Below are 144,179 nucleotides of genomic sequence, written 5' to 3' on the forward strand. Positions count from 1 at the left end.
TATTTAAAAGTATTCGAACGAGCTTTGCATATTTGACGTGCTAAAGACGTCCGATAGAGATCCCTTAATAAAAGTGCTCGATAAAATTCATCATGTCTTAATTATATATCAGGATCCGTCAGATTTTTAAGATAATGGACATTTCGTATAAACATACGGATAATATCTTGTATTAAATTAGTTCACAGTGGCTGAGTGTACGATGGTTGTGCCGCGTGGGGTAGCCACGTGGTCCGAAGCTCCTTGCCACGGTTCGCTTGGCTCCCTCCGTCGGAGGTTCGAATCCTCCCTCGGGCATGGGTGTGTAGGTTAGTTTAAGTTAGATTAAGTAGTGTGTAAGCTTAGAGACTGACGACATCAGCAGTTCGGTCCCATAAGACCTTACCAAAACTTTCCAAATTTACGATGCCTCGAGATGTCATCTTGAAATCCTGTTTAAAACAACTGAAGCATAATCTGCAGAAATTATGACGTCGGAATCCACCTCTTTACAAAATATGACTCCAACAATTCATCCTAGAGACTAAGTTGTTGTCACAAAAGATGAAAAGACACGAAATAATGTTAAGACTATTTTTTTCTTATAATATTACTTATTGGCTTCTGTAAATGTTTTCTAAATGACCTACTGTTCACTTTTCGACGTAACTTTGAAATAAAACCTGCTAAAGAGTTACAGCTAAATACGAAAATGACGTCATTTTTAAAAAGTTAAAATTATTTGAACAGTAGGGAAACTGTGATTATACCCTCACAGGATATCGTCATCTTGAGTGACTGTGCATTGCGCTCTCTTTAGATAAAGTTGAGAGACAATTCTTTGTTTTTGCAACAACAAAAACACCTACTTACTGTATGTTTCACTTATTTTATCACTCACACAGCGTAACTGATGAATGAAGCTATAATTTCCTAACATTCTTATAAATGAGCATTTCAGTATTCTGAAGATATGAATCAGTTGCAGTGTGCTTCCGCAAGGGTGCCGCAGGAGATCGGTACGACCCTGATGACTCGTGTAGTTACAGCAGCTCGCAACGTTGGTGTCGTCACAGATGACTCGGCATTACTCAGCCACCTGCTTCGCTTCTTTTCGCAGAGTCACGTTACACAAGAGTAACGGCGCAGGTGTCTCAGTCTTATTACGCCGAATCCAAAAACGGGGAGAACAGTAATTCCGTGCTCAGTCTCTCCGTTAGACAGTCAAGAATGCAGTAGCCTCGAAGACCAGTCCACGTTGAACAAGAGGCTAGCATGTAATAGTATAAGATTTTATTAGTGGAAAATCGTAGCTCGCAAAAGCCTTTCGAAATTTACACTACTGGTCATTAAAATTCCTACACTAAGAAGAAATGCAGATGATAAACGGGTATTCATTGGAAAAAATATTATACTAGAACTGACATGTGATTACATTTTCACACAATTTGGGTGCATAGATCCTGAGAAATCAGTACCCAGAACAACCACCTCCCGCCGTAATAACGGCCTTGATACGCCTGGGCATTGAGTCAAACAGAGCTTGGATGACGTGTACAGGTACAGCTGCCCATGCAGCTTCAACACGATACCACAGTTCATCAAGAGTAGTGACTGGCGCATTGTGACGAGCCACTTGCTCTGCCACCATTGACCAGACGATTTCTGTTGTTGAGAGATCTGGAGAATGTGCTGGCCAGGGCAGCAGTCGAACATTTTCTGTATACAGAAAGGCCAGTACAGGACCTGCAACATGCGGTCGTGCATTATCCTGCTGAAATGTGGGTTTCGCAGGGATCGAATGAAGGGTAGAGCGACGGGTCGTAACACATCTGAAATGTAACGTCCACTGTTCAAAGTGCCGTCAATGCGGAAAATAGGTGACCGAGACGTGTAACCAATGGCACCCCATACCATCACCCCGGGTGATACGCCAGTATGGCGATGACGAAGACACGCTTTCAATGTGCGTTCACCGCGATGTCTCCAAACACGGATGCGACCATCATGATGCTGTAAACAGAACCTGGATTCATCCGAAAAAATTACGTTATGCAATTCGTGCACCAGGTTCGTCGTTCAGTACACCATCGCAGGCACTCCTGTCTGTGATGCAGCGTCAAGGTCTCCGAGATGATAGTACATGCTGCTGCAAACGTTGTCGAACTGTTCGTGCAGATGGTTGTTGTCTTGCAAATGTCCCCAACTGTTAACTCAGGGTTATAGACGTGGCTGCACGATCCGTTGCATCCATGCGGATAAGATGCCTGTCATCTCAACTGCTAGTGATCCAGCATGACGCCCTGTATTACCCTCCTGAACCCACCGATTCCATATTCTGCTAACAGTAATTGGATCTCGAACAACGTTAGCAGTAATGTCGCGATACGATAAACCGCAATCGCGATAGGCTACAATCCGACCTTTATCAAAGTCGGAAACATGATGGTACTCATTTCTCCTCCTTACACGAGGTATCACAACAACGTTCCACCAGGCAACGCTGGTCAACTTCTGTTTGTGTATGAGAAACGGGCAGGAAACTTTCCTCATGTCAGCACGTTGTAGGTGTCGCCACCGGCGCCAACCTTTTGTGAATGCTCTGAAAAGCTAATCACTTGCATATCACAGCATCTTTTTCCTGTCGGTTATATTTCACGCCTGTAGCACGTCATCTTCGTGGTGTAGCAATTTTAATGGCCAGTAGTGTAGTTAATATGAACATAGTGGCCATTCTAAAAGTACGTCCCAAGTCCTGTATTCCAAAAAAGGATCTACTATGCTTCTTCCGATATTGATTAAATTTTTTAATAGAAGTTATCAATGGTCTTAAAGTGGTACTTGTGACAAAATATTTACTTTGGTGCAGTCATTGGTAAAGACTTAAATATCTGAATTATGAATACAGAAGCAGCAACCTGGGAACAAACGCATTAGCTCACGCATTTTGTTCAAATCATGGGGTACGTCTGGTGAAATAAAAATCTAACATATGCATTAGCTTCTTCCACTCACTACTGGTAAATCTGTGTGGTATCGACCCGTTCAGACCATAATACAGTGCTCCAGAATTTGGTTTTTGCACCCGATTTCTTTGCAGCTATACAAAGTCCCATGGGGTTGTTACACTGACACTGCAGTACGTTAGCGCTCTCATACGATTTGTCATTGAAAATATTCTTGTGTTTTAAAGGAATAGGTGCGTTCAATGAACGCAAATGATAAATATGTTCTGAGTACGCTCTTAGCTATCATCTAGAGTAGTGTGTGTTACTCTGAAGCTTATACTTTCAATAGTGTTGAGCAAGAACTGAAGGAGATTACTAACAATCTGCCTGTCTTAAAGATCATGTGGTACCCAATTACTTTGGTAAAGTGCCTCTGTTCTCTGCAGAAGTACCCTAGTCCAGTTTAATTGTGATTGTACCTCAAATGAGTTGCAATCAGGGTTTTCCTTTTGTGTGATCTTCCTACTCTTACCTGCTATAGCAATTCTGATTCAAGTCTAAAATCGTTCCAGATGAAAGGAGGAATCACGCACGTCACATTCTCCATCCCCATGGCATTGTTATTAATTAGAATTTATTATTATTATTAATTAGAATTTATTATTGTAATTAGTATTTCTACTGGTGTTCACTGTATCCAGTTATTGTAATGCTAAGTGATATTATCTTGTCATAATGTAAGAGTGGTGTTATAGAATAAGGAATGAACAAACTGTAAAGTAACCAAGACGTAGGTACGACAACATCGATTACCAAACCACGATCTCCTGCGAGCTATAACCCTTCCAGACTAATTTAAAAAAATGTTAGTTAATACTCTCATAATTTACTGCATGCTGACCATTTTATCACGAACCATTTCACACCATTCCCTCTAGCAGCAGATTTCAATCTTCAGAATACGTATTCGGTCACAGAACAAGTGCTTGATCCGCAGTGTATCGTTATTTAAACTGATAGCCAGAACGTTACGACCAACTACCTTATAGTACTATGTCCACTTTTGCCACAGATAACAGCGGCGACGCGTCGTGGCATGGAAGCAATGAGGCCTTGGTAGGTCGTTAGAGGAGTTGGCACCACATGTACGCACGCAAGTCACCTAATTCCTGTAAATTCCGGGGAGAGAGGTGATGAGCTCTGCAACAACGTTCAATCACATCTCAGGTGTGTTCTACTGGTTTCAGATCTGACGAGTTGGAGGACCAGCACATCAACTGAAACTCGCTACTCTGTTCCTCGAACCACTACATCACACTTCTGGCCTTGTGACATGGCCCATTATCCCGCTGAAAAATGCTACTGCCATCGGGAAATAAGATCGTCATGAAGGGATGCACTTCGTCTGCAACCAGTCTACGATACACATTGGTCGTCATGGTACATTGCACGAGCTCAACTGGACCCATGGATGCCCACTTGAATGTTCCCCAGAGCCTAATGGAGATGGTGCCACCTTGTCACCTTCCCGCAGTACTGGTGTCAAGGAGCTGTTCTCCTGGAGGACGACTGATACACACCCTCTCATCGGTATGATGAAGAAGGTATTGAGACCCATCAGATCATGCAACGCTCTGGCACTGCGTCAACGTCCAGCGCCGATGGCCACTTGCCAACTTCCGTTGTATTTGCCGATATCGTGGTATTAACATTGGCACATGCATGGAATCTCGGCTGCGGAGGTCCTTCGTTAGGAGTATTCGGTGCGCTGTGTTCAGACATACATATAGTCTGTCCAGCATTAAAGTCCGATGTTAGTGCCGCTTCAGTTCGCTTCCTATCCTGTGTTACCAGTCTGCCCAGCCTACGACGTCCGACATCTGTAATGATGGGTGGCAGCCCAACACCGCGACGTCTGGACGTGACTTCACGTTGGTTTCGCAATGTGTTGCAGACACTTACCACAGCTCTCCTCGAATATCCGACAAGTCGTGCAGTTTCCATAATGCTGATGCTAGGTCAATGGGCCACCATAATTTGCCTTCGGAAATTTTTTTTGATATTTGTGGTAAGTTCCTATGGGACCAAACTGTTGAGGTCGGCGGTCCCTAGGCTTACACACTACGTAATCTAACATAAACTAACTTACGCTAAGAACAATACACACACCCATACCCGAGGGACTCGAGTCTCCGACGGTTGTAGCTGCGCGAACCGTAGCAAGGCGCCTGAGACCGTACGGCTGCCCCGCGTGCCAATGTGCCTTCGGTCAGACCCAAATATATCAGGCGGCTTCCCTATTCTGCACATGGATAGAACACTCACTGATATTACATACATCCTGCGTATGTCTGACTAGCAGTCATTCCTCACCAGCTGACGCTGCTGTAGCCTAGACGGGTTTACATCGATAGTACGTCTCTGGTCATAGTGCTCTGGCAGTTCAGTGTTGTTCTATGAAAAGTCTTATTTATTGTTACATCTCAGTTTCACATTTTTAATTAGATTAAATGTTTCGATCACTCAGGATCACCTTCAGATCTAAGTAGTTGCGTCAGCATCCCGTATTGTCTACTCAGAACAACGTATCAGAGTACTGCAAAATGATGAACTGAGAAGGAATAATAAATGAGGATTATCCTAAATATAAACGCAGTTGTTCGTTTCTCACAAGAAGAATCTGTCGCCTATAGTTATTTATTTCCAAAGAAAGGCTCCTCCCGTACTTATGTCGCAGCAGTTGTGTGACTTCCGTGATTAGCTTTCAGAGCACGGTGAAACTTTCTGGTGCAAAATGATTATTCTCTTAATACAATGAAAGAGAATGAAACGTGAGAGCATGTTAAGTGATGATGAAATTTGGAAGGTCACTAGAATGTCGTAGTGGTCCTTAGTAACGAGTGTAGCAAAGAATTATAGGTTACTTACCTGACAAATTTATGAATCCCACATAAGATGGTTAAGTTTTCTTGTTACATCTAGGGCTTCCCAGATTTTAAGTGAAACTTCTCAATCTAGTGGCTGCCCAGAAACTACCCGTTTCTGAAAGGACTAATCTTCTTTGCATAAATGCAACTTCCTTCCAGTGGACCCAATACAAGGTTAACATGTACTGTGGACCTATCTAGAGGCTGAAGCCTTCAGTCTGATGCCAGGCAGTTGCTTGCGAAAGGTAATGGTTTGGTTCCGTGTTGGCATCTCGCAAAATATTGTAATCTTTCACGAAAAATCTGTGCAAGAGACTGTACATTAAGTTAGTATACAGAAGAGTAAATATGATTTCAGGATCTACGGTTCATTACATAAAGTGAAGGAACTGTGAAGAAAGTAGTGTACCGCCACTTTATGAGTGTGTCTTTCCTTAACTGTGGACAACTGTGATTTCAGTCAAGTAAATATTTAATCCCTGATGATAGCATAGGGCCACTAAGAACTATCTTGAGTAGCAGTTACCGGACAGTGGGTTGATTTCAGCAGTTCACTGCGTTTCTGTGTAAGATCCCAGTACTTTTTCCTAATTTAAAATGATTTCAAACGCAATAGATGATTACTGTTTAAACTCTTATGGAAGTCAAGGTTATTACAGATGGATCGCTAGCTCAGATGGGCGAGAATGAGTAAAGAACCGCATGGAGGTTTTATTGAAGGAACGCTCCAGTATTTCGATGAAAAGATTTAGTGATGCTGTGGAAAATTCTGGAAGATTGGACGGGGATTTGGACCTGAATCCCCCCATACACGAATCCAGTATGTTACATACTTCGCCAGCCCCTGTAATGTGGAATGGGCCACTAGATGTCACGAGAGGTGGACCTGACAGTATAGGAAGTATTGTGTTGTCAGTAGCGAAGCAGAAACAACAGATTGGGCCGTTAGGAGAGTTCTGTAGCTTCCAGAGTGGACTAGTCATTAGATGCCACCTAAGTAACAAGTACATCAGGGAAGAAGCAGAGACACGAAAGAACAACTATAGCCAAACTAAGACCAGGCGGAATTCAAGTACTTAAGGACAGGGAACAGCGAGCATTGCCGAGAATGGTTGTGAAAATATCGCTTGAAGTGGGGATATAATGGTTGAGCAGCTCCTCATGAGCCATACATTACTGTAGTCAGTACTAAGCGGCTCTTTACGTCATGTAAAAATCGGTGTCACTGAACGGTGGAGAACTGGAAACGAGTGATATAGAGTCATGAATCACAGTACATACTGTGTAATTCCGATGGGAGGGTTGGGGCTTCCAAATACCTGGAGAACTTTGTCTGCCATTACGTGTAGTGCCAACAATAAAGTATAGAGGAGGTCGCAAAGGCGAAGGACGCACACCATTTTAATATTCACTAATAGGCGCTCGGATGATTTTGATAAGACAGTCTAACTGAATCAGCCATATATAAGTAGACTTGCAGATTACAATATAAATCGAACTACGGTGTAACTTGGCACCATTCACAAACACGAGATGAAGGTGTTGGAGGCAAAACAAAGCTTACGGGCAATAGGTGATTAACTTACGAACCCACTGGTCAGTAATCTAATATATTAAGGTCTGATATTCTGGAACATGCAGTCATCCAGAACCTGTCAAACGCAAAAATAACCTTTGGCATCAATTGAATAAGCTCGTCTGAAAGACTTAATAGAATACCCTCATTAAGAGCCTACCCTATTAACTTTTAGTGCCGGTATGAAATATTTTTCCCCATCCAGATAATCAGTCTACCGAGCACAAATAACTCAATCGGTCAAATCATTTGTCTAGTTCATACACTAATGGTCTGTGATAATTGAGCATCCCTAACGTTATATTCCGTCACCCCACCCCCAATGTACCATGGACCGTGCTGTTGGTGTGAAGGTTTGCGTGTCTCAGCTATAAAGATAGTCGTACCGTAGGATAACGCGGGAGGGGGGGAGGGGTATCTGTTGAGAGGCCATACAAAAGTGTGCTTCCTAAAGAGGGGGAGCAGACTCTTCAGCAATTGCTAGGGCAATAATCTAGACGACTGACTGAACTGGCTTTATATCACCAACTAAAACAGCACTGCTGTGCTGTACTGCGAACGGCTGAAAGTCGTAATTTTTCACGAGGGCATGCAGCTTTCCTGTATGGTAAAATGATGATGGCGTCTTGTTGGGTAAACTATTCAGGAGGACATCTTTAACAGGAGAAACAAAATTGGCGTTCTACGGATAGGAGCGTGGACTGCCAGATCCCTTAATCGGGCAGGTAGGTTAGAAAATTTAAAAAGGCGAATGGATAGGATGAAGTTACATATAGTGGGAATGGCAGGAGGAACTAGATTTCTGGTCAGGTGAGTACAGGATTACAAATACAAAATCAATTAGGAGTGATGCAGGAGTATGTTTAATAATGAGCAAATTAGCCAGGATAGATACGAAGCCTACGCATACCACAGTAGTACAAGTTTATATGCCATCTAGCTCCGCAGACGATGAAGAGAGTGAAGAAATGTATGATGAGATAAAAGATATTATCCAAATAGTTAATGCCGCCTGGTAGAATTTTGCACAGAACATAACTTAATCATCGATAACACTTAGTTTATGAATCATGAAAGAAGGTTGTATACGTGGAAGATACCTGGAGACTCCGGAAGGTTTCAGACTGATTGGATACTGTAGGTTAAAACTGAAGAAACTGAAAAAGGTAGGAATTTAAGGGCATGGAACCTGGATAAACTGAAAGAACTAGAGGTTGAAGAGCATTAGGGAACGTATAACAAAAACAGGGAAAAGAAATACAGTAGAAGTAGAATGGGTAGCTTTGAGAGATGAAGTAGTGAAAGCAGCAAAGAATCAAATGGGTAAACAGACGAGGGTTAGTAGAAATCCTTGGGGAACACAAAAAATACTAGACGGCCAATGTATGGATGTACAAGCATATATCGCTATGGGTAAGATAGACGGCGAATACAGAAAAATTAAAGAAATCTTTGGAGAAAACAGATTCACCTGTATGTATATCAAGAGGTAAGATAGTAGACTAGTCCCAAGCAAAGAAGGGAAAGCCGAGAGGTGGAAGGAGTATATAGAGGGTCTATACAAGGGCGATGTACTTGAGGGCAATATTATGGAAACGTAAGAGGACATAGATGAAGATGAGATGGCAAATATGACTCTGCGTGAAGAATTTGACAGAGCACAGAAAGACCTAAGTAGCAACAAGGCCCCGACAGTAAATCAAATTTCGTTAGAACTACTGATAGCATCGGGAGAGTCAGCAATGACCAAACTCTTCCATGTGGTGGGCAAGATGTATGAGACAGGCGAAATACCCAAGACTTCAAGAATAATATAGTATTTCCAATTTGTAAGACAGGTATGAAAATTACAGACCTATCATTTTAATAAGTCATGGTTGCAAAATATTAATTACGAATTCTTCACAGACGAATGGATAAACTGGTAGAAGACGACCTCGGGGACGATAAGTTTGGATACAGTAGAAATTTAGGAACACAATGAACAAGCAGTAAAGGAAACCAAAGAAAAATTTGGAGTAGGAGAAGAACTACAGATATTGAGGTTTGCGATGACACTGTAATCCTGTCGGAGATAGCAAAGGACGTGGAAGAACAGTTGAACGAAATGGACAGTGTCTTGAAAGGTGGATATAAGATGAACATCAATAAAAGCAAATCGAGGATAATGGAATGTCATCGAGTTAACTCGGGTGATTCTGAGGGAATTAGATTAGGATGGTGGTGGTTAGTGTTTAACGTCCCGTCGACAACTAGGTCATTAGAGACGGAGCGCAAGCTCGGGTTAGGGAAGGATTGGGAAGGAAATCGGCCGTGCCCTTTCAAAGGAACCATCCCGGCATTTGCCTGAAACGATTTAGGGAAATCACGGAAAACCTAAATCAGGATGGCCGGAGACGGGATTGAACCGTCGTCCTCCCAAATGCGAGTCCAGTGTACTAACCACTGCGCCACCTCGCTCGGTAATTAGATTAGGAAATGAGACGCTTAAAATAGTAAAGGAGTTTTGCTATTTGGGGAGGAAATTAACTGATGATGGTCCAAGTAGAGAGGATATAAAATGTAGACTGGCAATGGCAAGGAAAGTGTTTCTGAAGAAGAGAAATTTGTTGATATCTAGTATTGATTTAAGACTCAGGAAGTCGTTTCTGAAATTATTTGTATGGAGTGTAGCCATTTATGGAAGAGAAACATGGATGATAAATAGTTTGAAAAGGAAGAGAATAGAAGCTTTCGAAATGATGTGCTACAGAAGAATGCTGAAGATTAGATGGGTAGATCACATAACTAATGAGGAGGTATTCAATAGAATTGGGGAGAAGAGGAGTTTGTGGCACAGCTTGACTAAAAGAAGGGATCGATTGGTAGGACATGTTCTGAGGCATCAAGGGATCACCAATTTAGTATTGGAGGGCAAAGTTGGAGGTAAAAATCGTAAAGGGAGACCAAGAGGTGAATACACTAAGCAGATTCAGAAGGATGCAGGCTGCAGTAAGTACTGGGAGATTTGGCTCTGGGCACTACGCGACTTAACTTCTGAGGTCATCAGTCGCCTAGAACTTAGAACTAATTAAACCTAACTAACCTAAAGACATCACAAACATCCATGCCCGAGGCAGGATTCGAACTTGCGTCCGTAGCGGTCACTCGGCTCCAGACGGCAGCGCCTAGAACTGCACGGACACTCCGTCGGCGTACTGGGAGATGAAGCAGCTTTCTCAGAATAGAGTAGCATGGAGAGCTGCATCAAACCAGTCTCAGGACTGAAGATCACAACAACAACAACAATGAAGGGTACTCACGGTTTTCAATTTAATCGATTTTTTTGTTTTAAGAACCATGACTATGAATGGAAGATTGGGAAACTATAATAGAGTTGTGAGAAATGGAAATTACTGAATGTATTGTGGAAAATGGTTTCATGGTGAAGATATGGGGGTACATTATTATTTTATACAGCAGGGATATCACCAAGATTGCCAGTGAGGCTTTCTATTCTGGAACTGAATGATTTTCCGTTGGAATAATTTGATTAAGGTACCGGAAGGGTAATCTTCTTCCTTCCGGCAAAGTTTCAGGAAACAAGGAAAGAACTGCTAAGGTTAAGCAAGATACAAAGACGGGGAACAAAAGGACAAAGTCTGAGAGTTTAGTTGAGCAAGCACGCACGCACGCACACACACACACACACACAAACACAAACACACACACACACACACAATACATGTTTCAGCAGCTGCCAGAATTAAGTGTAGAGGTGCCTCAGGTAGAAGCAATTGCAGGATATACGCAGTGATTGTGAAGCCTAAGAGTGTGGGAAATGGTACAAGAAAATACTGATGCTATGTAATAGCCGTTGCTTAGGCATAGACCTTCAGCTACTGTACAGGAAATGCTGGGGTTAGATTACAATTTCACTTTAATTTCAAAACCTAGTACATGGCTGAATCAAGCGACTGAGGACTTAGGGCCTTTGTGTAGGCTGAGGTATAAATTATGGGATGGGCAGGAGACCGTTTCGATAGGGACTGGGCGTGTGATATAGGTGGTGACATGAACGAGATAGCTTACCTGACTTGTGACAGCAGGGTGCACGTTGTTGAATTGTTTCGGCGCCATGATCTGCCAAATCTTAATAGTGTTGTAAATTGTATTAACGAAGAGACGAGGATTGCGCTAATGACGGTTGACTTTAGGCATCTTGAACTGCTACGAGCTGCAACTAACGACAGGTGGGGCTTCACAAGGCAAGGCATACACGTAAACAGGACTGCGAAATAGAGGCTGGTTGAGCTAATTAGTGAATGCATAGCGGATGGGTCTCAGGCCACACATGTGTTGTCATTAGTAGGAGGACTGGATATTTCTATATTTCTTACAATAACCCCAGACAAAAGTTAACCCTTCTTAAAATATGTCCTCATTAGGGTAGACTCTTCTCCCGTCAGCTCAAAACGCATAGGATCCGCGTAAGCAAGAAGCAATCTTGTTGGGCACCAGAATCAGTAAGGAGGCACTAGGGCAAGTAGTACTAGAATTCATACAGATCTAACAATCTTTCATCAGAACATTCAGTTAGGAAAATATAAAATACAGAAATTTGAAGTTGAATGCGAAGACAATGGAACGTTGTCGAATTAGATCTGGCGATGCTGAGGGAGTTACATTAGGAAATGAGACAATTAAAAGTAGTAGATGAGTTATGCTATTTGGGCAGCAAAATAACTAAGGATGGTCGAAGTACGGCGGATATAAAACGTAGACTGGCTATGGCAAGGAAGGATGTAGGTTGCAGTAGTTACTCAGAGATGAAGAGGCCTGCACAGGATAGAGTAGCATGGAGAGTTGCATCGGACCAGTTTTTCGGCCATCCGGTGTGGCAGAGCGGTTCTAGGCGCTTCAGTCTGGAACCGCGCGACCCCTACGGTCGCAGGTTCGAATCCTGCCTCAGGCATGGATGTGTGTGATGTCCTTAGGTTAGTTAGGTTTAAGTAGTTCTTAGTTCTAGGGGCCTGATAACCTTATATGTTAAGTCCCATAGCGCTCAGAGACATTTTGAACCAGTTTTTTGGACTGAAGACCACAACGGCAACAATTATATTGCTGTCAATAAATGATAATGTTGCGTCTAGCTATTATTATTCTAAAATTAGAATCCTGTGGGTAGGATTTTAACTTGATCAGTAAATATACTACTAATTTATGTACTATATGCAGTTTAGTATCGAACAGGAAATTAACAGAACAGGAAAGGAATAGTGTTTCTTTTGTTGAACTCTTAAAACTGCGAGATACAGCTACAATATCACCCATTATGCTGCTGTATCTGTAACGTCAGAGAAATGTGTTCTCTTGAAATTGTTCTTCAACTTCAGTGACGAGCACAATTAAATAACATAACATTAAGATTAAAGTTTAACGCCCCGTCGATGGCGAGATCGTTAGAGACAGAGTACATGTCCGGACTAAGGAACTATAAGAAAGGAAATCAGCTGTATCCTTTGCAAAGGAACCGTCCCGGAGTTTACCATGAGCGATTGAGGGATGTCATGAAAAACCTAAATTTGATTACTCTTACGGGGATTCAAATAGCCGTCCTTTCCGAATCCTTTTGCCACGACGCACCTCCCTGAGTTGTGGGTACGATGACAACACCGGTTACTATTTGCATTACCAGTAACATCATTTCACGAACAGTGACAGTAAATGGATGCAATGAGGAACAGTCCTGTCCAAGAACATTTGTAAACTTCTATTAACGCAACTTGAAATCTACTTTTTAGCTAGAAGAAAGTTTGCAGGATATTGAAACTGACTGCCGTGACATTCTGCCCGTAAGTGTATCAACCAGTGATTGAAATTATGTTGAGTGTTCAACTTGAATAACGTATGAAATAAATTTCATCGTTGTGAGACCATTTCTTAAGCAGTTCAGTCAATTAGTGACAATCTGGCTATAAGTGGTACCAGTAAGTTACGTAACATCATTCTCCATATCACGAAGTTACGAAGTTTGCCACACAGTGATTCTTTTGTGGTAAAAAGCCCTCAATTTACGTTTCTCAAATATATTGTTTTAAAGCTGACCGTTAAATGCAACAGTACCCCGCACCTTACAAATATGATCCGTGCTCTTTGAAGGAATAGTGGTGTCAGAACGTTTGTAAACATGCACCTCTGTGGTTTATGATACACGGTGTGAGTCCGAACTCGTCCGACAAAATGGTGAATGCCGTTGACGGATGTTTCCTGACCATTTTGCTACAAAGACCTCATTATGTCCAGTGTCTCGTTACAGAGTAATAACATAAACATGATTTAATCGGTGTATGACACCGATTACCTGTGTGCCTATGGAAATACCTTCATAACAATGAAGGCACACCTCGTGCGGGCCGCGTGGGATTAGCCGAGCGGTCTTAGGCGCTGCAATCGTGGACTGTGCGGTTGGTCCCGGTGGAGGTTCGAGTCCTCCCTCAGGCATGGGTGTGCGTGTTTGTCCTTGGGATAATTTAGGTTAAGTAGTGTGTAAGCTTAGGGACTGATGACCTCAGCAGTTAAGTCCCATAAGATTTCACACACCTCGTGCGGCCATTTTCTATAATTCCAACACGAATGGATATGGTATCTAGTGTCTAAGTACAGATGCTAAAGGCTGCGATTTGGTGCTGTCGCTGAGGAAACGGCTCAGCACAGCGTCTTTCCTTCTCTCAGCCACTGCATTCAGTGAACTGATAGACGTGAGGCATGTTGGCCAACTTCTCATCATAAACCAATTCATCTGCTGTGTACAGCAGACTAACGCTGCCGAAGGAACAAACGTGAGGCAGAGCCGCGAAGTACGGACGGCACACGTAAGGGCAAAGTGTAAATTGAGTATTATTGTCGTTAACAGAAAACATCGTGAGTGAATGGGATACTTGTGTTTCCAGTCGAGAGACACAGAGCTTATCGTCGATATTTGCACAGTTGTGCCGATATTTTGAGAGTAGTACGGATAGGAAGATACATGGAATAACTAAAACGAAAATCCATTAATCTATAACGAGCCATTCGAAATTACGGGTTTCTAATACCAAAAAAAAAGATAAAACATCCACAGATAGCCTCAGAAACTTTGTCAATGGAGTTTAGGTTTTGTAACAGTTCCTCAAGTCTTCCTACCAACCACAGCTAACGGATAAAACCAGAACTTCTTTTTTTTTTTTGTAACTATTAGAAGATGCATTTCTTCGAACGAACATTTCAGTTCTTCGACGCATTGCTTAACAGTGATTTAACAGCATTTCTCATTACCCAAAGGTTAGAAATTCCTTTAATGTCGATTCGGGGCACCCATAAATTACGCACCACGGGTACTGTTTCAAAATTGTTGTCGCTTTACTTATTCCTGAAGTACTATATGACTTCAGAGAAAACTCTGCCCTTTAGATATTGTTTTACATTTTCTCCGAGAATAGTCTGTCACTTTATGCCCAAAATGACAACTGTTCGTTCAGTTATATCAGTGAAGCAATAGACAAATCTCTACAATATGAGATAAACTAGAAATAAAGGAGAGAACTGTGGCAAAAATTGCTTATATGTATACAGAGTGAGGTAGCTAAGACAGTCTACCCCACAATATCCACAGTGAATAAATGTATAAAGCTGAGGTTTTCGCCAAGCTATAGCGGACAATACTGTACCATTCGCAAGTAATTTTTATCGTTCGTAGTCCAAGAATTACGACATCGACATTTTTTTTCTAATGAAATTATGTACTTTTTTTCTGCAGTATTTCTTCTAAGAGAACGTTAACAGCATAACATGTATGGGACTTCATCAATTACTATCGAGGTAAAAGCGTCGCGACGGTCGCAGGTTCGAATCCTGCCTCGGGCATGGATGTGCGTGATATCCTTAGGTTAGTTAGGTTTAAGTAGTTCTAAGGTCTAGGAGACTGATGACCACAGATGTTAAGTCCCATAGTGCTCAGAGCCATTTGAGCCAAAAGCGTCTCGAACCGCTGTCCCACCGTCAGCACAAGAGGATCCAAAACGCCTACCCTTTTATGCAAAAGGAAAGCAGACACGTAACTCAGGTAAGGTTCGTGTGTTTATTATCGTTTCAGTGGAGACAAAAGAGCTTAACATGTTCGCCCTGAGCACTGCTATGCGCCATAAAGTAATTTTGAAGAAATGATACTGCCCGTTGAATTTCATATGGTCTGTGTCATAAGGCATTACATGCCTTCGAGAGTCATCAGTGTTTCCTAATAGACCTGTTGTTTTAATTTGCACCTCATATAAAAGTGTACAGTATACACGTTTGATGAATGCACAAATCATTTTGCGTTTCGTGAACGATCGTTCCAATGCTCCCCTAATGTTCTTTTACGAGCGTCTGTCATTACATGTGCAGAATGAGAGGAACATCATTTATGTTGGTACCGCACTGGTTGCCTTATGCGTAGTGGGATGTCTTCCAATAATTGTGGCGGCAGCGTATCTTAGGAACTCGAGATACTTAAGTGTGTTTAGATTTCCATCAACAAAACAGGGATCAATGATGCAGGTCTTGAAAAGCACACACCACACCATGATAGACCAACTGTTTTTAACCGCTTCTTTAAGCCAGCGAGCATTTTTAAATGTTGAGAAGTGCATAATGCGAAGGTTGACCTTCCCATGGTTTGTAAACGATGATTCTTCTTTAAACCAAATTTTACATAGGTAAGCCGTAACACCTTATACTTTTCGTACATAACATTCGGAAAATTGTAACCAATTTTGGACGTGCCATGCCATGAAGCTGTAGATGCACAAAAATGTGAGGAGGACTAAATGCGATGGAATGTAGTGTTCACAGAACACTAGTTTGGTTGATCCTTCCTGTGCTTTTTTTTTAAATGTTTGCAAAGACTGGTCGCGTGTGCTTCACACTATCTGGATACTGTTCAGCATACAACTGCATCGCTGCTCTAATAGTTTGACGACATTCACCATAAAAGATATTCACTTTTTTGACTGTCGTATACATTGTGCCTGTCTCAATAGTTTTACGAGCAAGTTATCAGACTGCTAAAAAGGTAAAACACAGACTGATGGGCTTCAAGTACACAGGTAAATAAGAGAACCATAACTGAGTTACATGTTTGCTTAGAGTTGGTATAACAGGGCAGACGATTGTGGAATCTCTTCTCCTGAAGACGGTAAGAAGTGTGCGGCGCTGTTACCTTGATACTATTAGATGAAGCTCCATACATACTATGTTACTGAAGTTCTCTTAGAAGCTTCTTTCAAATGCCACAGGAAAACGCATATAGTTCCACTAGAAAAAAAAAAAACATAAAAACGTTAGTGTCGTAATTCGTGACTATAAACGATAAAAATTACTTGTGGACGATAATAAATTTGAAATATTGTCCGCTAAAAGTCGGCGAAAATCGGGCCTCTATATACAGGGTGTTTCAAAAATGACCGGTATATTTGAAACGGCAATAAAAACTAAACGAGCAGCGATAGAAATACACCGTTTGTTGCGATATGCTTGGGACAACAGTACATTTTCAGGCGGACAAACTTTCGAAATTACAGTACTTACAATTTTCAACAACAGATGGCGCTGCAAGTGACGTGAAAGATATAGAAGACAACGCAGTCTGTGGGTGCGCCATTCTGTACGTCGTCTTTCTGCTGTAAGCGTGTGCTGTTCACAAAGTGCAAGTGTGCTGTGGACAACATGGTTTATTCCTTAGAACAGAGGATTTTTCTGGTGTTGGAATTCCACCGCCTAGAACACAGTGTTGTTGCAACAAGACGAAGTTTTCAACGGAGGTTTAGTGTAACCAAAGGACCGAAAAGCGATACAATACAGGATCTGTTTGAAAAATTTCAACGGACTGGGAACGTGACGGATGAACGTGCTGGAAAGGTAGGGCGACCGCGTACGGCAACCACAGAGGGCAACGCGCAGCTAGTGCAGCAGGTGATCCAACAGCGGCCTCGGGTTTCCGTTCGCCGTGTTGCAGCTGCGGTCCAAATGACGCCAACGTCCACGTATCGTCTCATGCACCAGAGTTTACACCTCTATCCATACAAAATTCAAACGCGGCAACCCCTCAGCGCCGCTACCATTGCTGCACGAGAGACATTCGCTAACGATATAGTGCACAGGATTGATGACGGCGATATGCATGTGGGCAGCATTTGGTTTACTGACGAAGCTTATTTTTACCTGGACGGCTTCGACAATAAACAGAAATGGCGCATATGGGGAACCGAAAAGCCCCATGTTGCAGTCCCATCGTCCCTGCATCCTCAAAAAGTACTGGTCTGGGCCGCCATTTCTTCCAAAGGAATCATTGGCCCATTTTTCAGATCCGAAACGATTACTGCATCACGCTATCTGGACATTCTTCGTGAATTTGTGGCGGTACAAACTGCCTTAGACGACACTGCGAACACCTCGTGGTTTATGCAAGATGGTGCCCGGCCACATCGCACGGCCGACGTCTTTAATTTCCTGAATGAATATTTCGATGATCGTGTGATTGCTTTGGGCTATCCGAAACATATAGGAGGCGGCGTGGATTGGCCTTCCTATTCGCCAGACACGAACCCCTGTGACTTCTTTCTGTGGGGACACTTGAAAGACCAGGTGTACCGGCACAATCCAGAAACAATTTAATAGCTGAATCAGTACATCTCATCTGCATGTGAATCCATTCCGCCAGACACGTTTCGGGTAATTTCATTCAGAGACTACGCCATATTATTGCTACGCATGGTGGATATGTGGAAAATATCGTACTATAGAGTTTCCCAGACCGCAGCGCCATCTGATGTTGAGAATTGTAGCTACTGTAATTTCGAAAGTTTGTCTGCCTGAAAATGTACTGTTGTCTCAAGCATATTGCAACAAACGGTGTATTTCTATCGCTGCTCGTTTAGATTGTATTGCCGTTTCAAATATACCGGTCATTTTTGAAACACCCTGTATTTATTCATTCTGTAGATATTTGGGGTGCCCTGCCTTAGATGCGTCACCCTCCATACATGTGAATTACACAGATGTGGTACACATAATGTTGGTTATTGAAAGCTAATATTATCCATGACAAATAAAGTTGATGGTATCTTTCTTGGCAAAAACACTTGGAACTGTAGTTCAGCAATACATGTTTATTGAGGAAATTCCTAACATTCTGTTAAATATTAAAAGATGTTCCTGATAAATATTTTTTTTAAGTAAAGTTATTTCCTGCAGAGCTTTTTATAGTGCTGTTGCACGTAGTCAGCCCACCGCCTCCGGTAACAAACGGTACCCAATGATGACGATGCCATGCCATGAGGCCTTGGAAACATCTGACTCGAGCCTACATGCAGGACTGAATGAAGCAGTCACTTTAAAAGTGGATTAATCGAGTCTAATCATGAGGTTTAGGTGAACAGAAAGGGCTGTACCACAATCGCAACAAGGAGAAGAGGGCCAATTCGTCTCCAAATCTGACATATTTTCTGATTTCCAGATTTACTATGTAACATAAAACAGATACTCCGAACTGACATTGAGAGTACAGAATATTCACGACAAAGAAAAAGTATTTAATATCAGGCTCACACTTTATCGAGAGACAGATAGAATAAAAGTTACAAAATTGCGATCAATGAGGCCCTTGAGATTGCTGTATACAGATGCGAGCTGAGTTGTTGACTCTTCACTCACAGCTCCAGGCTATGTTGGCTTCCGTCACACAGCTTGAAGCTGCTGCCAAGGGGTATCACTGTGGGGGGGGGGGGGGGGGGTCAGAGGCGGTTATGCGAGAGACGTCGTGCGCCTCCCACGTGTTCCCCGATCGGTCCACTGCTGAGGCCGCCCCGAGTACTGCCTGCACTGAGATTGATCCCTCACCTGTGCTCGAGTGGAAGATCATCCCTAAATCTGGCAAGCACTGAAAAACTTTACGAGGGGCCAATCGTAGGGCCTGCCCGGTTCGTTTGACGAACAGGTTTCGGGCGTTATCTGTGGCTGACGAAGGCTCTGATCCGAATGCAGTCGTCCACAATGCTCCAGAGGAAGCTTCTCGGCCCCCAAGGTCTGGGAATTCACAGAGGGTGGGTTTGCTGGTAGTTGGGAGCTCCAACATTACCTGCGTAATGGGGCCCCTTGGGAACGTGGCTGCCAAGGAGGGGAAGGAAGCCAGTGTGCATAACGGGGGGGGGGGGGGGGGGAGGTCATTCCGGATGTGGAAAGGGTGCTTCCGGATGCTATGAATAATACAGGGTGTAGCCAGCCAACTGCGCGTGGTGGCCATGTGGGTACCAATGACGTATGTCGCTTTGTATTGGAGGAGATTCTCTCTGGTTTTGGGCGGTTATTGGAAATTTTGAAGACCGACCGTTTTTCTTGCGAGACTAAGATGGAACTCACCATCTGCAGCAATCATCGACTGTGGTCCTATTGTGCAGAGCCGAGTGGAGGCTCTGAATCAGAATCTCAGGCGATTCTGTGACGGTGTAGACTGCAGATTCCTTGACTTGTGCCATCGGATGGTGGATTACCGGGTTCCGCTTAATAGGTCAGGAGTTCACTACACAGGAAGCGGCTACACGGGTAGCGGGAGCTGTGTGGAAGGGACTGGGTTGATTTTTAGGTTAGAATGTCTCAGGAAACCACATAAAAGGCTACCGTCTAAAACTGGGCAGGTTAAACACAGTAAGGTAGTTGTAGAAACGAACGGTATTGTAGTTGTAAATTGTCGTAGCTCTGTTGGGAAAGAACCAGACCTTCAAGCCCTAATAGAATGCACTGAACCTCAAACAGTTATAGGTACGGTAAGCTGGCTAAAGCATGAAGTAATTTCAGCTGAATTTTTTTCAGACGACCTAACAGTGTTCTGAAAGGATAGATTAAATACAGTTGGTGGTGGAGTACTTATTGCCGTTAGAAGTAGTTTGCCCTGTGTCGAAATTGAAGTAGATAGTTCCTGCAATATAGTAGGGGTAGAGGTTATACTTGACAATCGGATTAAACAATTAACTGGATCGTTTTACCGACTACCCGACTCAAAAGATATAGTTGTTGAACAGTTCAAAGAAAACTTGAGTCTCATTTCGAATAGATACCCCAGTATTACAGTTGTAGTCGGTGGTTACTTCAATCTACCCTCTATAAGCTGGAAAAATTATACGTTTAAAGCCGGCGGCAGGCATAAAACGTCATCCGAAATTGTACTTAATGCTTTCTCAGAAAATTATTTTGATCAATTAGTTCATGAGCCCACTTTAAGCGTAAATGGTTGCGAAAGCCACAAATAATCCTGGACAAATAATGAGTATCATGACGAATACAGGGATTATCGACCACAAGGCAGTTGCTGCTAGGCTGAATACCGTAACACCTTCAACTATCAAAAAGAAACGCAAAATACGTCTTTCCAAAAAAGCTTATTAAAATGTTCTTAACGTATTTTTAAGAGACAGTCACCACTCCTTCCCATCTGATCACGTAAGCGTAGAAAAGATGTGGAATGATGTAAAACAGATAGTATCCCCCATGCTAGACAAAACGGGTCGGATCGCTGTTACAGAAGCAACGAAAAAAGCATGCCAAATATTAAAAAAATGCAAAATCACCAGGATTGGCAAAGTTTTGCAGAAGTTCGAAATATAGCGCGCACATCAATGAGAGATCATTTTCATAATTTCCACAATGAAACTCTGTCTCGGAATCTGGCAGAAAACCCAAAGAGATTGTGGTCATACATAAAGCACACTAATGGCAAGACACAATCAATACCTTCAATGCGCGATAACAACGGTGAAGTCACTGAGAGAGTGCCATTAAAGTAGCGTTATTAAACACTGTTTTCCGAAACACCTTCACCAAAGAAGGCGAAGTAAATATTCATGAATTCCAATTAAGAACAACTGCCAAGATGAGGAACATAGAAGTAGATATCGTTGGTGTGGCAAAGCAACTTAAATCACTTAATAAAGGCAAGGCCTCTGGTCCAGATTGTATACCAGTCAAGTTACTTTCAGAGTATGCTGATGCAACAATTAATGAAATTCTCGCAACAGGAAGACTGCCAAATCTTTTTAAGAAAACTAAAATAATTGCCATCCTGAAACCGTCAAAATCTGGAAACAATCCTGAAGACTATAGACCCATTGCACTTCTAAGTGTCTGCTATAAACTGCTGGAGAGAGTACTCTATAATAGAATTGCGCCAACTATCCTGAAACACATTCCTGTAGAACAGGCTGGCTTCAGACGAGACCGCAGTTGTAGCGAACAAGTGCTAGCGTTGGCAACATACATAGAGAAGGGCTTCGAAGACCTGAAGAAAACAATGGCCGTGTTTATTGACCTAACATCAGCATATGATACAGTGTGGCGGAAAGGCATGCTTCTTAAGTTCTTAAGAATAATTCCATGTAAAAGAATTGCACAACTACTCAATAACCTAAAAGGTCAAGTAAGCAAGGTATACAATTTAAATGACGGACTACCACAAGGATCAGTATTGGCCCCCCGTACTTTTCAATTTATATGTCGCTGACTTGCCAGAGACGAAAGCAAGAACATTTATCTATGCTGATGACATAGCCTTGCTCACGCAGGCTAATGCTTTTACAACTTCAGAAATGACTCTCACTCAGGATCTGCGAATTCTAGATGAATTTTTTAATGGATGGCGACTCAAAGTAAACAGAAACAAAACTGAATCCTCCACCTTGCATCTGAGTAATAAGCATGCTCGTTATAAACCGCAAATTTCCTTTGGAAATCAATTGCTGTTATATAACCCATTCCCAAAATATCTCGGAGTGACCTTGGAACATTCGCTAACATATAGAAAACACCTAACTGAAACAGCTTTAAAAATGAGAACCAGAAACAATATATTACACAAACTCTCCGGAACAAGCTGGGGAGCTAAGGCATCAGTACTCAAAACAACTGCACTCTCATTTGTATACTCTGTTGGGGAATATTGCAGCCCAGTATGGCTGAACAGCGCTCATACAGCCATGGTAGCCACGCAGCTGAATGTAGCCATGGGAAGCGTATCGGAGACAATAAAATCCACACCCCAGAATGGCTACCTGTTCTGTCCAATATTGCACCACCGAAGTTACGACGTCAAGCAGCGTTGAAAAGGGAATGGGAGAAATGCTCCAAGAATCCCGAGTTACCGCTACACCAGGACTGTGATGCCACTCAAAGGCAACGTCTTAAGTCCAGGAAATCCTCCTGGAGACTTGGAAAAAGGCTTACTTCTGAAGGATTCCAACCAGAAACAGCATGGCGGGAAGAATGGTTCGCATCCAATCCCGATTCTGCAGGTCTCATTGCTGATCCTACACGAGTCCCTCCTGGATTCCACTTACCTAGGAGGTCGTGGACCACACTAAATCGCATACGCACCAAGCACGGAAGATGCCAGGACTTGAAGCATAAGTGGGGAATCGCTGAAAGTGCCAAGTGTGACTGCGGACACCAACGACAAACAATACACCACATAGTCACAGAGTGTCCCCTAAGGAAATATGCTGGAACTCTGACCAGCATACATGAGATCTCTGAGGAAGCAATCTCCTGGCTGGATACTTTAGATATTAACTTATAGTTTTTATTACAACTTGAAGCTCTGTTTGTCAACATTACTGTTTATAAAAACCACATTTTCTCTTTTACATGTAACTCATCCTAGTGTTTTTATCCATATGTATATTATTGATTTATCGATCTAATCTAAGACTTTTATTACCATAAATGAATGTAATCTATTTTATTTGTAGTATATGCATATTGTGTTACCAGTAACATCATTGCTGTTCAATTCAAGTAATGTATCCTTGATGCCAAACGAAATAATAAAAAAAAGCTCCATATTTAGCAATTATACACAACCGCTAGCTCACAGAAAGTTCCGTACCTAAAGACTGGAAAATTCCCCAAGTTGCACCAATACCCAAGGAGGGAAATAGGAGTAATCCGATGAATTACAGGCCCATTTCACTAACGTCGATTTGCAGTTGGGTTTCGGAACATACACTGTGTTCGAACATTATGAATTACCTAGAAGAAAACGATTTATTCACACACAGCCAGCACTGATTCAGAAAACATCGTTTTTGTAAACCACAACTACCTCTTTATACTCGTGAAGTAATGAGTACTATCGTCAGGAGATGTCAGATCGATTCCATATTTTTAGATTTCCAGAAGGATTTCGACACTTATTGTCATTGGCGTCTTCTAACCAAACTGCGTGCCTATGGAATATCGCCTTAGTTGTGCTACTGGATTCGTGATTTCCTGTCAGAAAGGCCACAGTTCGTAGTAATAGACGGAAAGTCATCGAGTAAAACAGAAGTAATATCCATCGTACACCAAGAAAGTGTTATAGGCCCTCTATTGTTCCTGATATGTGTAAACGACGTAGGAGACAATCTGAGTAACCCTATTAGATGGTTTGCACATGATACTGTAATTTACCGTCTTCTGAAGTCATCAGATGACCAAAAGGAATTGCAAATTGATTTAGATGATATATATGTATGGTGCGAAAAGTGACAATTGACCCTGATTAAAGAAAAGTGTGAAGTTTTTCACATGAGTATTAAAAGAAATCCGCTAAATTTCGATTACACGATAATTCACGAAAATCTAAAGGCTGTAAATTCAACTAAATCCTTAGGGATTACATTTACACGTAACCTAAAATGGAACGATCACATAGATAATGTTGTGGGTAGAGCAAGCCAAAGACTGCAATTCATCAGCAGGACACTTAGAAGGTGCAACAGGTCTACTAAAGAGGCTGCTTACACAACCCTTGTCCGGTCTATTCTGGAGTATTGCTATGCGGTGTGGGATCTGTACCAGGTCGTGTGACGAGGGCATCCCGTCGGGTAGACCGTTCGCCTGGTGCAAGTCTTTCGATTTGACGCCACTTCGGCGACTTGCGCGTCGATGGGGATGAAATGATGATGATTAGGACAACACAACACCCAGTCCCTGAGTGGAGAAAACCTCAGACCCAGCCGGGAATCGAACCCCGGGCCCTTTGGATTGACATTCTGTCGCGCTGTCCACTCAGCTACCGGGGGCGGACTTGTACCAGGTAAGACTGGCGGATGACATCAAAAAAGTTCAAAGAAGGGCGGGTCGTTTTGCATTATAGCGAAATAGGTGAGATAATGGCACAGACATGATACGTGAATTGGAGTGGCAACCATTAAAACAAAGGCGTTTTTCGTTGCGACGGGATCTTCTCATGAAATTTCAATCACCAGTTTTCTCCTCCGATTGCGAAAACATTTTGTTGGTACCCTGGTACCCACCTACATAGGAGAAATGATCATTACGATAAAATAAGAGAAATCAGGACTCGCACAGAGGAATTTAAGTGCTCGTTTTTCCCGCGTGCCGTTAGAGAGTGGAACGGTAGAGAGACAGCTTGAAGGTGGTTCATTGAGCCCTCTGCAAAGCACTTTATAGTGAATTGCAGAGTAATCACGTAGGTATAGATGTTGATGTAGAGAGAAAGAGAAATGCTAGCAATGAGGATCAGCAGAGCATGATGGCGCGTTACCTACCCAGTGAGCCGTAGCATTTCGCAGTGTTCTGCTGACGGTGCTGTCATCCAGGAGGTCCTCTTGGAAGGAATCGGACGCTACTTGTTGCCTGCTCCAGAACACCAATAGAAGTGCGGGTGAATGATCCTGCTGAGCCCTAATTAAAAACACGGTTCACAGTAGACTGTACTGGTAGGAACCATTTTCTATAGCCACTAAACTGCAGTTCTTGTAAAAAGCTTTATGCCTTTCCAAAGACTTCTGAGGGAGCTCTCCAGGTCTCTTCGGTTGCCATTACATCCTAGAAATATATCCCTAACCTCCTGGCGTCGTTCTTCAAACTAAGTAGCGTCTTTATGGTCACCTGCGTCTTGGTAATCACCAGTAACTACAGTTTGAAATATGTTGCCTTAAAATCAAACCTGCCAAAAATTGCACGGAGGGAATAATTTCAATCTCCCTCTCGCCTTGGGGACACACAGAAAATAGGGAGTCTGGATTTTCTTTATATGAATTTATAGCTTAATTCGCTAATGAATGTAATTTCATAGTATATTAATGAAATCATAATCATAATCCGCGTTATTTGATCATTAAAGTGTGCAGCAACCTCTAATTACATTTCGTTTGTTGAACAGGATAGTGGTAGTGTAGTCATCTGCATGAAGAGCACTAAAATTCAACAATATTTGAGAGGTAGTAAATGAAAATATCCACCTGCACCCATTAAGGACGAAAAATGGCAAAAATACTTGAATGCAGAAAGATTAAGCTGCTGGTAATGGTAATATAAGGTTGTGACATCATATCATCGGTTACCAATAACCGACAGCAGAATGGCTTTCCATCCACCATCACCGGAGTAGTTACTGATCTCTGCTGCTTCCTATTGATAATCGGTTACTATACATTAGATATGACGAAACGTACTTATAAAATACCCTAAATAAAGTTATAACATTTAATCGGGAGGGATACCTGTTTTCCGTCTAGTAGCAAGCAGAAAAACTTGTCAACATTCAAGAGATGTGGGATCAAGAGATGCACATGTGTGCATCTGTTTAAGCCACAACACAAGAAAGAACGACTTTCCTACGATCGTAAATTGATTCATCGAACAGGAAAGAACTGGCAACACGTGCCGTGGTCAGTTCAGCCGTAGTAACAGCTTTTTCGAGCTGAAGGTCGGATGCGGGTATGGCGCAAACAACCTGGGCAAACCGGACGACTATGTAGCGCTATACAACTAACGGTACAAAGGCTGATGCATGCTTCGGCTTTCTGTAAGGTGGCACATGGTTAAGACAATGGATTCGCAATCGAGAAGGCAGCGATTGAAATCGCAGTTTGGCTATCTAGATTTAGATTTTTCCTTGATTGCCTGAGGCCGCAATGGTTTATTTAGAAAGAGCACGCTGTTATCGCTCCCCAGTCCGAGCCTGTATTCGGTCTCATCGTCGACGGGACGTTAAACCGCTACCTCCCTTTATCATTGACATTCAAAGTATAAACTAAGTACCATTCGTCAACGTGGATGGTCACACAGTCAGAACCAAACCGTCGTTGATTTAATCAACACATGTGGACATGATAAAGTAAAGATTGGGTATTGTGACAACCATATTTCTGCAAAACCAGATATAATTAGAAAGAAATGGAACAAGTACATTTCAGATATTTTGCGGATATTCTGTATCTTATAATGTGTGATATAACCAACATCACTGTGTAACTTAACGGTGGCAAGTCGGAAAAAATAAAGATGTGGGATTATTATTTTAGTGTTCCAATGATTTTGATGTTATTAGCTGTTACACTAAACTTCCATTTGATATTAGTAAAGAATTTTTTCTCTTTGTAAATTTATAACTATTTACAAAGAGAAGTTTATCCTGTAAAAAGAATAACACATCTGATCAGAAATTCTGCAGGCTCGTATTTACATTAGGCGACACTTCAGGACTTTATCAAACACCCTCCGAAAGTCGGGAAACAAGGTCTCAATCTTGACCCCGGCATCTGCGTCTCGTGGAAGAGCATAGCGAATTGTGTGTTTCTTGTCCATTGTTTACAGACTGCATGCTGATTCTTACTGAGGAGATTATGTGTCCAGTAAGGTCACGTCATTAAATGTATTCTACAGTTCGACAACGGGCTGACGTCATCGATATAGGTTTGCCTCGAATTATTTTGCTCAATATTATAAACATGCTTTTTAGCCACGATATTAATTTAACGTGCATCTTTCGAGTTGCGGGACAGTTCTCTGTCTTTGTTTCTCCTGACTATGGGGTTATTACGATTATTATTGATCTTGATTGTTAAATTCTGCATTATACTCTCGTTTAGTTACAATTATTGGGGTGTAATACTAATAATGAAAAATGTGTGTGAAATCTTGTGGGACTTTTACTGCTAAGGTCATCAGTCCCTACGCTTACACACTACTTAACGTAAACTATACTAAGGACAAACACACACACCCATGCCCGAGGGATGACTCGAACCTCCGCCGGGACCAGCAGTACAGTCCATGACTGCAGCGCCTCTGACAGCTCGGCTAATCCCGCGCGGCTACTAATAAATAGCAATTATTTTCTTCCATATCTTTTTACAGTTATTTCAACTTTCATTGCAGTCCTTATTTACGAGAGTTAAAGAACGCTTCAACAAATAATCTGAGAATTTAGTGCCCCGCAGAAGTACATTCCTTTAAAGATATGCCAGTACGTTTCGGGAATCATGACATAAAATTAAAAAAGGAGTGGATAAATTAAAATATAGCAAAACGATGTACATTATTTTAACTGCGGGATAGCGTTTAGCAATTAATGAACAATCAGGGATGCAATGTTGAAACGGGCACTCAAGTGTTGTATATAGGCGTATCAAAGATATACTTCCAATTGACCATATCTATTGAAAGATAAATGTCAAAATTTTGGACTTACTGGGACAGAGCTTTTTGCCCGCAACACTGCATTGGAAAACAGTATATAATGGTTCAAATGGCTCTGAGCACTATGGGACTTAACGGCTGTGGTCATCAGTACCCTAGAACTTAGAACTCCTTAAATCTAACTAACCTAAGGACATCACACACATCCATGCCCGAGGCAGGATTCGAACCTGCGACCGTAGCAGTCGCACGGTTCCGGACTGAGCGCCTAGAACAGCGAGACCACCGCGACCGGCACAGTATATAATGTAAACTCTTAATAAGCGCAGACTCATCCTGACGATGCGCTGAAGTGACGGGCTGAGAAGGATTCGAAACAGTTGCTTGTCACATGCCTTATTGGAGCAGACAGATACTTTGCCTGCGGAGATTTAACAGGACTCTTTTTTGGATGTGGGTAGCTCTCACTTCCATGTCGTTTCCTTTTATCATATGCTGCGTTCAGTAATGGCCGAACGAAATCGTCTTGTTCTCTAGAAAATTCTCTGAATATGACAATATTTCAGAGAACCAAAAAGTGTTTCGTCACCTTTCTCTGATAAATAATGAAAATCAGAACTAAAAACTTATAATTCTTTATGGTGAGCTGCCATTTTGCCTGAAAGACATTAGAGGGAAATATATATCTACATGTTAGGGTGGTCAATTAGACACACGTCATAGACCACTTTCCACGCAAAGTTGTCTCGTTTTTGTTGCGAGCAGTGGAAAATTTGACGGCTGTCTTCCAATTAAACTATAATTCTATTATTCTCCATCGCATTAGCCACAGCCTTACCAGCTTGCGGTATTTTCATATAACGAAGCATGTAATGCGACCGCCGGCCGTGGTAGCCGAGCGGTTCTAGGCGCTACAGTCTGCAAACGCGCAACCGCTACGGTCGCAGGTTCGAATCCTGCGTCGGGCATGGATGTGTGTGATGTCCTTATGGTAGTTAGGTTTAAGTAGTTCTAAGTTCTAAGGAACTGATGACCTCCCATAGTGCTCAGAGCTATCTGAACCATTTTTTGTAATGCGACCCAGTATGACGATGGCTTTTCTTTTCGATAAGGTTTATTTGCAGAAACGTTAAATAATATTCCAACAATGAAATGGTGTGGCAGATTCTGGCACAAAATCGGCCACTGACACTCAGTGTCATATTGGAGAAGTAGAGGTTTTAAGGTCTGTGATATTGGTAAGTGGAAAGATGTGTTCCCGATTAGCGTCATACGTTTCAAGAACGAAGGTAATTCAATTGTAAACTGCTGGGCGTTTTGTAGAAATCTGTAACGCTACAACGTTTTCCATTCGAAATATCTTCACATGTAATGAGACTTATTGCTACCAATTCAAAGTAGAATAAGGAGCAGACAGTGTTAATCACCTTTTGATTGAAGGAAGGAAGTTATCGACGATGACATTATTATGGCCGGAGCACACGACCTATGACTGGGGAAGGATGGAAATGAAAATATAACGCTCCCCTTTAAAAAAAGAGCTTTCCCAGCACTTCCCTTAAAAATTTACAGTAACCAAACAAACAGCTAATCTTGATGACCCGGTGGCGATTTGATCCGCCGTTCTCCATAACGCAAAACTAGTGCCTCAGCTTCTGGGCCACCTTGCTACATATGGACATCCAAAGTGACGTTGATAACTAGATCGATTTTCAAATAGCTCGCTGTCAATAGCTTAAAAACAGCTTAAGAAATGTTCCCGAAAGTGTCTTATGGGCCATGAGGAATTCTTTTTTATAACCTTCTACCTTTTTGCGATACTATGTCCGAAATCCTTATGCGCATAATGTGGATCGTGTGAGGTAAAATAATGGAAATGTCGTGTGGCTAGGGCCTCCCGTCGGGTAGACCGTTCGCCAAATTCTCAGCCCTCCATTCTGAATTAGATTTTATGTGTTTTACCCAAAGCACTCGATATACTCTATAGGAGTAATTTTTATTTCCTCCATAACTCTTTTCCGTCTAATCTAGTACACTACCAGTATTTTTTTGTCGACGCGACTCTAATCTTTCGTGCTTTCTTCAGGTAATAGTGCCGATACCTTCTGAGACGCTATAAGCACAACCAAATTTCATTTGATCTTTTCTCACTGTATAAACTTTTTTGACCTCTTTAGCCCGCGTCCCCCTTTCCCCCTTCTGGCATTAAACAAATCTTACACCACCTAATTTACAGAAAGAAGGTTATCAGCTTACGTATGGCACGAAATGTTGCATGTCGCGTAATGCGTAAGATGGTTGTACGGCAAAAAGCGATAAAATGGCGTCCGTGAGGTGGGGCGAGGCAAGCACGGGATGATGAAATGCCAAAGCAGCAAAGCAGCAGCGGTTGCGTGGCGTGAGTCAACGCGGGCCGCAGGCACGTACTCGCTTCCGCGACGCGACGCGACGCCGAACCTGACCTCGTTTTCTGGCAGCTTACACGTCCACGTCCGCGTCCACGCTGAGGTCGCTACAGGCTCAGGCGGAAGTGCCGGAGCCGCAGCTGGAGCTGGCCGTGACCTTTATTAAGGAGAGAGTCCCTTTCATTCGGGGTCATGTTAGTGGAGAACTCGGGAAATGTGGCTTTTGTGGGATTTTTGCAAATAAATACATGCATTCTTACTATCTCCGCTAATTAGAAACGGATTTTATCATTTTCGGACTTCATAATGTGACTAACCCATATTATTCACGGTATGGTATGTAAGAATTTAAGTTATGCGCTTTGAACATTCTGAGGTGGTATAAAACATATGAACACATCAAAAATATTTTGCATCACCCCAGTTCCCAGAACTCAGACGTTCACTGTGGCTATAGCATCACAGCCACAGTCCCTTTGACTGTTCAGAGATGTCACTAAACCTGCCCAATGATGTAAACAACCATGCATGTGCAGCGCCTATTGGACGGAGGGGGTCCAACAGCCGATCAGTTCCAGTCATTCCACCAGGGAGGAGGTACACGGCTCGTGTTGTCTGTAGTCCAATCATGTCTAGACGGTCAATACCACGGTTCGATCGCGCCCGCACTGTTGCTTTGTGCCAGGAAGAGCTCTAAACAAGGGAAGCGTCCAGGCGTCTCAGAGTCAAACTAAGCGATGTTGTTCGCACATGGAGGAGATTCAGAGAGACAGGAAATGTCGATAACATGCCTCGCTCAGGCCGCCCAAGGGCTACTACTGCAGTGGCTGACTGCTACCTACGAATTATGGCTCGGAGGAACCCAGACAGCAACGCCACCATGTTGAATAATGCTTTTCGTGTAGCCACAGGACGTCGTGTTACGACTCAAACAGTGCGCAATAGGCTGCAAGATGCGCAACTTAACACCCGACGTCCATGGCAAGGTCCATCTTTGCAACCACGACACAGGTAATGACAGTGGCACGTAAAGTGCCCTCCGCCACACACCGTTGGGTGGCTTGCGGAGTATGAATGTAGATGTAGATGCAGCGTGGCTCAGATGGGCCCAACAACATGCCGAATGGACCGCTCAGGATTGGCGTCACGTCCTCTTCACCCATGAGTGTTGCATATGCCTTCGACCAGACAATGGTCGGAGACGTGTCTGGAGGCAACCCGGTCAGGCTGAACGATTTAGACACACTGTCCGACGAGTGCAACAAGGTGGAGGTTCTCTGCTGCTTTTGGGTGGGATTATGTGGGGCCGACGCACGCCGCTGGTGGTCATGGAAGGCGCCGCAACGTATGTACGATACGTGAATGCCATCCTCCGTTTGATAGTGCAACCATGTCGACAGCATATTGGCGAGGAATTCGTCTTTATGGGCGACAATTCGCGCCCCGATCGTGCACATCGTGTGAATGACTTCCTTCAGAATAACGACATCCCTCGACTACAGTGACCAGCATGTTCTCCAGACATGAAACCTGTCTATCATGCCTGGGATATACTGAAAAGGGCTGTTTATTGACGACGTGTCCCATCAACCACTCTGAGAGATGTACACAAAAATCGCTGTTGAGGAGTGGGATAATCTGGACCGACAGTGCCTTGATGAACTTGAGTATAGTATGTCACGATGAATACAGGTATGCATTAATGCAAGAGGACGTGCTACTGGATATTAGAGGTACCGGCGTGTACAGCAACTTGGACCACCACCTCTGCAGGTCTCGCTGTATGGCGGTGTCACATGCAATGTATGGTTTTCATGAACAATAAAAAGGGCGGAAATGATATCTATGTTGATCTCTATTCCAATTTTCCCCACAGGTTCCGGAACTCTTGAAACCGAGGTGATTGAAAACTTTTTTTGATGGGAGTACAATGACAAGATGTTAATGGATAAATCATATATGAAAGTGGTAATAAATGGCCAAAACCGATAATATGACTGTTATAGTTATTACTTGGTCTTGAGGTAACAAACAATAATACACAGAGGGAAAAATTCGCATCACTATGAAGGAGTTGTGCGACAGAAACGAAAGCTGTCAGGCGTCGGGCGTGTTTCTGCATCTGAGGAGTGATGTGTATTCACATTTGGCCCCAGTCGCATAAGGGTGGAGCTAGTAGCGCCATTATGAGGAGGACAATCAGGTTTGCTTTAAATACACTCTATAACGGCCATGAGCGTCAATTATCTTTGAGATTCGACGAGGTGAACTATTATTAGTTAAGAATGCCTTTAAAACGGGAAAGACGTTTTCCTGAGTTTGAACGAATTCATGTAATATACACTCCTGGAAATTGAAATAAGAACACCGTGAATTCATTGTCCCAGGAAGGGGAAACTTTATTGACACATTCCTGGGGTCAGATACATCACATGATCACACTGACAGAACCACAGGCACATAGACACAGGCAACAGAGCATGCACAATGTCGGCACTAGTACAGTGTATATCCACCTTTCGCAGCAATGCAGGCTGCTATTCTCCCATGGAGACGATCGTAGAGATGCTGGATGTAGTCCTGTAGAACGGCTTGCCATGCCATTTCCACCTGGCGCCTCAGTTGGACCAGCGTTCGTGCTGGACGTGCAGACCGCGTGAGACGACGCTTCATCCAGTCCCAAACATGCTCAATGGGGGACAGATCCGGAGATCTTGCTGGCCAGGGTAGTTGACTTACACCTTCTAGAGCACGTTGGGTGGCACGGGATACATGCGGACGTGCATTGTCCTGTTGGAACAGCAAGTTCCCTTGCCGGTCTAGGAATCGTAGAACAATGGGTTCGATGACTGTTTGGATGTACCGTGCACTATTCAGTGTCCCCTCGACGATCACCAGAGGTGTACGGCCAGTGTAGGAGATCGCTCCCCACACCATGATGCCGGGTGTTGGCCCTGTGTGCCTCGGTCGTATGCAGTCCTGATTGTGGCGCTCACCTGCACGGCGCCAAACACGCATACGACCATCATTGGCACCAAGGCAGAAGCGACTCTCATCGCTGAAGACGACACGACTACATTTGTCCCTCCATTCACGCCTGTCGCGACACCACTGGAGGCGGGCTGCACGATGTTGGGGCGTGAGCGGAAGACGGCCTAACGGTGTGCGGGACCGTAGCCCAGCTTCATGGAGACGGTTGCGAATGGTCCTCACCGATACCCCAGGAGCAACAGTGTCCCTAATTTGTTGGGAAGTGGCGGTGCGGTCCCCTACAGCACTGCGTAGGATCCTACGGTCTTGGCGTGCATCCGTGCGTCGCTGCGGTCCGGTCCCGGGTCGACGGGCACGTGCACCTTCCGCCGACCACTGGCGACAATATCGATGTACTGTGGAGACCTCACGCCCCACGTGTTGAGCAATTCGGCGGTACGTCCACGCGGCCTCCCGCATGCCCACTATACGCCCTCGCTCAAAGTCCGTCAACTGCACATACGGTACACGTCCACGCTGTCGCGGCATGCTACCAGTGTTAAAGACTGCGATGGAGCTCCGTATGCCATGGCAAACTAGCTGACACTGACGGCGGCGGTGCACAAATGCTGCGCAGCTAGCGCCATTCGACGGCCAACACCGCGGTTCCTGATGTGTCCGCTGTGCCGTGCGTGTGATCATTGCTTGTACAGCCCTCTCGCAGTGTCCGGAGCAAGTATGGTGGGTCTGACACACCGGTGTCAATGTGTTCTTTTTTCCATTTCCAGGAGTGTAGCTATGAGAAGCTGGATATCATTTCCCCAATATTGCAGAAAGACTTGGCCGGAATGTGCCCACTGTAAATGACTGCTGGCAGCGGTGGTCAGTAGAATGTAGGTCTCAAAAAGACCGTGCTCCAGATGGCCACGTGGTGTACCGAGCGAGAAGATCATCGTATTCGGCGTATGGTTCTGGTGCATCGTAATAAGAGTCGAGGTCTGTTGTGTTTTCTGATGAAAACTGGTTCTGCCTGAGTGCCCGTGTTGGCCGTGTGCTGGGCAGGAGAAGGACAATTGAGGACTTGCAACCAACCTGTCCACATGGTAGACACTTTGAAACTACACCTGGGTATATGTTCTGGGGTGCGTTTTAGCATGACAATGGGAACAGTTATGCCACGCACCCTGAGTACAAATTTGTACGTGGGGTGTCTTCCAGCAGGAGCCCCTATGCCGCTGTTGTAAGCCACCGTGCTTTACAGAATGTCGACGTGTTACCTTGGTCTGATCGATCACCAGATCTTTTTCTAATCGAGCACATATGGGGCATCGTCGGACGACAACTCCAGCGTCACTCACAAATAGCACTTATACGTCCCTGTATTGACTGACCAAGTGCAACAAAGATGGAACTCCATCCCACACACTAACATCCGGCATCTGTACAACACAACGTATGCATGTCTGAATACTTGCATTCAATTTCTGGTGGTTACATACGTTATTACTGTACCAGCATTTCACATTGGCAGTGCCTTATCTCACGCTTACATTAACCTATGATGTTGCAGTGTTAATCGCTTGAATATATTACCTAGATATACGTATTTACGAAATTTACTTACTCCATAATAATTACTTTTTGGTGTTGTGAATTTTTTTCCGTCAGTGGACAAAGGTTTCGTTATTTTGTTTTAGAAGTGAGACATTAGTTTCATGGTAAATGAAGATAAATATGAAACGTAGGCTGAATTGTTTCATAAAACAAAGAAATCAAGAGATATAAGCAAATTATATTGACGTCTGCTATGTAACCTATATTGGTATAGGTTAGTTCAAAATGGTTCAAATGGCTCCGAACACTATGAGACTTAACTTCTAAGGTCATCAGTCCCCTAGAACTTAGAACTACTTAAACCTAACTAACCTAAGGACATCACACACATCCATGCCCGAGGCAGGATTCGAACCTGCGACCGTAGCAGTCGCGAGGTTCCTGACTGTAGCGCCTAGAAACGCTCGGCCACCCCGTCCGGCGACATAGGTTAGTCCTTACGGTAAGGTAACAACAGGAACCAACCAATTTTAATAATGCTGTTTATTAGGAAAAAAATTGCTCCGTTACCTTCATCTTTATATGATTATTCACATTCATGCATAAATGTATTGGCAACTGCGAATACGGGTAACCATCAGCTGTATAAGGGAATTACTACCTGGATGCTGGACGCGAAACTGGATTTTCCAGTTTACGCGAGCACGTGCCTTGAGCGCTTCCGTAGGGAGCTTCCTGGCACTCAAAAAGGGAGGGGGGGGGGGGGGTGAGGAGGCAAAGTGAGCACGTGTCATAACCCTAGGCCGGGCCACCATGTCGCATTCCCACCCTCCAGGAACCAAGGAAAGCGTAGAGAACGTTGGAGTGGAGGTACAATGAACATCAGTAGTTCATTTATCTGTTTATTCTTTTTAAAATGAACTTTAATACCACCGTGAATAGCAGGAAACCTACGTAGCGAGGAGGATGGTGCAGCAAGACGTCAGACTCATTGAAACTATCGATATATAGCTTTCCCGATGACCAGAGAATATATCGGTTGTAAGTGTGGAAGAGGCGGAGATCAACTCTTCATGACAGCAACACCCAAGTTCTAGGACGGGTTAACGAAGACACAGCAAAGGAACCTGGAGAAAAATTGTCTGCATTTCGGATTGTGAAAAATTGCACAATGGAGTTCATTAAGGAACTGCCAAAAATCGAGGATATTTTTCTTGCCATCAGCGAACAAGTAGTGAGCTGCGTTCCCACGAATCCACTTTACAGATTTCGTCTTCCCTTGCAGGAATATCCTGCGTCCGGAAAAAGGAGCGGTTTAGTAGGTATCTGATGAGGAGTCGTACGGACAGTTATGGACAACATCAGACGCACCGTTAACCAGACACCTCTTGCCGATCCGCACAGCAGGCGATGCTCGTCTTTGTCCAAAGCGTCACAGGCGACACACAACGGGAGTCTGCGAGGTGAATCCCGTGAAGGCATGAACGGTTTACCTGCTTCCCACTGACAGTAGGGTACCATGCAGACCTGACGTCAGTGTCAAGATGAGGAGAGCATACCCATCGCCAATCAGCACGCTAGTCGACGTGGGGATGCTTCCCTTCAGCCTGCCGCTGTGACGGAGCGGTTCTATGAGCTTCAGTCCGGAACCGCGCTGCTGCTACGGTCGCAGGTTCGAATCCTGCCTCTGGCATGGATGTGTGTGACATCCTTAGGTTAGTTAGGTTTAAGTAGTTGTGAGTCTAGGGGACGTATGACTTCAGACGTTAAGTCTCATTGTGCTTAGAGCCATTTGAACCATTTGAGCTTAACTTCAACCGCATTCGGTGGGCTGTGTCGCTAGCTATAGATCGCCTTCGTCGATGCATTATCGCAGCACGGGTGTATCTCAGGTCGAGGAAAAAGTGGCGGAAGCAAAAGAAGGGCGGCGGGACGTCCGACAGCGGAATAGTTGTTGAGGGAGGGAGAGTGGTGCAAGGGCCTCCAGCAGTAGGCTGGTAAGGCTCGTAGGACAACCCCGCTACATCGCCAGGCTATCGCTCTGTCAGGTACCGCGGGAGGGTGAGGGTCTCGTTCCTTATCTTGAACTGGAGGCCTTGGCAAACAAATGGACGCAATGCCACTAGCATGTAGGAGGCCATGGATGGCGGAACGGGAAGTGTCTGTGCCAAGTGGGGGATACGTGGCGCCAAATATACATTTACATATTGTGTCCGCTGCAGAAGATCGAGTGATCGTAAACGGTGATCTAAGCATGTTCTTGGGAAAGTAGGCGCCGGGAGTCGAGGACAATCGTGCGCCGCAGATCACTTGCGAAGTCGAGTCCTAAGCATAAGATAGTATCAGGTAAATTCAAAGGAGCAGCGATGTCAGCAGGAAGCGCCACACCTATGCCCATATGACGCTCGATTTGTGGACGTTGGGGGGGGGGGGGGGTCGGAGGGGGGCCTACCAAAAGCCCTGCCATAGGTGCTAACCCATGCTAGTGACTCCCTGACCTCAGCACCGATACGAAGAACGATGACGAGATCGTCTGCAAAAGCAATGCAGTTGAGTACATGGTCACCGAGAGACATTTCAGAGAGGCGTTGACAGAGACTTCAGTGCAATGGTTCCATGGCGAAAGCGTACAACAGTGCAGAGAACGGGCGGCCTTGATGCACTGATCGACAGATCAAAGTGGGAGGATTGAGACGGCCACTGTACACAAGGCGTAGCTCCACGAAGGAGACGTATTACGACGTTGACGGTTGTATCAGGGTATCGCATATTGCGAAGTACTCCTTCCAGGTAGTCGTGACCGACCCGACCGAACGCACTGCCAAAATTCCAGGCATACGACGGGTATGAGCAAGAGCGGTTATGTCCCGACAACAACAGTGGGAAGTGCGGATGTTATTGGCACCTCCAAAAGAAGTTTTATCGGGGGAAACTACGTACTGAGCGGTCCGTCTAAAACTCGCAGCCAACACGGTAGTAAAGAACTAGGTGTCGCCGTTGAGTAACGTGGAGAAGCAGCAATTTCATATCCGTGAGTTACCCCAAAACTTGTGGGTGGGAGTGAGGAAACCATCGAGAAAACCGTCTGGACTCGCCACGAAATGTGACATAAGGTCCTGAGAAATTTCGTACCACACTGGCGCCAGAAGGGGATGAAATATCTGATAAAACTCCTACGGGAGGCCGTCAGGGCCAGGTGACCTGTTCGTAGAACCCACCTCGATAGCATCATGGATTTCTTCCTCTGTGATGTTAGCAAGCAGATCCATCGTCACATCCATGAGAACCGAGCAAAGGAGAGTCTGGATACCGCCGTAATGGTTTCACGTGATGCATACATGGACTATCCTGCAAGAGCCCGTCGTGTGTGCATGCCCTTACCATAGCTCCTTCAGGGTGGCGGTGAGAGAGGGATGTGAGCTGTCCCTTGGCACGATTGACCATCGCCTGGAGCGCTGGTGAATACGGCATCGTAGTACATTCCCGGAGAATGGTGAAATGGAATTGTTGAGTTCGTCGTCGAAACACGGCAACCTCCATTAGATAACTCATCAACGCCGTGCAGAGGGTAGGCTCTGCACAGAGCACTCACCAAGACAGGGCAGACTGTTAGACATCATGGCATCGGCGACAAACTGTCCACGTAGTCTTGATGAGTTGTCGGCAATCGGGTGAAGTAAGGTGGATCGTGTTCGGTTTCCATGGTCCAACGGCCGCACCACACCCGTTGGTGGCAAAGATTGATGGCGCAGATATATGCATCATGGTCAGAAAACCCAATGGGCCAGACTTCAGTATCCTGCATACCACTGACAATATCGAGGGAGATATAAACACGATCGATACGGCTGGAAGAATGGCTAATGAAATGCGTAAACCCCATACTATCGCCGAGAACATGCTCTCAAGAATCCATAACACTGAGGTGCTGGAGAACTGTTTCTAGCGCCGCGCACGGAGAGTGCTCTTAGGATGCTTGGGTGCAGTTGAAATCTCCTACCATGATCAATGCATCCTACCGACCCAGAAAAAGAGACGTGACTGTCTCTGAGAAGAAGGTGGAATGTTCACAGTGACTACCGAGACACATGGCACACAGGCATTGACGATCTTGACGAAACTAAACGTGAAAGCCATACCTCTGGTATCAGGGAGATAGGCAACTGCATCACCGAGAATACCGTCACGTAAGAAGTTCAAATGGTTCAAATGGCTCTGAGCACTATGAGACATTACTTCTGAGGTCATCAGTCCCCTAGGACTTAGAACTACTTAAACCTAACTAACCTAAGGACATCAATCACACCTATGCCCGAGGCAGGATTCGAACCAGCGACCGTAGCAGTCAAGCGGTTTCTGACTAAAGTGCCTAGAACCGCTCGGCCACTCGGGCCAGCGACGTAAGAGGATCGCCACCCCAATACCAGTAGGGGAAGCATGAGAGACATATGATGTAAAACCATGGGAAGCACAGAAAGTTGCAAAGTGCACCTCCTGAACGTCCGCAACATACAGCATGTCACGAAGTAAAGCCAGTTTGTCGCTCACGAGAATGGTATTGACATGGACTGTGGCTATGCGATAAGTCTGGGAAGCTGTCGCCAGGAGGACGGGCGATTCAAACACGGGGAAGCACAGGGAACTCCCTGTTAAGTCCCCGTGGAAGGGCACATCACTGTGACGGGGAGGGAGCCGATCCCACCAAGGGGGTCCATCGCTCTGTACACCTCCTTAATGTCCATCCTCTGTTTCGACGTACTCCGCCCAGGAGACAGAAGTTTCACTAGGCTGATTCTGTAGAACACTATAAGAGGAGCGCCAACAGGTAGCGTCACACACAAAAGGGGAGGCAACCGCATCAGACGCAGGCGGGGCAAGGTCGGTTTCCGGAGGTGCACGCTGCATGGAGGTGGAGGCAGGGAAGGACGTAGCGTCATTAGGTTTTGAGGCGTCAGGGATCAGCGCACCATCAGTAGCAGGGTCTTCATCTTGTGCACACATCCGATGGAAGCAGTTATCAGAAGAGGTACGGCTTTGTCTCTTCCATTTCCTTGGTCATCGTTGCTTCCTAACATGCTGTTCTGCGCCGGATGGCAGGCAAATATCGTCCGACATGAAGCCAGAGGCAGAAAATTGGAGGTCGGTACAGCTCCATAATCAACAACAGTGTAGGAGAGAGAGGCAAAACGTCCTCATCGAGAGGAGTCGACGCCGCTACCGACTGATTCAGAGGGATCTCAGCAGGTAGCACCACCGCAGACGCGTAAGGTAAATGTAGCACAGTGGGCGGCGCAGAAAGAGCGACGTCTCCGATCGGCGTCTGAACCAGTCTACGTCGGGGACATTCAGAGAAAATGTGACCTCCCCAGCCATAACCTGAACAGGTGTGCGGCTGGCCATCGTACATGACGACGGCCCTGCAGCCGGCAATAACCAAGTAGTCAGGCACATGTTTCCGTAGTTCAGGTTTGATCTGAAGGACACCATTGAGGACACGGTATGTTTCTAATCTTTCCCATGTTTCAGCAATGTGACTGACGACGTTGCCGTAAGGTTTAAGGGCGGCCACCACAACGTCCGACGGTACATTAAACGGGGATTCGAAAACCCGCGCCGGCCGGTGTGGCCGAGCGGTTCTAGGCGCTACAGTCTGGAACCGCGCGACCGCTATGGTTGCAGTTTCGAATCCTGCCTCGGGCATGGATGTGTGTGATGTACTTAGATTAGTTAGGTTTAAGTAGTTCTAAGTTCTAGGGGACTGATGACCTCAGAAGTTTAGTCCCATAGTGCTCACAGCCATTTGAACCTTTTTGAAAACCCGCAACGTTCTGCGGCCAAAACCAGCGGGATCAACCACGACAGTTCTTGTATGTCCGTCGGAGTATCGGAATTCGAGAGCGTTAGCGTGGCGCCGCACAACGTCGGCGCACAGCTCGCCATTATCCAGCTTTATGTACACATTGGTACCGAGGATCGAAAAATGAACTCAGAGAACGTCTTGCGACGGGAAACGCATTTCATCCCGTATAAAACTTTCTACTTTATACGCCTTCGGCCGTTCATGATCCTAAGGAAAGAGTAATTGAACTGTGACTTGGCTGTAAGCAAACGTCATGATGGTCGATGAAGTCAGACTTTGAGACGAGCCGCTACGCGGCAGTAAACAAACGCCCGCTCGCTCGCAAGCAGCACAACAGACGACACGCAAACAAGGCGTGAGTGCCTCACCACTGCCGAAATCAGGCTTGGCGCTTTGGATATCCATGCAAAATTCGTAGCCAGAGCCAAATCTCCACATGTCGTCGTTCCTGCTCGTAACCTGTACTCATACATACCTTATGTTATTCATGTTACAGCGGTGGATATATTTAACTGTAAGCTGCTGCCTGATATCGGCGAATGAATATTACATTACAGTACCTGTGTTTTTAACAACTATGATGCACTGTTCCTTTGGACATGTATGGATGTCCGAATGATCATCTCACCACAGTTCTTGCGTACTGTAACATTACAGCGTGTTTCTGGTAAAACTAAGAAATAATATTGTGGTGGAGTTGAATATAAAACTTCGTTATTATTATTTTACAGGTGGTATTAATGCCATTGCCAGCTGTGTTCACGTACACTATATGTACTCTGCCGTTCAAATTATTTGCCCAACATTTAATAGCCTATCCAGCAGCGCACAGATCGTAAATTATTATTATTATACTCGTATTTCGTGTTAGCAGGTATGATCTTTATACCACACCCTATTCTGGTCTTATTATGAGTTTACTTCCCCTCTTAAGTTTACAGAAGACCTTCAGTTTCCTTAATATCAAATTAACAGACATGATGAAGGGAATTTTTATCTCCAGCTGTTTACTAGAAACGGACGGAGCCGTGGAAGCATGCAGTTCTTATTTAGAACTGTGTGTTCCTCCGTCATGTCCTGTCGACGCTGACCTGGCTGCCTTTCAGTGCACTGATTGGTCTAACCTATTCTTCCTTATTGAACCAGAGTCAGATTTCTCTCTCTTTTTTGTCGCACATATTGTGAACAAGTTATAAATTACCGAACATGATTCATCGCAGTCTTGCGCCATAAGCTTGGAACCTGATTGATGCTAAACATAGTCGCACCCACTGTAGTAGATTCACTGAAATGAATTTATGAAATGATTAAAGATTAATGACATGAAATATCAGCGTAAAGTGGTTACAGATATTGGTTTTCAATGAAATTATTAAGTTGTTCTGAAGAAAATCTGTGCGAGATTGGTTGCGAAACTATATTTCCCGCTCCTCATGCTCTGACATAAAATTTCACTCGTGAGGCCACATTCATTCAATCGCATGTTACATTTTTATTTTCTGAGTAACTGTCTGAGAGAATCGAAAACAAGACTCCCCTCCACCCCACCCAAAAAAAAAGCTGGCTAAGGTGACCGCTCAAGCGGGAAATACGGGTTTGAGTCCTGGTCCATCACAAATTTTCGTTGCTGTCATTCCATCGTACTTCTGATGATTGCCCATATTCGCAACTGCGAATACATGTCACGTGTTTCACGGAGGCTGCAATCGCCGATTTGCCCCTTTCCTATGACATATATGTATGTCTGAAGGAATATTGCGCCGTACTTGTTGGCAACGGCACTGCAGTATCGTGCCCATATTCAGAATTACATTAGCTTGCTTGTGTGATGCTCACAGAGTTTCGTTGTATAAAAGTTTTCTTGTGGTAGTGGTGGTACCTTCCAACAAAAAAGTGGAAAGAAGGCTGCTTTATTGTATTTGGACCTTGCTATGGACTGTTGTATCGTAGACAACTTTTTAAGATAAGTACTAAATTAGTTCGGTCTTCTTACATCGAGAATACTGTACCTTTTTAATGCACTGTTGAGTGCATTCGCAGAAGTGCTTATTTTCGAATTCTGTGCAGGATTTAATAATGTCCTGAACTTTGAAGACACAGTAACACACCCACAGCTACGAGCAACTACGATGAGTACCGTAGAACTGGCATTCAGCTGAAATGGGCCTATCAAATATGGCGCGAATATAAACACTAGTTCACCACACCCAAATCGACTGATTTCAACCGTAATCATTTTAGCGACTTGTCAGCTAGGTATTTCGGGCACACGAATACTTAAGTACAAAAATGGTGATCTACAATCACAAAACAGTCCCAAAAACTATGTCCGTCACAGACGTTTCGACGACCGGTGTGACCGAGCGGTTCTAGGCGCTACAGTCTGGAACCGCGCGACCGCTACGGTCGCAGGTTCGAATCCTGCATCGGGCATGGATGTGTGTGATGTCCTTAGGATAGTTAGATTTAAGCAGTTCTAAGTTCTGGGGGACTGATGACCTCAGAATTTAAGTCCCATAGTGCTCAGAGCCATTTGAACCATTTTTAGAGAAGTTACAATATGTTCTCAGGTGTTGCGACAGAAAATTCAGAGGGTGTAATGCAATATTCATTGAATGAGCGTTAGCTGTAGATTGTGTGGAGAAATAAAGGAAGCAGCTTCGTCATATGGTTCATATGGCTCTGAGTACTATGGGACTTCAGTTCTGAGGACATCAGTCCCCTATAACTTAGAACTATTTAAACCTAACTAACCTAAGGATATCACACACACCCATGCCCGAGGTAGGATTCGAACCTGCGACCGTAGCGGTCACGCGGTTCCAGACTGTAGCACCTAGAACCACTCGGTCACCCCGGCCGGCGCTTCGTCATAGAAATATTATGGAAACAGAGGTTCTGCTAACCTTACTGGAGGAAAAAGTAGCAACTGATTAAAGAAATCTACTGAAGCATTTATACAACGCTGTTGGAAAGTTTCAGCGAAAGCTGCGCATGGAGTCAGTTCATTTCCTATACAGGTCTCCGCACGTTCGCTGAAAACAGGTACAGTCAGCTACGTGCTGCGGCCTTCCCTGCCCTACTCCAGATTGAGCTGCTGGCAGTAGGTCTCATCGCATATGGTAATGGTTGTCACCGATAGCATTAACTCTGTCCTTGCTAATCTTGAGTTTGTCGAAGATTAATCTAAGGTCCTAGATGGACAAATCGTGCACGACCACCTGCCTGGCCATCCTCCGCCATCGGTGACACTGTGTATTGTATAGATTGGCATGTTGTCATGACACCGTTCCCCCGGTCATTCAGCAGGAACGAAGAGGTGAAACCCGTGGTGCACGAATTGCTACATTCACGAGGAAAAGAATTCTTTTTCCCAGGCATTCATGCCTTTCCGAAGTGGGGACTGTGCGCATTACACGCCGTGGGGATTATGTTAGTAGTACACAGTAGAAGTATGGATTCAGGCTTACGTCAACAGCGGGTAACGCGTCACTTCCAATGATAAGACAACGCTGTAATTGATAAGTAGTAGATACGCAATACTAATTCTGACCGAGATAACAATCTCACCTCAAGGTCACTGATAAGAACTTCTAGGGTATCATGTTACATTCTGAGGAAATTGGGTGAAGTCACCCACCACTCTCCTCCCGCTGGGGAAGCACTGCGCTATCACAGGCTACTTAAAGTGTGAATTACACTCGTCAATATGGTTCAAATGGCTGTAAGCACTATGGGACTTGACATCTAAGGTCATCAGTCCCTATACTTAGAACGACTTAAACCTAACTAACCTAAGGACATCACATACACCCATGCCCGAGGCAGTATTCGAACCTGCGACCGTAGCAGCAGCGCGGTTAGGGACTGAAGCGCCTAGAACCGCTGGGCTACAGGGCAGGCACACTCGTTAGTACTTTCTTTTTAAAAGGTTGAATGATTTCAAATGCATTTTAAATTACAATGATACAATGAAATTGGGAGATGTTATAAGGTGTAGAAAGGCTATAAATTCGAGGAACCGGTGTCTTTGTGGAAAATCATAGTATAGCTGCATATGCAAACATGCAGATAATCAGGAAGTGTCAAGACCCGCACGGAACAAATCGAGCAGTGGGCGTTACCTAATACAGTGCCAGTTCATTCCTGACTTCCACAGAGATTTGACCGTTCTGTAATGTGAAATATTATGGGAATTTTTACACCATTGTGAATTTAAAAAGTCTGTCAATGAAGACATCACGAAAATATCCGACGCCGCAGATTCATTGTAGAGTGAAGTGTCGAAGGTGATGTTAAAAGATGCGGTTATTTATTACGAAAGTTTGCTTGCTGCAAATAATGTGATTGCATCGGAATCTTCAGCGATAGTTTCCAGTTGATGGGTGAAGAAATTTACAGACGTACTATGGACTTGTTGGCTGACGAAATACTTATGACTGATGAGGAACTTGCTCACGTAAATGAAAACTGTGAAGGTGAACCTTCCGAAAAGTTCGAAGACCACAGCTCATCGGATGAATATGAACCAGAAGAAAAGAAGGCAAGAGACGTAGATTGTCTCTCTTTGGGTTACAAATTTAACATTGTTAATATCGCAAAGGCTCACCCCACGTGGAAACTACAAACATTACAAAAAAGGATGCAGCCGGTTAAGAAAAAAAGAATATTTATCGAAATGGGATGAAGAAATAAAAAAGGTGCAAAACAGCTTGATATGTACGACGAAATCATTTTTTGAACGTATAATTGTTTTGTTGAATCCCAACAAAATTATCAGCAAGTGACTAAACGGAATTACAACAGTAGGCCTTAGCAGCAGCAAAACAGTTTACGGATTTTGAATTTGAACCTCCTGACAACTGGGGTCATAGATTAAAAAGCAAGCACAGAATTCGTCAGCCAAAAGTGGCAACAAGTTTTTTCAGGAACATGAACAGGGACTATCGAAGAAACCTTGGCTGCTGCAGACACTTTTCGAACCCAGACATTGAAATTGATACCGAATGTCAACAAAGATTTTGCTATCAACACTGACCAGACAGGTATTTATTACAGAATATTTAAATATTCATTTTGCTCTCTACTTTTACGATTCTCTGACAAAATACTTCAGTTTCGGCGGTTTTTTCCTTCCAGAATATCAGTAAGAGTGTGTACAACAGGGCTTTGGTTGTCGAAGGAAGCAAAACTATTTTATTCAAAAGACAGGAATACATAATGAGGCATACATATACCGCTCAATATGCTCTCAGCCTATCTGGAAACATGGTACCTCAAGTGTTTGTTTGTTTACAAGAGGCAATCGGTAACTTTGGTCCCCGAGCTCAAAAAACCGTCAAAGAATGTGTGCAAACTTATACAGATTTTGTAGTAACGTCTTACAAATCTGGAAAGCTAACGACAGAACTGTATACTGACTTTTATAATCGGTGTTTAAAGTCTGACGTGGTTGAAGAACGGTTTCTGTTAACTATTGACTCTGGGAGTGGACAAGTAAAGTCTGAATTATATTACGAAATCCTTCAGGATGATGAGAAATCCATGATGTGCAATTAAAGTGATTCCTCTCAAATGTACTCCACTTGTTCAACCACGTGACGACTTATTGATAATAATAGCTTTCATCGCCAATTTTAAGTACACGTTCCGACATGCCAGGTATGCATCCTGGCTCTCCGATGAAAGAGAAGTTTAGAAGAATGTCAACGAAGTATTTTTCCAACTGATCTTTTAAAGTAACGTTGTTCCTGTAAACAGTCGTCCTTCGTAAGATGTGCAAGATGCCAAAATATTTTTTGTTTTCAATATTATTATGACAATTATCATTCTGGTGCTTGCACTTAAAATACAAAATTGACAAATGAACATGATACTGTAAAAAATTTCGTATAACTGAAACTCCATCCAGAATTTTGCGACAGTGATAATTAATTTACCTCCATCAAAAGGCATGTGAAATTATTCAACTTTTTAAAAAGAAAATATTGATGAGTGTAATTCACATTTTAAGTAGCTATGACAGACATTTCATAAACAAGATAAAAATATTTATGATTTAAACAATAATGCTTTAGGTCATTAACTTCATTTAATAGTGTGCTATAATTGTTAAACAATTAAGAAAACAAAATGAAATAGTACCGACAACTAGGAAGACTAGAATCCAGATCGGACACAAGGCAGTCTAGCACACTATTGACTGTGCTACTTCACTTACCTGGTGAATTAGATTAGATTCAGTTTTCTTCCACAGACCCAAAAGTTAGATGATTCTCGTGGGTGTGGAATATGTCGGAAAGTATAATATATAAAACATAAAACATTTAAATCTAATACTTACTACTCTGATCATTTGTGAGCAAATTGTCGAAATAGGTGAATACATTACAGTAAAGTGGAACTGCTAATGTTTACAGAATTAATGCACTGTCAGAATAAAACATTGTTATGCACTTTTAATAAATTTGTCATACACAAAATACCTAATGTTGACTGTAGTCACCAAGTGTTGCCAAAACTGAAAACTAAGAGACATTTTTACTTAATCTGGTCTAAGAGTCCTTGTTAAGATATTCATCTATAGAGAAGAAAAGTCTTTCAAACTCTGTTTAGGTGGTGCTTTACCAGAAAACAAGTTTTTAATTGTTGCTGACAATTTATTGAAAGACTTCTGTGAGTGTACACTCTAGAGGTATACTAACCTGCGAAGTCCCAAACCCGAACTGAATTTCCGGGACCGGGAGGTCCCCTTGTGAGTAAAGATTGGTGGGAAATCGTTATCTGCCTGAGTCAATGGCAACACATTAACACGGTAGGAAACCCCGCACCCTTCCCCCTGAAACAGTATAATCCCAGCTCCTCCTTCAACTGTTCACACTTTATAATTAGTTCAGTTGCGTGAGCAGCGTCAGTATTATGCTGAGCACCATGAGATGGGAGGTCTCTAGGTGCTAGAGAAAATATGAAGGGTACATTTTCGTAGTAAATTTGACATAATTTAATTGTTTACTGGGAAACATTGAAAAAAATGCAGTTGTCAAAACATCAAGCAGCTGCACAAAAACATGCTTGAGAAAGGCCAGGGTACTTGCGAAACTGAAAGCGAGCAGCACTCGTGGTGGAGAATGCAACCTTTCCCAGAACAAAGCTATAGCTGCCGTACGGGATGTCAACGTGGTTAAGAACAAATACGAAATCTGTTTAGTACGTATAAGTACAGTAGAGCCGCATTAAGAGAGAAATTGCGTTCTACGGGTGTAATAGAATGAACGGGCGGGCTGAACGGTTGAAGCGTGAGGGAAGGTAGTTCACCGGAATGTGGTTATACAATTACTTCCATCATAGGTCTTCAAATTGAAGAGGGCGCATGTGTTTCTCTACTTCATCTACACCCACTACTTCTCGAGAAGCAGCTACAGGGTGTTTCACAAAGTTACACCGACACGCCGCAGCGCGCCTTATCAGTCACTGGCAATGCAGGGCGCAGATACGCGAAGGGGAGAGGGGGATATTTTCCAAAAATTGCGTTAATACTGCATTGAATACAGATATGAGCTACTAATAACATTAACCCGGAAGTAATGCGTATGGATAGAATCTATGAAAATCTCTGCACACTGGCACACTGTTCTACACTCCTGGAAATGGAAAAAAGAACACATTGACACCGGTGTGTCAGACCCACCATACTTGCTCCGGACACTGCGAGAGGGCTGTACAAGCAATGATCACACGCACGGCACAGCGGACACACCAGGAACCGCGGTGTTGGCCGTCGAATGGCGCTAGCTGCGCAGCATCTGTGCACCGCCGCCGTCAGTGTCAGCCAGTTTGCCGTGGCATACGGAGCTCCATCGCAGTCTTTAACACAGGTAGCATGCCGCGACAGCGTGGACGTGAACCGTATGTGCAGTTGACGGACTTTGAGCGAGGGCGTATAGTGGGCATGCGGGAGGCCGGGTGGACGTACCGCCGAATTGCTCAACACGTGGGGCGTGAGGTCTCCACAGTACATCGATGTTGTCGCCAGAGGTCGGCGGAAGGTGCACGTGCCCGTCGACCTGGGACCGCAGCGGCGCACGGATGCACGCCAAGACCATAGGATCCTACGCAGTGCCGTAGGGGACCGCACCGCCACTTCCCAGCAAATTAGGGACACTGTTGCTCCTGGGGTATCGGCGAGGACCATTCGCAACCGTCTCCATGAAGCTGGGCTACGGTCCCGCACACCGTTAGGGCGTCTTTCGCTCACGCCCCAACATCGTGCAGCCCGCCTCCAGTGGTATCGCGACAGGCGTGAATGGAGGGACGAATGGAGACGTGTCGTCTTCAGCGATGAGAGTTGCTTCTGCCTTGGTGCCAATGATGGTCGTATGCGTGTTTGGCGCCGTGCAGGTGAGCACCACAATCAGGACTGCATACGACCGAGGCACACAGGGCCAACACCCGGCATCATGGTGTGGGGAGCGATCTCCTACACTGGCCGTACACCTCTGGTGATCGTCGAGGGGACACTGAATAGTGCACGGTACATCCAAACCGTCATCGAACCCATCGTTCTACCATTCCTAGACCGGCAAGGGAACTTGCTGTTCCAACAGGACAATGCACGTCCGCATGTATCCCGTGCCACCCAACGTGCTCTAGAAGGTGTAAGTCAACTACCCTGGCCAGCAAGATCTCCGGATCTGTCCCCCATTGAGCATGTTTGGGACTGGATGAAGCGTCGTCTCACGCGGTCTGCACGTCCAGCACGAACGCTGGTCCAACTGAGGCGCCAGGTGGAAATGGCATGGCAAGCCGTTCCACAGGACTACATCCAGCATCTCTACGATCGTCTCCATGGGAGAATAGCAGCCTGCATTGCTGCGAAAGGTGGATATACACTGTACTAGTGCTGACATTGTGCATGCTCTGTTGCCTGTGTCTATGTGCCTGTGGTTCTGTCAGTGTGATCATGTGATGTATCTGACCCCAGGAATGTGTCAATAAAGTTTCCCCTTCCTGGGACATTGAATTCACGGTGTTCTTATATCCAGGAGTGTACATGCAGAGGGGAACATTGATTCTTAGTCATACTGTATAGCAGCTGTAGCGTTATTCTGGTAAAAGCTACCTTCTCCATCACCAGCGCTTGGAAGATGTACTGAGGAGTTGCGGTAATGGCTCCACTAAAGTAATGTAGGGTATGCATGGCTGGCAGACCTCAAAGGTGACGTACGACAGCCTAATTGGAAGCTTTTACCTATCCTCCGCACCTGCAAGCAACTTTGCTTCACGAAGTATGAGAGCTGTATGTGTTAGCGCACCTATTAAGTGTAGATGAGTGTAACGATGTGTGTGTAGTACAGTGTCGTGTTCGTGCTGGAGTTGGTTAGAGAAGGGAGAGCGTGAAATTCGGTACTGGCAAGTAGCCTACTCCTATCGAAGAGGACCAACGGCCCCAACGAGCTTAACGTTCCCGTTTGATACACGAAACATCATCAACAGTGTTGCATGTCTTCACTTCGCAGGACCCTGCAAAAAGGTTTGGAACTGATTCCAGGCCATTGAAACAAAGACTGGTATCAGGGTCGGCTTAACTTCGGTACTATGTATCCACCTCGGTATGGCCGTTGGCGGTGGCTCCACTCAGTGCAGCCCACAAAATAAGGACCAGCAGTTGCTGGATGGAATAGATTTATACAGTCTACCAGTAACAGAATTAATGGTGAGAGAGATTCAACAACTTTCTGGTTGTTCATTAATTCACCACCAAGTGCCTACAACTCAATTACATGGCCTTACAGAATGCTGTCAACGATAGCCAGCAGCCAGATTCTGTATTTGCGAATCCAATCCCTTTCCCAAACAACACTACAAAGGTCGCTGACAACATCACATTCATGAATTATACGCTTTCCAGCCTTTGTTGATGGGAACTCATTTTGCATAAAACTCACTTGACAACTGCTAATGCGAACTCATTTAAAAACTTAAAATAACTCCGCTATATAAACACGTGTTTCTAATGGCTCTGAGCACTATGGGACTTAACTGCAGTGGTCATCAGTCCCCTAGAACTTAGAACTACTTAAACCTACCTAACCTAAGGACATCACACACATCCATGCCCGAGGCAGGATTCGAACCTGCGACCGTAGCAGTCGCGCGGTTCCGGACTGAGCGCCTAGAACCGCTAGACCACCGCGGCCGGCAAACACGTGTTTAGTGAATGTTTAGTGAAGTTGTTTTGTCTACAAACATAAGAGAAGTGGACAGGAAATGCTGTCTGTCTGCAAAATGAAAAGTGAGCAGCGTTCGTGGTGGAGAAGGCAAGAAAGCTATATCAGTAACACATACCTGAATTCCATGTAGTTTTATGCGCTTTGTAGAATGTAAGGGCATGTGTGCACACTACGTCGCCAGTGCTTCATAAGACACGCTGTGGAGGATCGATATAACTATGTGATGCACCCTGTAGTGGCATCTTGTGACGTAGTGGGGTTGATGGACAGAGGTAGCACCTTCTCACTCTTCAGTTTGCAGAAATATGAAAGAGGGCAATGCATTACAACATTCCGGCAACCTACTTCCAGCGTGCTTCAATCGTTCACCCCTGATCCCTCCACTCGTTACAACTTCGGAACACAATTTATCCCTTAATACGGCTCTGCTGCACTTATACGTGGTATACAGATTTCATATTTGTTCTTAATCCACATCATTTAACAACACTATTAAAGCATTATTTTTAATAATCTACAGTTATTTCATCCCAGGGAACACAGGAACTACTAGTTCTATAGAAAACATGAATAGTACATTTCTGTGTGAAATTTTACATTGTATAGTTATGTACCGGGAAAAGTTGTCGCTAGAACCGGCTGTTTTCGATTTATTTACGAAAAACCTAAAAAAGTTACTCCACCACACAGGTGGAGATTGTAGTACGTTCTTCATGGCTCTCACTACTACCACTGTACAAAAGTTTGCGGCTACACAATATTTTTTCTCTATTCGCCCTTTTTTTTAATCTTCGTTGACACGGTTAATAGTGCCTCGTAAGCTCCTTCTCTCTCCCATACTTTTAACGATTTCTTCATTGTTGATTTTTTAGTCCACTTGGTTTTCAGGATAAGTCTGTTACATCAGCTCTCTAAAGAATATTAAAAATTTACTGGGAACTGACGAACGCTTCCACTTTTATGTCACTAACTTACACTTTCGTATTCTGAGCAAATATTCATATTTCCTTGAAAATATAATTTCTTCAAAGGTATGTACTCAGCAAACTACCCTGGCTTTTCTCAAGCATGTTTTTGTGCAGCCGCTTGGTGTTTCGACAGCTACGTGTTTCTTTTTCTTTCAATATCTCCATTGTGATGACGAACTGTGACTGCGATTTAAATTGGCGAATTGTCTGGTAATAAATATGCAACCAGTTGCTTTTTTTTGTTTTTTGATACGATTTATTCTACCACAAACATGTCTTCGATACACGGCAGGCTCATCACCAGATGCAGATATTACAAGAACATTATGCTGTAGATCAAGTGTAGCTAGATGTAGTTAAGATGCTGCTATCGGAAATGACGGGAATTTAGTAGTCTGTGAAGAAACGTTTACGAAAACAGCGGTTTCTCATGTTTACGGTACTTACAGTGCACTGTGTTGTGATATCCATGTGAAATCTCTTCCTGTAATGTACGTTATTGAGCTATGTACACAAATATACACAGTGTTTGCCCGCATCTCGTGGTCGTGCGGTAGCGTTCTCGCATTCCACGCCTGGGTTCCCGGGTTCGATTCCCGGCGGGATCAGGGATTTTCTCTGCCTCGTGATGGCTGGGTGTTGTGTGATGTCCTTAGGTTAGTTAGGTTTAAGTAGTTCTAAGTTCTAGGGGACTGTTGACCATAGACGTTAAGTCCCAAAGTGTTCAGAGCCAATTTTACACAGTGTTTAGCTGTACTTGATTTTACACTTTGTAATGGTGATGGTGCTTGATTCAGTGTACTTCGGATGTTTTCAACTAGGGCGTTTATCAAAGTGGCGTTACAACCTTTATTTTGGGATGTAGGTTTAAGTTTGTTAATTTCTTTACATGCATCTTCTTCACTGATAGGTGTGCGAAGCATAAGGTTTACAGATGACCAGCACTTTTATGTTGATTCGGGTGGCATGAGGTATCGTTAATGGCAACATCACTGATAGTGGATTTTCTATATATTTGGAAGGTATGTCTGTTATTCTGAGTGGAGATAGTCACTCCAAGGAACTTAATTCCTTCAGTGGTCTGACGTTCGACTGTGAATTTGATATTTGGCTGCGTTTCATTCATTTTATGTGCTAAGTTATTTGGTTCTTCATTTGGACCATTGAAAAGTATTATTGTCTCATCAAAATATCTTTTCTGATACATAATTTTGTCAGTAAAGTGTGGGTGGGTTAAGAAGAATTCTTGTTCCACATTATGTATAAATATGTCAGCAAGCAAGATTGCAAAGCTGCTACCCATTGCCAAACCATTGCTTTGCATGTAAAATTTCTCACTGAAAGAAAAATAGTTATGTGAGAAGACTAAATCAAGCAACATCACGTGTTCATAAATTTCTGCCTTTCTTAGCTGATGTGTTTGATTAGATTCTTTTGTATTATTGTGAGAACGTCTATCCAGGGGATATTGGTGTAGAGGTTTACTAAGTCAAAGGAGGCAAAAGTTGCTGCGTCTGGCACTATTAGATCTCTAATTAACTCAAAACTGTTTTTAATTGAAAAGCTATTTTCAGAGGTGTTCCTTTTCTTCGGTATATGATAAATTTTTCTGATAGTTTTGTATCCGGGAATGTTTGTTGCCTTTGCAATTGGATGTACGGGACAACCACTTTTGTGAATCTTAGGCTGGGACTTTAACCAAAGGGTTAACACAATACTGAGCTTCTTTACTGATCATTAGAAAACTGTTTGTAGTTCAGTGATATTGCTAGATTCCAAAAATTCAAGCTAAGACAAAAATACCAAATTTTGTCTGTCTTCCAGTCCTTGGCTATGTGTCATATAAACTTGGAAATCTTTTCAAGTCACACAGAATAAAAAATCCTTCCACACTGACAATAAAATAAAAAATATAATTTTTCATAGTAATAAAACCACTGGAGAGTGGCACTAAAATTCTGGCATGTACTAACTCACATGCTCTTGTTCTTGCTTCTACGTAGGTCAAACAGGGACTAATTTTGTAATTCGTTACAAAGAACATATGGACCCCCTTCGACTCAAAACTGTAAAGAAGTCCAGCTTTGCATCACGTATTGGTAATCATGAACATTCTGTTGGTGATATCGATGACAATCTTTCTGTGCTACACATTGCTGAGAAAGGAACAATTAGAGATTTACATCCACAAACTAAAATCACCTCAAAAAATCCCAAGTGATCGAACTAAATCAGCATGAAACTTTTTCTCCCAGAATTTCCAGGACATCCTGGCACCAAAACAAGAAAAATTACAGTAATAATACATATTCATCTTCGTTTATAATTTTTGTTCTCCCTGTCATGTAACAACCATCGCGTTCTGTAACTTATAAAAAAAATTTGAATTACGTAGTAAATATTTGACTCTACTTGTTTACCTTTCGTATAACTGTTAACTCAGGTTTCAGTTAGGTTGCCAATATAAAAGCACTTCTGCAGCAAGCAAAATTTACTAGAATACAATGTCCTTAATAGTAATATTTGTATTGTAATAGAATGTATCCCACGCCAAAGACCATGATGTAGTAAAGAATATATCTGTCATAACCATATTTTTTGTAAAATATCTAGTGTTTACTTTTTGTGAATCAGTGTAAAATCCAGTGCAGCTATATACTGCGTATATTTGTGTACATAACTAAAAAAATAACTGCATTTTTAAGGAAAATCTTTTGGCATAAACATAAATAATACACGGCAAGCAAAATACACATAGCGAAATGAAAGTTACTAAAGGGGTTTTGACATTTCATTATATCATTTAGTATACCCAATAAATTACCTAAAGCTTGCAACCCATTTATTGCTTGAACAATTCAAGACATCCAAAGAAGATTTCGGCCCGTGATAGTAGGAAGAGGTGCATGTTATTTTATTATATGTGTAAATAACCGAGAAAATGCAGCAAGAACGCATTTATTTTTTTACTAGAACGGTGTAGTCATTTTAATGTCATTAGAAAGCTCTTGAAACCAAGAATTCAGTTAATGTTGGTGTCGAAGCTCTTATCTAAAACATCCGAGAAATGTGCTGAAACTGAAAGGAAAGGTGGCAGGTGTCTCTGATGCCAAGCTCACCCGTCATATCAAGGTTTTCGACTATATACTTGTTTACATAAAGTTTCTCATCTAAACATGGCTATGTACACCACTTCCAAAAAGTTCTCCTCAACCTCGACTCACGCTATAATTTAAGATGTAGTTCCATTTGCTACGATCATAGCTGACCCTGTAGCTACGTCGTAGAAATTAGGACCAAGAGCAAATACACTTTTCCTAGTAGCGTGCGGCCATCTTCTTTTTTGCAGGGTAAACCAATGTCTTTTTTTATTAGTAAGTCTGTCGTCACCGACAAGCTTTGAGGAACAATAGGTCACATGTAGAGCATCGGTTTTTACTAAAGGAAACATTATTGTTATCTTGTCGCTTTATGGGTCGCATGCAGGAGATGTTCATAATATCTTGAACATGAATCACAGCTGTTTTGCCCGGTTTACATTTATGAAATGTATGTTTGAATAAATTTAAAACAATAGCCCATATAGTCTGTGACAAAGGAAAACTTTTTATCAAACTTTTCACATGTATGAAAAGAAAAAATTCGTGCGATTATAACTAACGGTCGATTTGAAAGGTTATTGAAAAGGTCGATCAGGACCTGTGTGGCTTGATTTAAATGTCATTGGTATTTTACTTCAGTGGACATCTCACGAGCGTTATGTAAATTAATACAACTTCCATCAGAGCTGAGCTGATATTCCAAAACATTAATGTGTTTACCAAAGAAGCGTCACGGGAGACTGTTGGAACACGTGCTGCATATTTAATTAAAGTAAAACTTAATTTGTGTAGAACTGTTAGTAGTCACTTACAGGCTCTTATGAACGTCTCACGCTCATCGATCCTTCGGTATGACAATGTCCCAAGTGCCAAACAGAAAAAAAAAAGGAATTGTTGGTATGACAAGAGTCTACCTTACTTCTGTTACAAGTAGAACGTACTCGAACTGCAATCTGTGGCAAAAAAGTCGAGTTACAAGAATGCCGGAAATTCCAACAGTCTCTTACCCTGATGAGCCAAAATATCATGACCACTTGCTTGATAGCATGTTTGTATATATTTGGAATGAAATACATAACTGATTCTGGTTTGTGAAGGTATGTGGCATTAGATGTCTGCACAGATAATGTAATTCGCTTAAACAACGGGCCGCTGATACGTGTAAGCGGTGATCGCACCCGATAGTGACTCAGACGGATTCCATAGGATTTACATCAGGCGAATTTGGTCGCCGAGACATCGAAATGTGGTCACTGTAATGCTTCTCAGACCACTGTAACTCGTTTCTGGCTCCAAGACTTGGACAATAATATTGCTGAAAGTTGACATGGCCGTCGGAGAAGACATCAATCATTACAGGATGCAGGTGATTCGTAGCTGTCCGCGTGTCTTTGATTACTGCCACTGGTCCCATGCAAGCGCAGGAGACTGTCTTCAATAGCATAATGCTGCTCCCACCGGCCTGCGCCTGCGGACTGTTGCACGTTTCTTGTCGCCGTTCACCTCGATGACGTCGTTTGTAGAGACGACCAGTGATCTAGTGTAGCAAAAATGTCATTCCCTCGAAAAGCAGACACGACTCTATTGATCGACGTTCGAATTCCAATAGTCCTGGGCCCACTAAAATCTTAATTGACGATGTCGTTCGTTCAGCATGTGAACACGTACGGAATGGCTCCTGCGGAGCTCCTAGTTTAACAGTGTACGATGAACGGTGTTCTGCGAAACAGTTGTGCATGCACCAGCATTGTGCTCTTTTGGTAGAGATGCCACAGATCACAATCTTTCTACTTAACAGAGCAGACAAGCCTCCGAACCGCACGTTTTGTGAAGAGTTGTTGACGTCCAACCAATTTGCGCCTAGTGGTAATATTCCTGTCCTTCTGCCTCTTTCAATAGATGCTGACGACAGCAGCACGTGAACATTCGACCAGCTTCGCCGTTTTCCAGGTACTCGTTCATGGGCTCTGTGTAATGATAATGTGCCCTTTATCAAAGACGCTTATCTCAATGGATTTCCGCATTTGCAGCCGATATCTTCGCTACGGTGATCCCCTGTCCGTGTCTGCTCCATTTACATATTTCTGTAACCGCGCCACGTACCCGCTACGCCACCAGGCGGCATCCAACGTCGAGGTAGGCAGTTGTCAAAATGTTTTGGCTTATCAGTGGAGATTCATTGGAACAACAAGGTTCTATATGACAGATGGAGATTACTTTTGTATTACTCAATCATTTTTCTAGTAATTAATGATAAATAAGTTTGAATATTGGTACAATAATTAGTTATTAGTAATCATACGTTCCTAACAAACATTGTGATTGAAACAGGGAAAATATCTACGTGCAAAATGTTCATTTTTAGAAGGAAAAAAAACAAGAAAAAGGAAAACTGATCTTGTAAATTGACTGAAGAAACAAGCGTAGAGGTGAGTGACATTTAAAAATGAAGGAGATGATTGAATAACATGATCAACTACCAATTTCTTGCAGTTTTCAGGGGTTGTTGGTAGGAGCAGTTTTGCAAAGAACAAGGTTCAAATGGCTCTAAGCACCATGGGACTTAGCATCTATGGTTATCATTCCCCTAGAACTTAGAATTACTTAAACCTAACTAACCTAAGGACATCACACAACACCCAGCCATCACGAGGTAGAGAAAATCCCTGACCCCGCCGGGAATCGAACCCCTGAACCTGGGCGTGGGAAGCGAGAACGTTACCACACGACCACGCGCTGCGGACTAAATGAACAAGGTGAGGGAAGATTAACACCGTTACGTTGCACTTTTACTTCAACGTTTTCGTCAATGCTCTTTACAGGTATTTGTGGCAAGAATCGACTAGTACTATAACATTAAAATTATTACTCTAACTGGCCAGACAACTGAATAATGACTCGATGAAACTTTGACATTAGTTGGTTCGAAACGAGTGAAGTGTTAGTTGACACTTCGTCTTTCAAAAATGTTCAAATGTGGGTGAATATCTAAGGGACCAATCTGCTAAGGCCATCGGTCCATAAACATACACACTGCTTAAACTAACTTTCGATGAGAACAACACACACTGATGCCGCGCAATTCGCCACATGGCGCCTCAAACCGGGCGACCACTCGGCGCGGCATTTCGTCATTCCGAAGTATCGATGTATCAGATGAATGACGGGTACAAATAGCGTATCCTTCAACAAACAATGATTCTCTGTATGTAACCTACTGGCTCATCAATGTTCGTCAGTCAGGTCTTGAAACACCGTTTCCGCTCTGAACTTTGAAAATTCGTTAACTCCAAATTAATCAAAATAACTTTCTTACTAATCAGCTTTGTATCCAAGACTTACGTAATTTTTATGTTACACTGATTTAGGTCTGCGCATTTGACATAAATACCCTACTGGCCATTAAAATTGCTACACCAAGAAGATATGCAGATGTGATAAACGGGTATTCATTGGACAAATATATTATGCTATAACTGACATGTGATTACATTTTCACGCAATGTGGGTGCACAGATCCTGAGACATCAGTACCCAGAACAACCACCTCTGGCCGTAATAACGGCCTTGATACGCCTGGGTACTGAGTCAAATAGAGCTTTGATGACGTGTACAGGTACAGTTCAACACGATACCACAGTTCTTCAAGAGTAGTGACTGGCGTATTGTGACGAGCCAGTTGCTCGGCCACCATTGATCAGACGTTTTCAATTGGTGAGAGATCTGGAGAATGTGCTGGCCAGGGTAGCAGTCGAACATTTTCTGTATCCAGAAAGGCCCGTACAGGACCTGCAACATACAGTCGTGCATTATCCTGCTGAATTGTAGGGATCCGCAGGGATCGAATGAAGGGTAGAGCCACGGGTCGTAACACATCTGAAATGTAACGTCCACTGTTCAAAGTGCCGTCAATGTTAACAAGAGTTGACCGAGACGTGTAACCAATGGCACCCCATACGATCACGCCGGGTGATACGTCAGTATGGCGATGACAAATAAACGCTTCCAATGTGCGTTCACAGCGATGACGCCAAACACGGATGCGGCCATCATCATGCTGTAAACAGAACCTGGATTCATCCAAAAAATGACGTCTTGCCCTTCGTGCACCCAGGTTCGTCGCTGAGTACCATCGCAGGCGCTCCTGTCTGTGATGCAGCGTCAACGGTAACCGCAGCCATAGTCTCCGAGCTGATAGTCCATGCTGCTGCAAACGCCGTCAAACTGTTCGTGGAGATGGTTGTTGTCTTGCAAACGTCCCCATATGTTGACTCAGGGATCGAGACGTGGCTGCACGATCCGTTAGAGCCATGCGGATAAGATGCCTGTCATCTCGACTGCTAGTAATACGATGCCGTTGGAATGCAGCACGGCGTTCCGCATTACCCTCGTTCACCGATTCCATATTCTGCTAACAGTCATTGGATCTCGACCAACGCGAGCAGCAATGTCGTGATACGATAAACCGCAATCGCGATAGTCTACAATCCGACCTTTATCAAAGTCGGAAACGTGATGGTGCGCATTTCTCCTCCTTACACGAGGCATCACAACAACGTTTCACCAGGCAACGCCGGTCAACTGCTGTTTGTGTATGAGAAACCGGCTGGAAACGTTCCTGATGTCAGCACGTTTTAGGTGTCGCCACCGGCGCCAACCTTGTGTGAATGCTCTGAAAAACTTATCATTTGCATATCATAGCACCTTCTTCCTGTCGGTTAAATTTCGCGTCTGTAGCACGTCATCTTCGTGGTGTAGCAATTTTAGTGCCCAGTAGTGTATATAAATACTTGTCCCTGAACCACGCGCTGCCCGAGCGCTGATTCCGTTGATCGAGATAGATTTCAAATTGATTTCCAGTGCTGATGATGATCAAATCGCGGTCAGTTATTGACATACGTAATCGGTAACACTGAAAGGTACAGGAAGAAGATGGCATACCGGTACCTTAATTTATTCCTTGGTGTAAATAATACGCTGTGGCACTTGCGAAGTCACTAGGCAACAGAAATTGATATCATCCTTGCTGACACAGATGGTATATGGGAAGAAGCTGAAGAGTTAGCAACATTCAGCTGTGAGTACGGGTCGTGAGTCGTGCTTTGGTAGCTCAGTTGGTAGAGCACTTGCCCGCGAAAGGCAAAGGTCCCGAGTTCGAGTCTCGGTCGGGCACACAGTTTTAATCTGCCAGGAAGTTTCATATCAGCGCACACTCCGCTGCAGAGTGAAAATCTCATTCTGGAAACATCCCCCAGGCTGTGGCTAAGCCATGTCTCCACAGTATCCTTTCTTTCAGGAGTGCTAGTTCTGCATGTTTCGCAGAAGAGCTTCTGTAAAGTTTGGAAGGTAGGAGACGGATACTGGCAGAAGTAAAGCTGTGAGTACCGGTCGTGAGTCGGGCTTCGGTAGCTCAGTTGGTAGAGCACTTGCCCGCGAAAGGCAAAGGTCCCGGGTTCGAGTCTCGGTCGGGCACACAGTTTTAATCTGCCAGGAAGTTTCATATCAGCGCACACTCCGCTGCAGAGTGAAAATCTCATTCTGGGAACATTCATCTACTTTGTCTCCAAGCCCTCCCCCGTCATCCCCCCCCCCTCCCCACACACACCGGTTACAGCGCACAGAACATTTATACAACCATGTGAAACTCTCAGAGCAAAATATATAGCTCTAAAAAAGTTTTTCTTTTCAGTTGTGGAGCACGACGAGATACTCTTTTTTATTTTCGACGGAGAATAAATTTACGTTACTCTTTGACGTTTATGTCACTGACAAGTGTAATTCTGTATCTAGCCTCGAACGTAATGTTTAGTAGTAGCTATGCTGTATGTAATTACACAGCGGACGTGATGCAGTTACTTCCGCCAACTTGACAGTGAAGTTACTTTTACATTCGGTGAAATAAAAGAAAGAAACAGAATGAGCTATAAATTGGCCCAATAAGCAGCGAAGAATATTCTTGCAATTCCTTTGGTAACAAAACTATAATAATTCGTACTCGAAATGTCACGCTGTACCTGCAGTGAATTCAGTATCGAATTAATGAGTTACATTCAGTAAGTGTTTATGTTCCGTAACGTTGTTTCCCGGGAAGTGATTTTATCGATTAGAAGATTAGCAACGTACAGGCCTTATATTGCGCCGTAAACAGTGATTTACGATGCTTAGCAGCCTGGAGCCGCTATAAGGAATGCAGCCAATATTCCTGAGCGAAAGAGACTCTGGGAGCATTTTATGACTAACGTCTCGTCAAACAGCTCACCACACCATAAGACAGGGGTTCCCAGAATTTATGTCAGTATGTACGAGAAATATGGGTGAACCATTATAGCTTATTCACTTTTTGAAGAATCCTGAGTCGGATGTGTGTGTGGTGAGAAGGGGGGGGGGGGGAGCACAACTGCTGCAGGTGTGAGGAATGGTGCGGGGGTAATAATTTTGCCCTTCTTGTTCAGTGTTGACATCACACATACTGTTTTTGCGTTGTGCCGATCAACTACTTTTATGGCAGAAATGGGACACACAAATAATAAGGTTTCGTGGAAGCATACTTTTAGACTCGTTCGTGTTCACATATGGTGCTTATTTGGCCAGTAAGAGAGATTCGTCAACTGTGTGAAGTCTTCGTTCCTTTGAAATTATAAAACTAGTCAGGCGAGACTTTTATCAAGTTGATGTTAGCGTTAGTAATATTTGAGATGTATTTGGGTTTTTTAAAATAAAATACACATTTTTTTGATGTAAGTCAACACAATTACCAACTAACTCAGAGAGCTTTGAACTTTGATGACGTTTCAATAAAGCTGGCTTCATGCTTTGATTTGAAAGCGTTTCTAAGCAGACAACGAGTTATGGAATTGGGTTCTCTCCGACCTTTAGTGTGAAGCCAGTTTGTTAGTAGCTTTCATGTTAACTGTGGTTAGATATTGGTTAATGTCTTTTAACTCCATTCTTGGAGGTAGAAAGAGATTCCTGCCTTAAAAATGGCTTCACGGTAAACTTAGAACACAATCACGTATAAGTCACAATTACAGCAATTAAGAATCAGCTCGCTGTAATACGCACGCTCCGACTGCATACACAAGCTTTCTTCTTATCACAATACCATTAAACCTAACGCTCAACATAGCGACAATAATGACAATAAATCGTTCACTGCATAATGACCACTGTAATGCCACACATTGGTACACCGCGTAATTGGGCAACAGCTGCAAAGAGGCACCAAAATCTTTGAATACCCACTGACAAAAATTGATCAAAATATAACCAATGTGAAAAGAAGATGAATCGTTCCTTCCTAAAGCGGCAACGACTAATGAAGAGATGGATGGGGATGGTAGAGTCCGAATTTCCTGTGTCCTGTATACATTCTGCGGCAAATCTTTTTTTCTTTAACATTATGCTGATATCACTTTCATCAGCCAGCTATATCACTATCATTTAAGGTAAGAGAATAATTTTATGTACATCAGTACGTGGTTTGTTCACTTATATGCGTACCACCTGAAATATCCTTGCGCATCAACGTTGGTATGCGTACCACCGTCGGGGAAACCCTGCCATAAAGGTTCTTGACTCCCATTTCATGGGACACAAAGAAAAATTTGGACTGCCATACTGTTTACCAAATATAATATACGGGAAAAAGCAAGCCTAATAGTATCGGTAAATGAACTAAATTTCTTAAAGTTCTGGAAACTCCCATTCCTGAGCTGTGTTTGGTTGCTTTTCAGGGAGAGTACGAACCTTAGAATACGAATTAAATCTGTATGTACAAAAGGGAGTGTCCCAACTGACGGACTCACTCACTGACTCATCATTGCCCAGCCTAAACCACTAAGGACAGAGACTTTAAATTCGTTGAGGGTCCTGATCTTCTACTGTAGGTGTGGCATAAGATGGAATATTTCGAAATTCCACCCCTAAGGTTGTGAAATAGGAAACGAATGGTTTGTAGAAAATGTGTCGCTATTAAGGCAGTTTTGAAGCAAGACCTACGGAAATTGTTAGTGGTTTCTTGGACAGAAATAAAGAAATGCGTGTTTCAGCAGTTTTGGAAATTTAATCCCTAAGAGGGTGCTACAGGAGGTGAATGTTTTTAATGGAAATCATTACTAGTATTTTTAAAACTACATTTATGAAAACTGATAACTGAATTCTCAGTTACAAATAAAATTATTGAGATTTTCATTGTTTTTGGAGACTGAGCCCTAAGGGAGTGAAGTCGAGCTAGAAATGTTTTATGAAATACGTCATTATGCAAGCTGTTTTAAAGCTAAATCTATAAAAAAATGCGATTTGTCTTCTCGGTTAGAAATTGAAAAAAAATATTTGTATCAGTGGTTTGGGAAATTCGGACTCTATGGGGGAGAAAAAGAAGATGTAAGTTTTTATGGAAATATTTCATTATAAACGCGTGTGTGAAGCTAAATCTATGAAAATTTGTATTTGGCTTCTCTGTTAGAAATAATAGAAAATATCCATTTCACTTTTTTTGGAAATTTATCCAAGCCCAAACTGCTAAGGACAGAAATTTGAAATTTAGAGAGTGTGTTGATCTTATATTCTAGTCATCGTTTAAGAAGGGATTGTTTGAAATTCCACTACCAAAGACTTTTTGAAAAATGTCGCTATTAAGGCAGTTTTGAAGTCAGACCAGCGAAAACTGGTGTTTGGTTTCTCAGTTAGAAATAAAGAGACACATGCTTCTGAATTTTTGGAAATTCAGTCACTAAGGTGCAAAATAGTTGGTGAAAATTTTCTGAAACGAAATTATTATTAAGGAACCACTAAAGCATTTTTATAGCAAATATCTATAAACATTAGTATTTTGCTTCTCTGTTAGAAATAAAAAATACGTGTTTCACTGTTTTTGGAAATTCTACCACTAAGTGAGTGAAATAGGAGGTGGTAATTTTTGAGAAAATATTTCTTTATATTTATCAATTTTTAAAGATAAATTTATGAAAATTTGTATTTTGCTACTCGATTTGATATAAAGAAATATGTAGTAGGTGATGAAAGTTCCTGTGGAAATATCAGCACGAGAAAGCAAAAGGCATGATGTTAACCTTGGATTCCAGCTACCAGAATCGCTTTTTGCTCAAGAGTACACACGAAGATGACCGTGGCTTAATTTGCACGAAACGCTTAAAAGATTCTGCAATTTGTGAACAACATAAAAATTCCATTAAAAATCTGCACAGCTCATATAGTCTACGAAAGTGAAGCAATGGTGGCTAACTATAAGATGGAGTTTACGATCAGCTTGCCAACCCTGTAGTAGTACAAGATTTTTTCTTTGGAAAAAATAACGGGCATAACCGTCGGTTAAGCGTTTTTGGAGATACTTACTTTACTCCAACCGAGCACTTCAGTTTTGGTCTACCATGAGGTCTCGTACCTTGAGCCCTTCACCATCCTTTCTTCAAATGGTTCAAATGGCTCTGAGCACTATGGGACTTAACATCGATGGTCATCAGTCCCCTAGAACTTAGAACTACTTAAACCTAACTAACCTAAGGACTTCACACAACACCCAGCCATCACGAGGCAGAGAAAATCCCTGACCCCGCCGGGAATCGAACCCCGGAACCCGTGCGTGGGAGGCGAGAATCCTTTCTTCTCTTCTGAATACACATACCAGCTATTCAGTTCTTCTGTTAGTAATTACAGCTGCCACATTTGGTTCATTAAACAGCGTGTGGAATTTTGTATTTTCTTCCCAAATTTCAATTTTTTGGCTCTGGTCCAAAAATTATTTTTAACAACTTGCTTTCGATGGCCATAATTTTTTGCTCCATCTTTCCTTCTCAGCGTCACTCTTTCAGTTCCATACATTAATGCCATTCGCACAATCGTCCTGTAAATACGTAGTTTCGTTGTCCTTGTTAGTAGTTTGCTCCTTAATACTTTGCCGATTGAGAACTGACACCTCTCTGCAGATTTTATCTCATCCATTCTTGCTTCCTGCACGCTGTTGTGCGTATTGACAGTACTTCCTAGATATTTGAAGGATCCAATCGTTTTAAATTGTATGTTTCCTATCGCCAGCGATTCATCCGTTTTCTCTTCACTCTTTCTTGTTACAATCATGCACTCAATTCTGTCTTGATTGATCCTCGGACACACTTTTAGTGTCTCCTTTATTAACACTCTAATTGTTCTTACTGGTTCATCTTCCTTCTCGGCTTTAGAACTTACAAGCATTCCTTTTTTTTATGAAACTTTTTTTGGAATTCTTGAAGTGGTTCGTAGAAAGGGAAAAACAGATAAAATACTTCCGTTGCTACTTTTCTAAAAAGACGTTCTAGATGTTGCCCTTGTGCCACATCGCATGTAAACACACTGTTTGCAGTTAATAAACCATTATGTACAAGACAGGAAAACATCTTTTGTTTCTATGTTTATTAAATTTTATTAAAATTAACTCACATATATGCTCATTATTCTAACGCTTTCATGAGTACATAATTAACACGATGTGCTATGCTAACGTCTGAATTTTGATCAATGTCCTAGTACCGGTAAGAGCACCGAGAACAATGGATGAAGGTTGACAGGTTGATTCCACATTTCTAGATTTCCAGAAAGCATTTGACACAGCGCCCCGTTGCAGGCTGTTAACAAAGGTAAGAGCATATGGAATAAGTGCACAGATATGTGAATGGCTCGAAAACTTCTTAAGAAATAGAACCCAGTATGTTATCCTCGGCAGCACGTGTTCATCAGGGACAAGGGTTTCGTCAGAAGCGCCCTATGGAAGGACCGCTGTTTTCTCTATATACATAAATGATTTGACGGGCAGCAATTTGCGGTTGTTTCCTGTGGTGTACGATAAGGTGTCGAAGTTGAGTGACTGTAGGAAGATACAAGACGACTTAGACAAATTCCTGTTGGTGTGATGAATGGCAGCTAGACCTAAATGTGGAAAAATGTAAGCTAATGCGGTTGAGTAGGAAGATCAAGCCTGTAATGTTGGGATACAGTATTACTTGTATCCTGCGACCTTTTCCTGAGTGTTGGGCGAGTGTTTGGTATCCGTACCAGGTGGGACTGAAGGAAGACGTCGAAGCAATTCAGGGGCGGGCTTCTTGATTTTTTACTTGTGGGTTTGAACAATACGTAAGAGTTATGGAGATGCCTCGGAAATTCAAATTGGTGTCCCTGGAGGAAAGGTGACGTTCTTTTCGAGAAACACTACTGAGAAAATTTAGAGAACTGACATTTGAAGCTGACTGCCGAACGATTTTACTGACGTCAACATACACTGCGCGTATGAACTACGAAGGTAAGATACGAGAAATTAGGGCTCATACGGAGGCATATAGATAGTCGCTCTGTTTGAGGAACAGTAAAGGAAATGACGAGTAGTGGTACAGAGAACCCTCCGCCACGCATCATACGGCGGCTGCGGAGTATCTGATCAGATGTAGATGTAGATTTAGGTTTTCCGTGGGATCCATAAATCGACCAAGGTGAACGCAAGCATGGTTTCTTAGACTTTGCAAGTTTGTGCTCTGTCTATGCCGACTTTGTCATCAATGAGACGTTAAGACCAGATAAATATTATTTTGATGAAACCATGAAAATTCATGAATAGTGAAAAATTAGAAACCGGTAACGGTACTTTTTAAATAAAATAACATAAAACAAATTTGTGGCTAGTTGCTGTACACCATCAAAAATTTGTTTCATATAAAAACCACTGTCTACAGCCATGTCTTTATGTGAGAAAATTGCAGGTAAGTGTTTCTTTCCCTTTTTTCCTTTTTTTAGCTTCTGTGAAAACAATGTTTCAGACTGGATCAATATGTCTTTTTGTGCCAGAGATTATTAGGAGCCAAGAGCCCGTACATATGTACCAGAATTAAGACTGTCTGAGACTTTCAGGAGAACAGGAAAACAGTACGTCACTCTGCAGAGACTCTTTCGTTGTTCCACTGTACTATTATTACGAGGACGTGGTGAAACGTAGTGCCTCCGAATGTTTTATTTAAAAACTTTCACAAGTTCTAAAGTAAAGGAAACATAGTTAAGAGTCTGCATCTACACTCTTCTAGTCTGAAAATATCTTTCTCAACAGTCACCGTAGCAACGAAAATATTTTTCCCAACGAGAGACCAGTTTGTTGATACCGTCAATGTAAAATGCTTTATTTGGTTGATGGGGCCACAACCTCACCTTTGCTTACATTGCTTCATCACTATCAATGTTATGAGGTGTCAGGCAAATCCAACACCTTCCTTGAAAACCCTGGCATGATAAGCAAATCCAGTAGTATGTCCCGTAGCTCCGAATAAATAGTGACATTAAATTAACAAAAGTAATACGAGTAACGAGTGAGCAATTGGAATACCACAGACTAACACAAGAATGCCTAAATGCATGTCATATCTTCCCACCGTGAGACAGACGCAGTTTCGAGGGGAGAAACGAGAACAGAAGCCGAGAGCAGAACCGTGTTAAGCTAGAAGGCCCTACGATAAGGGACGGACTAGACTCCCACGTCGCCAGCTAACCACTAGGGCCACACAACCCGCAAGTTTTAGCGTGAGACTTTTTCGCGTCTCTGTTACGTCAAGAACCACCCCCCAGCCCCTGTTAAAAGCTAGAGCCCTCCAGAAAAACAGTATAGATCTTACGATAACACAAAAAGGGCCACTACAAGCCGCAAGTTTTAGCGTGAGACTTTTTCGCGTCTCTGTTACGTTGCAAATTTTAAAAACATAGCCCCACCACGAAAAGTATAACGTTTCTCATTGGACAGACAGAAATTTTGTAGGCGGAGTTTTAGGTTAACATTGAGACCCTGATTGGTCAGATGAAAACACAGCCAGATAGTTTTTTTTTAACCAACTTCGGTAAATTGTAGTAAGGAGAGGTTAGGAGGAGAGTTAGTTCCGAGACGGCGAGCTGGATGGCTGCTACGCCGGCCGCTGCCGCCGTGACGCTGTCTAAACACCGACAAGGTAATGAACGCACGCGATGCAGCATTTTTGAGCGCATAACGCTTCACTCAGAACTGCATAAGTCTCATCTGTTACACCTACTTTTTGCGTAATACTAGTGTCGATCGTAAATTAAAGCTCATGGTGTTCACATTTGCCACTTGAAGTAAAAATCTGAAACGCGATGATTTCTCTGTTATATAGTTATTGAGAAGCCATATCAGCCACTGTAATTTACGACAAGTTAGATAAGTAATTAAAGATAACTGAGGGTCACTGTAGACCATTTTGATAGTTTTCTATTTTTTGAAACTTAACTTAAACCTAGATTATAGATGTGATATGGCATAGGTCATCCTTCGATCCATTGTAGAACTTGGAAACCCACTCAGGGAATATCCGTTCACATTTTTGTTGAACGCAGTTGGTTTTTACCATCCTGTATTGAAACATTTCATTTTATCAATAGTGCAATTTATAAACAATGTTTTGTGAGTAGAATAAAATTTCCAATGGTGAACTTAACTGCTTTTTCGACGTTATTTTACCAGCTAACTAAAAATAGGAAAGTCTTGAACCCCTTCCACTATATTTAGTTAGTATTAAGATCCTTTTACAGGGAGTGCAGTGGAGCTGACGCTGAAATCATTAAGTATTTAGTTATACAATCGCTAGTCTCACTGAACTTTTCTGAATTCTACATGTCATGTGTGGTCTGGCGTCTACTTACCAGCAACAGGTCCCAGGTTCAAACTAGTCAATTCCCTAAACAACACGCTCAGAGCGTCGTTGAGCGAAAGTGGCAGGGAGACACGATATAGAACAAACAGACACCACCATGAATGTTTAGAACGTGAAGTCCTCGAAGGTGTTCTTCCAGTTATGGAAACAAATAAAACTCGTATGGAGCAAAAGCGGGATTATATGGAGGATGATCCATGACAGTGAACATAAGATGTCGGATTTTTGTAGACGTCGCAGCGTCTATGTGTGGTCTGGCATTTTCATGCGGAGAGGGGAGAGTGCTCTCTGTGTGGACGAACTCTTTGAATTCGAAACTCGATTACAGCAAGCTACTTCTCAGGCACCGACATAGTTAGGTTACACCCCAACATGCTACAAGGGATAGTTCGGAGTCCTGTAGCGGCACAGGGCTGTAGATGTGTGGACATGATAAATAAAAATGTAGAATGTTAATAACGTTTATTTTATTGAAAATGCTTTGCGATAATTTACATAAAAACTGCAAAGGCACAACTTTTTCGGCACGCCCCCGTAGACTTAACATATTCCCACATCTGGACATCAATTTGTGACATATAGAAACTGATGTACAACATGAACCAAAGAGCGGCAAAGATGAAGGATTCAACTGAAATGTGTAAAATTATATATAATGCTTCAAACAAATTTCTGTTTGATTCTTCTACCTCTGTAGCACACTTTCTAAGTGACGACACTGCAGTGTCTCACATATCGAGTGTGTCGAGTGTCATTGTTGACCCGAATGTCTTTAGGATGTAGTGTCGTGATTTTATTGTTGGTGGCCATAAAGTGGAAGGGAGACGACACTCGGTGATGACATATAGCCTTCCTTTCTCAAGTGTCACCGAGAGGGATCTATATGAACATTCCACATGCCCTCCCACCGTGAGCGGTGTTCTGAGGAATTGCTTCGAAGAATGTCAGGAGCTTTATACGGGAGATACGGGATTGGAATCGTCATCTGAATATCATGGTTTAGCATTTCTGTGGTTTTTCCAGTGAAATTAATCACCATTTCTTCAATAAGGCGCTATATGCATGCGAGATTATCAGTTTATTTGTATCGTTGCTAATCTATACATAGCAGTTGGTGTTGTCTTTACGGCCTCTGTTTACCACAGAAGTAGTTCATTCCTGCAAGTAGTTTCCTGCGAACGAAGTAAAAGAAGAAACTCGAAACCGCCTTTACTTTTCTTCATTCTCTGTTAGTTACTTGAAAAGAGCAGGAATAATTTAAAAAGAGTACAATGGAGAAAATAAAGTTGCTTACATAGAAAATTACACTGGTAACATTTGAACAAAGAGTTATTTTCTTCAATACTAGGGAAATTTGTTACCTTGGACTGCAACTTCTGTAACCCTTCCAGTAGGGTGCATATGCATTACTTACACATACGATACTTACCGTCCCACGTCACCCGTAACTAACTCATATCCTTCCTTCGTTTTCAGTGCCACTTAGGCATAATCTTCCCTTCCTTCCACACTGTCATTTCTACTGCTACACTACATGTCATTCGGCAGTTCATGTGTCGTGGAATGTAACTATTGCCAGAGCCTTCTCCCTCCTGCCCAGTCTGCTTCGCAACTAACAGTGACAAAGCGAGGCGGCGCAGAGGTTAGCAGACTGGAGTCGTATTCGAGAAGACGATGGTTCAAACACGCGTCCGGCCATCTTGATTTAGGCTTTCCGTGATTTCCCTAAATCACTTTAGAGCCGTGGGGCCTAATGCACTGATTTCGGGAAGGCGTGCCGGTCCCCGTCACGAATCCGTCCTGCGGATTAGTATCGAGGTCCGGTGAGCCGGCCAATCTGTGGATGGTTTTTAAGACGGTTTCTCATCTGCCACGGCGAATGCGGGCTAGTTCCTCTTATTCCGCCTCAGTTACACCATGTCGGCGATTGCTGCGCAAACACTTACTCCACTTACGCGTACACCATAATTACTCCTTCACGTAAACATTGGGGTTACACTCGTCTAGTGTGAGACTTTCCCGGAGGGTGGGGTGGGGGGATAGGGGTCCACTGGGGGACGAACCACACAATAACCCTGGGTTGCGTGTGGGGCATCTTTGGGGTGAGTGGACTGCTGTAGCCTGTTGTGGGGTTGTGAACCACTGAGGGCTACGGCAGGGCCGAAGCCTCTCCATTTTTTCTAGGTCCCCAGATCCATACAATACAATACAATACAGTACAAATCACTTTAGGCAAATGCTGCGATGTTTCCTTTGAAAGGACAATGTCCACTTTCTCCACCATCCTATACTAATTCAATGGGACCAATGACCTTTCTCTTTGGTTCCCTGCCCAGACTCAACCAACCACGAACCAACTACATTGTCAACAGCAGCTAGAAAATAAGCCCTCGCATCGAACGTCACAGAGTGGAAATCCAGAGAATAACTGCAGTAAAAACACTAAACCTTAGGAATAACTGTAGAACATTTTTATTTTTATTTGATAATATAGTTTTTCATGTTTCGATAGTTCACCATTTCCCGCAAATCAAACATAATCTGAAGTAGAGGAAGCCGGCCGGTGTGGCCACTCGGCTCTAGGTGCTTCAATCTGGAACCGCGCTTCTGCTACAGTCGCAGGTTCGAATCCTGCCTCGGGCATGGATGCGTGTGATGTCCTTAGGTATAAATTGTTCTGAGTCTAAGTCCGATGTTAAGTCCCATATGTCTAGAGCCATTTTTGAAGTAGAGGAAAGTGACCCTAGAAGGAAGGAACAGATCATTAGAGACGCAGCACAATGTCCGATTAGAGAAGGATTGGGAAGGAAGTCGGATGTGTGCGAATCAAAGGAATCATTCTAGCATCTTTCTTAATCGATTTAGGACACTTCTGAAAATCCTCAATTTCGATGGCTGGATGATGCAGCTGTGCAGCTTCTTAATTCAAGTAGCTGTAATGCTGCAAGTGATGGAACCACTCACTTGAATGAATTCCATACATTCTGGTGCCTAATATGGGGCGACTCAAAAAGTTTCTCAAGTGAGAAAAGCTGTCTAAAACTAAAACAATACTGCATGCGTTCCCAGACTGCAAGATATTTACACTGAAATAGCTGAGAGTTAAAATACGTTCCTCCATTAGATTCTCGAGTACTTCAAATAAGCGCATTAAAAAGATTCTACGTTCTCAGAATAGTGAAATCACAAAATTATTTCAGATACCGTGAACTTCAATTTTAACTACTAATCTCTGGTTTACTGTTCCCAACTTTTTATTTAAAGTTCAGCTGTAATTCAGTACGCGAAATTCGCACTAACGATCTGTGGTTGTATCTAACTTACATCATCCTGATTTAAATCACTATATGAACAGTCTACATTTCACTCGATGTAAAAAATTTTTTGTGCGATGCGTCGGTCATGGATGTGTATGGTGTCCTTAGGTTAGTTAGGTTTAAGCAGTTCTAAGTTCTAGAGGACTGATGACCTCAGATGTTAAGTCCCATATTACTCAGAGCCATTTGAAGCATTTTTGTTTTTATCTTACCAAAAATACTACTATGTCCGTTACTTAGTTTCTAATTGAGTCCGAGCGGTCGAAGGCGCTGCAGTCATGGACTGTGCGGCATGTCCCGGCGGAGGTTAGAGTCCTCCCTCGGGCGTGGGTGTGTGTGTTTGTCCTTAGGAGTGCCGGCCGCAGTGGCTGAGCGGTTCTAGGTGCTTCACTCTGGAAACGTGTGACCGCTACGTTCGCAGGTTCGAATACTGCCTCGGGCATGGATGTGCATAATGTCCTTAGGTTAGTTGTGTTTAAGTAATTCTAAGTTCTAGGGAACTGATAACCCCAGATGTTATGTCCCATAGTGCTCAGAGCCATTTTTGTCCCTAGGATAATTTAAGTAGTGTGTAGGCTTATGGACTGATGACCTTAGCAGTTAAGTCCCATAAGATTTCACACATATCTGAACATCATCATCTAATTGAGTCCTAATATGCCACTCGGAATTACGACATTTAGTAAGAAAGACGTGTTTCACTTTATCAAAATAACTTGCAGTAACCTCATCCAAATCGAACGTTTGACTACCGTCTGTCCCCTTCTTCGCTTTAAAATGCTCTCATGTAACGTTTTAATAAAATTATTGGATCCACTGCACACACAACCTTACACACTAGTGACTACGTTTACGATTCCATTGTGTTTTGGCTCTCATTATGCCTTCCCGCTTCCAAAACCTCACTTAATATTCGATAGAGAAAAAACTATCTCTATGAATGCTGAAGTGGTGGAAATCAAATAGAAATGAAATTAATTTGTGCAAATTTGTATAATAATTTTTTATCTCATTAAATATTTGTTGCAGTTTTTGTGCAGTGAATAATTTTGCAAGACTTTCAGAAGTATATATTTGTTCTAATAATTTGTTTAATAATGCAGTTTCCCTATCAAGTTGATCCATATTTTAATTGAATTTTAGCACCTCTAAATTTTCAACTATATTATAAAAATGAATGGTCAAATTCAACATTGCTTTTTAAATTTATGTTCCTTACTGTAAATGAAGAGTTTGTGTCACTAAAATCGAATGATTTATTTAGGTGCTCTAAAGCTTTGTCAACAAATAACAGAAAAACTCTGTGAATTCTATTTGCCAATTTAGGCGATGGCAGCAATATTACCTTCTCTTTTCTACTACGTTTTGAAAACTGTCATGATATTATATACATAGAAAAATTGTATGGAGTTGCTTCTACGCATTCCACAGTTTTACTAAACAAATTTAAAATGTGGTTACAAAGTGCTGGTACATTTCAAACAATTCATTATTTGTATTAAGCATCAACAACGTTTACAAAATCATTGGGCAATTTTCTCTGGAACTTATAAAATAGCTTTTGAAGCCTTTCCAAATTAATAATGAATCTATGCATACACTTGTAAAAAACAGAGCAACCTTGTTCCCACATGACTTTTCACTTCATGAAAGTCCTCGTTCTTTGATTCTATATTGTTTTTCAACTCCTCTCTTCTTACAGCAGGGTTGTAAAAATTGCATATATTTTTTAAAATTACAGTCGCTGTATGTCATTTGATAAAAAAAAAACTCACATTTCTCAACAGTTACGCACTATGTGTGCGAAACAACTCCCTTATTCAAATCTACTACCAAATCTCTCGTATTTGCTAATGAAGAATGGTTAACTTTCAAATTAGCATTTTTGCTGTGAGCACGTAGTCCAGATACATTATGAAAAGATAATTTGTAGTTTTTCATTGAAATTTGAATTGCTTCAAACATATAACAACAAACTCATCAAAATTTTCATAAAAATCTATTAACTTATTTGAATACCATTTTTGGCTGGTTGCGCAGCTAAAGGAAACAATTTCATGTTACGCTTGTTACAAGCGTCGGTTTATAACCAGTAAAATAAAATATCTGTATTTATATCATCTATTGCATTTTGAACAACATATGAGCCAAACACTTTTGCAGTTACAGCTTCTATTTTATATGTAGAAAGACAGATACTTGAAGCTGTACTTACGGTAACATAAATAATTTTGTTCAGTTTTACTATACAGCCCATAGTGCTGTAGGAAAATTTATGTATTACAGTGGGATATGCTAAGGCTAGTTCAGCTGCAGTAACATTTTCTTGATCATTGCAAGATAAACCTTTAGATGCGGAAGAAGAAGCAGAGTCCTCAAAGTAGTCAAGCAGTCCTGATGCTTCCTTTTTTTCATTTCTGATTTAGATTTATGATGCTTTGTAACCTGGTGTTGCTTAACCTGAATATAACAAGAATAAACCGTTCACCTCACCCACCACCCACGACCAATCCAGTCAGCCTTCATGACCAGAATAAAACATTTACAAACGTATACGAAATACACGCAAGCACAAAAATTTCTTCCACTCATCTATTCTCTTCCAGACGAAGCAGTTGTAAATGTAACTGCATATAATTTGCATTTTCCATTATATTTGCTTTGCGGATCGGTGGCTAATCAAGCACCACGTTCGACGTCCGATTGTCTTTTATACGTCTGCATCATTTTTGAAATTTGAACTACCGTATCAGCTTTTGACGCATTTTTTGGTGTAATGCATTCAATAATAATTATGTTTTGTAGGTGTACAGAGAATAATCGGTTTACTTAAGGTGTCTTTATCCATTATTCACTATTATCTAAAGCCATAAGACCGAATAATAGAACATTATTGTACTCAGTCCGCCTCACACAATTATCTACATCTTTATCCACATACATACTCTGCAAGCCCCCTTATGGTGCGTGGCGGAAAGTACTGTGCACTACTACTAATCATTTCCCTTCCCGTTCCACTTGAAAATAGATCGAGGGAAAAATTACTATTTGCCTCTCTACGAGCCCTAATCTCTTTTCTTCGTGATCCTTACGCGAAATGTACGTTGGCGACAGGAGAACCGCTCTGCAGTCAGCCTCAAATGCCATTTCTCTAAATTTTATCAAGTGTTCCTCGAAAAGAACGTCACCTTATCTCCAGTGATTCCCATCTGAGTTCCCCAAGCATCTGTGTAATACTTACATGCTGTTCTAACCTACCGCTAACGAGTCTTGCAGCCCGCCTCTGAATTGCTTAGATGTCTTCCTCTAATCTGACTCGCTGCGTATCCCAAAAACTCGAACAGTGATCAAGAATGGGTCGCAATAGTGACCTATATGCGGTCTCTTTTACTGATGAACCACACTTTCCCAAAATTCTCCCAATAAACCGAAATCGGCCATTTGCCATCCCTACTACGTACAATCCTTACATGATCATACCATTTCATATTGCTTTGCAACCTTACGCCTAGATATTTAATCGAAGTCATTGTATCAAGCAGAATACCACCAATGCTGTATTCGATAATTATGGTTTTTTTTTTCCTACTCATCAGCATTAACCTGTATTTTTCTACTTTTAAATCTAGTTTCCATTCATCACACCACTAGAAATGTTGTCTATGTCATCTTGTATCCTACTACAATCACTCAACGATGACATCTTCTCGTACATCATAGCATCACTAGCAAACAGCCAGAGACTGCTGCTTACCTTGTTCGCTTGATCATTTATGTATGTAGAATGTAACAGCGATCTTATCGTCCTTCCCTCTGGCACTCCTGACGATACGGTTGTCTCTGATGAACACTTGCCTCCGAGGGGATCGTGCTGCATTCTGGCACGCAAGAAATCTTCGAGCCACTCACATATCTGGGAACAAATTCTGTATGCGGCGGTGCGGCACCGCGTCAAAGGCTACACGGAAATCTTACGAAAATGGAATCCGCCTGTTGCCTTTCATCCGTAGTTCACAGGATATCATGGGAGAAAACGGAAAGAAAAGTTCCGCACGAGTGACGCTTTCTAAGCCGTCCTGATTTGTGGACAGAAGCTTTTTCTTCTAAAGGAACTTTATTATATTCGAACATGAGAATGTTTTCAAGGATTCTACAGAAAACCGCTTCTAAGGATACAGCTCTGTAATTTTGCGTATCTATTCTGATACACAGGGGTCTCCTACTCTTTTTCCAGTCGTTTGGACTTTGCGCTGGGCGAGGTATTCTCGATAAATGCAAGCTAAGTAAGGGGCTAGTGCAATAGAGTACTCTTTGTAAAAGTGAACTGGGGTTCCACCAGGACCTGACGTCTTATTTACTTTGAAAATTTTCAGTTGTTTCTCTAGGCGGATGATGCTTATTACTCTGTCCTGCGTACAGGAGTCTGTGAGGTCGGCCGATGTGGCTGAGCGGCTCTAGGCGCTTCAGTCTAGAACCGCGCGACCGCTACGGGCGCAGGTTTGAATCCTGCCTCGGGAATGGATGTGTCTGATGTCCTTAGGTTAGTTAGGTTTAAGAAGTTCTAGGGGACTGATGACCTCAGATGTTACGTCCCATAGTACTCAGAGCCATTTTCAGCCTAGTCTGTGAGATGATCTGACGACGGTATGTTTGTACGATTCTCCTACATGAACGGTTTATTAAATGCAAAATTTAAAGCCAAGGCTTTACTTTTGCTATCTTCTACTACCACACCAGAGTGATCAACGAGTGACTGGATAGAAGCCTTAAAACCACTTAGCGATTTTACGTGGGAACAAAATTTTCTCGGGTTCTCGACAAGGTCCTTAGCTAAGGTAAGGCGGTATTACCTGTTGTAGACTTCGTGCATTGAACTTTTTACAGTCGCGCCAATTTCTGTTAACTTTTGCCTGTCGTCCTTTGCGCCTTGTCTTTTGAACCGAGAGTGCAACAGCCTTTGCTTCCTATGCATTTTTAGAATTTTGTTGTTAAACCACTGTGTGTCTTTTCCGTCCTTAATCCACTTACTCGGTACATATTTTTCCAGAGTATGAGTTACAATCCGTTAAAACAAATTTTAAGACGCATCACAAGGCTTTGCCACGCTACAATAATGACACAACTGTTAGATCTCTGAGGTAGGCAGCAGTCGTCTAGCAGGGACATGAAACACTGCGACTAGTGCCGATATCTCACGTGCAGTACTTGAAAATATGTCACCTAACTTTTCGTGGAATAAATAATACACATAGAAATGCTGTCCAAAGAATATGAAATTAACAGGTTCTCGTAATTTCTTAATTGAAATTTTCGCATTCTTGGTGCTAACATTTAAGGCTAAATTGTGCACGGTTCATAGTTCTATTACTCAGCCGGTTATACGCAAAATTACTATCATTTCTTTTAGTCTTTCAATGATTTGCGTAAGGAGAATCCCAGAAAAAATAAAACTATGTGAAATAAAGCATTTTCACGTACTTTATTGTTCTCGTAAGGTATAGAGAACATTTTCCCGGATGAAAGTGCGATACATTTTTATAACCAAGAATATCTCCTAAGGGTCAATCGTAAATCTTAAATGAAATTTATATTAATAGTGAAAATGTTGTTTCCTAAATGCTAAATAACTTCAGATAACCATATATTTACTCGTGTTTCGAACCCGCGAAAAGATACTGTGTTTCGGGTGTAACAGCGGCTGTTTTCACATTCCTCCCTTCGTTTTGTATGCGTGAACTACTCGAGTGCTTCACAACGTTATTTTTAAAGCTCAGACATTTTTCATTCACAAATTCAAAATTAATTCTTCTCATACGCTTCACACGGACTCCAGACACATTCCAGTATTATGCAAATAGTAATTTTATATGCACCTACAAAACTATAAAAGTTATAGACTAGCAATTTATTTGGTACACTCATATTTATATACACTGATCAGACAGAACATTATGTCCGATATCTGCCTAATAACCGGTATGTCGATGTTTGGCATGGATAATAGCTGTGAAGCGTCATGGAATAGAAGCAATGAGGCCTTGATGGGTCGCTGGAACGAGTTGGCACCACATCTGCACACGCACGTCACCTAATTCCGGTAAATCCCGAGGATGGGGTCGATGAACTCTGACACCACGTTCAATCGCATCCCAGATGCGTTCTATCGAGTTCAGATCTGGCGATTTGCGGGGGCCAGCATATCAACTTGAAGTCGCCACTGTGATCCTTGAACCACTCCATCACACTCCTGGCCTAGCGGCAGGGTGCATTATCGTACTGAATAATGCCGCTGCCATCGGGAAAAAAAGATCGTTATGAAGGGTTGTACGTGGTCTGCAACCAGTGTACAATACTCTTTGGTCGTCAACGTACCTTTCACGAGCTGCATGGGCCCATGGATGCCAACGTGAATGTTTCTCCAGAGCATAACGGAGCCGCCGTCAGCTTGTCTCCGGAAACGCGCGACTGCTACGGTCGCAGGTTCGAATCCTGCCTCGGGCATGGATGTGTGTGATGTCCTTAGGTTAGGTAGGTTTAAGTAGTTCTAAGTTCTAGGGGACTGATGACCACAGATGTTAAGTCCCATAGTGCTCAGAGCCATTTGAACCATTTTTTGAAGCTTGTCTCCATCTCGCAGTACAGGTGACAAGGAGCTGTTGCCCTGAAAGACGACGGCTTCGCGTTCTTCCACCGGCAAAATGAAGAAGGTATCGAGATTCATCAGACCATACAACGCTCTACTACTTCGTCATCGTTCAGTGTTGATGGTCACTTGCCTATTTCAGTTGTACTTCCACTGTGTATTCAGACACACCTGTACTCTGCCTGGCATTAAAGTCTGATGTTAATTCCGCCAGAGTTCGCTGCCTGTGCTGTTTTACCAGTCAGCTCAGTCTATAACGTTCGAAACTTCGGGAGCATCCAGAAACATCTCAGGTCATTGTGGAACACTCCAGAACACTCTCGTAGGTTCGAACATCAGTTTCGTATCAGTGACGAAGGGAGGAACCGAAAAAGTAGTGTAGTGAGTGAATGAAACAAACAGTGAAGTGTGAGTAATCAAAGTGATACAGTGACTGAATATAAATCCAAAATAGAGTATGAAAAGTAAGTAAAGTGTACTTAGCGTATTGGTCAGTAAAAAGTTGATTTGATTTATATTTTAGACAATGCTCAAACTTAAAAAGAGGAGGAGTCCTTGCCAGTTCTGAAGCACCACGGCGAAAACAAAAAGAACAGCGAAAAAAAGAAACAGACGAAGAGCGCGAAGCACATTTAAGTTCCCAAGGAACGAGAATGAACACCGTGACTAGCAGAGGAACTTAAGAACGACGAAAGAATCAAGAATTGTGACACGATCTTATAATAAAAGACTGCAAACTCAAGTCAGCCATGAAATATCATCCAATGAGAAGCTCGGGCGAGGACAAGTAAACAGTACAGCCTAGCAAATGAAGCATCCTCTTATTCTACCTACCATACAACCTCATACCAAGTCCCTGAGCGAAACTGGATACCCATCTAGTCACAGAAAAATACGCAAATAATAGAAAATGTTGATAGAAAGTGACTGATGTATCCCCTTTTTGATTTAAACAAATCTCATTTTATCATAAATATCGTGTAACTGAAAAATAGTATATTTTCAAGAAAATATTCTTTTTAATTATTTCAACATGTTCATATACGTTCCTATTATTTGTGCCATTCATAATTAAATAACACATACCAAAGAAGACAACATAACGGAAGTCAGTATCCTTTTTAGTGCCTTGGCTTCTAACATGGGAGAGGGAATTCCACATTTTTACTTATTAAACGCTCCTGTTTATTTTGACAGACACACGTCTTCAAAAGCTTGTCACTCTTGGTCAATGTCACAAACTTAAGATTCCTTGTCTTCCTCTCCACAAGGCACTTTATTAATGGCACATGTGTTTAGAATATTATTAAAATACCCATGAAACAGCAAAGAGATGACGTCAACCATGCGTGAAACATTCTGTAAGCTTCTGGGGATTGACATCCATGTATGCTCTTGGCGCATTATGAAGATGAGGCCCTATCCCAGACTTAACCAGAGCAAATCACATTTCACCATTTCACTGCTATTGGATACTTTGTGACTGAACAGTGTACTCAAATATTTTGCATTGTGCCACAGACCAATTTATAAACAAATATTTCTACACAACTTGCTTATACTGTTATATTACGTATAGAGAATACAAACAATGAAAATTGTATGCCAACATTCCTGCAGTCTGCACCTGTTTCCCTTTAGGAACAATGTTTCCTTTCCAGCTGAAATGCTCCATACCATGACTTTGATTTTATCACTTTTCTCACACAATTCAGGGCCTCGTTTCTTCCTTCTAAATACTTGTACATTATCTCTGAACTCACATCAGGGTTTCATCATCAAAGCCATTTTGAAATTTCACATCTGTTTACTACATCCCGCCATCACGCCTCGAGTTCTTCCGAGCAATCTAGGAACTTGTCTCTGGGACAAGTCCTCTTTCTGCTCAAAAAGAAATTTCAACATTGCGTTGTACAGAGAAAAATCCTCGAACAAGTCGCATTGTAGAACCAACACATGCGGAATCTGCGGGAATATAAAAACTACACTAGTAATCCAGGCTGTGGAGGTACACATAAATAACGTCATGTCACAGCAGTGGAATAATCCTCTCTGAAGCTTTATTCCACAAGTACTTTCTCGCATAGAATTAATTTGGCAATGATGTTTTGGAACTGTTCCATATATCAAACACAGTAGGCAAGTATTACTGAACTTTCAGAAATGATTATGTCAGAACTGATTAGTTATAGATGGAATTTAGTGACCCTGTCATTTATCGACTAGTGAAGTCATCAGAAAATCAAAACAAACTGCAAAACGATTTAGAAAAGATATCTGAATGGTGCGAAAATTGGCATTTGACCGTAAATAACGAAAAGTGTGAGTTCATCCACATGAGTACTAAAAGGAACTCATTAAACTGATGACCATAGATGTTAAGTCCCGTAGTGCTCAGAGCCATTTGAACCTGTTTTTTTTTTTTTTACGTGGATCATTTTGGCTGCTAAGGGTTCCAGTTAACACAACTTGCGTCGCTTGTGACTGGTTTCCTGGGCACGAGGATGAATTACCGCATCTCCCCTGCCACTTCAGTTACCAGATCTCAATATTATTGAGCCTTTGTGGTCTACTTTGAAGGTAAGGATGTGTGATCGCTATTCACATCCATCATCGTTAGCTGCACTTTCCATTATTTTGCAGGAAGAATGTTGTAAGAGCCCATGAAATGGCTTGGAATGCCAAAGGTTTCCCTACACAGGCTTCATAATGATAATGTGTTGTGTTTTTGATACTTGAAGGTAAGGATGTGTGATCGCTATTCACATCCATCATCGTTAGCTGCACTTTCTATTATTTTGCAGGAAGAATGTTGTAAGAGCCCATGAAATTGCTTGGAATGCCAAAGGTTTCCCTACACAGGCTTCATAATGATAATGTGTTGTGTTTTTGATACTTGTATGTTTATGTCCACCTCCTGTATTTTGACCTATAGGCCTACGTAATCGAGGAAGCCTTAGTCAACCAGGTATAGGCCGCACACGGGCTTATAGCCAGCAGCGACAGAACAGTAAGTTATGTGTGGGCGTGGATCTAACAGCACTTGCTCGTGCAATAAGTGTAAAAATTATATTATGCCGGTAAAAACGGTTAAGGAAATGCAGAACATTGGATTGTCTGGATTTTTGGCGTTGTCAAGTTTCTCCATGTTTCAGAAACGTTATTCTAGAACCGAAGGCCGCAAATCAGGTACTTGTTTTGTCCAAAATACACGAAAAGAGCAGTGACGCTATGAACACAACGTCTTTATAAGCAGGGTGCAGTAGTTTATTTATATTTGATTATTAGTTAGCTTCCTTCAATTTCTTATACATTAAAAATGGAAGGTATGAAGAACGCAGCACTAATAATGGTTATTTATGTTTGCACATCAGACTTAGGGCCTAACGGTTGCGAGAGGAAGAACTTAGATCGTAATAAGTATGGAGCTTAGTTAATGTGAAGAAGAAATAATGCGGTACGATGATTAGTAATTTAGGTGGAAAGTAATGAATTACTGTGAACACATTCAATGCAGAAAATTATAAATAAATAGTTACTGTAAAATAACAGTCTCATTAGTTTAAAGCTACAGATTTGTCTGTTTATCAGCATTGACTAAACAAAAATAAGTAAATACCTTCCCTATGTTTCTCCGTGATCATTGATTCTAGGGTAACATTTTAACTTCCCCCTGTGGGTTAGAACCTAGAATAGACCTGCAGTTTTACTGCCTGTCGTGAGCGGTGACTAAATGTAGTTTCCTTCTTATCGGCCTAATAAGTTTTGCCTCTCATACGGTTTGACCTCCACTATTAAAAATTCTACAGAAGTGTGGTCCATTTGGGGAACGACGTGTGGTGCATCGTGTACCCATCGTGCGCTGAGACTTACTGCGCCTATTATCGTAATGGAAATGTGATTGCAGCCGTAATCCATCCTTTTATGGAAGGACGTCTTGCGGGGTGCATACTTTACATGCATTGTGCGCTGTCCTCTCTTGCACCCACGATAATAATCGATCTCTTCGCACTGACTATCCAGCGAGTTGGTCAGTCCGTCGTTGAGGGGAGAGGGGAGGGGTGGAGTCATGTACCCTCTTGGTTGAAGCTCCCTAACAGCACAGGTATCGCAGTCTGATGCCTGAGCGGCAAACTCCCCATGAATGCCAAAGAGTAGATGCCTGTCTTCTTGGGGCATCAGGACTCCCAGCAACGGCCATCCCCACAGGTGGCCTTTGCTGTGGCCAGGTGACGCCCGTGAGGCGCGCCGTGATCGGAATGGGTGGCATCAGGGCGAATGAATCGCACTGAAGCTGATGAAGTTGTCCAACACTGGTGGTTGAACTTCCGCAGCAGTCTCTAAGCGAGGAAAAGGCGAATATAATGCTGACAGATATGACCCCAGATCGTTCCCTTACCTGGCCACACCATGGGAGCAACGCAGGGCACCAACCGGTGTGACGGAGCTGTTCTAGGCGCTTCAGTCCAGAATCGCGCTGCTGCTACGGTCGCAGGTTCGAATCCTGCCTCGGGCATGGATATGTGGGATGTCATTGGGTTAGTTACGTGTAAGTAGTTCTAAGTCCAGGGGACTGATGACCTCAGATGTTAAGTCCCATAGTGCTTAGAGCCATTTGAACTATTTGAACGCTGGGCTGAAGTTCACGGACAGACACATTCTCCTCAACACTTAGTTTGTGCCAGGTCTAATGGGGAATCCTTTTTAACGACAAGGCCTCTGCTTCTCTTAGAGAACTTAGACGACATGTTCGGGGAAGTGGGGGGAATGTCCAAAATGCGGAACGGGTCAGTATTGATAAAAACAGCATGCACGTGCATTGAACCCCTGTGACAGGCTGGGCGACGTCCCAGTTTCCATCACCCCCCCAAAAGAGTTTAAACATGGTGCAGAGGATTATATTCCATTGATATCTCCTCTTGCAGTCTGATGACGAGCTGCGCACCAGTCTACACCGACGAGGTGTAGACTTAGTCTGGCATGTGTACAGGGGGCTTAATGACAACTGGGTAGCTACTGGTGACTTGATCTTGGCCTTTGAAAGTGATTCATTGCCCATAAAGGTGAAGGTGATGATATACGGATTTGACGTTAAACCTTGTGTTCCTTTCCCTTTGTGGTGCTTCATATGTTGGAAATTTGGGCACTTGTCCTGTCATTGTAACGCCAGCCCCTCATGTCGGGACTGCGGTCGTCCGTCACACATAAATGTTCCTCATGTCCCTCCTCCCGTCTATGTCAACTGCGGAGAGCACCATTCCCCTATTCGCTGGACTGCACAGTTTTCAGAAGAAGAGGAAAATAATGGGGCATAAGACTCTCGACAGACTAACCAACGCAGAGGAAAGAAAGAAATATGATTACCTAAACCACGTGCACATGATCTCTTCCTATGCTGTAGCTTCGAGGACGTCGCCCTCTCTGGCAATGTTAACACCACCAGCTGTGCCTCGTATAGTGGGCCCTGAAGGAAGCTAGACTATGCCTGCCCCTTTGATGGTTTAGGGAACTCCTCCTACCATTGCTCCCTTAACATCTAACTCGAGAGCAACGCCCCCCCCCCCCCCCTCCCTCCAGCAACAGGGACATCATTCTGCGCACCTCGGATGGAGAAGCAACAGCCTCCTCCAGCTCCTATTGCAAGGAAAGGACTCTCGGGACAGTGCCTTGCCTTCCAAGGTTCCTGCTGCTATGAAGCTGGGACACCAGCCGGTAGCTGAAGGAGCCACAAGCTGCTGATCATAGGGCTTCAAGATAGCCATCGGTTTCTGAGAGAAACTCAGAGAAGCTCTCAGAAACCGAAAAAGGAGCGAAAGGACAGGAAAAATAAAACGATAAAGAAGAAAGAGATCCCAAGTGGGACCGTTTACTGCAAGTGCCAGTTCTGAAGATAAGGTGGAGATCCTAGTGTCCCACGAGGACCTAGATCTCCCTGGAGCCTCAGAACCAAAGGACACATCTGCCTCCTCAGTCCATGCAGGGACTGAAAGAATAATGCTCCAGTCGAATTGCGACAGTTTTTTCCACCACCTGGCTGAGTTATGACATCTCTTACGCACTTCACATGCTTCCTGCATTGCTCTTCAGGAAACTTGGTTTGCAGCAATTCAGACTCTGGCCCTTTGCCGCTATCGAGGATATTACGAGACCTGTACGGACTACGACAGAGTGTCAGGTGGAGTATGTGTATATGTCTGTGACTCTGTATATAGCGAGTCGGTGCCTCTACAAGCAACTTTAGAGGCTATGGTTGTTAGGGTATGGATGACACAGAATCTTACCAACTGCAGTGTCTGTCTTTCACCAGATGGTGAAGTACCTCAAAATGCATTGGCTGCACTGGTTTCTCAACTCCCCCCACCTTTCCTCATTTTGTGAGATTTCAATGACCATAACCCTCTGTGGGCTGGTACCACAATCACTGGCCACGGTAAATATGTCGAAAATCTACTGGCACAACTCGATCTTTGTCTTTTAAATACTTTTGCTACCACACATTTCAGTGTGGCAATGGCATCTACTTAGTCATTGATCATTCAGTGTGCAGTTCTGGCCTTCTACCACCTATTCACTGGAGAGTTCATGGAAACCTGTGTGGCAGTGATCACTTTCCGATCTTCTTGTCCCAACCCTAGTGCCACTCCAATGACTGACTGCCCAGATGGACTCTTAACAAGACTGACAGTGTTGCTATCATCTCTGCTGCCATTGCTGGATCTCCACCACATGGCAATATCGGTGTGATGATCCAAAACACAACTGCAACCATTGTTTCTGCTACCAACTTGATGATCCCTTGTTCCTCAGGAACCCCCAGGAGAAGACAGTGGCTTGATGGTCACCATAAATCAGGGAGGCCATCAGAGACAGTAGGTGTGCTCTCCAACGTCATAAGTGGCACCCATCGCTGGAGCACCTCATTGCCTTTAAATGGATCAGTACCCAGGCCTTCCAGCTAATAAAGAGGCGGAGGCAAGAGTACTGGGAACAGTATGTGTCAACCACTGGATCCTGTATCTTTCCTTCTCAGGTTAGGACAAAGTTAAAACACCTTTATGGATTCCAGACTCCTGCAGGTGTGACGGAGATTGACACAGATGGAGCTACCTATACCAACGAAGACGCAGCCGCCAAACATTTTGCTGCACGTTATGCTCGAACTTAAGGGACCACCAACTTTTCTTAACCTAAAACGTCAGGTGGAACGAAAGCGTTTATTATTTACTACACGTCACCTTGAGCCTTAAGATGCTCGATTCAGTGAGTGGAAATTCGTCAGTGCCCTTGCCCATTACCCTGATACAGCTCCCAGGCTGACCGTATTCACTACTAAATGCTTAAACGTCTCTCAGTGGATTACCAGCATCACATCCTTGCCATATTCAATCGAATCTGGAGCGAGAGCGAGTTCTTATCACAATGGTGGGAAAGGGTCGACGTCCCAGTGCTGAAACATGCTAAGAACCCTCTAGGGATGGGCAGCTATTACCCCATTAGTCTCGACAATGTTCTATGTAAGTTGTTCGAAAGCATAGTGACCCGGAGGGTGTGCTCGCTCCTTGACTCCCGGGGCCTTCTGGCTCCATCCCCGGGTGGTTTCCACCAAGGTATTGATAACATTCAACCAGTAACAGCAGCATGACGATTGGGTAGAATCCATGCTGCTGCTCATCAGTCCCTGATTGCCTGCAGCCGAATAACGCGATCCTCCCGTTGTGTAGTGCAACGACGACGGCCCTGACCTGGACGTTGCACGGAAACGTCTGCCTTTCAGTGTTGCTGCAGCACGCTTCCTGCCACACTCTGTGACATGTGTAACATGCCCGCAACGTATCGTTGTGACCTGCCATCTCCTGACAGAGCAACGGTTTCACTAACCTCAGTGAAAGATAGCTGTTTACGTACCAGAAATCCACAAAACAAAACAAACATTCCACGTCCCATATGCTGAGATGAACCTGAGCATAAGGCACAGATTATTGCCATGCAGTGAAAAAAATGAGACAACATGCGAAAGAAACACGTTGAACAGTGTAACAGCGGTTTGCGGAATAATTTGCTTGTGCATCAAAACAAAACAGCTGAGTGACACGACAGTGCTGCATCAGTGTTTGCAGGCCTCGAGCGAACTCTGATAGGTGTCGGAAGGGTACCTTGACCCCCAGCACTAGGCAATTGGTGATTGGCCTTTTGCCCTACAGACAACTTTTTGAAGTGCGCAACTTTGTGGAACTTACTAAACACATGTTTCAATGCCAGACATCTCCCCCCTCCCCCCCCTCCCCCTTTCTGACAAATGCCTGCCGGCCAGAGTAGCCTTGCGGTTCTAGGCGTTACAGTCTGGAAGCGAGCGACCCCTACGGTCGCAGGTTCGAATCCTGCCTCGGGCATGGATGTGTGTGATGTCCTTAGGTTAGTTAGGTTGAACTAGTTCTGAGTTCTGGGCGACTGATGACCTCATAAGTTAAGTCGCATAGTGCTCAAAGCCATTTTGACAAATGCACCAGATTTTTACACAGTTCTCCATGTCACTTCATCTCATGCAAAGCTTCTTCATCTCCGAGTAACTACTGCATCCTACATCCATTTAAGTCAACTTACTATATTCTTCCTTTGATCTCCCTCTACTATTTTTACCCTCCCCCCCCCCCCCCTCTTCTCAATTTCCCGTTTCCCATTCTTACCAAACTGACGATTCCATTATTTCTAATAACGTATCCTATCAACCGACCATTCTTTTATAAAGTTGTGCGATAATTTTCCCTATATTAGATTCAGTATCACTTCATTAGTTAGTTGAAACATCTATCTAATCTACCACATTTCGAAAACTTCTGCCCTCTTACTGTCTGAACAGCTTACCGTCCTCATTTCACTTACGCATTAGGCTAAGTTCAATACAAATATCTAAAACCTAAATTAGTATTATATGTTAGTAAATTCTGTTTTTCAGAGATGGGTTTGGTGCTATAGCCAGTCTAATTTTATATCATCTCTACTTGGACTATCATCAGACTTTTTTAATCTAAATAGAGAAACACATCTACTACTTTTAATGTCGCATTTACTGGTGTAATTCCTTTAGCATCATCTGTTTTAATTCGACTGAAATCCATTGCCCTTGTTTTATTTTTGTTGATGTTCATCTTATAACCTGTTTTCTGCACAATAATCGTTGCATTTAACCTGTTGTTCTAAGTCCTGTGCTGTCTTTGACAGAATTTATTCTAGGTTTACAAAATGTCTGAGATCTATTCAAAACGTCTCCAGTGCTGTCGCTTGTGATCGTTGAAGATTTCAGATTGTCATAGAGTAAATTCGAATTAGGAGCTTAGAGGACAACCAGGAAGAAAAACAGTTTTCCGCGTGGTACTACAGTGAATAGAGTCAAATCTATAAAGGACATGCGGAGCTGTTTGCTCTATCGTAACTCTTGTGATTGGACACGATATTGAGAAGGCGGTAACTACAAGAGAACTGTAAAACTATGTGATGACTGTGGTATATTAGTGTGAGAAGATGCTAGTGAGTAATACCCGGATTGAGTGACGGTATTCGATTGGGCGGTGATAACGGGGCCAGCGGCATGTCGTAACGAGTTTTGCACGTGCGCGCTGCGCGGCGGGTATCTGCGGGCAGACGGTTGCATCACCCGCGCGTGGGTCGCCGTGAAAAGCACAAAGGAATGCTGCGCTCACTTGCCTCTTTGTCTGCGCAGTCGTGCCACGGCGGGCGCGCTTCTTTGTGTAACTGAAGCATCGCCACTTAGGCTTACGGGGAGTTTGACTGCCGTTCTGTCAAAACAAATGCGCGTCCACGCAAAAGACACCGAGCGCCAACTACACTATTATCACGTTGTTTCGCTTCTACTACGCAACAATGAATAGAGTCACTAATTATCCTTCTACATGATGATGCTCATAACTAGTCTGGAGGGTCTCCATGTCGTTGGATGTAAATTAATGTAGCTGTAGTGTTCTTGGCGCATTTCCCACAGGATCCTGCAGTCAAAGGCAGTATTTTTGCAATGCAATGCAATGCATTTGAATTAATGAAATATCACAACACCTCTTACTCATAAGTTAAAGACCCTGTATGTTTCCCATACAAAGGTCAGTTTTGCCCCAAGTCCCTGCCTATGCAAACTGTAGCATTTGTACAGGAATACACGCCGGGACTGTTTGCTTTAAGTGCTGAGCAGAATTATCACTTTAGAAAAATGTAAATGAAATCGGTATTGGCCTATTGAAAGAGTGTTGTCTTTCAGAGTATACTGAAGCGATGTTCCTTTATTACTTGAAGATAAGTAATGGGCCGGTTTCTGTGGCAGGGCGGTTCTAGGCGCTTCAGTCCGGAACCGCGCTGCTGCTACGCTTGAGGTTCGAATCCTGCTTCGGGCATGGATGTGTGTGATGTCCTTCGGTTAGTTAGGTTTAAGTAGTTCTAAGTCGAGGGGACTGATGACCTCAGATGTAAAGTCCCAGAAGAGATTTAGTTTCAGTTCTCGATAATGGTACAGAACTTTTGCTGGCATTTGCTTCATGTTGTTGCTGCATGCAGTCACGAATACAGCTAAGATTTTGACTCTAGTAGTGTATTCCTTCTTCGATTGAGAGGTTTATTGGGAGAAGGGTTCCTGGTCTGGTATCAGCTCAGTGAGATACAACATAACGGTTCGTATCAGAATGGTAACCAGGTTGCCGCTCAAATATGTTTAACTGTGTCAGACGGAACGTAGACAAGAATACAAGTTATTGTTGGGAAATTGCCTACGTACTCCTAAGTGACGGATTGATCATCTATGTGTTCGTAAAGCGGAGGTGCAGTTCAAGATACACAAGATCCCTACAGGTTACTGTGGCCCGTTTCCGTACCATTTAATTTCTACTTTTAGAAAAGTATCATAATGCTAACTGAAGCCAAAAAAAGTAAGTTTCGCACAATGTCGCAGTGTCCACTAATTTTACAACGTTCCCTCCACCGCCTACATTGTTTTTAATTAGAGCAAATATCCATGCATTATTCTTCTTCCTTTTGATACTAAAGAACAACCAAGTAAGTTTCTGCTTGATGAGTCTTTAGGTGTTGCGAACTTGCGTTTGTCGATGTGGCGGATGCCCTATGTAACATTACTTTAAATTGAGGATAAATGTATCGTTTTCTACTTGACTTTGAATCGTCCAAGCTCTATTCTACTTATTTTAATGTATATCTGTTTTTAGTTTGTTTCCGTGTGGGAGATAAGGAGAATCATGCCGGCAATCCTTAAATTAATTTGTGAAGTGGCCCAATAAACACTTACAAACTGGGTGGAGCAACAGGCCACTGATCGTTAACCATGGATTCATTATGAATCTGACTCTCATCACGGTAGTGCTACCAGCAGGTAACCTTTATACGATTAGTTGTACTTCCATATATGACGGTTACTAAATGGACGCCGAGTTAAATGATGCAGTGGAGATCATTCACAACGTGCGGATTTCTAAACCAGCTAAGTCATGTTGATTTAGGTTTACGGTGGTTTTCCTATTCACTTGAGGAGAGTGCTTCTATGACTCCCTTAAAAAGGTCGTGGTCGCTTCTGCTCCCCATCTTTGTTCGATTGACGCTTGTACTTCTCGAATCACATCGTTGTCGAGGAAAACGAACGAGTATAACTTCCTAACGTCTCTACAAGATTGTTAGAAGCAGACCACCAGCTCGAAATGGAACAAGGTAGGGGCCGGAAATTGACGCATCCTTTTCAGGGTGTCGCTGCCTACGCCTACAGTAATTAGCGGAATGATAGGACGGAAAATGAATCGTGCTCTTCGAGAACATAGTTTTTGTGTCTGTACCACGGCGTCACTTCCCAATATACGTGAGTTACTATGCGCGCAAGATCGGCTGGAGATTGCGTCGAGCGTTGACCGAGCTGTGTTCCGATGACGTGGCCAGCACGTCTGAAGGCCGCCGGGACTCTCGTCTGCTCTCTGTCCAGCCACCCACTCGCAAACACCTTTTTTCCACAACTTCTCCAATAAATTTTCTTTCTAATCAACGTAATCAAACCTCGCAAACTGAGATTAATTTAGGCACACATATTTTTTACACGTTTGTTAATAATTCGCCAAGCACAAATATTTACACCGATTTTGATATATAGTTGATATAAAACTCTGAAATTGCTGAAAATTATACGTCTGAAGAATGATTTTTAAGAGTAACATTAATGGCAGAAAGCAATAGTGAAACATCATTTCAGAATAATGTGTAATCTTCTTTGGAAAAAATTAATTTTGAGTACTGACCTTTGACCAATTTCTTATGGTATGGCTTTGCCATTTATATGATCCCTACTAAGATCATGAGGAATTTTCCCTTGAACTTGCAAAACCCCTGTTACGCCTTGCAGTATAATGAAGCCTTATTTATATTCTTTTGGTTTTGTCTTGCCTGTAGTGACGAAACACCTGAAACCAGTACATCCCTTTTCGGAATCTCCTGCTCTTCACACCTTCAATTTTGATCAGCCCTAGGAGGAAGATGTCTTGTTGATATTTATCATAGAAATTTTTTTAGTGAGCGACAAGATTTATCTTTGTATCTTCATCCTCCAGTGTAAAACAGAATTTCTTACACTTAAGTCAGTCGAAGTTATAAATTACAATGATGATTAAACTGCACACTGTATAGATATATGCATTTAATTTCTTATATAAATTAATTTCATGTATTTCATTCACCTCCAGTCTTTTATTTACCTCGATGTGGAATTTTGTTTCCTTTTCCATTCACATATTCCACTCCTTTCACTTCTGAATCACGAAAAACATTCCTTTTTCTGCAATGTGATATGTATTTCAGAGTGTGAAGAAGAATCACACATAATTTATTACACCTTGAAAATGACTTCTAAATGCGACTATAATGACCAAATATTTGAAACATAACAACGGACTGTCACAGTCTGTCAAACCTGAACAGTACAACTATGTGTAAGAGAAGCAAGAAGCCACTTACATCTTGTGTTTTCAATTAAACACACTTCAATACACAGGGGTTCGAGAAATATTGCGACAAACTTCACATGGTTGGAGTGGGAATCTTGAGGAAAAAATCGAGGACAGGAACACGTGACCTGAAACGCCATCCAACCACGCTAAAGAGCGTCGAAGTATAAGGCGCCGGCGCCTGCCGCTAAGCCGCCCCTTAACTTGATACGCCAACGGACTGTAGGTGGAACGTTTCTCAATGTTGTTTGTATGTAAGTGATCGCTAGTGATTGCCGCACTCGCCAGAGGAGAAGATGGCGCTGGCTGCGGCATAGTCAGGTGTTATCTCCTATGAATGTGATCGTCTGTTGCCTTGGTGGATGATGGTTTCGGACACAGGGCTCCATCGGCACTTAATTTTTCTCCAATAACAGAAAACCACTGATGATTTGAGAGGTTTACAGGAGGAAAATAAACTGCATACAGAAACCCATGTCCAAAACCGTCATCAACTGAGGCAACAAAGAATTGCATTGATAGGAAATGGAGACTTTCCATGCAGAGATTAGCTCCATCTTCCCCACTGGCAATCGTGGCAATCAGTCGTGATCGCAGAATAACAAACAACACTGTGAGACGTTCCGCTTACGGTGTGTCAGCATACAAGGTCTCGTTTGCAGACAAAGTGGTGGCGTAGTGGCAGACGTTGTGCCTATAACTTCGACACTCTGTAGCACCGTTGGATAATGTTTCTGGACACAGGTTCCTATCCTCGATTTGTTCTTCAGGACACCCTCTACAATCCCTCGAAGATTCTGGGACACCCTGTAGTAATTCTAAGAGAGCACGAGCTAATAAACAATGACCTTCCTGCATGGGGTGAAGATTTTGAGCTCCGATAGTGATGGCATTTTATGTTTGACTATTGCCCTTCTTCTACGTATTAATCCAGTTACCTTTCATCATCCAGTTCAATATACACTCCTGGAAATTGAAATAAGAACACCGTGAATTCATTGTCCCAGGAAGGGGAAACTTTATTGACACATTCCTGGGGTCAGATACATCACATGATCACACTGACAGAACCACAGGCACATACACACAGGCAACAGATCATGCACAATGTCGGCACTAGTACAGTGTATATCCACCTTTCGCAGCAATGCAGGCTGCTATTCTCCCATGGAGACGATCGTAGAGATGCTGGATGTAGTCCTGTGGAACGGCTTGCCATGCCATTTCCACCTGGCGCCTCAGTTGCACCAGCGTTCGTGCTGGACGTGCAGACCGCGTGAGACGACGCTTCATCCAGTTCCAAACATGCTCAATGGGGGACAGATCCGGAGATCTTGCTGGCCAGGGTAGTTGACTTACACCTTCTAGAGCACGTTGGGTGGCACGGGATACATGCGGACGTGCATTGTCCTGTTGGAACAGCAAGTTCCCTTGCCGGTCTAGGAATGGTAGAACGATGGGTTCGATGACGGTTTGGATGTACCGTGCACTATTCAGTGTCCCCTCGACGATCACCAGAGGTGTACGGCCAGTGTAGGAGATCGCTCACCACACCATGATGCCGGGTGTTGGCCCTGTGTGCCTCGGTCGTATGCAGTCCTGATTGTGGCGCTCACCTGCACGGCGCCAAACACGCATACGATCATCATTGGCACCAAGGCAGAAGCGACTCTCATCGCTGAAGACGACACGTCTCCATTCGTCCCTCCATTCACGCCTGTCACGACACCGCTGGAGGCGGGCTGCACGACGTTGGGGCGTGAGCGGAAGACGGAATAACGGTGTGCGGAACCGTAGCCCAGCTTCATGGAGACGGTTGCGAATGGTCCTCGCCGATACCCCAGGAGCAACAGTGTCCCTAATTTGCTGGGAAGTGGCGGTGCGGTCCCCTACGGCACTGCGTAGGATCCTACGGTGTTGGCATGCATCCGTGCGTCGCTGCGGTCCGGTCCCAGGTCGACGGGCACGTGCACCTTCCGCCGACCACTGGCGACAACATCGATGTACTGTGGAGACCTCACGCCCCACGTGTTGAGCAATTCGGCGGTACGTCCACCTGGCCTCCCGCATGCCCACTATACGCCCTCGCTCGAAGTCCGTCAACTGCACATACGGTTCACGTCCACGCTGTCGCGGCATGCTACCAGTGTTAAAGACTGCGATGGAGCTCCGTATGCCACGGCAAACTGGCTGACACTGACGGCGGCGATGCACAAATGCTGCGCAGCTAGCGCCATTCGACGGCCAACACCGCGGTTCCTGGTGTGTCCGCTGTGCCGTGCGTGTGATCATTGCTTGTACAGCCCTCTCGCAGTGTCCGGAGCAAGTATGGTGGGTCTGACACACCGGTGTCAATGTGTTCTTTTTTCCATTTCCAGGAGTGTATATAACTTATTGTCGTAAAACAGTCAACTCAAGAACTTTCTGCAATGACCAACACAATTTTTGCTCTAATTTATTCACTATTCTTTACTAATTCATCTTGCTTTAAATGTATCGGTGATTGTGCTGGAGTACTATTGTTTGAAATGGATACGACTTGAAGTTTGTTTAATCTTTAACGTACTGACTGATTTATATAGATATACGTATTAAGTTGGATTTTGGTACCGTACGACATTCCGTCATGTATGAATTTGCAATATTCCCTTCGAAAAGCCGATACACTAGTCTCTATATCGTTACGGCCAAACTCTAAAATAGACAGCCATAATTCATAGTACATACTTCAAAACGTGTGTGTTTGCCTAGTGTACCACGTGTAATACCGTTTAAAATACAATCAGTGCACTTGATTTCAGATTTCGTAGAATAAAGACCGATACAGTTATGTCCTGATGTTATGCATTGTCAAGAGGTGAGAGCACATGTTTTGTAAAGTATATCGGAAGAGTTACAGAGATATGCAGATCCAAACACTATACTTTTAGAATACAACAGCGTGCAAAACAAGTACTTACTAAAGCTCTGATGCTAGTTTTATACATTTAAGAAAGATGAGAAAGCTGGGAATATCTTCCCTAAACAGTCAGTATGAGAGATGATTACTTTTATCTATCACAAATTCGTAATAAGTAATGTGGCATGGTCTTCCACGACAGTTCGCCTTATTCCTGAAAATGAACTCAGCAGATATCTTCAAGAGTCCTCTGTGATCGTTGACGGCAACTAACGCATCCCAGACAAGGCCTGTAGAAATGACAACAAGGGACTACGCTGATCAGTATGAACTGAAATTGTTTTCCATCATGAGGAAGTCTAAACCAACTGCACCACTGAAAAATAATATACACATTAGAAAAGGTTCTGCGTCACCTCGCTTCCTGATCAACATAAATATCATTTCCGCCCTTTTTATTGCTCATGCACTGATGCACACCTGTATTCGTTGTGGCATACTATCCACAAGTTCATCAAGGCACTGTTGGTACAGATAGTCCCACATCTCAACGGCTATTCGGGGTAGATCCCTCAGAGTTGTTGGTGGGTCACGTCGTCCATAAACAGCCCTTTCCAATCCATCCCAGGCATTTTCGATAGGATTCATGTATGGAGAACATGCTGGCCGCTCTGGTCGAGCGACGTCGTTATCCCGAAGAAAGTCATTCACAAGATGTACACGATAGGGGCGCGAATTCTCGTCCCTGAAGACGAATGCCTCGCCAATATGTTGCCGATATGGTTGTACTATCGGTCAGAGAATGGCATTCACGTATCGTTCAGCCGTTAAAGCGCCTTCCATGATCACTAGCGGCGTACGCCGTCTCCACATAATGCCACCCCAAAACATCAGGGAACCTCCACCTTGCTGCAATCGCTGGGCAGTGTGTCTAAGGCATTCAGTCTGACCGGTTTGCCTTCAAACACGTCTACGACGACTGTCTGGCTGAAGGCATATGCTACACTCATCGGTGAAGAGAACGTGGTGCCAATCCTGAGCGGTCCATTCCGCATAATGATGTGTCCATCTGTCGTGGTTGCACAGATGGACCTCGCCATGGATGTCGAGAGTGAAGCTGCGCATCATGCAGCCTATTGCGCACATTTTGAGTTGTAACACGACGTCCTGTGCCTGCATTAAAGGCACTATTCAATATGGTGGCGAAGCTGTCATGATTCCTCCGAGCCATAATCCGTAGGTAGCGGTCAGCCCTTGGGTGGCCTGAGCGAGGCATGTCATCGACAGTTCCTGTCTCTCTGTATCTTCTCCATGTCCGTACAACATCGCTATGATTCACTCCGAGACGTCTGGACACTTCCCTTGTTGAGAGACCTTCCTGGCACAAAGTAACAATGCGGACGTGATCGAACCGTGGTATTGACCGTCTAGACATGGTTGGACTACAGACAATACGAGCCGTGTACCTCCTCCCTGGTGGAATGACTGGAACTGATCGGCTGTTGAACCCCCTTCGTCCAATAGGCGCTGCTCATGCATATTTGTTTACATCTTTGGGCGGGTTTAGCGACATCTCTGAACAGTAAAAGGGACTGTGTCTGTGATACAACACCCACAGTCAACGTCTATCTTCAGGAGTTCTGGGAACTGGGGTGATGCAAAATCTTCTTTTGATGTGTGTATATGTGGTGGCATTTCGATAACCCTATACGTCTGAGCGTGCAAGCTATTCCTCTGACCACCCATGAAGATGTGATGCTTATCCTCAACCTATAAAACGCTATTTCCCCTTATATAAGGATTATACCATCGCCAGAATGTACTACACCATGTGAAAATGATTCAACTGCCTCTGAGAACTATGGGCTTAACATCTGAGGTCATCAGTCTCCTAGAACTTAGACCTACTTAAACCTAACTAACCTAAGGACATCACACACATCCATGCCCCAGGCATGATTCGAACCTGCGACCGTAGTGGTCGCGCGGTTCCGGACTGAAGCGCCTAGAACCGCTCGGCCACAACGGGCGGCTACACTATGTGATCAAAAGTATCCAAACACCCCCCAAAACATACGTTTCTCATATTAGGTGCATAGTGCTGCCACCTACTGCCAGGTACTCCATATCAGCAACCTCTGCACTCATTAGACATCGTGAGAGAGCAGAATGGGGCCCTCCGCGGAACTGACGGAGTTCGATGGTGGGCAGGTGATTGTGTGTCACTTGTGTCCTAAGTGTGTACTCGAGATTTCCACATTACTAAACATCCCTAGGTCCACTGTTTCCGATGTGATAGCGAAGTGGAAACGTGAAGGGACGCGTACAGCACAAAAGGGTACAGGCCGACCTCGTCTGTTGACTGACAGACACGGCCGACTGTTGAAGAGGCTCGTAATGTGTAATAGCAGACATATATCCGCACCATCACACAGGAATTCCAAACTGCCTTAGGATCCCCTACAAGTACTATTACAGTTATGGGGGAGGTGAGAAAACTTTGATTTCATGGTCTACAGGCTGCTCGTTATCCACACATCACGCCGGTAAATGCCAAACGACACCGCGCTTGGTGTGACGAGTGTAAGCATTGGACGATTGAACATGCAAAAACGTTGTGTGGATTGACGAATCACGATACACAACGTGGTGATCCAATAGCAGGGTGTGAGTATAGCGAATGCCTGGTGAACGCCAGCTGCCAGCGTGTGTAGTGCCATCACTAAAATTCGGAGGCGATGCTGTTATGGTGTGGTCCTGTTTTCCATGGAGGGGGCTTGTACCCCTTGTTGTATTGCGTGGCACAATCACAGCACAGGTCTACACTGATGTTTTAAGCACCTTCAAAAATGGTTCAAATGGCTCTGAGCACTATGGGACTTAACTGCTGCGGTCATCAGTCCCCTAGAACTTAGAACTACTTAAACTTAACCTAACCTAAGGACATCACACAACACCCAGCCATCACGAGGCAGAGAAAATCCCTGACCCCGCCGGGAATCGAACCCGGGAACCCGGACGTGGGAAGCGAGAACGCTACCGCACGACCACGACATGCAGGCTTTAAGCAGCTTCATGCTTCCTACTGTTGAAGAGCAATTCGGGGATGGTGATTGCATCTTTCAACAATATCGACACCTTTTCACAATACACAGCCTGTGGCGGAATGGTTACACGATAGTAACATCCCTGTAATGGACTGGCCTGCACAGAATCTTGACCTGAATCCTATAGAACACCTTTGGGATGTTATGGAACGCCGACTTCGTTCCAGGCCTCACCGACCGACGTCGATACCTCTCCTCAGTGCAGCAGTGCGTGAAGAATGGGCTCCCTTATCCAAGAAACGTTCCAGCATCTGATTGTACGTATGCCTGCAACAGTGGAAGCTGTCATCAAGGATGAAGGTGGGCCAACACCATACTGAATTCCAGAATTACCGATGGAGGGCGCCACGAACTTGTAAGTCATATTCAGCCAGGTGTCCAGATACTTTTGATCACATAGTGTATTCCTATGGCGCTTGTGTGAGTGTACTGGCTACCACTCACCCTTCGCACGAATATGATATGAGAATACTTTTGCAACTATAAACAGGATTAACGTCTATAGAACTTATTCCGCCATTCAATCATGACCCAATCTGATTGATGCCAACTTCAGAAAAAAAGTAAGTCCGTCTTCGCTCTGCTATGAGTAAGATACACACTGCCGGATGTATGACACCCAAACCGATTCGCCTGAACCTCCGATGCACATTTCGTCAAAAAACATGAGTTTCTGAAGCATCAGTATACTGTGAAAGCAATGGCCTTGTGGAACTCATTGCATTTGAGCATGTTAGTAATGATAGTTTTGTCACCTTCTATTCAATTCTAAAACTTTTGGCCCGATGCTCCGAAATGCAGGGATTCACTTGAGCCCTGCGTTGTTATCATGAGCCTTCCCGCGAAACAGACGTGCGGTTTACAAGTGTTGTTGTCCGCTCTGGAAGGGGTGTCGCATTTGAAGATTGACTGACAGCTAAGGGACGCCACCAAGTTTCATCCGGACCTGAAGCTTAAAGGCATTCGCATTACAAACAAAAAGACCCGCTGTTAAACAACAGCTTTCTTGGAGACTCAGAAATGCAGAGAAGGGACACCTAGACACATTCACAGACGTTTCTCAAGAAAACTCAGCGTGTAATATCAAGTACACGATAAATCACACAAATTTAAATGCCGCCAAAATACCCAGGTATTACATCTATGGTCAACTTAAATTTGAGCGAACACGTAAAAGAAACTCTGGGGAAGGCAAACCAAATACGGCGTTTTATTGGCAGAACAGTTACAAGATGCAACAAATCTACTAAATAGACTGCCTGCACTACGTTCGTCCTTCCTCTTCTGGAACACTGATGCCGGGTATGTGATACGTACGAGATAGAATTGGTGGAGGACATCATAAAAGTTCAGAGTATAGCAGCTGGTTTTGTATTGTTACTAAATAGGGGAGAGAGTCTCACATGTATGATATGCGAGTTCGGGTGGCAATTATTAAAACAAGGGCGTATTTAGTTGCGGAGAGATCTTTTCACAAAATTTCAGTCAACTTCCTCCTCTGCATGCGAAAATATTTCGTTGAAGCCATCACACATAGACAGAAATGATATTCCTAATAAAGGAATCAGAACCAGCACAGAAAGATTTAAGTGTTCGTATTCCTCCACGCGTTATTCGAGTAAGGAAGGGCAGAGAAATAGCCTGCCAAACACTTAACTGTGAATTGTAGAGTAGACATGTAGATGTAGATGATGATGTGGATGTAGATGTAAACTTGCCACGAGCAATGGCTGGTTCGAGACTCGAAACGTCATAAGAGTGCAATGGCAACGCTACCGAATTTACGGACATTACGCTGGCAACTCTCCTATGATTTTTCGAAGTGAGATCGAAAAGTTTGATCCCCTGTATCCAAGACTAATAGGATGAAATTTGTTCATTGTCAGGAATTTCAAAGTGAGCCCACCAATGACAGGGCGATACAACAGGAAATTCAGTGCCCTCAACGATAAGACTGGGGGAAGAAGAACAAATGTCCCAGGAAGGAAAATTCAGAAACGGAAATATTCGAAGTCATTCTAAGCGGTGGGGTCATCCTGTTTCACTTACATCATTATGACTTTGCATTCTGTAAGCATGTGAGTCTGTCTTCTGCTCGATTCCAAATTTTGGCTCTGATTCGGGTACAAACTCTGATATCTATTGTACTTTTGTGACATCCTCATTTTCCATTCCGTGTCTGATGGTTTTCCTTTGGGTACTGTGTCTGAGTCCACGAACATTGGGCCAGGTTTCCACTGCCTGACCTAAACCTCCGCTTATAACTAAGATCCCACCTCAGCAGTCTGATTACTTCAGGCAAGAGACGACGCTTGAGCATTGGAAGAACGGCCGCTACAGTCCGGAACGGTAGTGAAGTGCTCACCGCCAGGCTGTGGTTTGCTTGGGAGGAAGCAATAGACAGAGCAAAGTTGATGCTGGTTGAGAATCATCCGTAATACCATGGGTACACAGAGCTGTGAAATTAAAAAATGCTACATATCAATCAACGCCCATGTGATACAAAAACAGCCAGCATGAAGGTTGGCACGTTGCGCTGATAACACACAAACGTCCTACGCCTGTATGCGCCGCCGATTCCACCACGTTGTGAGATAAAATGGTTACCCCACGCCCTACATGTCAAATTACTGAGTCGTGTCTACGTCAGGTCAAAGTAGCCCTGAGACATTTATATTTATAACTGAAACAATTCATGCAAATGAATATCAGTAAATATCGTTACACTCTCTTCCCGTTTTACTGAGCTTATTTACGACATAACTGGAGCTTAGCTTCGGACCATTCCATAGGATAATATCACCGAGAGCAGCGTGCAGAAGCCGTGTATATAACATTCACAACTTGCCACAGGACAGGATTAAGATTAGTGTTTAGTGTTCCGTCGATGATAAGATGATTACGGAAATATTAAAAACATGTACCGGACAAGTTTGGGGCAGGAAATCGATCACAGTCGTTTTAAATGAAACTATCGATTATTCGTCATAAATGAATCACAATAATCATTGAATTCTACATGGATGGTAGTAACTTGCTTAGAAACCTGTTCTTCTTGTATATGAGCATAGTGATTTCTCCAGTTTGTCAGACGACGGAATGTTTGTGATCGTCTCATTAAAATGTAAACGTTACTAAACACTACTCGACAATGTGTCTTTTCATAAATGAGCCTTGACTTATCTAGCCAGATTAGACTTGGTAACAGAAGCCGTGAATATTTAATGTGCGTTGAGACTCAATGTGCACTATGTGGAACTGACATTATGCAGATCTATCCCGAAAATTTCCTTGAATTTTACGCATCTCATACATTGGTGTTATTAGTGGTGATTTCAGCCTAGGCCCTGACAATACTCAACCATAGAGCCACTTACCTTGCACGAATATCTCCAGCATTAAATAATTCAGTTCACGGAGTATCCATTTCAGTCTCTTCACCTGAAACTCGCATACAGTTCTTGAGAAGCTCTCGGTACGCACGTTTCTCTTCACTATGCTTCTCTCTAGACTTTGCCACAGTGAGGACTACTTCACTTGCAGCTAAAAAAAGTTAAATCTGTCTTCTACCAGAAACGTAGGTATAATACCACTGTGCTGTACTAGGCTTGATCCTATGGGTGACAGTACGCTTTTTAGTACCTTCGCCCTGTGGGCTGACTTACCAAGAAAATTTCAATGGCATGAAAGCTTAAAGTAAAATTTCTAACCGCAGCATAATTTAGTATTTGCACTCATAAAATCATTGTCCAATGTAAAAGAAGCATAATATAAGTACCATAAAACTTCATAGCATCTAGAGTCCACAGTGGGACAAATAATGGGTAAACAGAAGAACAAGGAAGAGGAACAAAATAATTGTTACGTGGAGACGATGAAGCATATAGTGGATACTACTCGTCCATTAAAATTAGAAAGCGGATATTATTAGATAGATACACGCATTGTATCTCTCCCGTAAGTCCACTTGCCATGCAATCGAAGCAATACACAGCGAGCGGACAAGCATACATAACGTGAAAATCTTCATTCTCAGTCACTTAGAGATGAAAATGTTCGGCCACTATGACGTAGAGGAAACACATTTCACTGCTTAGAAGGCTTATCTCCGACACATGGAGATAAATTTAGTCCAGCAGATAACTAAATAGCTTCACCTTATTTAGTATTCTGGAGATAAATGTTACGATTGATACAGCGATAGACGCAGTTACTCGGTGGCATTTCCTGCTAACATATGATCAAAAATGTTCCTCCGTAGTGTGTATCACTTTGTTTGTCTTGGCTCGTATCAGCAGATAAAAGAGGGAAGTACTCCACACCACCGATTCGGAACTGATAGGAGGTTCCACGAAACGGCTAGGGATCTGGAACGTTGATTAGATATTACACAACAAGGGGAGAAATGTCAGATTGGTGAATCAATCCGATTTCCGCTCTCAAGAAGGAAAAGTGGAAGTCGATGGTCCTTATATCTATGTTCACAAGAATGCTTTCCATAGTCATAGCTTTTTGACGACAATTTTACTTCTAAGGCATGTCAGTGTGTAACATGGGAAAAGTAGGTATATTTTCGAATTCCAATGTAAAAAATTGTTTCTTATTCAGCTATTGATCCATAAACTGTAACTTCAGTAGTTAATTTCAAATGATTTTCATAAAAATAATAAGATTGAAGTCAGATTGCAAGCTACGTATAAATGATTTATTCCTATGTAAGGTTACAAGATGTTTGCCTACACATTACGAAATAGTACACCGGCGTCAATTTAATAGCAACGAACACATTAGACATTACCAATAATCATGCTACGAATGAACATATTTAAATTTAAAAACCAATAAAGTAAACTGTCTGCCAGTTTATAATGAAAAGTAGAGAAAAAGGAGACATTGACGTTAGTTATTTAGATCTCTTTAAGAATACGAAGTAAACAAAAAGAGGAACGTCAGTTCGCATTCCGGAAAAATACGGGAGCACGAGAAACAATACTGACCATACGACTCATCTTAAAAGATAGGCTGAAGAAAGACAAGCCTACGTTCATACGATTTGTAGACTTGGAGAAAGCTTTTAATAATGTTGACTGGAGTATACTCTTTGCAATTCTAAAAGTGGCTGGGATTAATACAGGGTGTGAAAGTTTATTCACAACTTGTATAGAGGCTAAACTGCAGTTACAAGAATCTAACGGTATGAAAGGGAAGCATCAGTTGACCAGGGGGTATGGCAGGATTGCAGCCGCTATTACACAACCTCTGCTTCAATAAACCATTAAAGGAAATCAAGGAGAAATTAGGAAAAGGAAATAAAATTCACATTCTTTGGCATTTGTTGACAACATTATAATTTTGTCAAAGACAGCTTAGGGCGTGGAAGGGAAGATCAATGGAACGGATAGTGTTTTAAAAAGAAGTTATGAGATTAACACCATAAATGTAAATCTATAGAAGTGAAATATAATAGAGTTAAATCAGGCGACGCGAAGGGAATTACGTTAGAAAATGAGACACTAAAAGTAGTAAATAAGTTCTTGTATTTGGGCAGAAAATGACTAAGAACGAGAAAAGTAGATAGGATACAAAATTCAGACTGGCATTAGCATGAAAATATTTCTGAAATAGAATAAATTGTTAATATCAAATATGAATGTCCAGGTAATTATGTAAGAGTTGAAGATAAAGAAAAGGGAGTGCAATGATAGAGAAGCCGAAAGAGGAAATACTGGGTATGATAATTTTTAAGCTTATTGGCAGCTAACCATTATAATTGCTTTTGTCAGGAGGGGTATGGTCAAAACCACGTATAGCACAGAAGCATTCGTCGCCAGTTCCCGCCTTCCTGGGCTTTCGTACAAAAATCCTTGGAGAACAGTATCACCGTAATCAAACATGGGACGTATTAGCTATAAGCTTCTTTTAAGCTAGAAAGAAAATTAATATGTATATTGCTGTAAAGAATGAAGTAACGCTGACACCGTCTCACAGACTGCAGCTGTGTGTTCAAATCAGTCTACGTGATGGTCCGGAATTATTCTCAAGTTTTTTGCATAGGAAGAAAAGGTTATTTATGTGGCGTCTGGGATTAGTGCTGTGGGAGATGCTCTGTGCTGAGTCTTTTGTGAGCGACTAAGGCTGCTTACGTTGCGTTAGTTTTCAAATCTACATTGGCGCCCACCGTGATAAGACAAGTAAAACAGAATTTACATCCTGGATGACTGAACACAGGTATGTTTGGCTTGCACTGTGAGACAACTGAAGGACTTCGGCGTATAGGTGATATTTGCGGTGGGAACGAATAGTTGATGCATCATTTATGTACACTCCTGGAAATTGAAATAAGAACACCGTGAATTCATTGTCCCAGGAAGGGGAAACTTTATTGACACATTCCTGGGGTCAGATACATCACATGATCACACTGACAGAACCACAGGCACATACACACAGGCAACAGAGCATGCACAATGTCGGCACTAGTACAGTGTATATCCACCTTTCGCAGCAATGCAGGCTGCTATTCTCCCATGGAGACGATCGTAGAGATGCTGGATGTAGTCCTGTGGAACGGCTTGCCATGCCATTTCCACCTGGCGCCTCAGTTGGACCAGCGTTCGTGCTGGACGTGCAGACCGCGTGAGACGACGCTTCATCCAGACCCAAACATGCTCAATGGGGGACAGATCCGGAGATCTTGCTGGCCAGGGTAGTTGACTTACACCTTCTAGAGCACGTTGGGTGGCACGGGATACATGCGGACGTGCATTGTCCTGTTGGAACAGCAAGTTCCCTTGCCGGTCTAGGAATGGTAGAACGATGGGTTCGATGACGGTGTGGATATACTATGCACTATTCAGTGTCCCCTCGACGATCACCAGAGGTGTACGGCCAGTGTAGGAGATCGCTCCCCACACCATGATGCCGGGTGTTGGCCCTGTGTGCCTCGGTCGTATGCAGTCCTGATTGTGGCGCTCACCTGCACGGCGCCAAACACGTATACGACCATCATTGGCACCAAGGCAGAAGCGACTCTCATCGCTGAAGACGACACGTCTCCATTCGTCCCTCCATTCACGCCTGTCGTGACACCACTGGAGGCGGGCTGCACGATGTTGGGGCGTGAGCGGAAGACGGCCTAACGGTGTGCGGGACCATAGCCCAGCTTCATGGAGACGGTTGCGAATGGTCCTCGCCGATACCCCAGGAGCAACAGTGTCCCTAATTTGCTGGGAAGTGGCGGTGCGGTCCCCTACGGCACTGCGTAGGATCCTACGGTGTTGGCATGCATCCGTGCGTCGCTGCGGTCCGGTCCCAGGTCGACGGGCACGTGCACCTTCCGCCGACCACTGGCGACAGCATCGATGTACTGTGGAGACCTCACGCCCCACGTGTTGAGCAATTCGGCGGTACGTCCACCTGGCCTCCCGCATGCCCACTATACGCCCTCGCTCAAAGTCCGTCAACTGCACATACGGTTCACGTCCACGCTGTCGCGGCATGCTACCAGTGTTAAAGACTGCGATGGAGCTCCGTATGCCACGGCAAACTGGCTGACACTGACGGCGGCGGTGCACAAATGCTGCGCAGCTAGCGCCATTCGACGGCCAACACCGCGGTTCCTGGTGTGTCCGCTGTGCCGTGCGTGTGATCATTGCTTGTACAGCCCTCTCGCAGTGTCCGGAGCAAGTATGGTGGGTCTGACACACCGGTGTCAATGTGTTCTTTTTTCCATTTCCAGGAGTGTATAATGAGAAAAGTAGTGGGCCCAACACTGATCCTTGCAGGACGCCTGATACTGTGACCTTTTTGCTCTAATGATTACATAATGTTGGCAAGATGGGTGTTATGAGTGGAACTGTTGTATAGCACTTGAAAAATTTTGACTTGTGTGTTTAACAAGTACAATGTTAGAGTCGATAGTGTAGAAATCCTTGCTGAAATTCAAAGAGCACATAACAGTCGCCTGATATTTTTCCATAGCTTGTCTTAGTTCGTCAGTCACTTTTATAAGAGGTGTCGTAGTGCTGCGATTTTGCCGGAAACCGGACTGGTTTCACCTAAAACGTTATCTGATGTTAAATAATTAGTAAACTGCTCGTGAACTATTTATTCTAAAGCCTAGGATAATGATGCTAGAATGCAAATGGAACTTTAGTCGGAAGGCTGCTTGGCAGATTTCATCTTCGGTAATGGTACACCTTCTGGCAGCTGTAACACAGCAACCACTAATCAAGTGACTGTAGGGAGACTCAGGAGTCAATATTAATATTAAGGTATAAAAAGTTGTGTAATGACACAAAAGCACGATAGTGTGGGCCATATCGCACGTTAGTAATTTCGTAATGAACAATTATATGGTCATTATTTCACTAGTTTCACTAATTTGTAAAATATGCGATCTTTTCCAATGTACAGTATACTTTGCTTCCTGCGATATAAATATTTTTAACCCGAACTTGCATTGTAAAACCCATATCTAGCAATATTTCAGAATACGGTTCTTAAATAAAGACTAAACGCGAGTTAATAATCTTTCTGTCACAGAACATCAAAAGTAATTCTCTTTGTTAAAAACGAATATACACGACAAAAAATTTACATTTAAACATGATTGTACAGTTGTTAATATGCTGGTTCAGTCACAGATGCTTTGATATTAATATGGCCACAAAAACTAGCACTGTTGTTCAAGTTGATCTGTTATTGTCATATGTCACTGATGTATCCGACCATTCGGCACGGGCCGAAAATATCATTTCTTGAAGGCATAGCGCCTTAAACTTAAAAATGAACATGAAAGTCCGTATTCCTACGGCCTTTGGCCAAAGCTCAAAGGACACTGATCACTTAGGAAAGACTTGTGCACAAGGTTTCTTTAATCAAAAACAGAGCTACATGAAAGGAAGTAGGGACAGAAGCCTCCTCACGATTCGCACTATTGTAATCTAACCGCGAAACTCTGAACAAGGGAATAAATACACATCCTCCAGGCCCTCAAGCTATTATTGTACTGTACCTTCGTAAGACACGTACATATACACAAAAATTAGAAAATAGTTGTTTGCTATATAAAATTCGATGTTGTTGTCGGCCTCGTTGTAACCTAATACCTTTGCCAATCTTACTGTTTCTTATTTTATCAGTGAAATGAAGATTTACTAGAACTGAAGCGTGCGATGAGTAGACATCTCCGAAAAGCAGCCTTTAACCACTGAAAGGTATTTACACTACTGTTTGCCTATAGAATTTATGCACCCACATATATATAATTTCCACTTTCTGCGTCATTTATGGTGTGAACATCGACATGACCAAACACAATAGCTCCTTTCTGACATCCTGTAACGTCTCCACTTCGATTCATCTATACAATTATGATTCCATACAAACGAGTGGTGCATATACATTTCTCCACTATTGTGATTTCTCCATCTGGTACCAGCTCTGCACCATCTACAGCGCTTCAGAGCGACCAGTGTGGTCATTAAATGGGTTGCTGGTACTGTCGTTTTTGCTAATTGGTCGTGGCGATAAGATTGGTGAATTATTGAAGCTTTGGCCGCCAGATTCCTAATTAGCTGCAGCATTTCGTCTCACCTGCTAATTGGCTGTTGTCTTGACAGTGGCCAGTTGACGGCTCTGTTTCTTCTTGCAGGGATTTCTAATAGTTAAAAAGAACGTTTATGGGAGGCAACAGGAGCATACTACAGACCAGAACGAAGGCAGATCTGGGAAAAATTTAAATATATTGTTCCAAAAACGCAATGAAGTGCGAGGTAGATTTTTACAATACAAAAACAGTTACTCCACCCATAATTAATTCAAACTTGGCATGAAAATATCTTTCTGCAGCTCAGCACTAATGAAACAAGTTATTTAAACGCAATAACACGTCCAGCCAATGTTTAGAGGCAGAGCGCTAACGATTGTATCACTATGAAATCAGGATGGAAATACTAGTGATTTTATTACTGATTAAAGCTGCATTAACACGAGCTGTGTGAACCATGGTTGCTACTAGGAATCGGAAGCGTGCATACAGACATGGAAATGGCGTTAAAACCTGCGCTAGTGAGGATGACTACTTGCTCCGACCAAGAACTGCGACCGACTGAAATGGTAAACATCTCTCTCGATACTTTCGTTAACGTAGACACCGCACCATAGCAAAGCATCCGCCGCATGGAGCTTACATTTAAGGTCATTGGTCCGCCGGCAGGTACATGATCCCATGGCCAACCTAAACAGGGTAGCCATTACGATGTGTTCTGGCCAGCTAAGTCAGGCCACGTGGCTCAGAGGTTGGCGGTACTGGAGAGGCGGAAATTCTGAGAAGGGAGGGACGACCCCGTAACCCTCCGTCAAGAAGCAGCAGTGGCATGAATTTTATACTACCGGTTTGGAAAGCCTTTGTGTATTTTACGTATCTTGCGAAATGTCGAGAATTATTAATCCGGGGTTTTGAATTTTAGTCCACTCCCACGAGACCACAGTCCTCTGATTTGGGAAGCCTACGGTGATCTCTGACTGCTGAGGAAAATTAGTTTGATCCAATTTCGTTAGTAATTGATTCCATCCCTTTTTAAAGAATAATCAGAGTATATCTTAAGTTAAGTCCATCAGCATCTACAGCTATACTCCACAAGCTGCCTAGCGGTGCGTACTTTGTGTAGCAGTGTCACTTCGCCCTATGCCTGTTGCGATCGCGTATGGCTCGCGGGAAGTTTGATTGCTGATAAACCTCCGTGTGAGCTCGAATCTATCCAGTTTTATCTTCATGTTCTTTTCTCGAGATACACTTACGAGGAAGTATTGTAGTGCTTGACTGATCTAGGCACGTACGCTCTTGTAACTTTTACAGCAGACCATACTGTGACGCTGAGCTGCACTCTTCTGCGTCTGCCACTGTAGTTAGCTGAGCATCTCCATGATGCTTTCGTGGTTACTAAATGAACCTACCACGAAACTTGCTGCTTTCTTTGAATCTTCGCTGGCCGAAGTGGCCGGGTGGTTCTTCGCGCTCCAGTCTGGAACCGCGCGACCGATACGGTCGCAGGTTCGAATCCTGCCTAGGGCATGGATGGGTGCGACGTCATTAAGTTAGTTAGATTTAAGTGGTTCTAAGTTCTGGGAGACTGATGACCTCAGACATTCAGTCCCATTGTGCTCAGAGCCATTAGAATCTTAACTACTTCTATCAGTCGTATCTTGTACGGATCCCATACTGAAGGCCAGTATTCAAGTATTAGTCGAACGAGTATTCTGTGAGTTACTTTCCTTGCTGAGTGACTAAGTCTCCTGAGGATTTTTCCAATAAATCTGAGACCAGCAGGTGCCTTACCTGAGAATAATTTTATATGGTCATTCCACTTCAAATCAGTTGGTACGCCTACTTCAAAATGTTTTATGGATGTAACTGCAGCAGTGGTAGTTCTATAGTTGTGTAACTATACAATAAAGGGTCTCTCTGTTCATGTATTCACACTACATTACATTCGTTTATCGATTTGTAATTTTATGGACAATTCGAATCTGCGAACAGAATTATAAATAATCTCTTATTTAGCAACTCTCTTTGTCGGGCTGCTGGACAGTACTATAGTCAGTTCTTCTACACACCTTGTAGCAGGTTAGAGAGAAGTGTCTGCTCTATAGGGTGACTTGTAGGTATCCCGGCGAGCTTTGACCCAGGGCTGACTGCAAATTCGACACATCAGGTCAACATTTGTGTAACGAATATTACTGCCAAATCTATTTCATTATGGGTGGCACCATCGCGGTATTCGCCTTAATCGATTACGAAAATCACGGAAACCTAAACCTGGACGGCTGGAGGGGGATTTAAAACCCTCTTCATCCGAATATGAGTCAAGTACTTTAACTAGTACAACTCATAACTCACTAAAAGACAGCAGGTGATAAACTTGAACTCACAGGAAAATGTTATCAAGACAAGCAAACAACGGATCGACTGGAGAAAAGTGAGATGGTAGTTATCCTCTGCAAACGAGTCCTCAAATCTGTACATGATTTTAATGTAGTTTTCTTATTCACATTATAAGTGTTGGATTGTTCGTTCCATACTGTCATATTCGAAAGACTTGCCAGAACGGAAATAATCGTGAACGCTTCACTAATAAATCTCTCAAGCATTTGTTTTACGGACACGTAACACGCTGTTATTTCTTAATGAGGAGCACGTTAGCTTCCAATAAGAAGGGACTCATATCGATGCTGATGGGATCCATATACTGGATTAACAACCTTTCGTATCACTCACTGGACACATTCAGTGTAGTTTTTAGCCACTTTGTAACACTCATCCTGACGTACAGATGTCGGTATGATCTATGCCTTCGCTTCAAAAACTCGAGACACAAAGACTTAAGACCCAAACTCATGCAGCAGAATCGTTTACGCGACTGACTCACAAATGGCGCGCATTACCTTTGTCGCTTAGGGTACAGGGGATTTGTGAGTATATAAAACGCAAGCAATTGCTAATTACCAAGATATTGATCCATGATTGCCCACTATTACCCAAATGTGACATAATGGGAAAAACAGTGAAGAGAGAGAAAAAGAAATGTTACTGTACTTGTCTGTAAGTGGTTTGTGTTTGCATTGATATCTGTTCCTTCAGGTTATGCTTATTTTAGAGATCGTGCGAAGAGAAAGTACAGCGATTCATCTCAAAAAATTCTAAAAGATGATTACATGAAGACGAAAAACTGATACAGGAGCAAAGCTTTGATTGAGCTCTGGCGATGATAAAAATTGCTGTAGTGCATTCTGTACTATGATTGTAAGACGTTCAGACATAATTTTTGCGTCTAACTCGAAGTGGAAAATTTCCCATGCAACCCGTGGCCAGGTGCTACAGTTAAGGTGATACATGCATATAAGCAAAAAATAAGACTGCACCTGCAGAAGGTGCAAAGAAATTGAATAATTTAGCAGTTGCTGTGGCAGGTCTTAAGCTCGGATCATAGACGAGGACTGTCGGGAAGAGAATTCATAATTCAACTGTTGACAACGGCGTACCAAAACTTCTGATGAGCATTAGCTTAGTTTTAACAATAAGGACGATCAGTTGTGGTATCACTTAAACTTAATGCCATGATAAAAACATTTGCAAATAAAGCTATTACCTGAGACTTTGTTTAGAACATTAGGATACTGGAGGACAAAAATACCCACGTGGGAATGTACTGGAGCACTCTGAATTTTTTTTTATAAAACATGGGAACATGTTTGGTACGGTAAACACCTAAACACTTCATACATGAACCTAACAGATGTGTTAAACAAGTCCGATGTCTTAACTTTAGTAGTTCAGCAACCGAAGCACACGTTTTATCCTAGAACTACAGACTGATAATATAATTATCAAGTAAATAAATGCTATTTTACTATGTTCCTGCAGCCAGAGAGATATTTTTAATTCGAAGCTGAGTGAAAGATAGATTTCTGAATGAATTTTCACATTATGCACCAAATACTACTTACTAATCATTGTTTTCGTAGCAACAAATAATTGAACCAAATTTCCCATCAAAGGTCGGGAGACTTTTGGCCAATACTGGAATATCCGCTGCAAGTAATCTGGCAGAAATTGAACAAGATTTTAAGGGAAAAAGACCATGAAATTTCTAGGGAATACTTAAAGAAAATTTATCTAGTTGTCAAACACACAGTGTTCTTTTTAAAAATCTGCTAACAAGTAAAGAAGAAAACAGTATCATTCTAGCAGATTATATCAGACCATGACAGACAATGACAAGCCTGAGAAATAAGAATCATATAGAACTCCAATAATTGTGTCATAAGTAGAAGTCAAACAAGTAAAACAGCTCCTCAATAATTGTGAAACCCTAATACAAAATTATGAAGCTGCTAACATGTACAGAATAAATAAACCAATAAATAAAAATCTCAGCTATTGTGCGCAGAAAGTTCTGGAATTCGTTAAAGACACACAGTCTGTATCAGCGAAATATTGTGTAAAGACTAACAGTGTGACATAAATTATTCACTTGTTATAAGGTGGGTGACACGGTTACGATAGACTGACTAGTTACCTCCGTCTTTGATTTAATACAGAATATATACTAAGTTGGTATCTGTTCTTTCGGACATGTCCGAAAGAACAGACACCATCCTAGTATATATATAGTTAAGGCTCACCGGCTACTTGACCATCTTCTTCTTCTGTGCGAATGCTCAAACAGCGCCCGAACTCTTACGGGAATAGCAACGCGCCGCGAGTAATGAGTATAATAGGCAGGGGCACTACGAATGTAGTGCGGGGCAATACGTTGAGAATGTGGGTTTCGCGGGAGGCGTGCCAGAGATAAATCCCTGCAGTCGCGCTATCCTCTGTGTCCTCGGTGACTCAGATGGATAGAGCGTCTGACATGTAAGCAGGAGATCCCGGGTTCGAGTCCCGGTCGGGGCACACATTTTGATCTGTCCCCGTTGACGTATGCCAACGCCTGTAAGCAGCTAAGGGTGTTCATTTCATTGTGATTTTAATACAGAATGTTATTGCAAAAAGCGTGCTTAAGAAACTAGTATCGAAGAAAGACTATCGTACTGACAGTTTATAAGCGAAAAATCTGATCGTTTCGTGAGAGAAAAAAAATGAACCGTAAAAATCACAATAAAACAAGTAAATTTTATTTCTTGGTTAGTGAATAGAAACTACAGAACTTTTCGAAGAAAACACAAGGTGTGTGACTCGAAAGGCCCTATGGAACAGCACACAAAACCATACTTTAAATCTCATTCGCCATAACATTATACACAAAAGAATTTCAACGGTACAACGACTACTGACCTTTGGCAATTGAATTCAGTAAAACGTTTAATGTAACCAAGTTTATCTACCTAAACGACTACTGACCTTTGGCAATTCAATTCAGTAAAACGTTTAATGTAACTAAGTTTATCTACCTAAAGGAAATCATCCAAACACTCAGTATTAAATGCTGATGTTTAATATGTAAAGTACAAGAAGTCTATCACGACCTAGAACTATTACAACTGAATGCAATATTTGCTAGGCCAAAACTAATTAAATCTTGATGATTGGACACAAATTATGGATTAAACTTGTAGGATGTCAAGAAAGATAACTCCTAAGAAATCTTTTTGAAAAAATTTGCACACAGCAAACTTCAACGAAAAGATAGTCGCACTGTAGGAAGAAGTAACTGAAATTTTGCAGGCACTTAATCGTGATGAAGATTTGTAGAATGCCCAAAATTATTCTTAAATTTTATCTCTAAATGAATGAAAGAATCACGGGTTACTTGTAATATGTAGATACTTACAGGAAACAGGCGTCGCAGAAACACTAAACACGCAAGAATTAAATTGAAGAGGGAAGTCTAAAATTTTTACGGTACAGACAAACTAGGTACTTCATCCACCTTATGCAGTAGAATGAACAATTACCTTAAGGGATTTGGTGAAAAGACGTAAAACCTAAGTCTTCAGGCGTGGACGCCAACCTGAATCGCACTGCTCTCGAATGCGAGTCCTGTTTCTTACCTGTCCACCACTTCCTTTGGTTTTTGTAACCAGTTAAAAGGAAGTACCAAAGCAAATCAAGTTCAATGACGATAATCAGTTGAATGCGACTACGACTACGTAAAAGCATTTAAATAATGTGTTGCTATTATTTGTGAGTAACACATATTGATCGCTTTTCACAAATTTCGGTGAGTTATACTTCAGCTGTGAGGCATTTCTTCATTTCATATTCTATTCGGGAGTGAACTGCAGTTATGTGCTGTGGCCTGCACATATGTAATATATTCGAAACATGTTTCGAAAAGTACAGCATTTTTTACGATAACTGATGTAATAATGGTTTTGTGTAGAAATTTTCTAAAACTGGTAGTTAGTTTAACTTTCAGATTACTGACATACTGATATAAGCGACAGAATGCTGTTAAGAATCCCAGTAGAGTGTAAGGTTTTAAACTAATATGAGAATCCTAGTGTGCCGCGTGAAAGCTTTCAAATTCTATATTAATATCTGGGTCCTGTTGCCTGTCTTTTGCAATTCTGTTAATGAGTCCTACAAAATAAACTTTAATAAGCACCGTCAAAGCAAAAATGTTTTTATAGCTAGATATTAAGTGTATGACACGTCTTTTAGCAAGCACTAATCCGTGATTTGTTGTATGAACAGCTATTAATAACATAGAAATTCGAGATTTTTATTCAGAAGTTTGTTTACAGGCAATGTAGATATAAATATCTTTTTAAGACATTAATTCGCCTCAAAATATAATACCTTCGGACACAATGCAGAGTAAAACGAAGTAAAGATTCTGTCCTGCTTTAGTGCAGGTGATCACGGAGATTATTATTTTAGTGAATGCAGTTTCACGAATTTGAAACGCTCGTCTTGACTGACTATCAATGTCGAAAGTCAAATGAATTATGTTTCGTTGCTTCGAGACAATCTGTTCTCTTTAAACTACAAACAGATGTTGCCCATTACTCCAATTTTGTACAGAAAATCACAGCACAACATTACACGTGTTCCACACAAACTGTTTGGAACTGTGCCTCCTTCTACTGTCAGATCACTGATATTTAGGGTGTATCAAGGAAATTGTGGAACAAGAATAGAGCCACGTGGTACCACCTCTCCGATCGCTTTGCACCATATGATTCAAATTGTTTCTTGACTATGGTAATAAAAGTCTACTTCCTACAACTAAATACGAAAGTAACTGACGTTGCGTCCCACGTATCCAAGTATCGTAATGCTCCAACTTAAGCAAAAGTGCAACATGCTCCATATACCAATATTTTTTTGAAAGTAGCTATGTATTGTACTCAGATTCTCTTTTAACACTACAACTGTCCCACGTGCAAATGCTTGAACTTGCATCTTTGTTGGTGTGACGTCCTTCAAGCCAAACTGAAATCCAGAAAATAAATTATACAGATGGAGAACAGTTACATTTCTTTTACACACAGAATTAAAAAAACGATTTAGAGTGATTTAAGCGATTTCCATCTACTGATAAGTCATAGTTACCCCGTAGGGATAAATGTTTACATACTCGAATTAACCACATCCCGTGTAGACGAATTTCAGTTTTAATGTGTCTCTTGGTTTAAAATGTGTTTCATCAGGAAGCCATTAGTCTATATGTACGGTAGAATAAGTGCTAAAGAGCTTTTAATACTAAAAAGGTGATGAGAGATGTACAATTGTACTGACTTGTATGGAGAGAAAAATGCGGTCGTTGCGTGTCTGTTTGATCCACAGGGCAGCCACGTGTTCATATGTGCTTCACAGACGATGGCTCAGAGAACTCGATGATCGTTCCGGGAAAAGATACCGACAGTTTTTAACTGACGCAACTTCCTTATTCAGCGCAACAGCCACACAAATTTTCCCTCTCAGCGCTGTAATACGAATGAAAGAACGTCGTAGTGGTAGAGGAAGTTCATTGGTAATAATCGTTTCTACTAACCGGCCACAGATACGCAGAAGCGTCTCCCGTTGTGGTTAAGCTTTATGCAGTCGAGTGTCAAGGATGACACTGCAATCACAAGCAGTGAAGACCCTCGCACTTGGGTTGCGTCAGCAGCCGTTGAATGGCTGCTGGGAGACTTCATTCTTTCTGCTGCTGAGCCTGTGCGTCACGAAACAAGTGCACGTCGTTAAGTGTCTCGAAAGGATTTGCTATTCATAATAATACGTGGGTTTGCTCGTACCCTCGGCATGAATCGATTTATGCCTTTCAGCACCAGAAGAAGAGGAACTTTATTTTCAATATCATTCCCATAGATTGTCCAGTGGAACTGTAGCTTCATTTTTAATTATTTTTTACAGCATACTTGATCCGAATAATCTATCATACTTGTGAAGAAAAATGCTCATCTCGAATGAAATAAGATAGAAACACGATATGAGCGCGGGACGCTGTAAGGGGAAAATAAAGGCAATTAATCAGTGCGAATTTGTTCCACTTGCTTCCATGTAAAAAAATAGGTGTGCCGAATTTAACAGCAATCCTTCCAATAATTTCTGATATATGTATTCCTGAAAGGAGGAAACCTTAAGTTGCAGATAAATTATTTTAATGTTTGGCTGAAATCTTTTAAAATTTTTTAAATCATGCCCTTGCTAAAACGGCTCGTATTCATATTCCAGTTCTTCCTCATCATCCTCTGCAGCTTATTTAGCTCCTCTGTTCATTTGCGTAGCAATGTTTTTTTCTGTATGCAGTACTGAAGTCTCTGCCTTCGCGATTCCTTGCTCATCAACGTTCCGCAGTATCTAGTCAGTAAAGACTCCAAGTGTAAAGCCCAAATTGCTGAGGATATGTAGTCTTACAACGTTCCCATCATTAAACACTGTTGTAGTTTCCAAATCAGAAATCTTGGCTACCAAATTGGAAACAAAGACAGTCTCTGGACATCTCTTCCAAACAACAGCATTGAAACTTTCATCTTAGTCCATAAGTAAATCTCATATTGGCTCCATACATTCTATTATTGACCTTCGATGTCTTGAATGGTGTGTCAGCATCACAGTTTTGACATAAAAAATGTGCAATGTGCAAACCAAATCTTCTCTCTTTCCATCGTCCACCAAATTCACATTTCCTTTACAAAAGGAGCACTTAAAGAATTTTCTAAGTGCCTCTGCAACCAATTTCAGATCCACGATTCTGAAACCTGTATTTCTGTCGTGATTTGTTTCTTATGACAAAATACCTTCCCCCAGTTTTAGTTTAGATGCAGTTGGAGACAAGCTAATGCTTGCATCTGCAGCCCCCATCCTGCCCCGACAACAGTTTTTCGCTTTATATTGGATATATGGGACTTACTATATTTTTAAACACCTTACCACCCATAGGCACCGTAAAAAAATATCAATATATTCAACCTTGCACAAAGAATCCAATTTCACTCGAATTCTGCTAAACAGCACAAAACTTGTTTACAATGCTCCATAGCCTTCTATACCACTCAGCTTGGATCGCAAAATGATTCCATAGCCTTCTATAGGATACTGCTGTGTAGTGTGCAAACAATCACAGACTTATAAAGCTGTATTTTCCAGGTTCACATGCAAAATTGAGCAAGGAAATTTTTCTCACACTAGGTACCTTGAAAAGTGATCCTGGCGCACACTGCTTACGGTTTTAATTTTTTATACCATTTGTAATTCGAATTTCAAAGAAAAAATTTGAAACAATAATCTCAATTATATTTCCTTTCAAATAAGCAAGTAAAATATGCGATTTTTGTTCATCATTTCTGCCACCATCTCTCTGTAAGGGGATATGTAATCTCCTATACCTGCAATTTTAAATTATGCCTTCTATAGGGAACATTTTCTCACAAGCTACTGGGGCTAGAGAGCTAAAATTTTTACTGTATGTGGACTGACATGTAACAGTACTGAAACAACTGAAACAATAGTACAGTCAGGCAGCAGCAGCCGGCCGGGACACAAGCAGCAGCAGGGAAGTAACCGATTTTGTGACTTTTAAGATTCATAAACAGAAGCCAATTTTATAGTATCATCTGTGTCCCTTAAAAGTTTAGTTTCTTGAGTTTCTGCGTGTTTATTTAATTTCTAATAGCCACAGTTCTCTCGTTTTCGTTTGCGTCGGAAAGTAAACCGATTTTGTGACATATTGTAAGGTCTTAATCAGGGGCAAATTATTTAGTTTCACCTGAGTGCTTCGGTAGCTAGGTTTTTGGATCTCTGCGTATTAATCAAATTTATTACACGCACTTTCTGGGTTTTCGTCAGGGTCTACAGAAGGGTTGCGCAGCACGTGCCGCTAGTCAGTTTATCGGCATAGTTTAGTTTTGCACGGTCTTTAGTATGAACACGGTACTGCGACAGTTGTGTGCGGATGCCATAAAAGTTGGTGACACTTCGCTCTCAGCTTCAGGCTATGATGGCATTGATTACACAGAGGATGGGCACCACTGTTGTGGGCCGGGCGTGAGGATCCAACGAAAGTGAAGCACGTCCGAGTCCTCCGATAGGTCTTCACCGGTGGCCAGCCCCGTTACTGCTCACACTGAGGCTGACCCCTCACCTGTGGTCGAGTGGGAGGTCGCCCCGGGGCGTAGCAGGCGGCGAAAGACTTCCCAGGCGGCCGCATGTAAGGCCTCCCCGGTTTGTCTGACAAACAGGTTCCAGGTGCTGTCTGTGGCTGACACTGTCGCTGAGCCAGATGCTGTCTCCTGTCCTGTTTCTGAGTAAACCTCTCGGCCTGCAAGATCAGGACAATCACAGAGGGTGGGATTATTGATAGTTGGGAGCTCCAACGTTAGGCGCATTATGGGGCCAATTAGGGTCATGGCTGGCAAGAAGGGAAAGAAAACCAATGTGCATTCCGTGTGTATAGTACATGGAGTCATTCCAGATGTAGAACGGGTCCTCCCGAATGCCATGAAGACCACAAGGTGCAGTCAACTGCAGGTGGTTGCTCACGTCGGTACCAATGATATGTGTCACTCTGGATCAGAAGAGATTCTCTCTGGTTTCGAGCAGCTAACAGAAGTGGTAAAGTTTGCCAGTCTTGTTTGTGAGATGAAAGCAGAGCTGACCATTTGCGGCATCGTCGACAGGACCGATTGCGGACCTCTGGTACAGAGCCGACTGGAGAGTGTGAATCAGAGGCTGAGACGGTTCTGCGAACGTATAGGCTGCAGATTCCTCAACTTGCGCCATAGGGTGGTTGGGTTTCGGGTTCCGCTGAATAGGTCAGGTGTCCACTATACGCAGGAGGCTGCTACACGAGTGGCAGGGGCTGTGTGTCATCGACTGGGCGGTTTTTAAGGTTAGAGGCTCTCGGGAAACACAAGAAGGGCTTCAGTCGCAAAGGGGGCAGGCCGAACATAAGAAGAACGTGGACAGAGAAACCATCGCTATAACAGTTGTAAATTGTCGTAGCTGTATTGGGAAAGTACCAGAGCTTCAAGCGCTAATACGAAGTACTGACGCTCAAGGTGCACTGAAAGGTGGCTAAAGCTGGAGATAAGCTCAGCCGAAATTTTTGCGATGGACCTAAAGGTGTTCTGAAAGGATAGGCTAAACTCGGATGGCGGTGACGTGTTTTTTGCTGTTAGTAGTAGTTTATCTTGTCGCGAAACAGCAGTAGATAGTTCCTGTGAGTTAGTATGGGCAAAGGTCATTGTTGGCAACCTGAATAAAATAATAATTGGATCCTTTTACCGACCTCCCAGTTCAGATGATACAGTTACTGAAAGGTTCAAAGAAAACTTGAGGTTTCAAACACATACGCGACTCATACGATTATAGTTGGTGGTGAATTTAATTTAACCTCGATATTTTGGCGAAAATACATGTTTAATTCCGGAGGTACGCATAAAACATCATCCGAAATAGTGCTAAAAGCATTGTCTTAAAATTATTTCGAGCAATTAGTTCATGAGCCCACGCGAATACTGAACGGTTGTGAAAACACACTTGACCTCTTATCAACAAATAATCGTGAGTTAATAACGAGCACCAAAACGGATTCTAGGATTAGTGAACATAGGGTTGTCGTAGCGAGATTGAATATTGTATCCCCCAAATACTCCAAAACTAAACTAAAAATATACCTGTTCAAAACAGGAGATAAAAATTGACTTGACGGCTTCCTGAGAGACAATCTCCACTCCTTTGAAATTAATAATATAAGTGTAGACCAGATGTGGTTTGAATTAAAAAAGAATGTATCGGCAGCAATTGAGACATTTATACCAAATTAATTAACAAAGGACGGTGCTGATCCTCAAAACGTGTCAGGGCACTGTTGCAGAAACAACGAAAGAAACAAGCCAAATTTAAACAGACGCAAAATCCTCAAAATTGGAGATCTTTTACAGAAGCTCGAAATTTAGCGTGGACTTCAATGTGAGATGCTTATAACAGTTTCCACAACGAAACTTTATCTCGAAACCTGGCAGAAAATCCAAAGAGTTCTAGTCGTATGTGATGTATGTTAGCGGCAAGAAACAATCAATGCCTTCTGTGCGCGATACCAATGAAGATGCTATCGTAGAGAATGATACCAAAGCAGGATTATTGAGCACAATCTTCCGAAATGCCTTCACAAAAGAAGACGAAGTAAATATTCCAGAATTCTAATCAAGAACAGCTGCCAACATGAGAAACGTAGAAGTTAATACACTCGGAGTGGTGAATCAACTTAAATCGCTTAATAAAAGCAAGTCTTCTGGTCCAAACTGTATACCAGTTACGTTCCTTTCAGAGTATGCTGATGCATTAGCTCCATACCTAACAATCATATACAACCGTTCGCTCGATGAAAGATCCGTACCCAAAGACTGGAAAGTTGCATCAGGTAGAACCAATATTCAAGAAGGGTAATAGGATCATCCACTTAATTACAGACCCATATCATTAACGTCGATATTCAGCAGGATTCTGGAACATATATTGAGTTCGAACATTATGAATTACCTCGAAGAAAACGGTCTATTGAATGAGTGAATGGTGGCCCGCATCTCGTGGTCGTGAGGTAGCGTTCTCGCTTCCCACGCCCGGGTTCCCGGGTTCGATTCCCGGCGGGGTCAGGGATTTTCTCTGCCTCGTGATGGCTGGGTGTTGTGTGATGTCCTTACGTTAGTTAGGTTTAAATAGTTCTAAGTTCTAGGGGACTGATGACCATAGATGTTAAGTCCCATAGTGCTCAGAGCCATTCGAATGAGTGAATGGCGTGTGACGAGGGCGTCCTGTCGGGTAGACCGCTCGCCTGGAGCAAGTCTTTCGATTTGACGCCACTTCGGCGACTTGCGCGTCGATGGGGATGCAATGATGATAATTAGTACAACACAACACCCAGTCCCTGAGCGGAGAAAATCTCCGACCCAGCCGGGAATCGAATCCGGGCCCTTAGGATTGACAGTCCGCCACGCTGACCACAAAGCTACCAGGGACAACAGTCTATTGACAAACAGTCAACATGGATTTAGAGAACATCGTTCTTGTGAAACACAACTAGCTTTTTATTCGTATGAAGTTTTGAGTGCCATTGACAAGTGATTTGAGGTCGATTCCTTATTTCTGTATTTCCGGAAGGCTTTTGACCCTGTACCACACAAGCGGCTTGTATTGAACCTCAGGTATGTAACTGGATTTGTGATTTCCTGTCGGAGAGGTCACAGTTCGTACTAACTGACGGAAAGACATCGAGTAAAGCAGAAGTGATTTATGGCCTACTCTAAGGTAGTGTTATAGGCCCTTTGCTGTTCCTTACCTATATAAACGATTTGGGAGACAATCTGAGCAGCCGTCTTAGGTTGTTTGCAGATGAATCTGCCGTTTATAGACTAATAAAGCCATAAAAAGATCAAAACAAATTGCAAAACGATTTAGAAATGATATCTCAATGGTGCGAAAATTGGCAGTTGATCCTTAATAACTAAAAGTGTAAGGTCATCCACATGAGTGCTAAAAGAAATTCCTTAAACCTCGGTTACAAATCTAAAGGCCGAAAATTCAACTAAATACCTCAGAATTACAATTACAAACAACTTAAACTGGATGAAACACGTAGAAAATGTTGTGGGGAAGGCTAATTAAAGACTACGTTTTATTGGCAGGACACTTAGAAAATGTAACAGATCTACTAACGAGACTGCCTACACTACGCTTGTCCGTCCTCTTTTGGAATACTGCTGCGCGGTGTGGGATCCTTACCAGATAAGACTGACGGAGTACATCGAAAAAGTTCAAAGAAGGGCAGCACGGTTTGAATTATCACGAAATATGGGGGAGAGTGTCACAGAAACGATACAGGATTTGCGCTGGACATCATTAAAGGAAAGGCATTTCCCGTTGCGACGGAATCTCCTCACGAAATTCCAGTCACCAACTTTCTCCTCCGAATACGAAAATATTTTGATACCGACCTACAAAGGGAGAAACGATCACCACAATAAAATAAGGGAAATTAGAGCTCGTACGGAAAGATATACGTGTTCGTTCTTTCCACGCTCTATACGAGATTCGAATAACAGAGAATTGTGAAGGTGGTTCGATGAACACTCTGTCAGGCACTTGAATGTGATTTGCAGCGTACCAATGTAGATGTAGGTGTAGATGTATCGAAGTAATTGCGTACAGAGGTTTTTGTATTTAGAAGTAGTTAAGGAAAATTTGAGAAACAACATTAAAACTTTCCTGATCCATAGTCAATACCTGCTTCACAGTTCTCATAATCACCTTCAAGTCTTCTTTTGGCACATCTTTTGCACTTGCCTTGCTTTTGTCATTAATGTCGTGAGTATATTGTCTGCATGCTTTAGTCTTAACCAGTCTAAAGTCGACATAGCACATACTGTACGGGAACCAACATGCAAATCCAACTTTTCGAGAACCTGTCATTTGGTAATATTCTCAAGATTGAAGGTTGCCACAGAATATTACAATCCGAAATATAGTGTATTAATTCCAACAAACACTGTTTTTGGGAGGCAATGCCATGCTACACTGTTCAAGTACTTGTTGGGGTTCTACATTCTTCCATGAAGATATTTCAGCAGAAGACTTGTCACCCGGATCTCAGCAGATGCGCTTAATTTTTTCCATGATGGCTGCTGGTAGACTATGGTGATGACTGTACATGACCCCAGGTATTAGTCCACTACTATATTTACACCAGCTCTTTTCATCTTTGGGGCACAAATCGTGTTCCAGATGCTCATCTGTGTATGTGGTGTAGAAACACAAAGCCCATATAGCTTTCCTCAGTTCTTCAAGATGGCCTTTGTTTTGTCTGACTGCTAAGCGATAGCAATTCTGTCTGAATCTAGTCTGTCAAGGAATCTGACAGTCTTCCTTTCCAATCCACGCTTTTCCCACCATCTAGTTTTTTTCCCTTTTATGATTGATTTCAGCCTTCTCAGCCTGTCACCCATTCTCTTCGTTACATGTCCTATATATTCACGTTTGCTTATATTTACACTGTTCCCATATGGTTTGCTTTCCAGGACTTCTTTGAATGCTTTGGCATCACCCTGTCCCAGATACTGGACATAGCGAAAGTTATACCACTCAGGAGAGGGATTAGAATTTTTTTCACTCCTGATATCTCCATGCCAACACTACTACTATCACAATTAGAAACACAGTCATTGCTATGCTGATTTTTCAGCTTATCTAAGCATCTTCAGTATTTGGTCATTATTGCAACATCAATAACCTTGCTGTGGTAACACCACTGTTGTAGATGTGACCCCTTTTTGGCCATGTGGCATCAAAAGCTACTGTCAGGTCACGGATGTCATCATTTCCTTTCACTGCTTCTTACACAGCTTCCTAGATTGACTTCTGTGCTATCTCTTCAACTGTATATCCTAATTCATAGTTGTAAGCATCAAGCTTTGAAAGTACACTATGGAGATTTAGAACAGCACATAGCATGTCACGCACTGCCTGCCTTTACCGATTGCTCGCAACCCATAGGCTAACCTAATATTTACACTAAAAAGTTAAGTTTTCTTGTATCGATTATTTATAGTTACTGAAACAGAGCTTGGAAACTTACAGCTGTATGTACAAAGGCTGCATATTAAATTAATCAGGGCAGCCAGACCAACATGGGAGTCTACTTTCAGAGAAACGTTTCCTTGACATGTTTTGCAGCATAGACTGTTTTCAAGAGCTTAGCAAATACACCTGTACAAATAAGTTCAAAAACTTCCTTCCCTTTATCAAATACATTATATCTCTCTCCCAAATCTCTGATTTTTTTATGACAAGCTCTGTTTTCATTTGTAGTAGGTTCGTTCTGCAAATTAGAAGTAAGTGGACTCACATTTTCCAACAGTGATGATGAAGAAATGCTTCGTTTTGCTAGTGGATCAACGTTTCTTTTCTTTTGTTAGTTCACACGCTTTCTAAACATTTTTGCCCTAGCTCTAGGCATTTTTACTGTGGAAAATGAAGCACTAAATACGAAACAACTCGACACAAATATTTTTTGTAACATACTGTTTACAAACATTCCAAAGTCAAAAAATCAAAGAGTAACTGCATGAAACCAGAGATAAACAATCTCGCACAAACAGTGTACAAAGAGTCGCTGGAGTGCGAGGTATGTGGAAATGAGCATATGGCATCGTTGGCCGGAGGCCCCATTCGGGGACGTTCGGCCGCCAAGTGCAAGTGTTATTTCGTTCGACGCCACATTGGGTAACTTGATCATCGGAGATGAGGATGAAATGATGATGAGGACAACACAACACCCAATCCACGAGCGGAGAATATCCCTAACCCGGCTGGGAATCGAACCCGGGCTCGCTTGCATGGGAGGCAAGCACGTTACCACCAAGTTAAGCAGCCGGACTGCGAGATAAGTGAATTCATGTCACAGAAAAATATTGCCAAAAAGTTTATGGTCATCCATGACAAAAGTGTATCAGAAAGCGCAAAACCCGATCTCATATGTCTGTAAAAATAACAGTTAAATTCTAATTGAGCCGTGTGTAAAATGTCATTTTAAAAAAATGTTCAAATGTGTGTGAAATCTTATGGGACTCAACTGCTAAGGTCATCAGCCCTTAAGCTTACGCACTACTTAACCTAAATTATCCTAAGGACAAACACACACAACCATGCCCGAGGGTGGACTCGGACCTCCGCCGGGACCAGCCGCACAGTCATTTTAAAGAGATAACTACGAGGAATTTAGTAAGCCAATACAATGAAAGTCGGTGTCTCACCCAAAATCTGATTCTGTATCCATTTAAATAAGGACTAACCCAGAAGAATACGTAGTCCGTAAAAATTTAACTTGTGTAATAGAGCAGTATGATAAACACACTCAGATGCCTTCGATAAGTCACAGAAGATTCCATCTGGTGATGTTTTATCATTCAAAGATTTTATTATGTGCTCAGTAAATGTATCAGTAAGTGACTGGGTACACTGGCCCTTTTAAAATCCGAACTGTGCTAGGCTCTCTATTACACAGGTAAGTGACAACCCAGGCGAAAATTACCGCCTCAGAAATTGGAGAAAATGTTTTGAGGAGTGACACTGGGCGATAGGCACCCTTTTTATACAGAGACCTCACAAGGGCATGTTTCTTCTTCATCTTCTTCTTATTCGCGGATGGATCACTTAGGACAACGCGTAATCAACATTTGTTGGCCTTCCTTTTTCCTCCCGTATTCCCTCATACGCAACAAATGGGCTAGTTTTCGTTGCGCAGACCACGTATGTTGGTTAGTTTTTCTCACTTTTTCCTCAAAACCCCTTGTGTTTGTGATTTTTCTACTTTCATTTCTGTCATGTAGATTTGGAGACCCTAATTCTCTCAGGTCTTTTTCCGTCTGTTTGTACCAGTTCGGTCTTGTAGTTTTGTTCTTTAAAAATGTATGGATTTTTTGCGTTAACCTGTTTGAGTCCATTTTTTCTAAATGCCTCATGAATTGGATTCTTCTTATGCGCGTTGTGTCTGTTATTTTGGAGATATTTTTATATATTTCTGCATTGGGTTTTGGATAATGCGCATCAGCTTCAGTTCTTGATCCTAGGATTTTCCTCATTATATTACGTTCTTTCACTTCTAATTCCCCTTTTAGTGTTCTGTGTTGAAGAGATGCGTAGAAAACTTCGGGTTTAATTACTGTTGTGTATTATCGTATTTTGCAGTTCCACGAGACACTCTTTTCGTTGTAAACGAGCTGGCCGAGGTGGCCGAGCGGTTCGAGGCGCTTCAGTCTGGAATCGCGCGACCACTACGGTCGCAGATTCGAATCCTGCCTCGGGCATTAATGTGTGTGATGTCCTTAGGTTAGTTAGGTTTAAGTAGTTCTAAGTTCTAGGGGACTAATGCCCTAAGAAGTTAAGTCCCATAGTGCTCAGAGCCATTTGAACCATTTGTTGTAAACGTTTTTTGTTAACTGAAACGCAGTCTCCATTTTCTGGACTCTTGAGCATACAGATTTCTTTTCATTACAATTTTCTGCGCTCCATTTACCTAAATATTTACATTCTTTTACTAGAGAGATGTAGTTATTACCAATTTCCGGATCAGAAAGTGCATCTTCGATGTCAGTCATAAATTTAGCTTGTTCAAATGAAATTTCTAATCCTATTTTTGCTGCCTGCTCTTTTAATAATTCTAGGTGTTTCTGCGCATCGGTAATGTCTTGGCCGATCAGTGCCATGTCGTGAGCGAATGCTAAACAATCTAATTTTATGTCCTAACGTTTTGGTCCCAGTCTGCGTGGTTGTGCACCTGCTTTTCTCCATTCCCGAACAACTTTTTCAAGAGCATAATTGAAGAGCACTGGGGATAGTCCATCCCCTTGTCGTACTCCTGTGTCTATTTCAAATTCTGTGCTCAATTCTCCTATAAATTTTACTTAGGATTTGGTCTCCGTGAGTGTTTCTTTCATGGTGTTTGCTGTTTTTTGATCTAGTCCAAATTCTGCTAACACTTCAAAAAGGGATTCTCGGTCTATACTGTCATATGCTTTTTTAAAGTCGACAAACGTGATGACAGAACTTTTGTTTGAAGTATTATGCAAATATTTCGTCGAGATTTTCAAGTTTAGGATTTGTTCTACGCATGAGCGACCTTTTCTGAATCCACCTTGGTATTCGACTAGTTTTGAATCCAGCTGACGTTCTGCTCTGTTAGTACGGCTTTAGACAGAATGTTGTACATTATTGACAATAAAGAGATTCCACGATAGTTGTTGGGGTCTGTTTTACTTCCATTTTTGTACAGAGGGTGTATTATTGCTGTCTTCCAAACCTTAAGGATTTTTTCAGTTTTCCACATTTCATCTATAATTTCTTTGAGTTTGGCAATAAGATTATCTCCTGCATTTTTCCATAGTTCTGCTATGATTTGGTCTTCTCCTGAAGATTTGTTATTTTTCAGTGACTGAATTATCTCTTTAATCACCTGTAAACTTGGTGGCTTTGAGTTTGGGTTTCGTTGTGTAAGACGGAACTCAATTTTTTCTGCCGGCTTTCCACAATTCAGTAATTTAGAAAACTATTTTGCAATAATTTCAAAGTTTTTGGTGTTAGTGTTGTAAATTTCCCCATGTTCATTTTTTAATTGGAGTAATAGAGTAGAGTACTTTGTTAATTTTTGTTTGAATGCTCTGTAGAAATTTCGGGAATCGTTTTTCTTGAAATCATCCTCTATGTCTTGCAATTGGTTGGTCACACCCATCTGTCCACCATGGGTGTTTACGTGCTCTTGTTTGCAGTGTTACAGTTTCAGCTGCTTTTAAAGGTCCTGCTTGCAGTTGTTGCCAATGGCACGTTTCAGTTTTTCCGAAAAAGAAAAAAATACAATTCCACCGATATCCCGAGGATTACTGTTGATTACCATCGTCAACAGAAAGTGCAGTGACTGAATGGACGATGGTTGGCAAACAAAACAGAACATAACGTACACACTCCCTCTGTGGTGCAGGTATTTTCAGTGCAATACAGATACAAATAATGTAGTGTGCAAAATTTCAGGACCAAAGTAATTTTCACGTCATGTGGCACTGTCAGGTTGTAGCTTTCCCGTACAAATAAAAAATATAAAATAATGATGTGTAATCGTCCTGAACAGAAAATAAAAAATAAAAATAACTAAATCTGGGTAGTTAAATTATGGCGTATGAAAACTGATAAATCTTAACTCATGAAAAACTGATAAATTTTGACGTAAGCAGTGCTATCCATGGCCCCGTGAAATCAATCTGAATCTATCCGTGAGAAATAAACTGAAAAATTCTTACCTCGTGATGATGTCGCCGGATAACGCTGTCTATATATCTGCTCGTAAATGGCACAGCGCAATGCTGGCCAATCTACTAATCCTGGATAACATTTGTCTGAGATCTGAATCACGAGAAAAACTTGACTTAGTGATACAGCGGCACAGCTGGTCGTCTGATAACTGAAGAACACATGACTGTGATCTGACAAAAATATTGGAATATTTTAATTTAGATAAATGACTAGATCCAGACTGGCAATGACTTAAGGGGAAATTATACTTTTGTAGTTGACTGGTAAAAACAATTATATTCTGAAAAGGTTTTACGTTATTGATACAGATCTACAATCCATTACACGGGAAAATTTAATATATTACAAATCTGGGTCAACTGGTGCTGCTAATCACAAAAGAAAAGATTGAAACAAATTCATATTAACGTATCAGACAAGTGACTTAACTACGTGCATCCCAATAAAAATAATAAAATTTACCTTACAATAGACGGTTGGTTTAATTTCACTGTCGATTTTTCATTATATTAAGAATTATTCATTTGTTCATCATCATCTCATTCCATGGTATCATTTAGCTCTGTGGCTTATCACAATTTTTACGGAGTTCCATTTAATAAAGTTTTACAATTTTTTCTCCACTGTGATTTTAACAACTACTAACTATAGCCTGCGCAGACCAGTGACAGGCTACAACTACACTGTAGCAGCTAGCAGCTGCAGCAGAGACTGACCTGCGACTGTATTACATCTCTCTTTTAGCAGGGGCAAAGATATTTTATCTCTCAGGCAACGCCTGTGAATTTTCGTTATAGCACGTGAGCAATACATCGAGATTACATTACATGGTTCTTGGATATTAAAAAGGCGAGTAATGGTGCTTAATAGGGTGTAAGATAATCGAGAGCATTGCATGCTCCTCAACGTGCTCCCATGCTGGCCACAAGCTTGGTTCGATGTTCTTGTGATGTGTTCCATTCCTCCACCAGCGCGGTTGACAACTGCTGGATGGTCACTGGTGCACGTCAACGTCCTGCAACACATGTACCTACCACACCCGATACGCCATCGATGGGATTTAAGACGGAAAGGACAGGTCAGTCAATTCGCCGAATATTATCTCGTACTAACAGGAAGTTGTACAGTGCAACAACAACGGTGACTGGTGAGTGTATCGTGTTGAAAGGTGTGGAGGTCAGTACCTCCATGCAACATTATGCCTACCCACACAATAACACTTGGGGCACGAGAACTATCATATCCGATAATGTTCTTTGGTGCACTGCGTGTTCCCACCTCATAAATTTTGTTGGTACATAAGGCTCGTATGAATGTTGTTAACCATGATTATTTCCCATGTGAAGTCATCCCGATTTTGTTTTCAGCGCACGTTGTTGTACGGAAAACAACCACAGTGAGCTGTATCTGCTCGTTGATTGACACACTCTACCTTTTCCCGTCCCGTTAACTGCCTCGTGTTGTGAGGCCAGCACCTTTTGGCGCTATATTAGTTGTCATGTTGACCACACGCCATGAGATGTCGAACTTCCTGCGCACTACTGGGAGACCTCTGGCTACATTCTCCCCCAGTTTCATTCATTTCCGATTTGTAGCTAATATGCTTTAGATTTGCAGAAAAGTACATAAACGCGTGTGAGAGAGCAAACGAAATACAGACACTCTTTATCGAGCCACCAGGACCACGGGTCCCTTATACCTGAATACTCAAAAAATAGCATTGAATAACCCCCAAAATTTTGTAGATGGGGTTCGATTTCACCCTGTATAAAACACTGAATAGTTCTTCAGAATAGTCGGCCAACACGCTGTCCGTGACGTACCAGCTATATATCAATGGTTGTTCTGGTGCCTCGAAGACGGTTACGTGATTGTCACTCTTGTGCAGTCATTTTAGGTGGCGCGTCACCGGGGAGAAAATTAGAACCAATATTTGACCATTCCTGTTAATTAGTATTCTTATGGGTATCCTCTCACATGTCATTACCATGGAGCTACCCTCCGATGCTACAACGAAAAACGAAATTCTAGAAATGAACTGTGCGAAGTTGTGTTGGGTGATGACAACAGGCTGTGTTATGCCATCGTTTGAGAATGTGGTGACGTACAGCGCTCTCCAAGATATTCGTCGACTTTTCTCAGCAGTACGATCACTAGCTTCCCTCCTCCATTAAGCAAGAGTGAGATACGAGACGGCATCCGTTGTGCAGACCTGGCAAATTTCCGTGACGAAACATACCAAAAGGACACTGATCATGAGGCAGTACATCCCAAAATTTACTGCGACACCTCTACGATAGTAAATTTTTACAACTGTAGGACTGCATGATAAACAGAGGAGGCTATACAACTCTTCCATATGTTCTGAATCTATGATCATGCTCTACTACAGTGTACAGCCGTATGCCCAGATGACGCACTCAAAAACACAATCTGCGTGCGTGTCAGTTTCCCTCATTGCTGAGGGGGATTTCTTTGCAAATCACATGTAAGAGAGCAAGCAACTGAAATAAAACGCGGTGCTAAAAATGCTCGACGGATCTTGTGAGATTTTCTTGGGCTCTACGACATTGCAGTTTTCATGGTCCTCTTTCGTCGGTGACGACAGATACTAATACCTAACGGCAGATTCTAAATAGCGTAAAATGAAATGTCTTTTAGTTAAAAGCGAACACATAGCAAAATTTATTGCATTCGTGAATTAGCCTGACTGCTTACTTTTATTACAGTAAAGACTTGTGCCTCAGCACCAGGAGCCGACCGGTGTGGACGAGCTGTTCCAGGCGCTTCAGTCTGGAACCGTGCCACCATTACGGTCGCAAGTTCGAATTCTGCTTCGGGCATGGATGTATGTGATGTCCTTAGGTTAGTTAGGTTTAAGTAGTTCCAAGTTCTACGGCACTAATTACCTCAGATGTTAAGTCCCATAGTGCTCAGAGCCATTTGAACTATTTTCAGTACCAGGACGTCAGCCACCGCACAAGCTCTGGCAACATAGTGGACACCTCGTAGCTTGTGGTGTCAGCCGCTACCATTACTATTATGTTGGTGACAAACACACATAAGTGTGTCAGCTTCCCAACCCAAATATTTCCCTGGATAGTATTTACTAGTGGCATCGTCCATTACTCGACGTAGGTCCACTGGAACATATGGTAATCTGTCTAGTGATGAAAGTTTATTGAGATCTCAATACAGACTGAACTTTCGTGGAAGATGGTTTTACCAACTGAAGAAGTAAAGTAAAGTATGAGCATATGGGCTATCAGACCAATTGTGTGATTGGATTAAAGAGTTCCTAGATAACAGGATGCAGCATGTCATTCTCAATGGAGAGAGATCTTCCGAAGTAAGAGTCATTTCAGGTGTGCCGCAGGGGAGTGTCGTAGGACCGTTGCTGTTCACAATATACGTAAATGACCTTATGGATAACATCGGAAGTTCACTGAGGCTTTTTGCGGATGATGCTGTGGTATATCGACCGGTTGTAACAATGGAAAATTGTACTGAAATGCAGGAGGATCTGCAGCGAATTGACTCACGGCGCAGGGAATTGCAATTGAATCTCAATGTAGACAAGTGTAATGTGCTGCGAATACATAGAAAGAAAGATCCCTTACCATTTAGCTACAATATAGCAGGTCAGCAACTGGACGCAGTTAATTCTATAAATTATCTGGGAGTAGGCATTAGGAGTGATTTAAAATGGAATGATCATATAAAGTTGATCGTCGGTAAAGCAGATGCCAGACAGATTCATTGGAAGAATCCTAAGGAAATGCAATCCGACAATAAAGGGAGTAGGTTACAGTACACTTGTTCACCCACTGCTTGAATACTGCTCACCAGTGTGGGATCCATACCAGATAGGGTTGATAGAAGATATAGACAAGATCCAACGGAGAGCAGCGCGCTTCGTTACACGATCATTTAGGAATCGCGAAAGCGTTACGGAGATCATAGATAGACTGCAGTGGAAGACTCTGCAGGAGAGACGCTCAGTAGCTCGGTACGGGCTTTTGTTGAAGTTTCGAGAACATACCTTCACCGAGGAGTCAAGCAGTATATTGCTCCCTCCTACGTATATCTCACGAAGAGATCATGAGGAAGAAGTCTGAGATCCTTGCCTAGCCACGCCAACAGTTACTCTGCGGCATTTTGTAATTGCTCCCCATACCGTAATACATAGCTTTATGTACTCCAGAAGATTCATCTTAAAAGTTACGAAACCAGTTGTGTGATTTTCTAATCGACTTCAATAAATACAGCTATTACGTAACAGAGGACTTTTCATCCATTTTCTTTTTTTTATTGCCTTAAACACCTGTTACACAATATGAATAGTTAACCAATTATGTATCATTACTTTAACTGTGGCTGTCTCAGTTTTAAAATTACCTGAAGGAACTCTGTCCAATCACAATTGTCTCCCGCTGAGTGAAACAATTATCATTTCTAGTAGTATCACAGCCCATAAAAATAATCATCTGCTTCAATATAAATTGGCAGGGATCATAAGCGTTTCTACATTGCCTTCATTTGCGTTATAATAAGAAACAAATAAACCACTGTTTTCGCTTTATCCATACCCATTCTGTAGGGGGAACGTGAGAACACTCCCACCGACCACTACTGTGGCCTACCCAGATAATTATCTAGCGTATTTGAAGAAATATAGCCCGCAGAGATGAAGTGGCCTGCCTTCTATTGTGCTTTCCAATAATTCTACTCTGAGGCACCTTCATACAACTTAAAAATATCACGAATGTTAAATACCCAGAGTTGTTGTGCGATCAGAGAACAAAAATATTGACTTACATGAATTCAGCGATTAAAAACGAAGAAAAAAAAACCGCTCGTGGCTAAATAGGCAAAATCTGAAAAAGTTGTTACGGCGCTAAAGCTGTTGTGAGTGCACGGATATTTAACATGTTTTGGATTCTTACGTGAGGTCTCAGGCGTAGATTAACTGCAAAGATATTTTTGTTTTCAAAAACATTCCTGCTTTCATTGTTTCTGCATGGTAATATTAGATGAAAATACAGAGTAAGTGAGTAATTTTGTAAAGTTATTATCGGTCTCGAAAAGGTGATTTGCTTGTGTCGTTTGAATGTTGTTTTGCAAACATGATAGTTAAAATGCTATGTGAAATAGGGCGGTCGAGCAAGCAAAACAGTGCTGTTCTTCCCGCTGTTGATGGTCTTCGCCAGCTTACATAACAAGACGCCAACAAAGCTTGCCAAACAGTCTTTGAAAACAAACTGACGCTCTGAAGGTTGTTGCTATGCACATTGAAAAACCCCAGTTTTAATTGTGCCAAGGCTGTGCTCTGTGAAACGTCCTTTAACGGATTTCTGGACTAGTTCAGACGGTGAAGTGCTGCCAGTAAGCTCGCCTGATCAACGATTTATGAGCTGCTGGCAACCAGTGAGGAACCGAATGAGACTCTCGCTCTTTTTCCCTTTCGCTCTCTCTCTCTCTCTCTACCTGTCTCTCACGTACATACACACACACACACACACACACACACACACACACACACACACACACACACACAGTAATTCATAGTTCACAATCAATTGATTTGCAATGTTAATTTTTCAAACCGAATGTACTTAAAATGAATGCTCATGCGGTTCTTGTAATAAAAAACGGCTCATTTCTCTCCTGCAGTTTATATGTATTTGTTTTCATCACACCATACGTAAATAAGTTCCTCGTGCACTAATGTCAGATAGTTAATTTGATGTACCATGGATCATTCACACGATAATTCGCTATGATGTAGAGACAGTCATTTTACTTTCGCATCACAAATTAATCTGTAAATATGGCGAAATGCTGTACATAATTACTTTTTTGCTTTTTTAAAAAAATGTTATTATTAACAATTCAGATGTCAGTTCGTAATTCCTACCCACCAATTTTCACACATAACAATAACAGAAATTCTTCTGCGGTATAGAAGGAGTTGTCAAGGAGAAACGTTTTCAGTTTGTTTTAGAATTTTACTTTGCTGCTGTATATTTTATATAACTGGGTAAGTTACCAAAAATTTTAGTTGCAGAATTGTGCACCCATTTTTGTGTTAAAGACAGCCATAGTGTGGAGGAAGAATGTCATTTTCCCTTCTGGTATTGTAATTATGTACATCATTATTCCTTTTCAAAAGCTGCAGATTATTTACAACAATCTCCATGAGGGAGCAAATGTACTGTGGAGCAGTAGTCAGAATGCCCCATTCCTTAATGGGATGTCTGCAACATGACCTTGGGAGAGCACTACATAATATTCTTAGAACACGTTATCCAGCAATGAATACCTTCTTTCTTAAACTTGAGTTACCCCAAAACATTATACCACATGACAAATGCAGAGTATGCCAAATTATTGATTTGTCCCTCCCCAAGATTTGCAAAGTTTGGAAGTGCAAATGTAGTCGAACCAAGTTGTTTTAAGAGTTCTGGAATACGAATTTTCCAGTTTGGCTTCTCATCATGATGGACACCTAAAATTATTGAAGTTTTTTCAACATGTGTTACGCTTATCATTGGCATAGTATACATAGATGTGACGAACTCAATATGTTGTACATCTTTTTAAATTCGGGGGAGAGATCATTCGCAGAAAAACAATTAATGACACTTTTAAGACACTTATTTCCCATTTCTTCTGTTGCTGCAGGTATGCTTGGATTGATTACAATAGTAGTGTCATACGCAAAAAGAACTAATTCTGCTTGTTGTATATTAGACGGAAGACCATTTATTCATATGAGGAACAATGACGGACCTAAGAAGATTTGCTCTTGGGGAACCTCACACCCGATTTCTCACGTCTGTAAAAAGCCAAAGGACTACATTGGTTGACTTACCAAGTACAACTTACATTTGGTTAGATATGACATTATCCATTGTTTGGCTATACACCAGTACCGAAAGACTTCAGTATATCTAGGAGAATATTGTGACTCATACAGTCAATAGCTTTAGATACGTTGCAGAAAATACAAACCGGCCCTATTTTGTTGTTTATTGCTTCCAAAATTCGGTGAGTGAACATGTAAATGACATTATCAGTAGAGCATCTCTTCTGAAATCCAAACTGTGGTTTACCAAAGACATTACTGCCTCTCAGCTGAGATACTGCTCTAGAATTTACCACTTTCTCGAAAATTTTGTAAAATGATGTCAGTAGTGAACCAGGTCGAGAGTTAGGCATTACTACACTTTGGAAGGATACTCAAAACAGATTAAAAATGCGACGGGAATGGGAACCGTATATAGCAGGTGTGCTTGTCTCTCGGTCGTTTGGCTGTGGTCAGTTAAAATTACATCGCTTTTTTAACTTAATCTGTTATGGAACTTGAACACCGCTAGTTATTTCTGAAACACTACACAGCAAATATGTAATGGAAGTAGTAAAGATGCTCTGTAAAAACAAAAATTTCTGTTAACTGCTAACAGATATCGTTGCACTGAGGGCGCTACTGGCGAAGTAATACAGGCACTAGCAAACGAACCATTCTTACAAGGCTCCCGGGTTCGATTCCCGGCGGGGTCAGGGATTTTCTCTGCCTCCTGATGACTGGGTGTTGTGTGATGTCCTTAGGTTAGTTAGGTTTAAGTAGTTCTAACTTCTAGGGGACTGATGACCATAGATGTTAAGTCCCATAGTGCTCAGAGCCATTTGAACCATTTGTTTGAACTCTTACAAGGGGAAACCGCTATAGGTCGCTTTCTGATGAAGGCGAAAGTTGGTAGGCTGAAAATATAAGGACATATATTCTGGCTTACGTGTCAACACTCAATACTTTCCTACAAAATGCTGCTCAAAGTTCGCAGCCATGTCCTTGTTCCACTCGCACAGGGTGAATTGTTTTGAGATGTAGCGCAGTGGCTAGGAGCACAGCGTTGTCATTGCGCCGCGTGTCCAACCTCAGTCTTATACGATTGTTTCTCCTCTTTTTGTTGTACCGGAAGTATATGACATCAGTATTTTTTGTGACATAATGAAATACAATGAAGTTATTAACAAAAGATGTAAGTATTCCGTGCGTGATTAAAAATAGCTTTTATCATCTGAATAGACACTGATTAACACTTCCCAGAAAACTGTTACCAACAGTATTTGTCTCTAATTAGTCAGTAGCAGATTTGGTCCTCGAGTCCAATAAGACTTAAACCAATAAATGAAATGACAGCAGACTATGTAGCGGCAGTCATAAACTGCTATCATCAGCTTTAGGACGAAGTTTTGCGACATTGCGTAAAAATGGATCCGTTCCTCTAGATTATTAGCTGGAGGGTGGGCGTAACGATCATACCTTACACGATGAGCTGTTTTCCGATCAAATCGGAATACTAGTGTTTTCATTAAAAGTAATGCCGCGCCCACACCAAAGAGAAATCGGAGGTAGAAGTGATGCATTTAAAGTATACGACTTGATCCATAATCTGTTTCAGACTGCAGGTTTCGAGAAAGTGCTTCGATTGCTGTGAAATTATCACCACATTGCGAGATATTTAGCTACATTAACGAGGATGTTTTCCTAATTATATTCACGCTAAAAATGTGTGTGTGTCGTTTGTAACTTAATACGTCATTTCTTCACAGTTTTACACACCCAGCGAGAGAAACAGTTGCCTAACGAAGTTAGTATCAGTGAAATACACCCCAAGACATTTCTCGAGATCAGGTACACGCCTACTTTCCCGTTTCAAAGGCATCTTACAAATCTAGCCTAAAGTGAATCAAGCTTCAGCCTTAGCCAACAAATGGTTAATGCCCATCTTGTTGGTACGGCAGTGTACGGTCAAGTAAGTCACGGGCGAGTAGTTACAGCAAAAGGGTGATAGTTTAGAGTTGCAATCCAAGAAAATAGTTGCAGTTTAATCAATAAGTCCTTCATCTATTTGGTTCATAAGTATACTGAATTTTGGCGGTCATTATGTACAATACTGATCACAGCGCCGCAGATGTCAGTCGTTGTGCCTGTATTTAGCATCGTGGAAGCGATTTAGTTTAATACGCGCAATGTCGTTCAGCTACAAAGTTGCCGGATGGCGAATGTGTATGTTGTAGACCAGTACTCTCAGGAAACATACCAATGAACCTTTAGCTGCATCGCTTCAATCTTCCTTCGTATTCGAAGTCACTACGTTGCACAGGGCCACGATGGTAGCAGCTAAGTGTGTGAAATTATCGTCACCACAACCTAGCCAACGAGGAACAGGTTAGATCCACATATTGCATTAACACCACTGTCTCTTGGGCGTACAAACGGATGAAAACGTAAACCGTAAGACTGTATAATAGACCTATAAAGTTAGGTTCACCTACTTTGACCCTAACAACAGTTGCCGGCTTTTAATCAGCACCCCCCGCGGAGTGGCCGCGCGGTTAGAGGCGCCATGCCACTAACCGTGCGGCCCCTCCCGCTGGAGGATTGAGCCCTCCCTCGGGCATGGGTGTGTGTGTGTTGTCCTTACCTTTAAGTTAGTTTAAGTAGTGTGTAAGTATAGGGGTCGATGACCTGAGCACTTCGGTCCCTTAGGACCACATTTGAACATTATTTCATCAGCACATTATCATATTTGGTACGCTTTAAATCATAGATGTTCTAAGGGACTATGTATTTGAATAATTCTACACTTAGGCAAAGTATACCAGTCGCATAAAAGGAAGTACCTAATAAGAGTTTGATGTGAGATTCACACACCTACATCTCGTAACAATCAGTTTAAGAGTACATTAACTAACAAGCGAAACCACTTGTCACAAATACTGTCAAATTCAACAGTAACTAGGTATTCACAGGGCCAACTCTATAGGGGAAACATATTTGCACTGTGCACTACTGAAATTACTTTATGCACAGAATATTGTGAAACAGAAACAGTTGCAGTGTATAAAGAATTAGATGAAAGTTGCCTCCTCAGTAACAACTTCCAATTTTCCACAAATAATTTTCTGAATAAAATTGAGAAATGAATTATGCATATGAAAAATGGCATCACACAGACATGTATATTTGTAAACGTGTACGTAGGTGATGCTTAATTTACCCGATTCTCATTACAATAATTATTGTGAAAACGATCTATGACGTATGCAATCAACTATTTCTTAAATTTTTTGTAGTGAGAATAAAATTATGAGTTAAATGGTATTTTTCCATGGACGATGATCATAGCATTACACTTGGGTGGCCATTTTTTAAAAATTTAAGGACGTTAGGTAGCAAAAATGACCTGCAGTCAGCAGCCGTTACGATGTTGGTACATAGTTCCCCGTCTGATAACGGAAGTCAAACAACGCCGCTTGGGGACAGTAATTGGATGGGTTACGGTCCTGATCCGCTGTTGACAATTTACCCTTTGCCTTTAAGTAAGAGGGCACGGAGTGTGGGGGAAGGCGGTGGCGTAAAGTCACTGCTTGGCAGTCTTTGTGCCAATGTCCTTGATTCAACTCAAAATCTCTCTGCAGTGTCACGTGAAGCGAGGGCTTGCGACACTGCATCTGATGGCGATCCGTCCGTCGGATGGGGTCGTTAAGTTCGGCGGATTCTCTGGTGCACTCCGACAGGAGCAGGCTACGTGCTGGCGCTGTGTTTCATCCATTCCCGTCGCTCATCATCACCATAATCCAGCACAAACATAAGACATTTCACACGCAAGCATTAGTCACCTACAACAGATACGATTACATACACAACTCTCTACTTCGAGAAGGAAATATGGCTACTGGTGAGAAGTATTGGAAAAATTTTTTCTAGTTAGGTGGCTGAACCTGTCATTCAGGATGTACCAGCCGTTCATGTCATACGAATCTTCTTTACTTTTTAACTGGCTATACAAGTGAAGTCTTTCACACGATCAAGTTTCACATTAATTACATCATACACACTATTAAGTAACGTTAATACGGCCGTCTTGAAAATATAGCGTCTGTAGCTCGTAGGTGATGACGTATGATTATTTTTGTGTTATAATAAAGTAATAGGGGCTGTAAGGATAAGTACGTATATATTTCTCTAATCTGCTTAATCAGTGAAGTAAGCGATTTATCCAAGTTGTAACAAGGTATAATAGACCAAGGAGATACGAATAAATATGATAAAATCTTCTCGCATGATCAGCCGACTGATGGCGTCGTCTCGTCACATCGGTTCAAAGTTCCGTACCCATCATCTTCAGGCGAAGCCGAGAAAACCTGCAATCGCATACAGTGATTAATATTTGGAAGTGAATTGGCACGGTTGGTTCTGTGCTATATATATGTTTTGAAGTTTACAAATACCAAGAGTATGTGAAAGTTACAACACTGAGAACGGTACGTACATGCTTTACATCATTGACTTGGTACATGATGTTACGCCAATGGTTAACAATGCATATAAAAATTCAGGTTAGTGTGAAGCTTCCATGTTCTGCAATATGTGCCCTAAAGCTACGTGACATGGAACAATAACGTCGTGGGTTTCCCTTCAACGTCGCTTATTTAAGAGTCTAGAAAGTAGCCATAGTGAAAACAGGCGAATCGTGACGAACAGATCATCAACCAAACCTGTACCAGAGACTTTCAACGAAATAAGGGTCAGGGGAACGTGCAGGCCAGGAATACGATGGTACCTTGTTCTTCAAGTATAACGTTAAACCAAAAGTCTCTCGTCCTTCTTGAAGTCAGAATCTGCTTCGGTTTTTGAGACAAATGGGAATGCCTGAAGATGGGAATGGAAAGGAAGTTACGGTGGTGATGTCTGTCTAAAGTATGACTGCAATGCCTACAATGTGTGGTATGTACGCTGTGACTAATGATAAGATGGGAGGGCAATACCTGGAAGCTTGTCTCGTTCGAGAACATTACGTTTGTCAGTGACTATAGGCATAAAAGTGTTTTTTTTTGTTTTGTTTTTGGTTTTGCCGTAGCCTTCTATCAATCCGGCAGATTAAGGACGCAAAACACCTGTCATGTGGAAATCAAAATCGACACTAAGCCGATCGTAGGAGATGCAGTAGCGATAGAACACTACAACTGCAAATAACGTGAGATCAAAGCAGTACCGAAAACAAAGCTACACTAGTTTTTACGACAACAGTGTTCCGATTCAAAGTTCTTGTCTAGGAAAGCAGTGTGAGGTTCACATTCGATAATTGGCCTAATGAAAGCTCCAATGACGACATACCAAATTCCGATCCACTCTCCGGAAGGGAGACCAAAATTAATGCCTCCGAATTTTTTTGAGAAAACTCTTAAAGCTTTGTAAATAAAATATACGTTATTGAAATTCTAAACCTTTATCTTTCGTGTTTACATATTTGCAGCTTTCTGCTGTTAGATGGTTCCGAATTGTATCGTGTAACAAGGCGATGTGTAACGTAATTATTAGGGTGTGTGAGAAACAGCGTGATTTAATTGAGCTTCGAACTCGAAGAGTTGGACCACACATGGAGCACTCTCTCATTCATCATGACAATGCCAGACCACACAATAGCGCTGAGACATCTGCAACGATCTACCGCCTTGGGCTGACTGCCATCGTTCATCTTCCAAACAGTCCCGAGTTGGCCCCATCCAATTTGTTTTGAAAACCTAAGGAACACCTTCAAGGATTATGTTTTGATAGCGATGAAGCGGTGAAGACAGAGGTGAGTTTGTGGTTCCGTCAACGAAGTCAACCATCATACAGCGACGGTGTCAGTAAACTGGTCTTTTGTTGGGAGAAATGTATTAGTCGCCAGGATGAATATGTCAAGAAATAAATATGTTGCAATGTAGAATAAAGATGTAGAATGTTAATGACGTTTACTTTATTTAAATACTTTAAAAGTTTTCACATAAAAAATCGGAGGCATTTTCAACACGCTATCGTATCTTCTTTACGTGTTTGTCGCGATCCCACTACTCGCGGAGACAGAGGATGGAATTATGCCACTTACAAATAACATCGTCACCACGCTCTTAGTCTGTTTCCATACAGCTGTAGTGGCGGGATATTAGAATTGCGCTCTGAGAGGTTAATGGCTTCTGGTCAATTAAAGCCGACGCAGCGGCGTGCGTACAATCAGCCAAGAGCGGAACAGACAGCGTCAATGCTTCAAAGCAGAGAGCCTAGCACTTTCTGCATGCTCCAGCGTCTTCTAAAGCCGATGAAATCTCTGTCAGAGTCCATACTGAATCTGCGGCTGAGTAATCTCCTGTTTGAAATAAAATCTACCGTGGATCGCTCGAACAAAATACCGTGCCCAATAGTTGTAAGAATGCGCAGGTTACACCTGTCTACAGAAAGGATAGCAGAAGTAATCCTCAAAACTGTCGCCCAGTATCCTTGACGTCGACTTGTAGCAGATCTTAGAACATTTTCTGATCTCAGACGTAATGAGGTATCTCGAATAGAATTAACTCTCGAATAGCAACTAGTTTGGATTCAGAAAACATCCCCAAGTGAAATACATCTCGCACTGTTCTCACATGAAATACTAAAAGCCATTGATCAAGGGCATTGGATAGATGTAATATTTCGCGATTTCCGAGAAGTATTTTAATCTTTGCTGGATCCACACTTATTATCAAAAGTGTGATCGTATGGGATGACGAACGAAATTTGTAAATCAATTAAGTATTTTTTGGTAGGACGGAAGCAACGTGCTATCTTGAGTGGAGAGTAATAGACAGATTTAGAATTAAATTGCGCGTATCCGTGAGAAAGATGTTGGGACACTGCCTGCTCATATTTTATATAGACCATGTGGACAATAATAATAGTAACCTCAGACTTAACACAAATGATACAGTTGTCTATAATGAAGTACCGTCTCAAGGAAGAAGCACAAATACTCAGTGAGATCGTGATAGGATTTCAAAGTGCTGTAGAGATTGACCATTTGCTCTAAATGTTCACAACTGTAAATTTGTGCACTTCACGAAAGGAAAAAAAAAGAAATGTAGCACCCTATGAGTATAACATCACTGAGTCGCAGTTGGAATCAGTCAACTAATAGGAATACCTGGCTGTTACTGTTTGTCAATCACAAATGGTTCAAATGGCTCTGACCACTATGGGACTTAACATCTATGGTCATCAGTCCCCTAGAACTTAGAACTACTTAAACCTAAGTAACCTAAACACAACACCCAGCCATCACGAGGCAGAGAAAATCCCTGACCCCGCCGGGAATCGAACCCGGGAACCCGGGCGCGGGAAGCGAGAACGCTACCGCACGACCACGAGATGCGGCCTGTCACTCACATAGTCTCAGTCTTAGGTAAGGTGGGTGACAGACAGCAGTTCATTGGATGAATACTACCGAAATGCAATCAGTTTAAAAAGGAGACTGCACACAAATCACTCGTGCGACACATCATAGAATGTTCCTCGAGTGCTTGGGATCTGTACCAAATAGAACTAAAGCGGTATTCTGAGGGATAGAAAAAAGAGCAGCACAAATGGTCACAGGTTTATCTGAGCGATGGGAGAGTGTCACCGAGATACTAAAAAAACTGAAATGGTAGACGCTTGAAGACAAACGCAAACTATCCCGGGAAAACCTACTTGCAAAGTTGCCAAGAATCGACATTAAAATATGACTCTAGGAATATGCTACATCTCTCAACATATCGCTCTCAAAGGAATCATGAGGACCAGATTAGATTAATTGTAGCACGCATAGAGGCATTTAAACAATCATTTATCCATGCTCTGTACGAGATTGAAAAGGGCAAGAAGCCCTAATAACTGTTGCAATGGGACATACACTCGGACATGCACTTCACAGTGGTTTGCGAAGTATAGAAGAAGGTGTTGACGTAGCTGTAGGTCCGGTACTGCCTTATGGATAAAATGGCCGTCAACCTATAGTGTGAAAACATTGCGAGGTCCAATTCTAGCTCGTCACTGCTTACGGCTCACTTCTATCAACCGGGTCACACAATCATCACTACAGATGCACACTATAGGAGTCACAGTGTCACCGCACAACATACCATTTCCTAGACCGCTCCTGTATGGTCTTACTTGTTGTTGTTACACTGCTCTAGCCGATTCCAGAGACTTGATTCATTCAGGCGTAATTTTTAGATATGGCAATATTTAGAACCGTTAATGTACTTGTGCGTTTCTTTATTTTCCAGTTTACAGAATGTAAAACTTAAATCATCTGAAAAGTGTGGACCATAAATGTATGATGCAATACTGCAATATTACAAGTTTAAATAAATATTTCGGGAAGCTGTAACTTCGTACTAAAGATGACAGCTCGTTTTAAGTGACTGTCTGGAGATTAGAATTCTAGAGAACTTTTATGTGACCCTTAAATTAAAATCTACTAATTGCCGAATATGTCTCGTGAGCGAGTTTCCTGTCACCAAAATCCCAGACATAAATGTAGGAACAACAACACCAACAAATGTGTGTATTAGCTTTATTTAATTACAACCAGTTTCGATGATACAATCCATCAAGTTCAGGATCCTCTGTAAAATAAGGTGATCACACTTTCAGTGAGCACCATCACAATATCACCAATAACAGGAGCAGAAACCGCTGGTGTACACGGAATAATTGTTTAACAAATTCAACGGACGCTGGTGGTTCCTGCTCCTTTTATTGTAGATATAGTAATGATGTCTGCCGAAAGTGTAATAACCTTATATTACAGAGGAGCCTGAAGATGAAGCATTTAATCCTGCTGCCATTAAATGAAGCTATGAAATTGTGTTATTTGTGCTGCAAATGAATCAAAACAGCCACTGTCGCAGTGTCGGTTAAATGATGGAAGTGCGGATTCCCAGCCTGGTCAAACGAGAGAACTGTCGTTACGCAGACCAAAGAGAAATCAATACCTTTTTTCACAGGAGTAGTCTTTAATATTCCTTTCAGTCTGTGGATAAGCTTCTGGTGTGAGTTAAATGAAGTTCACCACTTCAGGTTCTGTATCTCTCTCTCTCTCTCTTTCGATGTAATGGTCGTATTTTAGATGACTCATATTTCTAATAGCGCCCGAGTATACTTCACCGAATACGGCGGTCATAACTCTAGACAGTGCTATGTGGGAGACACCAATCACTTTTTTATCGAATCACCCATAGTAGGCGCTCACTGCAATCATAAGTAAATGTAGACGATATGATACCGATCACCACGGGATCACTGAAGCTGGAGGCTTCAATCATTTGGCGTTTGAAGTAACCACGTCAACGGACACAGTTCTCATCACAGTGGAAATCTCACTTCATGGCAGACAATGAATAATTTGCAACAACGCTCTATCGGCTGCTAACAGTCAATATGATCTCCATCATCTGTTCATTATTGGAGATAATTGTTTCTCGTCATACAATGACAACGCATTTTGTTGATTACTTTCGTCTCAACGATTCGTCAAAATTTCTGAGGCTGATTTGTTTCACAAAAGAATTGCTCCCTTAAAATGCTACGAAAGCACGATGCAGCCATTCGTTCCCGTCGTAACTTGGGCAGATCGGTCACACGACAGTTTTTATTGTTGTCGAAGCATAGTGGGGTCTCAAAAGAAGCTTGCCACTACCTGACAAGTTTCAACGTCGATTATAAATCTGAAGTACTGGATAGGCGCAGCTCAACATACGATTTTCAATTCTGATGACCTTTCTTACTTACGATGCACGGCTTGGTTTCACCGGTAAAGCCAATATTATTCACGTCCGTTTTCAGCAACAGTAGCACTTTTTTTTTTTTTTAATCATGTAA

This window comes from Schistocerca gregaria, chromosome X (genome assembly GCF_023897955.1).
Source record: "Schistocerca gregaria isolate iqSchGreg1 chromosome X, iqSchGreg1.2, whole genome shotgun sequence".
Lineage (NCBI taxonomy): Eukaryota > Metazoa > Arthropoda > Insecta > Orthoptera > Acrididae > Schistocerca > Schistocerca gregaria.